This window comes from Lolium rigidum, chromosome 7 (assembly GCF_022539505.1).
Source record: "Lolium rigidum isolate FL_2022 chromosome 7, APGP_CSIRO_Lrig_0.1, whole genome shotgun sequence".
Classification (NCBI taxonomy): domain Eukaryota; kingdom Viridiplantae; phylum Streptophyta; class Magnoliopsida; order Poales; family Poaceae; genus Lolium; species Lolium rigidum.
The window spans coordinates 253,694,484-253,838,662 of record NC_061514.1 but is presented as its reverse complement, the minus strand read 5'-3'; the positions used below and the strand labels follow the sequence as shown (position 1 = coordinate 253,838,662).

General features: G+C 45.0%; 2 protein-coding genes, 1 long non-coding RNA gene and 2 pseudogenes across 7 annotated transcripts; 3 read left to right on the top strand and 2 right to left on the bottom strand.

The window, feature by feature from the left end:
* Positions 1 to 28,265: 28,265 nt before the first annotated feature.
* Positions 28,266 to 135,171, bottom strand: LOC124672653 (annotated as a pseudogene).
* On the top strand, positions 88,273 to 90,923 carry LOC124669581. 2 transcript variants are annotated; one of them, XR_006992248.1, is made up of 3 exons: positions 88,273 to 88,870; positions 89,015 to 89,366; positions 89,447 to 90,923. It is a non-coding gene; the product is annotated as an uncharacterized LOC124669581 (long non-coding RNA). The 2 variants fall into 2 exon arrangements; XR_006992247.1 differs by having other exon boundaries at positions 88,273 to 89,192; positions 89,275 to 89,366.
* Positions 106,598 to 108,549, top strand: LOC124669570 (cysteine-rich receptor-like protein kinase 10). Its single transcript, XM_047206165.1, has 3 exons — positions 106,598 to 107,026; positions 107,636 to 107,753; positions 108,129 to 108,549. The coding sequence occupies exons 1-3, from the start codon at positions 106,630 to 106,632 to the stop codon at positions 108,160 to 108,162; spliced, it is 549 nt and encodes a 182-aa protein (XP_047062121.1). The 5' UTR covers positions 106,598 to 106,629; the 3' UTR covers positions 108,163 to 108,549.
* LOC124669564 lies at positions 119,941 to 123,694 on the bottom strand (annotated as a pseudogene).
* On the top strand, positions 135,106 to 137,868 carry LOC124669568. Of its 4 annotated transcripts, XM_047206163.1 has the most exons (4): positions 135,106 to 135,330; positions 135,422 to 135,712; positions 136,617 to 136,786; positions 136,969 to 137,868. In XM_047206163.1, the coding sequence occupies exons 2-4, from the start codon at positions 135,632 to 135,634 to the stop codon at positions 136,970 to 136,972; spliced, it is 255 nt and encodes an 84-aa protein (XP_047062119.1). In that variant the 5' UTR covers positions 135,106 to 135,330; positions 135,422 to 135,631; the 3' UTR covers positions 136,973 to 137,868. The 4 variants fall into 4 exon arrangements, with proteins under 4 accessions (XP_047062119.1, XP_047062118.1, XP_047062117.1 ...); XM_047206162.1 differs by lacking the exon at positions 136,617 to 136,786 and having other exon boundaries at positions 135,430 to 135,712; XM_047206161.1 differs by lacking the exon at positions 136,617 to 136,786.
* Positions 137,869 to 144,179: the final 6,311 nt, after the last annotated feature.

Genomic DNA, 144,179 nt, shown 5'->3' with positions numbered 1-144,179 from the left:
GAAGACGGGAGCAACGAGGAGATGATCGAGACTCACCCTTGAAGATTTCCAAAGCCTACAAGATGAGGCTCTTGTTGCTGCGGTAGACGATCACTTGCCGCTTGCAAAAGCGCGTAGAAGATCTTGATCATGGTGCCACGATCGGGCAGCACCTCCGTACTCGGTCACACGTTTGGTGTTGATGAAGAAGACGTCCTTCTCCCCGTTCCAGCGGGCAGCGGAAGTAGTAGCTCCTCCTTGACTCCGGAAGCACGACGGCGTGGTGGCGGTGGCGATGGAGAACTCCGTGGAGCTTCGCTAAGCGTGCGGGAGAGGTGGAGGAGAGAGGGGGCGGCTAGGGTTTGGGAGAGGGGGTGGCCGGCCTCAAGGGGTGCGGCCAGCTTGGTGGCTTGTGGTGGCCGGCCCCCTCCCCTATGCCCCTCATTATATAGGTGGAACCCCAAGTGTTGGACTACAAGTCTTCGAATAAGACCCCAACCCAAAACCTTCCATGTAGTAGGGAAACCTACCCAAGGTGGGACTCCCACCCAAGTGGGATTCCCACCCTTCCATGAAGGGGGGTGGCCGGCCCCCTTGGTGGAGTCCACCTTGGACTCCCCCTCTAGGGTTGGCCGGCCATGGGGAGGTGGAGTCCCTCCGGGACTCTTCCTTCCTTAGTGATTTCTTCCGGACTTTTCTAGAACCTTCTAGAACCTTCCATAAATGCACCGGATCATTTCCAAACTTGGAATATGACTTCCTATATATGAATCTTATTCTCCGGACCATTCCGGAACTCCTCGTGATGTCCGGGATCTCATCCGAGACTTCGAACAATACTTCGAACTCCATTCCATATTCAAGTTCTACTATTACAACATCAAACCTTAAGTGTGTTACCCTACGGTTCGCGAACTATGTAGACATGGTTGAGAACTCTCTCCGACCAATAACCAATAGCGGGATCTGGAGATCCATAATGGCTCCCACATATTCAACGATGACTTAGTGTCGTGGTACTGTCACAGCATTTTACATAGGGTGGCTAATCGAAGTGGTTCCCGAGGGATCTCACGGCGGTATCCGGATGCGGGTATGGGCACGAGCGACACGGCGACGTACCCAGGTTCGAGTCCCTCCGATGGAGGTAAAACCTCTACTCCTGCTATGAGTGTATATGATGATCACACAATACAATGGTGCTCCTAGAGCTGTGTCCGGCTGCTCTCGAGAGGCTAAGGGAGACGATGGTCTCTCTCACAAGGCAGCTCTATGGGTGGAATGGAGTAAGAATGATCGATCCCCTGCACGAGAGGGGGTAGTGCGGCTTATATAGGCGCCGGCACTTTACATATAAGACCCTATAGTTTACTGGCCGGCTTGGCCGGCTCCGGCTTCCGCTCCTTCCCGAGGCGGTGACGTCGGGAGCCGTTGAGGCATCGTGGCTCTGTCCCATCCGGCTGCCACGGTCAGCGGTATGGAGAGGAGGTGTCCCCGTCGCCGTCAGCCCACCGTAGCCGTACGGATCGTCGTAAGCCCCGACGGCCTGTCCGGCGCGTGGCACTATTGCTCCACGGTGCCCCGCGCTTACGGAAGATGGAGTCGGCGTGGACTTTAGGAACCCGGATCACCAACCCGGTTCCTTCCGGTGCAAGACTCGCCAGCCTCGAGTCGGTCCGAGGTACAAACCCCGGCCGGATATGGCTTGTAGAAGCCGGCCCAGCCTACAGCATTGGTGGCCGTAGCCAGGCCGACTAGGACCTAGAGCCAGCCGGCTTCCGGACCAGCCGGCCACGGCGCCAGCCGGCTGCTCCTCAGCCGGCCTTTGCCGCGATCCGGCCAGTGGCCAGCCGGCTGCTCCGCATCCATTGCCCTACCCGGGGTCTTCCCCCCGACATTAGCCCCCGAAGCTGGCAAGGTCCTGCGTTTAGAAGGACCTAGGCAGGTTTTCCTGGCTTCTCGAATATATTTGACGGCACTTGGAGGGGCCGACTGAGAATTTCCATTCAGCCGGCTGCGCCCTCATCCGGCTCGTTCCTGCCGGCTGCTTCTAGCCGGCCGCTTTTTATACTTGTACAGTTTTTGCTTTCTCGCAAGATCTGATGGCGTCTCCGCCTTGCTGATGAATTTTGGTTCGAATGGAACTTATTGTCCGGCTCCGGCTTGCGGCGCGCCGGAGTCTCCGCCGCCTCGGGCCCTGCGCCCGACTTGAGTGGTCTGACGCCTGGCCCTGCGGCCGGTTCGTCTGGTCACATCAATGTTCCTCCGGATCCGGTGCGGTAGTGGGCGACGTGGTGTGGCCGTTTTCGGTAACCGTCGTGGTCGTGGGAGGAGTTACGGCGCAGTAAATCCCGATCGTGGCCCACGATCGCCACGTGGCCGCGCAACTGGCGCGCCAGGCGGCTATAAATGCCCCCGGTAGCGGTACCGAGGTGCCCTTCTTCTTCCTCGCATTCTTCGCTCTCTCGCTCAAGCTTTCTCCGTCGCACACCCATGCTTTTCCTCCGGCAACCTCCTGGCGAACTCCGGCGAGCAGCTGCCCCGACGATCTTCCGCCGGGCCGCCGCCGCCACTCCATCAATCCGGCGCCACGGGGCCGCGCGTTTCGACGGAGCGTCCTCAGCCGCCGCCGTCGCCGTCGCAAGGCTCTTCGTCGCCGTTTCGCCTCTCCTGGTCGTCTTCTTCTTCTTCTGCTTCAACAATGGCGTCTCCCAGCGGATCGTGGAGGGGCTCATACATGCGGGAGGACGACATCGAACGACTGGTGCGCCTCCGGCGGATCCCGCGGTCGGTGGTCACGCGGGTGCCCGGCGAGGAGACGGAGCCCGCGCCGGAGCCCGGCGAGCGCGTTGTCTTCGGCGCGCACCTCGATCGCGGGCTGGGCCTGCCGGCTTCGACATTCTTCCGGCAGTTCCTCGACAACTTCGGCCTGCAGCCGCACCACCTGCCGGCCAACGCGTGCGTCCTCCTCAGCTGCTTCGTAGCGTTCATGGAGGCCTACGCCGGCTTGTGGCCCGACATCGACTTTTGGAGCCGGCTGTTCTACTTGAAGGCGCAAACCACCGACGGCCACCTGCGAGCCTGCGGCGCCGCCTCGATCTACACCCGGCCCGGTACGCCTTTCCCCAAAATCCCCACCGTTGACTCGGTGAAGAACTGGCAAATGTCGTTCTTCTATGTGCGCAACGAGGGGCAGCTCGTCGACCGGATCAACTTGCCGGAGTTCAACCCGGCCCCTCCGGCCGGCCGGATCAACCGGAGCTACAACGCCCGCTCGACGGATCCGGACGCCGAGGTGAACCTGCTCGGGACTTCCCGGCGGCAGCCGTTGATAATGGGCTGACCGCCGAAGATCTCCTCTCGCACCATCGCCGAGCGCCGGTGCTGCCGCTCCGGATGCGCACCCACAAAATCGGGCACATGTCCGGCCGGTTCGATCCGAACCGGACGTCCAAGGCACCGCTCACCAAGGCCCGGTGGCCAGCCGGGTGAATAACATCACCAAGGCAAACCCTGCCGGACGACCGGAACTACGGGCTGGCGCCCCGCGACGGGGACCATCCACCGGAGCGGGTAAGCCCTCGTGTCTTTGCCAATTTCCGGCTTGCGGCTGCGAGGCCGACTTCCTTTTTCTTCTGCCGACTTCCGGCTTGTTATTTGCTCATGCTTTTTCCGTCTTTCTAGCTCTTTGAGCGCCAGAACGTCGAGGACGGCGACTTGGCGACGAGGAGGTGGACGCCGGATCACGTCGATCCGGCTGACCAAGCCGGCGACCAGGCCGGCGACGATGACCTGCTGCAGGCGCCTGATCTAGGCGGCCAGGGGGAGCACAATCCGCCCCCTTCACCAGAGCAGCAGGAGGACGAGGAGCCGGCGACGTCCGCCACGGGGCCAATCCCCGCCGTGCCCCTTCGCACGAGGCCGCCCAGCACCACGGCGACTTTGGCGCCCAAGGGCACAAAGCGAGTCGGCTCCACCGCCGCCTGGGAGGCGAAGGCGAAGAAGCAGCGCCGGCAGCAGCCGAAGAAGGTTCCGGAGCAGGCCGGGTGAGTTCTCTTTCTCTTTCTTGTTTGATTCCTTTTCTTTCCTTACTTTTATGCTTATCTTCTCTCTGTTTATCTGGCTAGGGCCCCTATCAAGTTTGCCCAGGGCGGCGGCTCCCGGCAAGCTCCACGCGTTGTGTCGCCGCTTCCACGCCAGAGGAGGGAGCAGACGCCGCAGCCTTCCTCGTGCGCACCTACGCCGCAGCCGCCTGCGGGTACTCCGCCTCCCGCAGGGGCACCTTCCTTTGCCGTGCCGCTGGCTTCAGCGCCTGATCGCGGCACGCGGGCCGAGCCGCCGCGGCAGCCGACGCTGGACGATATGTTCCCGCGCCGGACACGTCTTCTGGACCCAGCCGCTGGGGCCGGGCGGGGCATGCCGCCTTCAACCGGAGCCGGAGCCGGCAGGACTGCTCCTGGAACCGGAGCTGGCAGCGCTGCGCCGCCTGCGGCCGGAACCGGCACCAGGCCCAGCGTGGTGGAGCTGGATGAGAGCCCGGAGGGGGCACCCCAGGCGCCGGAGACGACTGCGCCGGCTGGGCCATCCGCTGCGCCCGGAGCGACGCCACCGCCGCAGCCGACGACAGAGGAGCCGGCCAGGCAGGAGCCGGCGAGGGACGAGCCGGTGCGCATGGAGGGCGCCGACTCGCGCGCGCTGGTGAGGACGGAGACCCCGGCAGCGTCGCAGCAGGGCCTGCATGTGGCCAAGGGCGCACTTCTTCTTCAGGTGCCGTCTGCCTCCGACTCCAGCCTCGGCTCAGCTGCCACCGTGGAGCAGGCGTGGCTCCGCGCCGACTCCTACGAGGTGACCAGCCGGGAGGGGAACCCCGGCCAAGCATCGGTGGAGATGTTCTTCTCCAGCCTGCAGGCCAACCTTAAGGCCAGGGCTGCCGAGGCCGCGGCTAACGTTGCCAAGGTGGAGGAAGCCGGCAAGGTAAGCTTCGTCCGTTTTTGATCCGATTATTATCCCGGTAGCCCTCCGAGGCATGGGCCGGCTGCTTGGAGCCGGCACGGGTTTCGCCTGTTCGACCGACTTTCTCTTTTCCTTAGGCTGTGATGGATCGGCGCACCACTCGTATAATCGCGCCGTCACTCATTACCACAAGGCCAAGCCGGACCGGGCCGACTTGGCCCGCGAGCCGGAAACCGCCAAGGGTAAGCTCTTGCTTCTTTCGACTCGATGTCTTATTTTCTTTTTAGTCTTGGTTGGCTGACGTTTCTTTCCGGCCGCCTCGCAGTTGAAGCCGCCAAGGTCCCGCAGCTGGAGTCGGATCTCCGAGCTGCTCGCGCCCAGTGCGCCGAGAGCGAGGAGGCGGGCCGATCCGCCGCCGGCAAGCTCAAGCTGGCTGAGCAGGAGTTGACGCGGCTGCGCCTGCTGGAGCAGAACCACCTCACTGAGCTCAACTCCCTCAGGACGGCGGAGAAGGAGAAGGTGGAGGATCTGAGCCGGCGGCTGACGGAGGTGGAGAAGCAGCGGCTTGCGCTGCAGGAGGAGGTCACCGCCAAGTCCACGGAGCTGACGGCTACCACCAAGAGCTGGACCGACGAGTTTAGCGCGCTTGACCGCGGCTTGGCGGGTGAGTGCATCTCTATGTTCCTTTCCCTTTGCCGGCTTTCGGCTGTCGGCTGCCGGCTTTCGTTGGCAGTCGGCAGCAGAAACTTCTTTCTTCGCTATCCTCATCTTCGGGCTGGTGGCAGTCGGTTCTTGCCGGCTGCCGCTAGGCTTTTCCCTTTGGCTTAGGACTTCGAAAACTTGCATTTTTCAGCTTATTTCGGCTTCGATGGTTTCTGACTTGCTTCTTCTTGCAGCGGCCTTCCCGGAGACGCAGGACGCGGCTTTAGCAGCCGTTGGCGTCGCGCGCGACTCCAGGAGGCGGGAGACCGGCGAGGGCAGCTCAGAGTACTTCTCCATGGAGGACCACATGGCGTCCATGGCTGCCCGCATCGAGCCCATCACCAAACTTGGCTGGGAGCTTCGGAAGGCGGCTGAAGAGCTGGTGCCAATGCTGTGGCCTGAAGAGGCGGTGCCGCAAGATATCTCCGGCCTCATCTCCTCGATGGAGCGGGCGCCGGACCGCTTCCTCGACTGGAAGGAGTCGGCCACGCGCGCTGGTGCCGACATGGCGCTGTCCTTCGTCCTCTCTTGGTACAACGAGGTGGACCTGGGGCAGCTCCAGTTCCGGCGAGCCGGCGTGGAGGACAAGCTCCCAGCCGATCTCAAGGCCGCCCGTCTTGCCCGAGCCAGCACCATCGCCGACTTCGTCGACAAGGGCGCCTTCGTCGCGGACCCGAACCCTCCTCCATCCGATGAAGATTACATGGAAGATGAGGAGGCGGAAGACGCGCCCGAGGACGACCCGGCAGCCGGCTCCGCTGATGCCCCTCCGGCTTAGTTTACCTGCTTTTCAGTTGTTCTTTTGCCAAGACAATTTATTAAATCCCCGGGATGCCGGGTGCACATGTATGAATATTATCGCCCTTTAATTATGTCACACTTTAATGTGTTGGTTAGTCATTTGTGTGCCGAGTTGCTTTCTTTCGACTCGTTCGCTTTTTCCCATCTGCCCCACTCTTTGGCTGTGCTCTTGCCGGTCGTACGTCCGACTTGCGATCCGTCGCCGGATCAAGAGCGGGCCGCTGGGTGAGGCCGACAGTATTTCGGTCGAACGAGCTGAATTCGGCAATCCGGCACTTATATGAAAAGTTGCAAGTCAACTCGCTTTTACTCTTTCCCTTAGTCGTTTTTCGCGTGCCGGCTCCCTAGCCTTGCTCCCGCCAGCCGGACAGCCGGGTTGCGGTCTGTAGCTGGATCGGAAGCCGGCTGTCGGAAACCGGATCACGTTACTGAGCCGACTGCGTGAGAGGGTTCAAGCCAATTGGCGAAACAAGGTAAAGTGCGCGAAAAACTTGTCGGAAACGGCGCTCTCGGCGCATGCTTTTTCATAACTCACAAAAGGGATACAAGGGATACATACATTCCTGCTCTCATGTGTAAAATGGGCGGAGTAACCTGACATTCCAGGGACGTTTAGTCTCCTCGTCGGCCTTGTCCGGCTTGTTTTTCTTAGCCTCTTGGGCATCTATGAGATAGTAGGAATCATTGCCTACTGCCTTGCTCACGATGAAGGGACCCTCCCATAGGGATGACGAGTTTATGCTGTCCGGTTGTCCGCCGGATCAGCCGGAGCACTAGGTCTCCTTCTCGGAATGCTAAGGGCTGGACCTTCCGGCTGTGATAGCGTCGGAGGCTTTGCTGGTAGATAGTAGATCTAGATGCAGCCAGCAGTCGGGCCTCTTCGACCAGGTCAACTCCATCTTCGCGAGCTTCTTTGGCTTCGGCTTCTGTGTAGAGCTTGATCCTTGGCGCGTCATGCTCGATATCAGTCGGCAAGACGGCTTCGGCCCCGTATACAAGGAAAAATGGTGTGAAGCCGACTGAGCGGTTTGTCGTCGTGCGCAGGCTCCACAGCACATTGGGCAGTTCTTCAATCCAGCAGCCGGCTGCTCGCTCGAGCGGCTCCACCAGCCGGGGCCGGATGCCGGCTAGGACTAAGCCGTTAGCCTTTTCCACTTGTCCGTTGGACTCCGGGTGTGCCACGTAAGATAGGGCCATCCGGATCCCCATTTCCCCGCAATAGCGAGAGAAGATGCCTTGGGAGAAATTGCTGCCGTTGTCGGTGATAATGCTGTGGGGGTAGCCGAATCTCACAATGATTTCCTTGAGGAATGTGACGGCTGTGGACCCGTCCAGTTTCTTGATTGGCTTGGCTTCGATCCACTTGGTGAATTTGTCAATCATCACCAAGAGATGTGTCATGCCGTGTAACACCCCAACTTTTGCAACCTTGTTTAAGTGTCCACGTTGCAAAAATCAGGGGGAAGAAAAACTTTTTAAGTTTTGCTTGTGTTGGCATGATTTTGATTGAACTGCTTATCTGACTCTGTTTGATGAGTGATGGTTGTTGAATAGTGCTAAGTGAAGTATCTCAACCCACATCTTCAAGTCTCAAGAAAAACCGTTAAGCTATGGCCGCCCTTGTATTACCTTAATCTCCTCTCTTCAAAAGTATTTGATCCTCTTTGACAAAACACAAAACTTCTTTGCTTTGTCTTATGACTCAAAATTATATTTCTTAGGATCTTTCTAAAACTCTTTCCTTTTAAGTGGCTATGATCACCTCCGATCATAGTATCACAAAACAGATTTCTAAAATTGTTGTTGACACAAAGTATTTGCCAAATGGCATACCCCTACTTTGTGTGACTTTAAAATATTATAAATGCTTTTATACGCAGTTTTGATTTACAAAAGTAAAATGGCGTGATCCATATTTTATTATAATTCGACTATAGATCCTCCTACTCTTCTAAACTCTCTCTCCCATCTCATAGGTTTAAATTAAACTTTTTATATATTTTAAATCAAATAAGGGCCATAGACACCAAAAATAATTAGAGGACTATTTGATCTGTGATCAAATACCCTTGCCACTAATATTGTCTCATTGATATATCATTTAAAATCCCCACTTCATCTAGTCATGATCTTGTTATATGATCATTTAGCCAACAAATGATTAATCTCCAATTGTATCTCAACCTCCCCAAGATCATCCAACTCTATGTTTGAAAACATTCTTGACCTAACCATCTTATGTCTTGCACACCTTCTTTTTATCATCTTATCTAGATCCCATTCTTTGTGACTTATCCTTAAGAAACTAAAACAAAATATCATCTATAAAAATCACTACTCTGTCCTATGGTAATGCTCCAAATTTTCAAATTTGGGTTTTCCTCCAAATGACCCAAACTCTATTTTCTTTCTTCTCTATTGTTACAAAACGATTTCTAGTTTTATTTAAATCATTTCAAGATTTTTTCCTAAAATAATAACATAGGAAATATGACTGGTATTTTATATCATCTCTCTTCTCAACCCAAAAAAATAAATATTTCCTATAAAGTATTTACTTTATTCTGTTTCTTTTTACAAAAAATGCATATTTATGGTACTTATGCCAACTCTGGCATGTCTTTGCTTCTTTAAAATGGTGGGAAAATATTCTTTGCTTAGTTAAAGAAATATCCAATCTTGAACTCGAAGTACCCTCTTGATATCTCAAGTTCTTCAACACCCATTCCAAATAAATTTCGTTCAAATTTGGCCTTGTGCTTGGTAAGTAATCTAAACAAACATAATTTATTTCCAAATTCGATTAAGAACTTTTGAACCAAAATATACCTCTTTATTCCATCCAACATCATCACAATGTCTAACGAACCTTGATCTGACTAGGTGATCATTTGATGGACCAAATGACTAATCTACACGTCCTTCGTTGCATCCTAGAATTGCCAAAATGAATTCTCAAACCATGCTCTGGCTGGACCATCATTAGCTTTACCTTGTCATCATTTTCTCCATCTCCTTGCTAATCTACATTTTCCCTTTGGACAACGTGCTTCCCATGGTAGCTTGCTCAAGAAAATGGACCGGCCATGCCTTGCAATTCATCCTTACACCATTCCTTTCCGTCCCTCTCTCTCATTCTGTTATTTTTGAAGACTTGAACCAACACCATCAGCAGTTTAGCACCATGTCTTTGTCGATCTGCATGATCACTTTGGTACATTCTTATTTGGCTTGGAGGAGGATCCGGGCATGCCATGCAAATGCACTTGTGTGACATATCCCTCCCAATATTTCTCCTATTTCTCTCAGCCTGAGAGCATGCACGAACCAGGAGCTCTCATGCTCTCTCCGTTCTTGGACAAAACTTGCCGTGCTACAGTGCAGCCTTTGGCTCTATCCGTTTGGAGACATTGGTTTGGCCTATGCAAGGATTCTGGAAAGGATCCGGTGCAAACCTCCCTTCCTCTCTCCCTTCCTTGCTCGACCAGCCAGTGGTCTTCCACGAGACCTTGCAGCACCACAAGTCTCCCTGACATCCTGCAGCTCTTGGCCACGCTTTGCAGCACGCTGCGCGCACGCCCGTCCGTGGTGACCAGGTCACCACAGCTGCACACACCGACCGAAATACCAAACCCTCTCGCAGTCGATTTCGACCATGCACCGCAGCAGGACTACACCCTAGTCCTTCCCCAGTACCATCCTAGCCTCCCTACGCCAACTCATGCGCCGTCCCGGTCGACGCACTTGTCGTGTCTTTTCCTCGAGCATCCTGCGTGCACGTTGGGAGACGTCAGTGTCCGCTGCAACCCTCGACGCCAGGACAAGCACAACCCTCCAAAATCCTCTCTCGCACGATCAGACGCTCCTGCACCGCCTCCATGGTCCAATGACGGGGCTGTGAGCCCGTGCACTGCCCGCCAAACTCTCAGCTCACGGTGCACCGGCATGGTTCTTTATAAACCAGAGCCGGAGCTCTCTCTCTCGTTTTGTCACACCAATTCCTCTCCTCAGTCCACCCAGCTCCCTTGGCCACCAGACAGACTCCGCCTTGCCCTCTCCTCCCCTCGTCCACAATGGAGATGACCTTGTCTTCCCGGGCGCGCGTCAAACGCAACGAACCCGAGCTGGAGCTCGTCCTCCTCCGTCTCTTCCCCTACTCCCTATCTGTTAACATCTATCTTTCTCTCCCTGTAACGCCGCCATCTTCTTTCCAGGAGCTCGCGGGAGAACGCCGCCGTCGTATTCGTCCGCAGCATCGCGAACCACGTCGACGTCCGTATCGTCATCTGCGCCCTCGTCTGAACGTCCGCGTCAAGCCCCTGACCCGCGGCTGCCGCCCTCAACCTCTCCTTGTTCAGCTTCCGGCATCGGAGTTCCATCCGCCGGTCCGCGCCGACGACACGTTCGCCTCGTCCGCTTCGACGCCAGGAGTCCGTCCCTGTACGCGCGCGCCGCGGACTGAGCCGCCCAGCTTCTGCCGTCCGCGACCGCCCACTCGGTGAGCTACGCCTCCCTTCGCGTCCTGCACCGCGGCTGCGCCGCCAGCCTCGCGTCGCCGGCTCACGTCCGATCGGCGCGTCGGGCGCCGTCGCTGCATGCATGCGTCGCGCGCGTGTCGAACCGCCTGGGTAATGGACGAGTCGTGTACTCGTGTGGCCACCGAACCGGGCCGGCCCAGCACTGCGCTGGCCGGATTCCTTATTCGGCCCGTTCTCTCTTCTCTCTCTTTTCCTGAAAAAAAAAATAAACGCCTGTTAGTTCTGCACCAGTTTTAATTCACCAAATATTATGTATTTCTCTAAAATTGATGATTCAAATTTCTACATACTTGAAAACAAATTCTTAGTCACCTCCAATTGCATGCATGTTGTTTTATGCTATAGTTATGTACTGGCAATTGTTTTGGTGAAATGTTGCTTCTGGAGGGATTATTAATTTGTGAGAGTTTTGTTTATTGTTTTTGCAGTAGGGTTAATTGTTTTCGAAAGTATATGTAAGTAGCTTCATTTTGGTATATCATAACCCAGCATAAGTTTCCTGGAATTTGTGTAGATTAAAAGTTTAGATCTAGCCAGTAGGGACTTGTGTGATTTTTATTTTGAAAACTAAAAGAGATTTTGCAACAAGATCAACTCCCAGTGATTGATATCACATGGGACTACTTCTTTACCAGAGGGAATATTTTTGGGAACTTTAGGTTATTTCTGGGGATTTTATAACCAAAACGGGAACCTTTTTAGTATAAAAATTGTAGTAATTAGTTTATAGCTCAGAAAAATGCCAAACCAGTTTTGGTAGTTCACATTTATTGTTACCTAACCAGTGGCATGGTTGTTTCTGGTTGGATGTACTCTGATGTTGGTGTGCTTGGATATTGGTTTGATCTAGTTTCTGCCTTGTCAAAATATTTAAAAATAATTAAAAGCATATTTTTGAAAAATTCCAGTGCATGTGAGTTCCACATGTTAATAGCTTCCAGTAGATATGTTGCATGTATTTTTGTGAGCACCAGAAAGATTTATGTTATTTATTTAGTTCCTAAGCCATTTCTGGTTTTATAAAAATCATATCTATGTTTAAAAACCCAAATTTAGTGAATCCAATTTCTGTAGCCTTATAAAGTCAAGCTCTACTCTCTGTGATTTTACCAAATTTTTGTGTGCATTTTTATAGAGTGGTTTGTTAATGTGGTGTTGTTGCTTATTTTACCCATAGGGAAATTGTGTTGTTTATGTTTAAAATGCTTTTCAATGAACCTTGGCACCAGACCCCTACTGGTGGTTTCCAAAGATCATTAGCCACCTTTGATTGTGTAGATTATGATTTGTTATGAGGCAGAGCCTTTTTAGCAAAATAATTATTTTTCCCTAGGTGTTATTATTTGATGTGTTTAGTGTCTCTGATTTAGTGGTTTGCTGTTGTGTGTTGTTGTGTGGTTTGATGATATGCCTAGGGATTGATTGCCTTCTCTTTTATTTTGCGACGATAGAATGCGAGTACTATCAGAGAAAAAGGAGAGGATCATGGTGTGGACTTCGAAGAGGAAGGAAGAGCAGATGGTTCGTGAAGATGAAGTCCAGGGACAAATAGCCGACCAAGGCAAGCCACCTCTTGATGCATATCTTGACCTAATTATCTCACTCTTGCATTATTACCAGTTTTATAAATTGCATGGTTTATTATTTATGTGAGTGGTCCTGCTCGGAGTTTTATTATTCCACCCTTGCGGGTGCAGCCCTTGTTGATACCTACTAAACAAATACCTGTTAGTGATATGGTGCTTAACACCTTATCATCCTTGTCGCCGCTTTTCAAAGAAGAATTGGACTATAGGTGGGAGCCCTGGAAAAATGGTTATGAAAATGTTTTCCCGGAAAGAAGTTTCCCGAAAACCTTGGAATGGGGTAGCCCTGCCCAAGTGTGGTTTTGATAAATTGTTTTTGAGCAGAAGGGACTTGCTGGGAGCAAGAGAAGTGAAGAAAATTGTTTTCAAAAAAAAAACCTTTTGTTGACTGAGTACATCACCGGACCTAGCCAGTACAACCACATTACCCTTTAGTGGGACGGGGCGTAGCGTAGTAGTTTGTCTCGCCTTAGTTTGGGTCCTGCAAGTGTAAGGGGTAGTCCGATCATGGACACCTATCGACCGGGCCTTCCCGACGTACTGGGCACGCCTTTCCTTCTTTTTAGATGGCAGGGGTACAACCTATGAGCTCCCATTGAATAATGCCCCGCAGTTGGTCGCGGCATTCCGGAGGGTCGAGCTGGTCGGGGAATTTGCTACTCCTGGGTAAACGACCCCTCGGACTCTGGTGTTGGGAGGTACAACTCTAGGCGGCATGTCTTAGGCTAAGGCGAGCAGGCGAAAAACTACGATCGGGTACTTGTCGTGGCATATGTTGTTATGCAGGGATGATGCCCACACGATAAGTACTCGGATCTTGTGGGGAAAGTGTACAACCTCTGCAGAGTATAAATCTATTCGAATAGCCGTGTCCGCGGCAATGGACGTGGGAAAGGAAGTGCTGAGTATCAAAGGGAGTTTTGGTTTATAAAAATGACTTTCTCAAAAATGTTTCGGGAAAATGATACCAGTGGGACTGGTGGAAATGTACCTGGGAGGTACGGTGGAAAGTTGGAAAAGTTGTTTTGGCCATATGAGATGGCCGGAAAGGAAAATGGGTCACCCTTACCTATTAGTCTTCAAAAGAAAACTTGTTTTCGAAAAGGTTTTCAACAAAGATATAGAGATGTCATACTCTCGAGAGGAACCACCTCTCGCTCCTTGTCGCCCTAGTTTAGTGCCTGTTCCTTGCTACTGCCAAATTGCATATCCTTTACTTCTCTCTAAGGTGGTTTGCGAGTACAATTCATAATGTACTCATGGCTTTGTCCCTGGCTATTTACTTGGCCAGACTTGGTGGAAATCCGACAGATGAAGAAGGAGTCGACGACGTCTATGCGAACTAGGAACGTCTTCCCAGTCAGTTGCATGTAGGGTTATGGCATGACTTGGGCCATGCGAACACTTTCATCCGAAGTATTTCCGTCTTGTGGTTGTTGATCTCCTGCCATTGAGGCTCTTATGTAAGTATTGGTCATGTGACCTGTTGTAATCTTTTTATTCGGTACTTTAATGGATGATGTATTTCATACCAGTTCGGTTATGCTTTCACGACACACTGATCATGGGATCGTGAATGTGTATGCATAACGGGTGTTTCGGACAGCTAGTCCGGGGCCCCACATGCCGCCTCGCGCCGTTCTGAATGGGCCTACCATATCCAAGCCCCATACGGCAAATGGCCATGTGATGGGGATGGTTTTCAAGGCGGAAGCCGGCTGGTGTCTCTTCTTTGCGAAGCGGCGACGAGTTTGTTGCACTTCTTCACCAACTCTTCTGCGTCTTTGAGCGCGGTCGGCCGATAAAAACCGTGCCGGAAGGCTTTGGCCACTATGGCTGCTGGATGAGGCGTGATGTCCGCACTCTCCTTGATGGATTTCCCGTAGGAGTTCAATCCCTTCAGCCGGCTCGACGCACCGCTCGGAACACCCCACTTACGCTGCGTTTGTACGGTCGGTGGTTGATGATGGTATAGGCCTTGGCCCTTCTCTCAATCTGCTCGGCCTGGACTCTATCATCGGGCAGCACACCGTCGGTGAGGTAGGAGAGGAATTCTTGTGCCCATGAAGGTACGCATCTTATCTCGAATACGCCGACCAACGGGGCCTCCTGTGTGGGAGCTTCCGGATTCGACCGCATGGTCGCCGGGTTCAGCTTGCTAGGCTGGCGGGTTCGGCTTGCTAGCCCCCGAGTTTGGCGATGAGCCCCCGGGTTGGACTGAGAAGTCCCCGGGTTCGGCATGGTAGCCGGCGGGTTCGGCTTGTTAGCCCCCGACTTGGGCGATGAAGCCCCCGGGTTCGGCTGAGCAGCCCCCGGGTCAGCCGGCACGAATATTGAATCCGAATCCGGTGACGGTATGATGGACGGCTTCTTGAGAACCGCCAAGGCGATGCCCGGCGGAATGGCTTGCCGGGTTGAGCCAATCTTGGACAAGGTGTCAGCCGCCTCGTTGTTTGCCCGTAGCACATGGTGGAATTCACAGCCATCGAAGAAGCCGGATAGCTGCTGGACATGGAAGCGGTATGAGGCCATGTTGGCGTCCTTCGCGTCCCAGTCGCCAGATGCTTGCTGTATGACCAAGTCGGAGTCGCCGAAGCAGAGTATGCGACGCACGCCAATCTCCTTGGCCGGCTTCAGCCCATGAATGAGCGCTTCATACTCCGCCACATTGTTGGATGCGGCGAAGTGGATCTGCGGGACGTAGTCCAGCCGGTCTCCCGTGGGAGAGGTGATGGCGATGCCGGCTACCAAGCCGTTGCGCATCTTCGAGCCGTCGAAGTGCATCTTCCGGTGTGTGGAATCCGGCACGGGCGGCAGGTGCGCATCTCAGCCCGGTCGACGAAGAAGTCCGCGAGGATGCGCGACTTGATGGCTGTGCGTGGCTCGTAGAGGATGGTGTGGGCGGCTAGCTCCAGGGCCCACTTGGCAACCCGGCCGTTGGCGTCCTTGCTGCCTATGATTTCCGCCAAGGGCGCTGTGGCAACCACCTTGATGGGGTGCTCTTGGAAGTAGTGCTTCAGCTTCTTGGCCGCCATGTAGACGCCGTAGGTGACCTTTTGGTAGTGGGGGTAGTTTTGCTTCGACTGGGAGAGCACTTCGCTAAGGTAGTAGACTGGGCGCTGAACCAGCTGCTCTCTGTCGGCTTCTTTGCGCTCCACCACCAGGACAACGCTAACCACTCAGTTGGTGGCTACGATGTACAACAGCATCGGCTCCAATGAAGTCGGCGTTGCAAGGATTGGCGCGGTTGAGAGCACGCGCTTCAAGTCACGGAAGGCCTCATCCGCCTGCGGTGACCAGACGAATTTGTCCGCCTTCTTCATTAACTGATAAGGGGCAGTGCCTTCTCCACCAGCCGGCTGACGAAGCGGCTCAAGGAAGTCAGGCAGCCAGCAAACTTCTGGACGTCTTGAGGCACTGCGGCAGTTCCATCTTCTCCAGGGCACTGATCTTGTCCGGGTTGGCTTCGATCCCTCGCTGAGAGACGAGGTAGCCAAGGAGCTGGCCAGACGGCACGCCGAATGTGCACTTGGCCGGGTTGAGCTTCATCCGGAATCTTCTCGGATTGGTGAAGGTTTCTCTCGGGTCATCAAGGAGGGTAGTCGTCTCCTTGGTCTTTACAACGACATCATCCACATATGCGTGAACGTTTACGCCGATTTGATCCTGCAAGCATTTTTGCATGCACCTTTGGTAGGTGGCGCCTGCATTTTTCAAGCCGAACGGCATAGTCGTGTAGCGATAAGCCCCATACGGGGTAATGAACGAAGTCTTTATTTGATCAGCCGGATTCAAAGGAATGCGGTGGTAGCCCGAGTAGGCATCTAGGAAAGACAACGAGTTCACGGCTGGCGATCGAGTCTATAACTTGATCTATGCGCGGCGAGGGGAAGGGGTCCTTCGGGCACACCTTGTTTAGGCTGGTGTAGTCGATACACATGCGCCGGGAGCCGTTCTTCTTCAAAACCGGGACCGGGTTCGCCAACCAGTCCGGGTGCAGCACTTCCATGATGAAGCCGGCAGCTAGGAGCCGGGCGATTTCTTCACCGATGGCCTTCCTTCGTTCTTCGGCGAAGCGCCTAAGAGGCTGCTTCACCGGCTTGGCTTCGGGCCGGACGTGGAGGTGGTGCTCAGCCAACTCCCTCGGCACACCCGGCATGTCTCTTGGAGTCCATGCGAAGATGTCCCGATTCTCACGGAGGAAGCCGGTGAGCTCGCTTTCCTATTTCTTGCTCAAGCCGGCACCGATGGTGACGAACTTGTCCGGCTGCGCCGGGTCCAGCGAGGATCTTCTTGGTGTTGTCGGCCGGGCCGGAAGTGAGTCATCCCAGCCGGGTTGCCCGCAGCCGGCATGTCTTTCGCGCGGCCTTGGCGAGGGCGACGGCGTCGTGGATGAGCTGCTTCTCGGTGGCGATGACCAGCGTACGGGCCATCTTGGAGCTCGCGTGGCGCAGTCCATGGAGCGGCGATAGTCGCCGGCTACGGTGATGACCCCCTTGGGGCCAGGCAGCTTCATCTTCAGGTACCCATAGTGGGGCACCGCCATGAACTTGGTCAGGGCCGGCCTGCCTAGGAGCGCGTGGTAAGGACTCACGAGGTCCACCACCTCGAACTCGATTCTCTCGGTGCGGAAGTGGTCCGGCTTCCCGAACATCACCTCCGGCGTGATCCGGCCGATCGGTCGGCAGCAATGGCACGGCACGATGCCATGGAAGACGGTGGGGGTGGGGCGCAACTCGGCCTCCCGGATGCCCAGCTTGCGGGCGGTGTCGCGGTAGAGGATGTTGATGCTGCTGCCGCCGTCGATGAGGACGCGCGAAAACGCACGGCTGCGCCGGGTTGTGCCGATGGTGGGGTCGAGGACCATGGCGTAGCTGCCCGGCTTCGGCGAGGACAGCCGGTGTGTCGCGGCGATCAAAAGTGATGGCCTGCTCCGACCGGTTTAGGTGCTGGGGGACCGGCGGTATGACCGCGTTGACCTCGAGGAACGGCTCTGGCTGGCTCGTCCTGTCCTCGGGCTCGGAGGTGAAGATGATGTAGGTGGCGTCTTCGGCCAGATATCGGCCGCCATGGTGCACTTGGTTAGCCTCGTGGTGCTCGAGGTTGGTGTTCTCTGCGCCGGCTTGGCCACCCGGCCCGCCAGCTGGTGGGGGCGGGGGTGGAGGCGGTAGAGGTTCACCGCTGGTCAGCCGCTTCATGAAGTGGCAGTCGCGGGTGGTGTGGTTGGAGGGGTTCTTGCCGGCTGTGGTACTTGCACGGCGAGTCGAGCATCTGCTCAAAGGTGTACTTCGGCTTCCACTGCCGGTCTTGCTTACGGCGGCGGCCGCCGCCTGCCGCGTTGTCCGCCACGGCGGCTACGTGGGCGGAGCCGTACCGGCGGTCCGGCTGGTCGGCTGTGACGCTTGCCGCGGTAGTTATCCCGCCGGCTGCCATGAGAGGCGCCGTCGCCGGCTTGTGCTCAGCCGACTTGTGATGGTCCCGCTTGGAGGGAGCCGGTCTTCGGGTCAGCCGGCGCCTTGCCGGCTTCTTCAGCCAGCGCGTATTTGTCCGCGATGGCCATCAAGGCGGCCATCGACTTGGGGTCACTGCGGCGCAGCTTGTGCCACAACATGGTGTTTGGCCGGCAGCCTCCCATGAAGAAGCTGATGGCACTGGATCTCGTGCACGCCCTCGCGGGAGTTGCGCATCTCGCACCGGCGCGTCGAGTACGCGCGATCCGTCTCGTCCGGGCCCCGCTTGCACATCTCAAGCTGCCGAGGGCGACCCGGCCGGCGGTAGGTGCCGGTGAAGTTGCTGACGAAGGCCTCTTCGAAATCCAGCCAGCCGTTAATGCGCCGGCTGGCAGGTTGTTGAGCCGGTGCGGGCGGAGCCGACCGAGCATCGGGGGAGTAGCGTACCGCCCACCGCTTGTTGCCCCGCGAGATGCCGACTACGGTGGAGTAGTCCGGCAGCCGAGTCCTCCGGCTTGGCGGTGCCGTCGTACTTGGGCGTGTCGCGGGGGAGGCTGGAAGCCGTCGAGCACGGGCTCGTTGGCGATGCGGGGCCCGAAGCACTTGGGGCAAGCCAGCGCCTCCTCTTCCGCGATGCGGGATTCGACCAGCCGGTCGAGGCGGTCTCTGGCGTCGGTGGGCTCGATGCGGGGGCCCAGCCGGGAACGTGCCGGGCTGGCGTGTGCCGGCTGCTTCTGGAGCCGGCCGGTGCTGACGGCGGGGCTCGGAGTCTTGCTCCTGGTTTCGGCTTGGGGGAGGCCGGCTGCGGCTGCTGCCGCTCGGCTGGTGGCTCGGCCGGCCCGAACTTGCGTGCGTGGCCCGGGAATCATGGCGCCGGCTTGGTGCTGGGGAGGCGGACTCGGCCGTGTCCCTGGCGCCTTCCCTGTCGTTGCCTGCAGCGCCACAAGCGTGAGAAGCTCTGGGGGCATTGACATACCTGGGGTCGGCGATCTGCCTGTTGGCTGCGTTGAGCAGCTCAGTCACCCGCTTGGTCTGGCGGCGTAACTCTTCGCCTTCAAGGCGGTTCAGCTCTTCTGCGGCGGCTTCTGCCGCGCGCATGTTCTTGTCGGGGGTGTTGTAGACGGGCAGCTCTACGGACGGAGCCGGCGAAGGAGCGCCGTCGCGGGCGATCTCGGCGCCAAGGTCGCGGCCCCTGCGGCGGACGTGACCGGCTCGGCTTGGCTCGTCGCCGCCCGGGTGAGGCCGTGGGCGCGGTTGTACTCGCGCTGGGTGATCTCCATCTGGCGCTTAGCAGCAGCCAGTTCTTCGGTTTGCTTAAGGAGGAGCTGGCGATGCGCCTCCAGGTCCGCCTCGATGGCGGTGGGGTCTCCGCCAGGCGTGAGCGGCGTGCTCAGTTTCGCCCGGACTTCGTCCAGCCGGGACGGTGGCGGTGGCGGCCTGGCGCCTGAGCCGGAGGTGTTGGGGTCGATGTTGCGCTCCAGGCCGGGGCCACGGGTGCGCGGGTTCTTGACGGGGGGCTCCTCGCCAGCCATCATGACTTGCACGACGGCGGGGCTGGCGGGAGCGCTGCTGCCGGCTCGCGGAGGAGGGCTAGCGCAGCGCAGCACCTGCCGCGGGTAGCGCGGCGGTGCGACGGTGGCGACGTAGACGTCGTGGCCGCCGAAGGAGATGACGCTGCCGCCGGCTGGGAAGGGCCGGTCGGCGAAGCAGCCAGTGTTGTCGGCCGACGCGAGTCGAGGGAGCCGAATCTCCAGATCAAGCCTGAAGCGACTCGCTCGCCGGTGGTGATGGTGAGGCCCGTCCGGATGAAGACACCGGCCGAGGACGCTGAAGGCCCCACGGTGGGCGCCAAATGTCGTGGTACTGTCACGGCATTTGCCATAGGGTGGCTAATCGAAGTGGTTCCTGAGGGATCTCACGGCGGTATCCGGATGCGGGTATGGGCACGAGCGACACGGCGACGTACCCAGGTTCGAGGCCCTCCGATGGAGGTAAAACCTCTACTCCTGCTATGAGTGTATATGATGATCACACAATACAATGGTGCTCCTAGAGCTGTGTCCGGCTGCTCCTGGGAGGCTAAGGGAGACGATGGTCTCTCTCACAGGGCAGCTCTATGGGTGGAATGAAGTAAGAATGATCGATCCCCTGCACGAGAGGGGGTAGTGCGGCTTATATAGGCGCCGGCACTTTACATATAAGACCCTATAGTTTACTGGCCGGCTTGGCCGGCTCCGGCTTCCGCTCCTTCCCGAGGCGGTGACGTCAGGAGCCGTTGAGGCATCGTGGCCCTGTCCCATCCGGCTGCCACGGTCAGCGGTATGGAGAGGAGGTGTCCCTGTCGCCGTCAGCCACGCGTAGCCGGTACGGATCGTCGTAAGCCCTGACGGCCTGTCCGGCGCGTGGCACTATTGCTCCACAGTGCCCCGCGCTTTACGGAAGATGGAGTCAGCGTGGACTTTAGGAACCCGGATCACCAACCCGGTTCCTTCCGGTGCAAGACTCGCCAGCCTCGAGTCGGTCTGAGGTACAAACACCGGTCGGATATGGCTTGTAGAAGCCGGCCCGGCCTACGGCATTGGTGGCCGTAGCCAGGGCCGACTAGGACCTAGAGCCAGCCGGTTCCGGACCAGCCGGCCACGGCGCCAGCCGGCTGCTCCTCAGCCGGCCTTTGCCGCGAGCCGGCCAGTGGCCAGCCGGCTGCTCCGCGTCCATTGCCCTACCCGGGGTCTTCCCCCCGACACTTAGTGATCGAATGAACCATTCACATACGATACTAATTCCCTTTGTCACGCGATATTTTACTTGTCCGAGGTTTGATCATCGGTATCACTCTATACCTTGTTCAACCTCGTCTCCTGACAAGTACTCTTTACTCGTACCGTGGTATGTGGTCTCTTATGAACTTATTCATATGCTTGCAAGACATTAGACGACATTCCACCGAGAGGGCCCGGAGTATATCTATCCGTCATCGGGATGGACAAATCCCATTGTTGATCCATATGCCTCAACTCATACTTTCCGGATACTTAATCCCACCTTTATAACCACCCATTTACGCAGTGGCGTTTGATGTAATCAAAGTACCTTTCCAGTATAAGTGATTTACATGATCTCATGGTGATGGCGTGTATTTCACACGTTCGTTGGGCAACCCCAAGAGGAAGGTATGATGCGCACAGCAGCAAGTTTTCCCTCAGAAAGAAACCAAGGTTTATCGAACCAGGAGGAGCCAAGAAGCACGTTGAAGGTTGATGGCGGCGGGACGTAGTGCGGCGCAACACCGGAGATTCCGGCGCCAACGTGGAACCTGCACAACACAACCAAAGTACTTTGCCCCAACGAAACGGTGAGGTTGTCAATCTCACCGGCTTGCTTGTAACAAAGGATTAACCGTATTGTGTGGAAGATGATTGTTTGCGAGAGAAAATAGTAAAACAAGTATTGCGGCAGATTTGTATTTCAGTATTAAAGAATGGACCGGGGTCCACAGTTCACTAGAGGTGTCTCTCCCATAAGATAAAAGTATGTTGGGTGAACAAATTACAGTCGGGCAATTGACAAATAGAGAGGGCATAACAATGCACATACATGACATGATAAGTATAGGGAGATTTAATTGGGCATTACGACAAAGTACATAGACCGCCATCCAACTGCATCTATGCCTAAAAAGTCCACCTTCAGGTTATCGTCCGAACCCCTCCAGAGTATTAAGTTGCTAAACAACGGACAATTGCATTAAGTATGGTGCGTAATGTAATCAACAACTACATCCTCGGACATAGCGCCAATGTTTTATCCCTAGTGGCAACAGACACAACACAACCTTAGAACTTTTCGTCACTGTCCCAGGTGTCAATGCAGGCATGAACCCACTATCGAGCATAAGTACTCCCTCTTGGAGTTAAAAGTAAAAACTTGGCCGAGCCTCTACTAGAAACGGAGAGCATGCAAGATCATAAACAACACATGTATAATAACTTGATAATTAACATGACATGGTATTCTCTATCCATCGGATCCCGACAAACACAACATATAGAATTACGGATAGATGATCTTGATCATGTTAGGTAGCTCACAAGATCCAACAATGAAGCACAATGAGGAGAAGACAACCATCTAGCTACTGCTATGGACCCATAGTCCAGGGGTGAACTACTCACTCATCACTCCGGAGGCGACCATGGCGGTGTAGAGTCCTCCGGGAGATGAATCCCCTCTCCGGCGGGGTGCCGGAGGAGATCTCCAGAATCCCCCGAGATGGGATCGGCGGCGACGGCGTCTCAGTAAGGTTTTCCGTATCGTGGTTTTTCGCATCAAGGGTTTCGCGATGGAGGCTTTAAGTAGGCGGAAGGGCAGAGTCGGAGGGCTGACGAGGGGCCCACACCATAGGTCGGCGCGGCCAGGGCTTGGGCCGCGCCGCCCTATAGTCTGGCCACCTCGTGGCCCCACTTCGTGTGTTCTTCGGTCTTCGGAAGCTCCGTGGAAAAATAGGGCCACGGGTCTTCGTTTCGTCCAATTCCGAGAATATTTCGTTACTAGGATTTCGAAACCAAAAACAGCGAGAAAACGGGCAACTGGCACTTCGGCATCTTGTTAATAGGTTAGTTCCAGAAAATGCACGAATATGACATAAAGTGTGCATAAAACATGTAGGTATCATCAATAATATGGCATAGAACATAAGAAATGATCGATACGTCGGAGACGTATCAAGCATCCCCAAGCTTAGTTCTGCTCGTCCCGAGCAGGTAAAACGATAACAAAGATAATTTCTGAAGTGATATGCCATCATAACCTTGATCATACTATTTGTAAACATATGTAGTGGATGCGGCGATCATAACAATGGTGATGACATGAGTAAACAGGTGAATCATATAGCAAAGACTTTTCATGAATAGTACTTCAAGACAAGTATTAATAAGTCTTGCATAAGAGTTAACTCATAAAGCAATAAATCAAAGTAAAGGCATTGAAGCAACACAAAGGAAGATTAAGTTTCAGCGGTTGCTTTCAACTTGTAACATGTATATCTCATGGATAATTGTCAACATAGAGTAATATAACAAGTACAATATGCAAGTATGTAGGAATCAATGCACAGTTCACACAAGTGTTTGCTTCTTGAGGTGGAGAGAAATAGGTGAACTGACTCAACATAAAAGTAAAGAGAATGGTCCTTCAAAGAGGAAAGCATCGATTGCTATATTTGTGCTAGAGCTTTTATTTTGAAAACATGAAACAATTTTGTCAACGGTAGTAATAAAGCATATGAGTTATGTACATTATATCTTACAAGTTGCAAGTCTCATGCATAGTATACTAATAGTGCCCGCACCTTGTCCTAATTAGCTTGGACTACCGGATCTTTGCAATGCACATGTTTTAACCAAGTGTCACAATGGGGTACCTCCATGCCGCTCTGTACAAAGGTCTAAGGAGAAAGCTCGCATTTTGGATTTCTCGCTTTTGATTATTCTCAACTTAGACATCCATACCGGGACAACATGGACAACAGATAATGGACTCCTCTTTAATGCATAAGCATGTGGCAACAATTATTATTCTCATATGAGATTGATATATGTCCAAACTGAAACTTCCACCATGAATCATGGCTTTAGTTAGCGGCCCAAAGTTCTTCTCTAACAATATGCATGCTCCAACCATGAAGGTGGTAGATCTCTCTTACTTCAGACAAGACGGACATGCATAGCAACTCACATGATATCCAACAAAGAATAGTTGATGGCGTCCCCGAAACATGGTTATCGCTCAACAAGCAACTTAATAAGAGATAAAGTGCATAAGTACATATTCAATACCACAATAGTTTTTAAGCTATTTGTCCCATGAGCTATATATTGCAAAGGTGAATGATGGAATTTTAAAGGTAGCACTCAAGCAATTTACTTTGGAATGGCGGATAAATACCATGTAGTAGGTAGGTATGGTGGACACAAATGGCATAGTGGTTGGCTCAAGTATTTTGGATGCATGAGAAGTATTCCCTCTCGATACAAGGTTTAGGCTAGCAAGGTTATTTGAAACAAACACAAGGATGAACGGTACAGCAAAACTCACATAAAAGACATATGGTAAACATTATAAGACTCCATACCGTCTTCCTTGTTGTTCAAAACTCAATACTAGATGTTATCTAGACTCTAGAGAAACCAAATATGCAAACCAAATTAACAAGCTCTAAGTATTTCTTCATTAATGGGTGCAAAGTATATGATGCAAGAGCTTAAACATGAGCACAACAATTGCCAAGTATCAAATTATCCAAGACATTTTAGAGTTACTACATGTATCATTTTCCAATTCCAACCATATAACAATTTAACGAAGATGAAACTTCGCCATGAATACTATGAGTAGAGCCTAAGGACATATTTGTCCATATGCTACAGCGGAGCGTGTCTCTCTCCCACAAAGTGAATGCTAGGATCCATTTTATTCAAACAAAACAAAAAACAAAAACAAACCGACGCTCCAAGCAAAGTGCATAAGATGTGGCCGAATAAAAATATAGTTTCGGGGGAGGAACTCGATAATGTTGTCGATGAAGAAGGGGATGCCTTGGGCATCCCCAAGCTTAGACGCTTGAGTCTTCTTAATATATGCAGGGGTGAACCACCGGGGCATCCCCAAGCTTAGAGCTTTCACTCTCCTTGATCATATTGCATCATACTCCTCTCTTGATCCTTGAAAACTTCCTCCACACCAAACTCGAAACAACTCATTAGAGGGTTAGTGCATAATAAAAATTCACATGTTCAGAGGTGACACAATCATTCTTAACACTTCTGGACATTGCATAAAGCTACTGGACATTAATGGATCAAAGAAATTCATCCAACATAGCAAAAGAGGCAATGCGAAATAAAAGGCAGAATCTGTCAAAAACAGAACAGTCCGTAAAGATGGATTTTATTAGGCCACCATACTTGCTCAAACGAAAATGCTCAAATTGAATGAAAGTTGCGTACATATCTGAGGATCATGCTCGTAAATTGGCGTAATTTTCTGAGCTACCTACAGGGAGATAGACCCAGATTCGTGACGAGAAAAGAAATGCGGAACTGCGCAGTAATCCAAATCTAGTACTTACTTTTCTATCAAAGACTTTACTTGGCACAACAAAACATAAAACTAAGATAAGGAGAGGTTGCTACAGTAGTAAACAACTTCCAAGACACAAATATAAAACAAAGTACTGTAGCAAAATAACACATGGGTTATCTCCCAAGAAGTTCTTTCTTTATAGCCATTAAGATGGGCTCAGTGAGTTTTAATGATGCTCACATGAAAAATAGAGTATGAGGAAAAAGAGAGTATCAAGAAGCAAATTCAAAACAAATTTAAGCCTAACATGCTTCCTATGCATAGCAATCTTGTAAATAAACAAGTTCATGAAGAGCAAAGTAACAAGCATAGGAAGATAAAACAAGTGTAGCTTCAAAAATTTCAGCACATAGAGAGGTGTTTTAGTAACATGAAAATTTCTACAACCATATTTTCCTCTCTCATAATAATTTTCAGTAGCATCATGAGCAAACTCAACAATGTAACTATCACATAAAGCATTCTTATCATGAGTCTCATGCATAAAATTATTACTCTCCACGTAAGCATAATCAATTTTATTAGTTGTAGTGGGAGCAAATTCAACAAAGTGGCTATCATCATATATAGGAGGCATATTGTAATCATAAAATAAAATTTTCTCCTCAATGCTTGGGGGACTAAAAAGATCATGCTCATCAGAGCCAGCTTCCCCAAGCTTAGAATTTTCCATAGCATTAGCAACAATGGTGTTCAAAGCATCCATAGTAATAACATTCCCATTAGCATGCATATAAAGTTCCATGGGTTTTTTAATTCTCTCTTCAAACACATCATGTCCTAATTCAAGATAAAGTTCATAAAGATCTCTCATATTTTTGTTGTTTTCCATTATGCTTAACTAGTGAAATAAAAACATGCATGATATTAAGTAAAGTAAAACAAGTAACTAATTTTTTTTGTGTTTTTGATATAGAGTGCAAGACAAGTAAATAAAGTAAAGCTAGCAACTAATTTTTTTGTGTTTTGATATAATGCAGCAAACAAAGTAGTAAATAAAATAAAGCAAGACAAAAACAAAGTAAAGAGATTGAGAAGTGGAGACTCCCCTTGCAGCGTGTCTTGATCTCCCCGGCAACGGCGCCGGAAAAAGAGCTTGATGGCGTGTATTTCACACGTTCGTTGGGCAACCCCAAGAGGAAGGTATGATGCGCACAGCGAGCAAGTTTTCCCTCGAGAAAGAAACCAAGGTTTATCGAACCAGGAGGAGCCAAGAAGCACGTTGAAGGTTGATGGCGGCGGGACGTAGTGCGGCGCAACACCGGAGATTCCGGCGCCAACGTGGAACCTGCACAACACAACCAAAGTACTTTGCCCCAACGAAACGAGTGAGGTTGTCAATCTCACCGGCTTGCTTGTAACAAAGGATTAACCGTATTGTGTGGAAGATGATTGTTTGCAGAGAAAATAGTAAAACAAGTATTGCGAGCAGATTTGTATTTCGAGTATTAAAGAATGGACCGGGGTCCACAGTTCACTAGAGGTGTCTCTCCCATAAGATAAAAGCATGTTGGGTGAACAAATTACGGTCGGGCAATTGACAAATAGAGAGGGCATAACAATGCACATACATGACATGATAAGTATAGTGAGATTTAATTGGGCATTACGACAAAGTACATAGACCGCCATCCAACTGCATCTATGCCTAAAAAGTCCACCTTCGGGTTATCGTCCGAACCCCCTCCGGTATTAAGTTGCTAAACAACGGACAATTGCATTAAGTATGGTGCGTAATGTAATCAACAACTACATCCTCGGACATAGCGCCAATGTTTTATCCCTAGTGGCAACAGCACAACACAACCTTAGAACTTTCTCGTCATCTGTCCCAGTGTCAATGCGGGCATGAACCCACTATCGAGCATAAGTACTCCCTCTTGGAGTTAAAAGTAAAAACTTGGCCAGAGCCTCTACTAGAAACGGAGAGCATGCAAGATCATAAACAAAACATGTATAATAACTTCATAATTAACATGACATGGTATTCTCTATCCATCGGATCCCGACAAACACAACATATAGAATTACAGATAGATGATCTTGATCATGTTAGGCAGCTCACAAGATCCAACAATGAAGCACAATGAGGAGAAGACAACCATCTAGCTATTGCTATGGACCCATAGTCCAGGGGTGAACTACTCACTCATCACTCCGGGAGGCGACCATGGCGGTGTAGAGTCCTCCGGGAGATGAATCCCCTCTCCGGCGAGGGTGCCGGAGGAGATCTCCAGAATCCCCCGAGATGGGATCGGCGGCGACGGCGTCTCGGTAAGGTTTTCCGTATCGTGGTTTTTCGCATCGGGGGTTTCGCGACGGAGGCTTTAAGTAGGCGGAAGGGCGAGTCGGGGGCTAACGAGGGGCCCACACTATAGGTTGGCGCGGCCAGGGCTTGGGCCGCGCCGCCCTATAGTCTGGCCACCTCGTGGCCCCACTTCGTGTGTTCTTCGGTCTTCTGGAAGCTCCGTGGAAAAATAGGGCCCTGGGTCTTCGTTTCGTCCAATTCCGAGAATATTTCGTTACTAGGATTTCTGAAACCAAAAACAGCGAGAAAACGGAACTGGCACTTCGGCATCTTGTTAATAGGTTAGTTCCAGAAAATGCACGAATATGACATAAAGTGTGCATAAAACATGTAGGTATCATCAATAATATGGCATAGAACATAAGAAATTATCGATACGTCGGAGACGTATCACATGGTCATAAGGACTAGGTAACTTTGTATCGAAAGCTTATAGCAAATAACTTAATGACGTGATCTTATGCTACGCTTAATTGGGTGTGTCCATTACATCATTCATATAATGATATAACCTTGTTATTAATAACATCCAATGTTCATGATTATGAAACTAATCATCTATTAATCAACAAGCTAGTTAAGAGGCTTACTAGAGACTCATTGTTGTTTACATAACACACATGTATCAATGTTTCGGTTAATACAATTATAGCATGGTATATAAACATTTATCATAAACATAAAGATATATAATAACCACTTTTATTATTGCCTCTTGGGCATATCTCCAACAGTCTCCCACTTGCACTAGAGTCAATAATCTAGATTACATTGTAAGGTACCTAACACCCATGGCATTCTGGTGTTGGTCATGCTTTGCCCTAGGGAGAGCTTTAGTCAACGGATCTGCTACATTCGGATCGGTGTGTACTTTGCAAATCTTTACTTCTCCATCTTCGATGTACTCGCGAATCGAATGATAACGCAGCTTGATATGCTTCAGCCTCTTGTGTGACCTTGGTTCTTGTGCATTGGCGATGGCACCCATGTTGTCACAGTAGATGACTAGTGGGTCCAATGCACTAGGAACCACACGAGCTCTACAATGAACCTCTTCATCCAAACCGCTTCTGATGAAGCCTCTGAAGCCGCTATGTACTCCGATTCTGTTGAAGACTTCACCACCGTGCACTGCTTCGAGCTTGCCCGACTTACTCGCAGCACCATTCAATATAAACACGTACCCAGACTGTGACTTAGAGTCATCAGGATCAGTGTTCCAACTTGCATCGATGTAACTTGTTACAACGAGCTCTTGGTCACCTCCATAACAAAGAAACATATCCTTAGTTCTTTTCAAGTACTTCAGGATATTCTTGACCGCTGTCCCGTGTTCCATTCCTGGATCACTTTGATATCTGCTAGTCAAACTAACAGCATGTGCTATATCCGGTCTTGTACATAGCATGGCATACATGATAGAGCCTACTGCCGAGGCATAGGGATCCGACTCATCCTTTCTCTTTCTTCTGCCGTAGCCGGACCTTGAGTCTTACTCAAGACCTTGCACGGTAACATAGGTAAGAATCCTTTCTTACTTTCGTCCATTCTAAACTTCTTTAGAATCTTGTCCAGGTATGTACTTTGTGATAGCCCTATTAGACGTCTTGATCTATCTCTATAAATCTTGATGCCTAATATATACGATGCTTCACCAAGGCCTTTCATTGAAAAACTATTATTCAAATAACCTTTTACACTCGCTTAATAGTTCTATATCATTCCCAATCAATAATATGTCATCTACATATAATATCGGGAATGCTACTGAGCTCCCACTCACTTTCTTGTAAATACGAGGCCTCTCCATGACACTCGTATAAACCCAAAGTCTTTGATCACCTTATCAAAATGTCGGTTCCAACTTCTCGATGCTTGCTTCAGTCCATACATTGAACGCTGAAGTTTGCATACTTTGTCGACATTTTTAGGATCGACAAAACCTTTGGGTTGTACCATATACAACTCTTCCTCAATGTCTCCATTAAGGAACGCCGTTTTGACATCCATCCGCCAAATCTCATAATCGAAAAATGCAGCTATTGCTAACAAAATCCTCACAGATTTTAGCTTCGCTACAGGTGAGAAAGTCTCATCGTAGTCAACACCTTGAATTTGTCGGAAACCCTTTGCGACAAGTCGAGCTTTATAGACAGTAATATTACCATCGAGCATCTGTTTTTCTCTTGAAGATCCATTTATTCTCGACAGCCTTGCGGCTATCGGGTAAGTCTACCAAAGTCCACACTTTGTTATCATACATGGATCCCATTTTGGATTTCATGGCTTCTTGCCATTTGTTGGAATCCGGGCTCATCATCGCTTCTTCATACGTCGCGGGGTCTTCATCATTGTTGTCCACAATCATGACATTTAGACAAGGATCATACCAATCAGGAGTGGCACGTTCCCTTGTCGATCCGCGAGGTTCGATAGCTATCTCGTTTGAAGTTTCATGATCATCATCATTAGCTTCCTCTCGTTGACGGTGTAGGCGGCACGGGAACATCTTCCGGTACTGCGCTACTCTGATCAATGAGGGAAGATTCATCAATCTCATCGAGTTCTACTTTTCTTTCAGTCACTTCTTTAGTGAGAAATTCTTTCTCAAGAAAGGTTCCGTTCTTAGCAACAAAGATCTTGCCTTCGGATCTGTGATAGAAAGTGTACCCTATAGTTTCCTTAGGGTATCCTATGAAGACGCATTTCTCCACTTTGGGTTCTAGCTTGTCCGGTTGTAACTTTTTTACATAGGCTTCGCAACCCCAAACTTTAAGAAACGACAGCTTAGGTTTCTTTTTAAACCATAATTCATACGGCGTCCTTTCAACGGATTTTGATGGTGCTCTATTTAAAGTGAATGCGGCTGTCTCTAATGCATAACTCCAAAATGATAATGGAAAATCAGTAAGAGACATCATAGAACGAACCATATCTAAGAGAGTTTGATTACGACGTTCGGACACACCGTTTCGTTGAGGTGTTCCCGGCGGTGTTAATTGTGAAAGTATTCCGCATTTCTTTAAATGCATGCCAAACTCATAACTCAGATATTCACCTCCGCGATCAGATCGTAGAAATTTAATCTTCTTGTTACGTTGATTTTCTACTTCACTTTGGAATTCCTTAAACTTCTCGAAAGTTTCGGATTTATGTTTCATTAAATAGATATACCCATATCTACTTAAATCATCTGTGAAGGTTAGAACATAACGATAACCACCGCGCGAGGCTACACTCATTGGCCCGCACACATCGGTATGTATGATTTCCAATAAGTCAGTAGCTCGCTCCATAATACCAGAGAATGGAGTCTTAGTCATTTTTCCCACTAGACATGCTTCGCATCTATCAAGTGACTCAAAGTCAAGTGATTCAAGTAATCCATCGGTATGGAGTTTCTTCATGCGTTTCACTCCAATATGACCAAGACGACAGTGCCACATATAAGTAGAATTATCATTTAATTTAATTCGCTTAGCATCAATGTTATGAATATGTGTATCACTACTATCGAGATCTAACAGAAATAAACTATTCTTTTCAGGTGCTCGACCATAAAAGATATTATTCATAAAAATAGAACAACTATTATTCTCAGACTTGAATGAATAACCGTCTTGCATTAAACAAGATCCAGATATAATGTTCATGCTCAACGCGGGTACAAAATAACAATTATTGAGGTTTAAAACTAATCCCGAAGGTAGATGTAGAGGAAGTGTGCCGACAGCGATCACATCGACTTTGGATCCATTTCCAACGTGCATCGTCACTTCATCCTTCAATAGTCTTTGTTTATTTTTTAGTTCCTGTTTCGAGTTACAAATATGAGCAACCGAACCAGTATCAAATACCCAGGTACTAGTAAGAGAACCAGTGAGATAAATATCTATAACATGTATATCAGATATACCTTCTTTCTTTTTCTTGACAAGGCTGCTCTTCAGATCCGCCAAATACTTGGAGCAATTATGCTTCCAGTGTCCCTTCTCCTTGCAGTAATAGCACTCAGCATCAGGCTTAGGGCCAGTCTTAGGTTTCACAGGAGGCGTGGCAGCTTTCTTGCCACCCTTCTTGTTCTTGCCTTTAGACTTGCCCTGTTTCTTGAAACTGGTGGTCTTGTTGACCATCAACACTTGGTGCTCTTTCTTGATCTCAATCTCAGTAGATTTCAGCATGGCGAAGAGTTCAGGTAACTCTTTGTTCATGTTCTGCATATTGTAGTTCATCACAAAGTTCTTGTAACTAGGTGGCAGTGATTGAAGGACACGATTAATCCCCAGTCGGTAAGGAATCACTATTCCCAAATCACTGAGTTTCTTCGCATGCCCGGTCATGGCGAGCATGTGCTCACTAACGGAGCTGCCTTCTTCCATCATGCAAGCTGAAGAAGTGTTTCGATGCTTCATAGCATTCCACGGCCGCATGAGTTTCAAAGATAGTTTTCAACTCATTGACCAACTCATGTGGATCGTGGTGCTCAAAACGTTTTTGAAGATCGGCTTCCGGACTGCATAGGATGGCACACTGAACTTGAGAGTACCGAGTTTTCCGAGTCGCGTAAACATTCTTTACTTCATCGGTTTCAGTTTCGCGGGAGGGTCACCTAGCGGTGCATCAAGCACATATTGCAGGTTTCCGCCATTGAGGAAGATCCTCACATGACGGAACCGATCGGTGAAGTTGCTACCGTTGCTCTTAAGCTTTTCTTTCTCTAGGAACTGGTTAAAATTGATTGGGGACGCCATATCTACAACATATATTTGCAATAGTTTAGACTAATGTTTATGACAAATTGAATTCAAATTTTAATTCAACAAAATTAAAAACTAGGTGAACTCCCACTCAAAACAATATCCCTCGCATTGTCTTAGTGATCACACGAACCAAATCCACAACACCAAGTCCGATCATCACGAGACAAGATGTAACTTCAATGGCGAACACTCAAAGTGTTCATCATATCAATCATATGATTCATGCTCTACCTTTCGGTATCATGTGTTCCGAGACCATGTCTGTACATGCTAGGCTCGTCAAGGCCACCTTAGTATCCGCATGTGCAAAACTGGCTTGCACCCGTTGTATGCACTTGTTGAGTCTATCACACCCGATCATCACGAGATGCTTCGAAACGACAAGTCTTGGCAACGGTGCTACTAAGGATGAGCACTTTATTATCTTGATATTCTAGTGAGAGGGATCATCTTATAATGCTACCGTCGCGATCTAAGCAAAATAAGATGCATAAAAGGATTAACATCACATGCAGTTCATATGTGATATGATATGGCCCTTTTGTCTTTGCGCCTTTGATCTTCATCTCCAAAGCACGGACATGATCTCCATCATCAACGGGCATGATCTCCATCATCGTTGGCGTAGCGTCAAGGTCAATGGCGCCGTCTTCATGATTGTTCTCCCATGTAGCAACTATTACAACTTCTTTGAAATACTACTCAACTATTAGACGTCTCTAATTTGGTTTGCATATTTTACGTGGTTTAGGGTTTTCGAGTAAGATCTAACCTACCTACGAACATGAACCACAACGGTGATACTAGTGTTGTCAATAGAAGAGTAAATTGAATCTTCACTATAGTAGGAGAGATAGACACCCGCAAAGCCACTTATGCAATACAAGTTGCATGTCGAGCGTGGAGCAAATCTCATGAACGCGGTCATGTAAAGTTAGCCCGAGCCGCTTCATCCCACTATGCCACAAAGATGCAAAGTACTCAAACTAAAGACAACATAAGCATCAACACCCACAAAACCATTGTGTTCTACTCGTGCAACCATCTATGCATAGACACGGCTCTAATACCACTGTAGGGATTCGTTGCATAGAAAACAAAAAATTTCCTACCGCGAGAACGCAATCCAAGCCAAGATGCAATCTAGAAGACGGGAGCAACGAGGAGATGATCGAGACTCACCCTTGAAGATTTCCAAAGCCTACAAGATGAGGCTCTTGTTGCTGCGGTAGACGATCACTTGCCGCTTGCAAAAGCGCGTAGAAGATCTTGATCACGGTGCCACGATAGGGCAGCACCTCCGTACTCGGTCACACGTTCGGTGTTGATGAAGACGACGTCCTTCTCCCCGTTCCAGCGGGCAGCGGAAGTAGTAGCTCCTCCTTGACTCGGGCAGCACGACGGCGTGGTGGCGGTGGCGATGGAGAACTCCGGCGGAGCTTCGCTAAGCGTGCGGGAGAGGTGGAGGAGAGAGGGGGCGGCTAGGGTTTGGGAGAGGGGGTGGCCGGCCTCAAGGGGTGCGGCCAACTTGGTGGCTTGTGGTGGCCGGCCCCCTCCCCTATGGCCCTCATTATATAGGTGGAACCCCAAGTGTTGGACTACAAGTCTTCGAATAAGACCCCAACCCAAAACCTTCCATGTAGTAGGGAAACCTACCCAAGGTGGGACTCCCACCCAACTGGGATTCCCACCCTTCAATGAAGGGGGGTGGCCGGCCCCCTTGGTGGAGTCCACCTTGGACTCCCCCCTCTAGGGTTGGCCGGCCATGGGGAGGTGGAGTCCCTCCGGGACTCTTCCTTCCTTAGTGATTTCTTCCGGACTTTTCTAGAACCTTCTAGAACCTTCCATAAATGCACCGGATCATTTCCAAACTTGGAATATGACTTCCTATATATGAATCTTATTCTCCGGACCATTCCGGAACTCCTCGTGATGTCCGGGATCTCATCCGAGACTTCGAACAATACTTCGAACTCCATTCCATATTCAAGTTCTACTATTACCACATCAAACCTTAAGTCTATCACCCTACGGTTCGCGAACTATGTAGACATGGTTGAGAACTCTCTCCGACCAATAACCAATAGCGTGATCTGGAGATCCATAATGGCTCCCACATATTCAACGATGACTTAGTGATCGAATGAACCATTCACATACGATACCAATTCCCTTTGTCACGCGATATTTTACTTGTCCGAGGTTTGATCATCGGTATCACTCTATACCTTGTTCAACCTCGTCTCCTGACAAGTACTCTTTACTCGTACCGTGGTATGTGGTCTCTTATGAACTTATTCATATGCTTGCAAGACATTAGACGACATTCCACCGAGAGGGCCCAGAGTATATCTATCCGTCATCGGGATGGACAAATCCCACTGTTGATCCATATGCCTCAACTCATACTTTCCGGATACTTAATCCACCTTTATAACCACCCATTTACGCAGTGGCGTTTGATGTAATTAAAGTACCTTTCCAGTATAAGTGATTTACATGATCTCATGGTCATAAGGACTAGGTAACTATGTATCGAAAGCTTATAGCAAATAACTTAATGACGTGATCTTATGCTACGCTTAATTGGGTGTGTCCATTACATCATTCATATAATGATATAACCTTGTTATTAATAACATCCAATGTTCATGATTATGAAACTAATCATCTATTAATCAACAAGCTAGTTAAGAGGCTTACTAGGGACTCATTGTTGTTTACATAACACACATGTATCAATGTTTCGGTTAATACAATTATAGCATGGTATATAAAAATTTATCATAAACATAAAGATATATAATAACCACTTTTATTATTGCCTCTTGGGCATATCTTCAACACCGAGTTTATTCAAACAAAAACAAAAAGACGCTCCAAGTAAAGCACATAAGATGTGACTGAATAAAAATATAGTTTCACTAGAGGTGACCTGATAAGTTGTCGATGAAGAAGGGGATGCCTTGGGCATCCCCAAGCTTAGATGCTTGAGTCTTCTTGAAATATGCAGGGATGAACCACGGGGGCATCCCCAAGCTTAGACTTTTCACTCTTCTTGATCATATTGTATCATCCTCCTCTCTTGACCCTTGAAAACTTCCTCAACACCAAACTCGAAACAAACTCATTAGAGGGTTAGTGCATAATTGAAAATTCATATATTCAGAGGTGACATAATCATTCTTAACACTTCTGGACATTGCACAAAGCTACTGCAAGTTAATGGAACAAAGAAATCCATCAAACATAGCAAAACAGGCAATGCGAAATAAAAGGCAGAATCTGTCAAAACAGAACAGTCCGTAAAGACGATTTTTTCTGGGGCACTTAACTTGCTCAGATGAAAAATCTCAAATTTAATGAAAGTTGCGTACATATCTGAGGATCACGCACGTAAATTGGCAGAATTTTCCGAGTTACCTACAGACGGGGCTGCAAAATTTCGTGACAGTAAGAAATCTGTTTCTGCGCAGTAATCCAAATCTAGTATCAACATTACTATCAAAGACTTTACTTGGCACAACAATGCAATAAAATAAAGATAAGGAGAGGTTGCTACAGTAGTAACAACTTCCAAGACTCAAATGAAAACAAAAATGTTGTAGTAAAATAATGGGTTGTCTCCCATAAGCGCTTTTCTTTAACGCCTTTCAGCTAGGCGCAGAAAGTGTGAATCAAGTATTATCAAGAGATGAAGCATTAGCATTCTTACCAGGGGGGTTGGGAGTTTTCTCAACAATACATTGTATCTTGTATATATAAGTAGCTCCTCTTTCGTTGCTCCTAGGCTTACTATCCTCATCAAACAAATTTTCAGGAACAAGCCAAGCATAGTTATTTTCTAGAGCTTCATGCATTCCTAGGAGCTTACTAGGTATCGGTACCTTAATCTCCCCACCATCATTAACATTATTAGTGTACTTTATTCTATCCATGTCCATCTTTTCAAGTGTTTTTGCAAAATCGGTATAAAAGCCAAGCCTCTTATGCTTAGTAAAAACTTTTCTAGCTTCTTTAGCTATATCATCAAATTCTCTAAGAAGGACCTCTAAAACAAAATCTCTCTTTTCTCCGCTTTCCATATCAGAGAGTGTAAGAAACATGTGTTGAATTATAGGATTAAGATTAACGAATCTAGTTTCCAACATGCGTACTAAAGAGGCAGTAGCCCTTTCATAAGTAGGAACAGCTTTTACCAAGGATCTATCTTAAAAATCTTCAACCATACTAACATGAGTGAAAAATGCTTCTATATTATCTCTTCGAATGATAGACCCTCGTCCTAACGGCATATCTTTTAGAGTGAACTTAGGAGGAAACATGATGAAATAAACAAAAGGTAAATAAAGTAAATGCAAGTAACTAATTTTTTGTGTTTTTAATATAGGGAACGCAAACAAAGCAGTAAATAAAAGAAAGCAAGACAAAAACAAAGTAAAGAGATTGGATGTGGGAGACTCCCCTTGCAGCGTGTCTTGATCTCCCCGGCAACGGCGCCAGAAAAATCCTTGATGCGTGCAGTTCACACACGTCCGTTGGGAACCCCAAGAGGAAGGTGTGATGCGTACAGCAGTGAGTTTTCCCTCAGTGTGAAACCAAGGTTATCGAACCAGTAGGAGTCAAGGAACACGTGAAGGTTGTTGGTGACGGAGTGTAGTGCGGCGCAACACCAGGGATTCCGGCGCCAACGTGGAACCGGCACAACACAATCAAAGTACTTTGCCCCAACATAACAGTGAGGTTGTCAATCTCACGGGCTTGCTGTAAACAAAGGATTAAACGTATGGTGCGGAAAATGATGTTTGTTTGCGAAGAACGAGTAAGAAACGAGTTTGCGATAGATTGTATTTCAGATGTAAAAGAATGGACCAGGGTCCACAGTTCACTACTGGTGTCTCTCCCATAAGATAAATAGCATGTTGGGTGAACAAATTACAGTTGGGCAATTGACAAATAGAGAGGGCATAACAATGCACATACATATCACGATGACTACTATGAGATTTAATCGGGGCATTACGACAAAGTACATAGACCGCTATCCGAGCATGCATCTATGCCTAAAAAGTCCACCTTTGGGTTAGCATCCGCACCCCTTCTAGTATTAAGTTGCAAACAACAGACAATTGCATTAAGTATGGTGCGTAATGTAATCAACACAAATATCCTTAGACAAAGCATTGATGTTTTATCCCTAGTGGCAACAGACACATCCACAACCTTAGAACTTTACGTCACTCGTCCCGGATTCAATGGAGGCATGAACCCACTATCGAGCATAAATACTCCCTCTTGGAGTTACAAGTATCAACTTGGCCGGAGCCTCTACTAGCAACGGAGAGCATGCAAGAACATAAACAACATATATGATAGATTGATAATCAACTTGACATAGTATTCCATATTCATCGGATCCCAATAAACACAACATGTAGCATTACAAATAGATGATCTTGATCATGATAGGCAGGTCACAAGATCTAACATGATAGCACAATGAGGAGAAGACAACCATCTAGCTACTGCTATGGATCCATAGTCCAGGGGTGAACTACTCACACATCAATTCGGAGGCAATCATGGTGATGAAGAGTCCTCCGGGAGATGATTCCACTCTCCGGCAGGGTGCCGGAGGCGATCTCCTGAATCCAGCGAGATGGGATTGGCGGCGGCGGCGTCTCTGGAAGGTTTTCCGTATCGTGGCTCTCGGTACAGGGGCTTTCGTGACGAAGGCTATAAGTAGGCGGAAGGGTAGGGTTGGAGGCGGCGCGGGGGCCCCACACCATAGGCCGGCGCGGGCCCCTCCCAGGCCGCGCCGCCCTACGGTTACGGGCCCTCGTGGCCCCACTTCGTATTCCCTCCGGTCTTCTGCAAGCTTCGTGGAAAAATAAGACCCTGGGCGTTGATTTCGTCCAATTCCGAGAATATTTCCTTTGTAGGATTTCTGAAACCAAAAACAGCAGAAAACAACAACTGGCTCTTCGGCATCTCGTCAATAGGTTAGTGCCGGAAAATGCATAATAATGACATAAAGTGTGTATAAAACATGTGAGTATCATCATAAAAGTAGCATGGAACATAAGAAATTATAGATACGTTTGAGACGTTTGAGACGTATCACTCACCCTCCCGCCCGTTTGAATGCATATGCCTGTCTGGAAGAGCCAATGGAGATGAACTTCGGGAGCTTCTACTTTTGTGTCGGGAAAAAGGGATCACATCGTCTAGCGGCACCGATTTGTTCGGGACCGTTAGCGGTTAATGATCATTTCTCGGGATCACCGTCGTCAACCAAGTCAAGCGATGAAGGAACCTCGTCGACAAGCTGCGCCAAGACCGCCGCCGGAGGAGATCTCGCCAATCTGATCGGCGGGATATCTTTCGGCTCGTTCACGGATTCCGATCTGGACAGCGACTCGGAGAGCATCGACAACTTTAACCTCATCGACAGGTCCACTTATATTCGGGAGGTCTTCGTCGATCATTACGACGGTGTCACCGAACCCGAAGAGAAACATACAATGCCAACATATCATCAAGTTTGTGTGATTGGTGAGGCAAGCCATCAAGAAGATGAAACATCAGAGGCTTTCGATGATTTGGGAAATCCATACATCGATCCCGCTGATCTCACGCGAGGTTTGGCACCAAATATGTCGGGCTTACAGCTCGACAGAGGCTACTTCTTCCGCAAGCAGCCTGGGACAGAGCAACAAGAGCCATAAACGGCATGAATCTGATGACTACCGCAGCCACGGTGGAAGAGTTGCAAGCATACCAATATAGACTCGCGCGTGCTATCCGAGAGTTGGAAAAACAAAGGCTGATACTTGAGCAAAGGAAAGTTGCAGCTTCCGCATCGAGCAGGCGAAGAGCTGATTTAAGTCGACAATCAAGGACTTCGGATGACAACCACAGAGCAGCGCGCGATAGAGGAAGATCTCGCCTGCAGCATATACCCGAGCTTGAGAGGTAATACCTGATCCAGAATATCGACATGTCCTTTATGTCGATCGACACAAGAGGGAACATCATCCCTAAAACACCGGAAGCTGGATATATGGCGCCTCAAGCCTTTATACTAGCGTCAAAGCCACCGGCTGGAGACCCGAGAGAAGCACTGTATCAGATGGCCATGACAGGAGTTGGAGTCATGGGAACAACGTTCGCAGGACCTAGCACACCACAACCTGAAAGTTCTCCAAGGTGAAATAGTCCTCAACCCACCACGATAGTGCGAGACCCCCCACAAGCAGACGTGGCGAGGAATACAGAAGCTCAAGATAGAGTAGACAGAGCACGAGAAAACAGATCCATGCGACATTCGCCAGAAGTCGATGAAGAGGATATGTGTGGACTCCCCTGTTTTACTCGACGAGTTCGCAGAACACGGGTCCCTTCTGGCTTTAAGCTATCAGATGGTTATAAAGAGTTCGACGGCCTGCAAGATCCCGGAGACTGGATAATTGATTTCCTTGAGACAGTAAAACTGCTGGGCGGATCAAGAGCAACAGCTATGCAAAGCGTTCAAGTACATCTCAGTGGAGCCGCAAGATCATGGATAAAAAAGCTACAAGCAGGATCCATCGACAACTGAGAAACTTTTGAGGAGATGTTCATAAAGAATTTCCGTTCCACATGTAAAAAGCCCGCATCCATAGAGCAGCTAAGGGCCTGCAAGCAAAAATATGGTGAATCGATGAGGACATACATCCAGCGCTGGAATATCATAAAAAAATCTGCTGAAAATGTATCCGATGAAAGAGCGATAGATGCGTTTGTCGCAGGAATTCAGCGAAAAGACTTCATCAAGGACTTGGGCAGATCTAATCCGAAAACAATTGCGGAACTCATGGACATAGCGAATCGCTGGCCAGATGGAGAAGACGCTGTGCATAATAAACGGCATAGGTCACCTGAAGAGGACCGCAACAGAAATCAAAATAGGCGACGATATTCTCGCCCGTACGCGGACTACGACAACCCTAGCCAAGTGGCGGCCGGTTTCCGAGGAAACAATGGTGGAAATAATCGGGAGGATTATCAAAGGAGCAACGAACAGCGCGACATGCCAGGTTCTAGCAGACAAAATAATCGACCAAGGTTCCAGAAGCCGTACAATATATCACCCGACGATCTCTTCAATGGACCATGTCAGATGCACTTTTATCTCGACAATGAAGGAAAGCGACAGTGAGGACATCTTCAGAAGGACTGTCGAACTTTTCAAGCATTGCACCGATATGCAGGACATGCCAACGCACATGCAGCCAATAGAAGGAACCCGCAGGGGCCAAGAAGTGAGATTCACTTACCACCTCCACCCGCAATTACCGATGAAAATCGACACCAGTTGCAACTGGCGGCAAACCCTATCAACGGCCCGTGCATCAACACAAACGGAGCGGTGGCGATGATTCAGAAGGGAAGACCCTCGAATAGGGCCCAGAAGGTGATTTCGCGGCAGGTGTTCATGGCGGAAAAGATGCCTCCACCAACAATCGAGTATCTGAATTGGTCAGGACAGGACATTGGGTTCACTCAAGCAGACCATCCACCTCAAGTTCCACGACCAGGGCAATCAGCGCTGATCCTTCCAGCAGTAATCGCAGGATTTGACGTCTCACGGGTGTTCATAGATGGAGGGAGTAGCATCAACCTCATGTACGCAGATACATTGAGGAAAATGAACATATCTCTAGCAAACTTGACACCAACCGACACGCGTTTTCACGGCATCACACCCGATAAACCCAGTTACCCACTGGGAAAGATCAATCTCGACGTCCAGTTTGGAACCCGGAAAATTATAGAAGAGAGAAGCTAGAATTTGAAGTCGTGGATTTCCCATCGCAATATCATGCCTTACTGGGACGACCAGCTTACGCTAGATTCATGGCAGTACCGCATTATACATACTTGTTATGGAGGCTCCCCGGACCAAAGGGCCCAATCACGGTGAAGGGAAGTTTTGCTCTGGCAGATAAGTGCGACAAGGAGTTTCATAGGATGTCAGAAACCTTCGGGATGCAGGCAGAGTACATGGCGTCGAAGCTAACAACTGATTATGATGTGTTACCCGACGGAGGAAGGCCACTTAGGGAGCAAACTTTCGACACCTCAAAAAACTCAAAAGAAGTGCAGATTCACCCGACGGATCCTAAGAAGACAACGCCTATCGCAACAAACATGGACAGTGCATAGGAAAGCGCGCTCGTCGAGTTCCTCCGTGAGCGCTGGGAAATCTTCGCATGGTGTCCAGCTGACATGCCAGGAGTACCTAGGGAACTTGCCGAGCACCCTCTTAATTTGGATCCACGAGCTAGGCCGATTCAACAAACTTTGCGGCGTTTCTCGGAGCCAAACCGCAAAGCTATGCTATCTGAGATTAATCGACTCAGAGAAGCAGGATTTATCAAGGAACTACACACTGAAGCCACATGGGTAGCTAACTCAGTGTTGGTTGATACGTCTCCAACGTATCTATAATTTCTTATGTTCCATGCTAGTTTTACGACAATACCTACAAGTTCTACTCACACTTTATAATGTTTTTATGCATTTTCCGGGACTAACCTATTAACAAGATGCCGCAGTGCCAGTTCATGTTTTCTGCTGTTTTTGATTTCAGAAAAGTTAGTTTACGGATATTCTCGGAATTGGACGAAACAAAAGCCCATGGCCTTATTTTCCACGGAAGGTTCCAGAAGTCCGAAGGAGAGACGAAGAGGAGCCACGAGGCGGCCACACCATAAAGGGGCGTCCCCACCCCTCGTCGCGCCGCCATATGGGGTGGGCCCCTCGGGCATCCCCCGACTCTGCCCCTTCGCCTATATATTCCTTCCGTCGCGAAAACCCTAGCACCGAGAGCCACGATACGAGAGTAGTTCCAGAGACGCCGCCGCCGTCAACCCTACCTCGGGGGGTTCAGAAGATTGCCTCCGGCACCCTGCCGGAGAGGGGAATCATCACCGGAGGGCTCTACATCACCATGCCCGCCACCGGACTGATGCGTGAGTAGTTCATCCTTGGACTATGGGTCCATAGCAGTAGCTAGATGGTTGTCTTCTCCTATTGTGCCGTCATGTTTAGATCTTGTGAGCTGCCTATCATGATCAAGATCATCTATTTGTAATGCTACATGTTGTGTTTGTTGGGATCCGATGAATATGGAATACTATGTCAAGTTGATTATTGATCTATCATATATGTGTTGTTTATGATCTTGCATGCTCTCCGTTGCTAGTAGAGGCTTTGGCCAAGTTGATACTTGTAACTCCAAGAGGGAGTATTTATGCTCGATAGTGGGTTCATGTCTCCATTGAATCTGGGGGAGTGACATCAACCCCTAAGGTTGTGGATGTGTTGTTGCCACTAGGGATAAAACATCAATGCTTTGTCTAAGGATATTTGTATTGTTTACATTACGCATAATACTTAATGCAATTGTCTGTTGTTTGCAACTTAATACTGGAGGGGGTGCGGATGCTAACCCGAAGGTGGACTTTTTAGGCATAGATGCATGCTGGATGGCGGTCTATGTTCTTTGTCGTAATGCCCTAAGTAAATCTCATAGTAGTCATCATGATATGTATGTGCATTGTTATGCCCTCTCTATTTGTCAATTGCCCAACTGTAATTTGTTCACCCAACATGCTATTTATCTTATTGGAGATACACCACTAGTGAACTGTGGACTCCGGTCCATTCTTTTACATCTGAAATACAATCTACTGCAATCATTGTTCTCTTTTGTTTTCTGCAAGCAAACATCATTCTCCACACCATATGTTCAATCCTTTGTTTTCAGCAAGCCAGTGAGATTGACAACCTCACTGTTAAGTTGGGGCAAAGTACTTTGATTGTGTTGTGCAGGTTCCACGTTGGCGCCGGAATCCCTGGTGTTGCGCCGCACTACACTCCTTCACCAACAACCTTCACGTGGCCTTCATCTCCTACTGGTTCGATAACCTTGGTTTCTTTCTGAGGGAAGTACGCTGTTGTACGCATCATACCTTCCTCTTGGGGTTCCCAACGGACGTGTGCTTTACCGTCACAAGCAGCTACTTTTCTGGCGCCGTTGCCGGGGAGATCAAGACACGCTGCAAGGAGAGTCTCTCACACCCAATCTCTTTACTTTGTTTATTGTCTTGCTTTATTTTATTTTCTGTCTTGTTTGCTTTCTTTATATGAAAAACACAAAAAAAATTAGTTACTTGCATTTAATTTATTTTGTTATCATGTCTAGTCATGTACTTGTTACTCTATCACCTGAGGAATTGATCTTTACTTTTAAACAAGGGGATGAGGAGAGTTTTAAAGAAGCTTGGTCTAGAATTTTTGATTCTTATGGAAAAACTGAACCTAAAATGACTCTAAGTTTGCTTCTTAGTAACTTTTATTTTGAGCTTATTGTTCGCTATAGATATTCTTTGGATGCTGTAGTGGGAGGAGATTTCCTTCACTGCGATGGGGATCAAGCTTTTAATGCCATAAAAAAATTGGTTGCATCATCTTGCTTAGCCAATAATTTTGATTCATCTCTTGCTAGCATTCATAATAGATTAAACACTCTCGAGACAAATATATCTTGTTTAAAAGAAGGGTATAACCAGATTCGTGAATATTATGATTATGTTCCAGTAAGCTTTGAACCTTCAATGTGGGTCCCTACTATTAAGGTTGTTATTTGTGGTGAAACTTTTTATGCCCGTTGTGATATTATGTCTGAGTTTTGCCTTATGCCTAAAAGTATCTATGAATCTTTGACACTTTGGGGACTTGCGAAGGTGGAGAAGGAATAACTCTTGCGATAATTCTGTTATAATTCCTAAGGGGATAGCTGAAGGTGTGTTCACAACCTTTCTTCGAAGAACGGTATCCACTGATTATCTCGTTATTGATTGTGTAGGGACAGGACAAATCACACTTGGAAGATCCCTGCTGAAACTCTTTCGAGCAACCGTAGATGTGGGAAAAGGCACTCTAAATTTTACCTCTACACCCGGATGCGGTCATGTACTCCCTAGACCAAAGAGTAAGAACAAGAGTAAGAAGGGTACGCGTAACGACCCTGGTAAAAATGTTAGTGCTTCTTCTCTTGATAATACTTGATTTACACTTTCTGCGCCTAGCTGAAAGGCGTTAAAGAAAAGCGCTTATGGGAGACAACCCATTATTTTATTCCTGCAATTTTTGTTTTATATTTGAGTCAAGGTGCTTGTTAATACTGTATCAATACCTTTGTATCTTTATTTTATTGCATTGTTGTGCCAAGTAAAGTCTTTGATAGTAAAGTTGATACTGGATTTGGATTCTACGTGAGACATGATTTTTAGGCTGTCACGAATTTGAGTTGATCTCTCTGTAGCAAACTCGTAAAATGCTGAAAAACATCATGCGTGATCCTCAGATATGTACGCAACTTTCATTCAACTGGAGCTTTTATATCTGAGCTTGTTAAGTGCCTCAAAAAAATTCGTCTTTACGGACTATTCTGTTTTGATAGATTCTGCCTTTTATTTCGCATTACCTCTTTTACTGTGTTGAGTGGATTTCTTTGCTCCATTAAATTTCAGTAGCCTTGGTTAATGTCCAGAAGTGTTGGGAATGATTGTGTCCTTGCTGAACATGTGAATTTTTGATTATGCACTAACCCTCTAATGAGAATGCTTTGAGTTTGGTGTGAAGGAAGTTTTTGTAGGGATTCGTTGCATAGAAAACAAAAAATTTCCTACCGCGAGAACGCAATCCAAGCCAAGATGCAATCTAGAATACGGGAGCAACGAGGGGATGATCAAGACTCACCCTTGAAGATTTCCAAAGCCTACAAGAGTAGGCTCTTGTTGCTTGCGGTAGACGATCACTTGCCGCTTGCAAAAGCGCGTAGAAGATCTTGATCACGGTGCCACAATTGGGCAGCACCTCCGTACTCGGTCACACGTTCGGTGTTGATGAAGACGACGTCCTTCTCCCCGTTCCAGCGGGCAGCGGAAGTAGTAGATCCTCCTCGGAATCCCGGCAGCACGACGGCGTGGTGGCGGTGGTGGTGGAGATCTCCGACAGAGCTTCGCCTAAGCTATGTGGGAGAGAGAGCTAGGAGGGAACCGCTAGGGTTTGGGAGAGGGGGCGCCAGCTAGGGCAGCCTTGAGGGGTTGTGGCCATGGTGGTCTTGGTGTGGCCGGCCAGCCCCTCCCCTCCCCTCTTTATATAGGTGGAAGCCCCAAGGATTAGGTCAAAAGTGTCCGAATAAGACCCCAACATAAAGCCTTCCATATGACCAAACCTAGGGGGAGTGGGACTCCCCTTTCCTTTGGTGGGGTGGCCGGCCACCATGGGGAGGAGTCCACTTGGGACTCCTCCTCCCTTAGGCTGGCCGGCCAAGGTGGGTGGAGTCCCTGCGGGACTCCACCTTCCATGCTTATTTCTTCCGGACTCTTCCAGAACCTTCTAGAACCTTCCAGGAGAAAATACCGGATCATTTTCAAACCTAGAAAATGACTTCCTATATATGAATCTTATTCTCCGGACCATTCGGACCTCCTCGTGATGTCCTGGATCCCATCCGAGACTCCGAACAAAACTTCGAACTCCATTCCATATTTCCATATCTACTTAAACGACATCAAACCTTAAGTGTGTCACCCTACGGTTCGCGAACTATGTAGACATGGTTGAGACTTCTCTCCGACCAATAACCAATAGCGGGATCTGGAGATCCATAATGGTCCCACATATTCAACGATGACTTAGTGATCGAATGAACCATTCACATACGATACCAATTCCCTTTGTCACGCGATATTTTACTTGTCCGAGGTTTGATCATCGGTATCTCTCTATACCTTGTTCAACCTCGTCTCCTGACAAGTACTCTTTACTCGTACTGTGGTATGTGGTCTCTTATGAACCATTCATATTCTTGCAAGCTATTTAGACGACATTCCACCGAGAGGGCCCAGAGTATATCTATCCGTCATCGGGATGGACAAATCCCACTGTTGATCCATATGCCTCAACTCATACTTTCCGGATACTTAATCCCACCTTTATAACCACCCATTTACGTAGTGGCGTTTGATGTAATCAAAGTACATTTCCAGTATAAGTGATTTACATGATCTCATGGTCTAAAGGATTAGGTAACTATGTATCGAAAGCTTATAGCAAATAACTTAATGACGTGATCATATGCTACGCTTAAATGGGTGTGTCCATTACATCATTCATATAATGATATAACCTTGTTATTAATAACATCCAATGTTCATAATCACGAAACCATGATCATCTATTAATCAACAAGCTAGTTATAAAGAGGCTTACTAGGGACTCTTTGTTGTTCACATAACACACATGTATTAATATTTCGGTTAATACAATTATAGCATGGTATGTAAACATTATCATAAACACAAAGATATATTATAATAACCATTTTATTATTGCCTCTTGGGCATATCTCGAACAGTCTCCCACTTGCACTAGAGTCAATAATCTAGTTTACATTTGTAAAGATATAACACCTTGGCCTTCCGGTGCTTTATCATGTTTTGCTCACGGGAGAAGTTTTAGTCAACGGATCTGACATGCTCAGAAACGTATGTATTTTGCAATTCATTTGCGTCTCAACGCATCACTCATTTTCGAAATGAGTCGGCATCAAATATGTTTGGTCTTCTGGTGGAACCTTAATTCCGCGGTCTGAAATATGTCACTAATATTGTCATACACAATATAGCTTCAAAGTTCTGACACTATCGGAACTACACCAAGTTTACAAAGAACTTCTTGACTTAACATCCTCAATCATTGTCAAAACAATGACATACTCTGCCTACTTTTGTAGAATCCGTCACGATATTTTAGAACTCTTCTAAATCTAGCATTGTGCTACCTTTTAAATAACACTTAGCCTAATTGAGATTGAAATTTATTTATATATGTGACCAAACCAATATCGGTGCAACACCTTACAGCGATTTGTTTGTCATTGCCTTATATAAAACTATATATGTATCCCTGGTTCTTCTAAAGCACACAGGGATTTTCTTACTGTTTGTCCAATGATCATCACATGAATCATTCTGGTATATGCTCCTAACATTTTAGAGCACATGACATCTGATTGTATACATATTAATTGTGATCTAAAATCACTCATGTGTTTTTACTCATTGAGTGTCAGATACACTTAAGTCTTGTTAAAACTTCATATGACAAGAACATTTTCTTAATATTTCTATATTGAACTACTTCAATATCCTTTCTATGTACTTTGACTTAAACTTATTATGTGTTTCAATCTATCTTCATAGATCTTGACACTAAATATGTTTCGGTCCATATTCTTTCATTGAAGTTAATTCTCAATGAAACCTTTTAATCAAGTATATAATTACATTATTTATAACCAACTATATGTAATCAACATAAAGTGTTATAAATATGTCTCAGCGCTCCCACTTAATTTATTGCAAATGCAAGCATCTTTATCGTTTCTGATGAAATCAAAAACTCTTTGACTATTTCATCCGGTGAAGATTCCAACTCCGTGATACTCACTTTATCTAATTGAAGTTTGTATACCTATTTAGAATTCCACGGATTAGCAAAACTTTTGGTTGTATCTTGTATACACCTTTAATACACACTTCAGTTAAGTAATGTATTTTGCCATCCTACTATCATATCTCATGAAAGAAATATGTAGCGATTACTAGAATAATCCACATAGACTATAAGCATTGTTACGGAAGATCTAATCTTATCGTAGTCAACTCTTTGAACTTTGTCGTAAACAACTTTTCAACAAGTCGAGCTTATTCAAGGATATTTCATCCAAGTCCATCAATTTTATAGATCCATTTACTTTCAAAAAATATTCATCTATCTTGGATTTCATGGCGTATAGCCATTTTAACGGAGTCAGTGCCCATCATTACTTCTTTGTATGTGGTTGGTTTATCATTTGTTCAAAAACAATCCTTTGTTCACAAATCATTTATTTGATCATAAAGTAAACCATACCTATAAGGTTCAATAAGTACTTCGATCTCCATGACTATAACATTTTGTAGACATGGGAGCCATGATCGTCGTGGCCGCTTCCAGAATCAATTTCCAATGCTGCGCTACTCTGATCATTATGCTCAGGTTCATAAACCTTATCAAGTTCTATTGTCCTCCCACTCAAATACTTCGCTAGAAAACAATTTCTTGGAAATACGCAAGTAACATTAACAAAAACTTTTGTCTTTTACTTCATAGTGAAAAGAATTCCCAATCAATTCTTTGGGATAACCAACAAAGACATTCATCCGATTTTGGTTGTAAACTTATTTACTTTATGCTATGCATACCAAAATTTAAGAAAGGACTATTAGGGTTCATACCCATGCCATAACTCGTATGGTGTCATTTCAACTGATCATGATGATGCTCTATTCAGTGTAAAAGCGGTAGTATCTAAAGCATAATTCACAAAAATATAATGGCATCAATATTTTATCTCATCATTGATCCAACAAGGTTTGGATACATCTCTCGGATACTCCATCATCATTATGATACTCCAAGAAACGTGAGTTGTAGAACAATTTCATAACTCTCTTAGATGTTCACTAAAACTCGTAATTCAAATATTTCCACTATGATCCAATCATAGATATTTAACTTTTTCTATTACGATGATTTCCACCTCATGCTGAAATTTATTTGAATCCATTCAAATGTTTCAAACTTCTTCCTTATCGAATATATACATATATACTCAATTCATTGTTGGAAGTTTTCATGAAGTACAAGAATCTCCCGCATACAACTATGCCCAGTGAACCACATACATCATCATGTATTTTTCCACTAAGTTAGTTGCCCGTTCAACTCTTGCCCTATGAACGGTATTTTAGTCATTCTCTTTAGAAAATATTTGCAAGCGCCAAACGATTCAAAAATCAAATGACTCCAAAAATCCATTTGCATGGAGTTCCTTCATGCGTTCCTCTCTAACATGACCTAAATGGCGGTTCCACAAATAAGTGGAATTCAAATCATTTGCCTTATGGCATTTTAGCGTCAGTGTTTATGTATGTGTGTTTTCACCATTAAGATTTATAATAACTTATCCATCGTACATGGAGTAATGTCATAATTTGAACAACTCATTGTTTTCATTTGACCAGAGAAAAATAACAATTATTAAGTTCTTTATTATAAATTCTAAGGGCTAGATAGAATGCCAACGACGAACATAATAACACTTTATTTTTGTTCTAGACGTGCATTTCTATCATATTCCTTGTCAGTCACTTAGGCCATTGTATTCTTGTATTGCGTTGTTTTGTATGACACTTCATACCAACCAATATGGTACTAATACCCAAGAATTTCATTGTGTGACCAAACTAGGAATACAACCATAACATGTATATCATTTATATACCCCTGAGCTAGACTTTCTAGTCTTTTCTTTTCTTTACGCCAAAATATCTTTTGTAGTTTCTCTTTTAGCTTTCCAAATTATTCAGAAAACACTTCACCTTCAATAACTTCTAGGTTTGTTGGTCAAATACCAATAACCTTGAGGTTCTTACTTTGAAGTTGATCATCATATGACAAGTGTTCCAGATTTCATTATTAGTAACTTTGTAATATGATGAACGATTTCACTCAATATTTTATCCATCAATTCATGACGACTTTCCGAGACCATGTCTGTATATGCTAGGCTCGTAAAGTTTAACCTCAGTATTCGCATGTGCAAATCTGGCTTGCATCCGTTGTATGCACACGTAGAATCTATCATACCCGATCATCACGAGATGCTTTGAAACGACGAGTCTTAGAAACGGTGCAAACTAAGGACGATCACTTCATGGATATGCGAATATCGTTAGTGCCCCAATAGTTGGAGGATTGGCACGCCTTGCGTCTTCAACCTTCCTACATTCCCATAAAACTTATGAGTTTATGTAGTCTCACCAAATTATATTCTATCATCTTGCAATAAGGTCTTAGATATCACATATATCTCATACCTTGATTATTTACGAAAACTAAATTTTCAGCTCCTTACTTTTCAAACAGATTTGAACTTCAAGTTTCACGGAGACAAGATAACTTTAGGTACTAATTGAAACCATAGCTCTTTGAATCAACAATGCGAGGTTTACTAAAAGTTTGCAATAGGACTTAATCATTTCTTGATTCTTTAACAATACGGTACCAGTCCGTAAAGTTTCTTGTCAGATTTTAACGATATTTCTATCTCAATTACAAGACTAGCGCATGGTAGAATACGGATGCCAATACTACAAAATTAATTCAAAATACTACTCGAGACTATGTTTATGATAATTAGTTCATGTTTTAATCTAATTACTAATGAACTCCCACTTAATACAACATCCCTCATAGTTGTTAAGTGGTACACGATCCAAATCCACTACACCAAAACCGATCATCACGTGAGATGATGTAGCTTCAATGGTGAACATCAACATGTTGATCATATCATCCATATGACTCGTGTTCAACCTTTCGGTTTCCGTTGTCCCGAGGCCATGTCTGTACATGCTAGGCTCGTCAAGCAAACCCAAGTATTCCGCGTGTGCAACATGACTTACACCCGTTGTATGTGAACGTTGAGTCTATCACATCCGATCATCACGAGATGCTTCGAAACGACGAACGTGCAACGGTGCATACGAGGGGAGAACACTTTATTATCTTGATATTAATGTGAGGGATCATCTTATAATGCTACCGTCACGATCTAAGCAAAATAAGATGCATAAAGGATTAACATCACATGCAATTCATATGTGATATGATATGGCCCTTTAGTCTTTGCGCCTTCGATCTTTATCTCCAAAGCATGGACATGATCTCCATCATCAACGGGCATGATCTCCATCATCGTCGGCGTAGCGTCAAGGTCCATGGCGCCGTCTTCATGGTTGTTCACCTCATGTAGCAACTATTACAACTACTTTGAAATACTACTCAACATGAAATTTAAAGACAACCATAAGGCTCCTGCCGGTTGCCACAATACAATAATGATCATCTCATACATAGTCATCATCACATTATGGCCATATCACATCACCAAACCCTGCAAAAACAAGTTAGACGTTCTCTAATTTGGTTTGCATATTTTACGTGGTTTAGGGTTTTCGAGTGAGATCCAATGTACCTACGAACATGAACCACAACGGTGATACTAGTGTTGTCAATAGAAGAGTAAATTGAATCTTCACTATAGTAGGAGAGACAGACACCCGCAAAGCCACTTATGCAATACAAGTTGCATGTCGAGGGTGGAGCAAATCTCATGAACGCGGTCATGTAAAGTTAGCCCGAGCCGCTTCATCCCACTATGCCACAAAGATGAAAAGTACTCAAACTAAAGACAACAAAAGCATCAACGCCCACAAAACCATTGTGTTCTACTCATGCAACCATCTATGCATAGACACGGCTCTGATACCACTGTAGGGATTCGTTGCATAGAAAACAAAAAATTTCCTACCGCGAGAACGCAATCCAAGCCAAGATGCAATCTAGAAGACGGGAGCAACGAGGGGATGATCAAGACTCGCCCTTGAAGATTTCCAAAGCCTACAAGAGTAGGCTCTTGTTGCTGCGGTAGACGATCACTTTCCGCTTGCAAAAGCGCGTAGAAGATCTTGATCACGGTGCCACAATCGGGCAGCACCTCCGTACTCGGTCACATGTTCGGTGTTGATGAAGACGACGTCCTTCTCCCCGTTCCAGCGGGCAGCAGAAGTAGTAGATCCTCCTCGGAATCCCGGCAGCACGACGGCGTGGTGGCGGTGGTGGTGGAGATCTCCGACAGAGCTTCGCCTAAGCTATGTGGGAGAGAGAGCTAGGAGGGAACCGCTAGGGTTTGGGAGAGGGGGCGCCGGCTAGGGCAGCCTTGAGGGGTTGCATCCATGGTGGTCTTGGTGTGGCCGGCCAACCCCTCCCCTCCCCTCTTTATATAGGTGGAAGCCCCAAGGATTAGGTCAAAAGTCTACGAATAAGACCCCAATGTAAAGCCTTCCATATGACCAAACCTAGGGGCAGTGGGACTCCCCCCTTTCCTTTGGTGGGGTGGCCGGCCACCATGGGGAGGAGTCCACTTGGGACTCCTCCTCCCTTAGGCTGGCCGGCCAAGGTGGGTGGAGTCCCTATGGGACTCCACCTTCCATGCTTATTTCTTCCGGACTCTTCTAGAACCTTCTAGAACCTTCCAGAGAAAATACCGGATCATTTTCAAACCTAGAAAATGACTTCCTATATATGAATCTTATTCTCCGGACCATTCCGGACCTCCTCATGATGTCCTGGATCCCATCCGAGACTCCGAACAAAACTTCGAACTCCATTCCATATTTCCATATCTACTTAAACGACATCAATCCTTAAGTGTGTCACCCTACGGTTCGCGAACTATGTAGACATGGTTGAGACTTCTCTCCGACCAATAACCAATAGCGGGATCTGGAGATCCATAATGGCTCCCACATATTGAACGATGACTTAGTGATCGAATGAACCATTCACATACGATACCAATTCCCTTTGTCACGCGATATTTTACTTGTCCGAGGTTTGATCATCGGTATCTCTCTATACCTTGTTCAACCTCGTCTCCGACAAGTACTCTTTACTCGTACCGTGGTATGTGGTCTCTTATGAACCATTCATATGCTTGCAAGCTATTTAGACGACATTCCACCGAGAGGGCCCAGAGTATATCTATCCGTCATCGGGATGGACAAATCCCACTGTTGATCCATATGCCTCAACTCATACTTTCCGGATACTTAATCCCACCTTTATAACCACCCATTTACGTAGTGGCGTTTGATGTAATCAAAGTACCTTTCCAGTATAAGTGATTTACATGATCTCATGGTCTAAAGGATTAGGTAATAATGTATCGAAAGCTTATAGCAAATAACTTAATGACGTGATCATATGCTACGCTTAAATGGGTGTGTCCATTACATCATTCATATAATGATATAACCTTGTTATTAATAACATCCAATGTTCATGATCACGAAACCATGATCATCTATTAATCAACAAGCTAGTTATAAAGAGGCTTACTAGGGACTCTTTGTTGTTCACATAACACACATGTATTAATGTTTCGGTTAATACAATTATAGCATGGTATGTAAACATTATCATAAACACAAAGATATATTATAATAACCATTTTATTATTGCCTCTTGGGCATATCTCCAACAGTTTTCAAGGATCAAGAGAGGAGGATGATATGATATGATCAAGAAGAGTGAAAAATCTAAGCTTGGGGATGCCCCGTGGTTAATCCCTGCATATTTCAAGAAGACTCAAGCGTCTAAGCTTGGGGATGCCCAAGGCATCCCCTTCTTCATCAACAACTTATCAGGTCACCTCTAGTGAGACTATATTTTAATTTCGTCACATCTTATGTACTTTACTTGGAGCGTCTGTGTGCTTTTATTTTTGTTTTGTTATTTTCATTCTCTGAATAAAATCGGATCCTAAACATCCTTGTGTGGGAGAGAGACACGCTCCGCTTTTTCATATGAACACTCGTGTTCTTTATTTTTCATGTTCATGGCGAAAGCTGAAAGCCGCAGCACTTATACTTATTGTTATTTGGTTGGAAACAGAAAATGCTTCATGTGGTAATAATTTGATACTTGGCAATTGTTTTGAGCTCTCAAGTAGATCATGTTTAAGCTCTTGCATCATGTCGTTTAAATCTATTAATTGAGAACTACTATAGAGCTTGTTGAAATTTGGTTTGCATGATTGGTCTCTCTAAGGTCTAGATATTTTCTGGTAAAAGTGTTTGAACAACAAGGAAGACGGTGTAGAGTTTTATAATGCTTGCAATATGTTCTTATGTAAGTTTTGCTGTACCGGTTTGTACTTGTGTTTGCTTCAAACAACCTTGCTAGCCAAAGCCTTGTACTGAGAGGGAATGCTTCTCGTGCATCCAAAACCTTGAGCCAAAACCTATGCCATTTGTGTCCACCATAACTACCTACTATGTGGTATTTTTCTGCCATTCCAAAGTAAATTGCTTGCGTGCTACCTTTAAAAAAATTCATTCCTTGTCTTTGCAATACATAGCTCATGGGAAAGTAGCCTAAAAAACTATTGTGGTAAATAATATGTCGCTTATGTATCTTAGTTCTTATAAGTTGCTTGTTGAGCGGTAACCATGTTTCTGGGGACGCCATCAAACTGTCACACCTTTGTTGAATATCATGTGAGTTGCTATGCATGTTCGTCTTTTCTGAAGTAAGGGAGATTTGCCATGAGTTGAAATGGTTTGAGTATGCATATTGTTAGAGAAGAACATTGGGCCGCTAACCAAAGCCATGTATCATGGTGGAAGTTTCAGCTTGGACATTAATCCTCAGAATCTCTTATGAGAATATTATTGTTGTTGAATGCTTAAAGCATAAAAGAGGAGTCCATTATCTGTTTTCTATGTTGTCCCGGTATGGATGTCCTTAAGTTGAGATCTATCAAAATCGAGAAATCAAATGCGATTTATCTCCTTGGACCTTTGTACAGGTGGCATAGAGGTACCCCTTTGTGACACTTGGTTGAAACATATGTAATGCGATGATAATCCATGGAAGTCCGAGCTAATTAGGACAAGGTACGGGCACTATTAGTATTCGATGCATGAGGCTTGTAACTTATAGGAAGTTTTATGCATAACACATATGAATTATTACTACCGTTGACACAATTGTTTCCATGTTTTCAAAATAAAAAGCTCTAGCACATGAGTAATCCCTGCTTCCCTCTGCGAAGGGCCTTTCTTCTACTTTATGTTGAGTCAGTTTACCTACTTCTTTCTATCTTAGAAGCAAACACTTGTGTCAACTGTGTGCATTGATTCTTACATGCTTACTTATTGCACTTATTATATTACTTTGTGTTGACAATTATCCATGAGATATACATGTTGAAAGTTGAAAGCAATTGCTGAAACTTAAATCTTCCTTTGTGTTGCTTCAAGACCTCTTATTAAGAATCTATTGCTTTATGAGTTAACTCTTATGCAAGACTTTTTGATGCTTGTCTTGAAAGTACTATTCATGAAAAGTTTTTGCTATATGATTCAGTTGTTTAGTCATTATCTTTTTGTTAGCAAACTATAGACCATTGCTTTGGGTCACTTCATTCATCTCATACGCTTTACAAATAGTGTTGATCAAGATTATGTTGGTAGCATGTCACTTCAGAAATTATTCTTTTTATCGTTTACCTACTCGAGGGCGAGTAGGAACTAAGCTTGGGGATGCTTGATACGTCTCCAACGTATCTATAATTTCTTATGTTCCATGCTAGTTTTATGACAATACCTACATGTTTTACTCACACTTTATAATGTTTTTATGCATTTTCCGGGACTAACCTATTAACAAGATGTCGCAGTGCCAGTTCCTGTTTTCTGCTGTTTTTTATTTCAGAAAAGTTAGTTTACGGATATTCTCGGAATTGGACGAAACAAAAGCCCACGGATTTATTTTCCACGGAAGGTTCCAGAAGTCCGAAGGAGAGACGAAGAGGAGCCACGAGGCGGCCACACCATAAGGGGGCGCGGCCCCACCCCTGGCCGCGCCGCCATATGGGGTGGGCCCCTTGGGCGTCCCCCGACTCTGCCCCTTCGCCTATATATTCCTTCCGTCGCGAAAACCCTATCACCGAGAGCCACGATACGAGAATAGTTCCAGAGACGACGCCGCCGTCAACCCTACCTCGGGGGGTTCAGAAGATCGCCTCCGGCACCCTGCCGGAGAGGGGAATCATCACCGGAGGGCTCTACATCACCATGCCCGCCTCCGGACTGATGCGTGAGTAGTTCATCCTTGGACTATGGGTCCATAGCAGTAGCTAGATGGTTGTCTTCTCCTATTGTGCCGTCATGTTTAGATCTTGTGAGCTGCCTATCATGATCAAGATCATCTATTTGTAATGCCCTAAGTAAATCTCATAGTAGTCATCATAATATGTATGTGCATTGTTATGCCCTCTCTATTTGTCAATTTCCCAACTGTAATTTGTTCACCCAACATGTTATTTATCTTATTGGAGAGACACCACTAGTGAACTGTGGACCCCGGTCCATTCTTTTACATCTGAAATACAATCTACTGCAATCATTGTTCTCTTTTGTTTTCTGGCAAGCAAACATCATTCTCCACACCATACGTTTAATCCTTTGTTTTCAGCAAGCCGGTGAGATTGACAACCTCACTGTTAAGTTGGGGCAAAGTACTTTAATTGTGTTGTGCAGGTTCCACGTTGGCGCCGGAATCCCTGGTGTTGCGCCGCACTACACTCCTTCACCAACAACCTTCATGTGGCCTTCATCTCCTACTGGTTCGATAACCTTGGTTTCTTTCTGAGGGAAAACTCGCTGTTGTACGCATCATACCTTCCTCTTGGGGTTCCCAACGGACGGATGATGCAGAAATGTCTTGCCACGCAAATTGGCAAAAACATTCAAATATACATCGACGATGTCGTCATAACAACAAAGCAAGGATCATCCTTGATCGATGATCTCAAGAAACTTTCGACAACCTCGACAAGTTCTGCCTCAAGCTGAACCCGACAAAATGCTCTTTCGGCATCCCTGTAGGAGAGCTTCTCGGGTTTGTGGTGTCAGCAAGAGGAATTGAGGCTAACCCGGAGAAAATTCAAGCCATCATAACGATGAGGAAGCCAACCAAGCTCAAGGAAATACAACAGCTAACTAGGCGAGTCGCGGCGTTAAGCAGATTCATCGCCAGGTTGGGAGAAAAAACGTTGCCGTTTTACGCGTTGATCAAGCAAGGGGAAAAGTTCGAGTGGAACGAAGAAGCGGACAGAGCTTTTGAGGACCTCAAGCGGACAATCTCGACACCCCCAATACTGGTGCCTCCAAAAGACAAAGAACCTCTCTTATTATATATTGTGGCCACACCTCAGGTGGTCAGCACGGTCCTTGTGGTAGAAAGAGAAGAAGAAGGAAAAATCCACGGAGTTAGCGCCCGGTATACTTCATCAGTGAAGTTTTGTCGCCATCAAAGCAATGTTACCCGCAGTATCAGAAGTTGGCATATGGCGTGTTTACAATGGCACACCCGATAGTAGTTGTCAATGAGGCACCTCTCTCCAACATCTTGAACAATCTAGAAGCCACGGGGCGTGTCTCCCTTTGGGGCATAGAACTCTCCCCTCGAGACATCACATATGAGAAAATAAAAGCAATAAAGTCACAGATTTTGCCGGACTTTGTCGCAGAGTGGATGGAGCTACAAAACACGGGACCTCCGGACTTATCAAGCACTTGGACCATGAACTTCGACGGGTCCAAAAGATTAGAAGGAGCTGGAGCATGCGTAATACTTGTATCACCCCAAGGCTACAAAATGAAGTACATATTGCGGATGACGTTCCTCAACGCGTCCAACAATGAGGCAGAATATGAAGCACTCATACACGGGATGAAGATGACAAAGGCGTGTGGTGCTACTCGCCTTAAAATCTTTGGCGACTCCCAGCTAGTAGCACAACAGGTGATGAACAGTTGCGACGCAGTCAATGATAGCATGATTGCATACAAAGAAGTCTACGACGAACTCGAGAAACTCTTTGACGGGTGCAAAGTTAACCATCTCAGCAGACTCAACAACGATGAAGCCAACGTTTTGGCAAATATCGGGTCGCAGTGCTTGCCGATACCACCTGGCGTGTTTTGGGAGGAAATAAGTGAAAGATCCACCAAGCCGAAGAAAACGCCAAAGCAGCCGAAAAAATAGGAGAAGTCTAAGAAAGGCTCGGGGGCTCCAGAAAACACCGAGGCCAATATGTCGGAAGATGAGGAGGAATCACACGAAGTCATGATGATAGAAGTTCCTTGGATGCAGGTATACGTGGCATATATTTTGAGGAAAGAAATACCCCAAGATCCAGTTGAGGCAAGATGGGTCATCCGACGATCCAAAGCTTTTACTGTGGTCAAGGGAGAGTTGTACAAACGAAGTATAGCAAAGATGCGTCACACCCGAAGAAGGAAGAATCATACTCAAGGATGTACATGAAAGAATATGCGGCCACCATGTGAGCAGCCGAGCAATAGCGGCGAAAGTCTTCAGGGCAGTATTTTATTGGTTAACATCAATAGAAGACGCGAAAAACATAGTACGCACGTGCGATGCGTGTCAAAGGTTTGCGGCAAAGCCTCATTATCCGGCAGCTGAACTAATGCCAATACCATTGGCTTGGCCCTTCGCTCAATGGGGTCTCGACATGGTGGGGAAATTACACAAAGCTTGGTCAGGAGGTTACGTGTATTTGTTGGTAGCTGTCGACAAATTCACCAAATGGATTGAAGCGGTACTAGTAACTTCGGCAGATGCAGCAACGGTGGTGAGCTTCATCAAGGGCATAGTTTTTCGGTTCGGTGTCCCCAACAACATAGTTACAGACAACGGTAGCAATTTCACATCAAAAGAGTTCAAGGCATACTGTGCAGAAGTGGGCATCAAATTGCACATTGCATCGGTGGCACACCCACAAACCAATAGCCAAGTCGAAAAAGCAAACGGCGTAATCTGCAATGGAATCAAGAAACGGCTGTTGACACGATTGGAAAAAGCTCGACATACATGGCCAGAGGAGTTACCTATCGTATTATGGAGCATACGAACTACACCGAACACAGCGACACGAGAAACCCCATTCTTCTTAGTTCATGGAGCTGAAGCAGTGCTCCCAATAGAAATAGGAACATGATTCTCCGAGAGTAGCGGAATATGATGAGGAAACTTCGAGAAAAGCGCTAGAAGATGATGTCGATGCACTCGACGAAGCTTAGAGACGAGGTGTTATCAAGAGTCACCACGTACCAATAGAACTTGAAGAATTACCACAGTCGATGTTTGCGACCAAGATCCTTTCAAGTTGGCGACTTGGTTCTTCGACTCACTCAGGACAGTCCCGAGAAATTTGAGTCTCCGTGGATAGGACCATATATCGTCACCAAAGTAATTCCAGGAGGCGCATACAGATTGAAGGATAAGAAGACGGGAAAGGAGGAATCAAACCCCTGGAACGTGGCGCAGCTCAGGCGTTTTTACGCATAGAAGCTGAAATATAGTTACATATGTAAAACATACAATGTACTGAAAAGCTCGCGAGTTTTCAGACGCACTCTTTTCCTTTCAGGGCACCGAGTGTGGTTGAAAGGTTTTTAATGAGGCGGGCTCGCGATGCTGCAATATAGTAAAAATATTGGTGATATACATCTTTTTTCGTCAGGCTCGGGGGCTTGCAACCCGCAGATTCAGCAATATAGACTCGACCTTTACAATATATAACTCACAAATCATTCGCCTTGGTCCAAACACCTTGCAAGCAATAAAAATACATACACCTACGGAAACACTCAGGGGCTAGAGAAAGAGGGAAAATTAGGAAAAAAAATATCTGACTATATATGGTTCTCGCAACTATACAAGATATCTCTTTTATTTCAGAAAAAACTCGACAGAAGAAAAATACCATCAGTCATCTTTGATCAGGTCATGTATGTCCACCCTGTCACCTTCCGCAGATGCACCCATGGAATCGGCATAATGGTTTTCAGTAAAGAAAGCAGCATCCATCCGAAGAAGATCTTCAATCATTTGCTCAGCTACGGGTGTTACCGCGTCATTGATCCTGTCGACGTTCCTCCTTCTTTTCCTCAATATGGCATGGCAGAGATCAACGATGTTGGACATATTCAACTTTGGGTAGCAGATCTGCAGCATAATCAAAGAAAATCTAGCACCAGCCATCAATTGAGCCTTCACAAATCCGTGTATACGATGAACGCTCTTGAATTTGTCCATTAACTCAGGAAGAGTTTTGGGTTGAAGATTCCGAGGAAACATGGCGTTGTAAACCATGGCCAGCGTCTTCGTGTAGAATTCAAGATATTCCCGCACCTGAGCAGCACGGTCCTGGAATCGTATAATTTGTCAGGCCCGGTCTGGAGAGGACCAAAAGTTGGAGTTGGTTTGCAGAGCAAGTCGAATGAGAACCTCAGACCTTGCATCAACACGCTGATCCTTGGAAGACGCATCCAAGAAGGAGCCTAACCATATCAAAAGATACAATGATGTTTGCAAAAGTATACACGGATAAGTAAAAGAAGAACACAAAGGGCGAAACTTACCTACCATATCCAGACTTGCGTCAGTCAGTAGTTCAAGCATATAATTTTCTCGAGAGGTAGCCTGTAAGGCCTCGGCAACCGCAGTTTCTTTCAATTCTAAGGCTTCTTGAGCCTGCTGAAGAGCGATCTTTTCCCGCTCGGAAGATTTGCGGGATTGATCCATGAAAATAATGGATTGTTTCTTCATGGCTTGGAGTTGCTGTCGAAGCTCAGCTAATTCTAGTTGATCTGAGTTAACACATGAAGAATTGTCCAAGAAAATGTCGTCAGCTATCCGTTTAGAGCGAGATGTAGCAGGGGAAGCAGATGATGGTATAGCAGTCTTAGAGTAATTATCAAACACCAACTGGAAGAAAGAAAAGGTCGACATCAATTACCAAACAAGGATTCCTTCTTTTTCATTCATAAGTCGAGATATTTACATAAGTGAGGATCCATTACAAAAGGTCGACTCCTAGTGAGTCGACAAAGGTAGTCGCACATCATAAAGATATCGACAACTACCAAAAGAGAAAAAGAAAAAAACAGAGAGATAAGTTGGTCTACTTGACCTCCGGCTTGGCGGTACTGGAGGAAGCAGCTGGTTTGTATCCCAGGAAGGAGAAAATCTTCTTAGAGTGCGGCTTGGCAGCCTTCACCAAGGACTTCCACTTCTCCTTGTTTATTCCCTTCCTATCACCAGCTTTCGCCCACTCGACATTTTTGTGACTTTCGGCAACTAGGGCTATGGTTCCTTCGACTCCAACCTTCAGATTTTCCTGCCGAAAAGCCAATCCAAGATCCTCCTGGGGAAGGAAGCACCTAGCAAGCTCAGAGAAAGTATTTGGTTGTGTTTGCTTGGGGAATAAGTAGGGGAAGAGGCGTGTGAACGCGGCCCGCACATCGGCAATACTTCTGCGCGCCAGATCCCCATGAAGCTCGAGGATTGAGAGGGTGTCGAGAAGACGATCCTCCTCAACTTCGTGAAGGGTAAAATCTTCACCCATTTTTCCTGCTGAAACAAAATTTGGGTTCATCAACATATGCAGAGAGCCAATCTTAGAAGAACCTTAGAAAAAAAGATCAAGGAAAGCGCCGGTTCTGAGATTTTAAGCGACCTATGATGGCCTCTTCACGCGCAATCTGTTGAGTCATCTTCTCGCTTATAGCATTCTCAGCATGATGGAGCCTCTTACAGAGATCTCCAACAGAAGCAGCGTCTTGCTCAGCTTTCTTGCGAGCCTTTTCGCTTTGCTCAAGCTTAATAGCAAGATCATCAACGTGTTTGTAGGCTTTGGCGAGAGCCTCTGGCAGAAGGAGACGATGCACGAATTTGAAGTCAAAATACAACACAGTCTAGCCGAGGAAAAATAAAAATATCTGATCTGCAGAAAGCAAGGTTTACCTTTGAAATCTTCGACAGTATCACGATACCCAATAAATTGGGTACCAAGATTGATGAAATGCTTCATCAGAGGCTACAAGAAGAAAGCCGAGAGACAGGTTTAGAAGGGAAAAACTCGACAAATGGTAAAAAATGAGACTGACATCCTTAAAAATAGCCGCACGAATACTTACATCATCCAAGGGAGGAGTCGTTGAACTTCCGGCCAAAAAGTCATAGTTCTCGCCAAGTCCAATCCTTGGTGTTTTCGGCGAAGGAGCTCGGGGGATGTCGATAGGAGTCGACGTTTCCACATGTTGATGGCGAGGAGGCGAAGGTTCTTCAGCAGCACGGTGTGCTTCAGAAAGAACCAAGGTATTTGATGTGCTCGTTGGAGCCGTCACATTAGCCGCAGGCTCTTCTTCCTCTTCGCCACTGTCAACAAAGAAACGTGAGAATATTCACAAGAAACGTGCAAGAGTAAGAGACAGCGTAACTTACGAGCTAATAATGGCGTCGGCATAAGGACAGAAGCCACCCTCTTCCTCAGGAGAAGTTTCCTCGGCAGGTATAACCATCTCCGGCGCCATCCTTCAATGGAGTCAGGGAATTTGACGTCGAAATAGTCAACATCGGGACGGATGCGGATGACAATGCCGCCCACATTGTGAGAGATGTTGCGCCAGAGATAAAAGATGTGTTTCCACATGCCCCAATGAGGATGGGTCCCGAGAAAGCATTCGCATAGTGTGATGAAAATCAAGATATGAAGGATGGAGTTGGGGGTCAGCTGATGTAGCTGAATCCCGTAGACAAATAGAAGTCCACGAAGAAACTCGTGGATGGGGGTGGAAAGGCCGCGAATGAGGTGGTCGACGAAGGTTACCCGATATCCAATGCGCGGTGTAGGGAAACTTTCATCGCCAGGGAAGACTAGTGCTTCCTCCTTCTTCAGCAGCCCCAATATCTTGAGGGTCTTCAGATCTTGGTTGGAGATCTTAGATCTCTCCCACCCGGAAATCTCTGTAGGCTCCATCGACGGATTGGTTCCTGGAGCGGTGTTCCTAGTGAGCTTCGTGCGCGGTAGCATCAAAGCAAGCTTGGGAGGAGAGCAAGAGCGCACGAGCTTGGAGCAGCAATGGTGATTTTGGAAAGAGAAAGGAAAGATGAGTGGCGCAGCGAAGGGGATGAATGAGGATGAAGGGAGATATTTATAGCAAGCCACCGAACCGTCGTGCCGTTGGATGAAAAGAAAAATGGATCCTATGCCCTACATGTGTCTACAGGGGTAAAAATGTATATTCATTGTGAAGTTACTGAGCAGGCGTTACAGTGCGCGTGCCGGGAAAAGCGGAGGACGTGTGTCCCCCACTCCCAAGAATCAAGTCCCCGGGCATGATCCTGGAGTGCAAAAACGTTTATCGGGTGTGCGTCCAGCGCTCCCGATGGGAGTAGCCCCCGAGTCTGGGCACGGGCGCTTGTGACTGGGTGCAGACTCGAGCTGAGCATTCCGTCCTTTTCTTCAAATATTTCTTCACGCCCTTCTTTGCAGGAGAATCTTCGAGCTCACGTTTATCGGGTGCGCGTTCAGCGCTCCCGATGGGAGTGTAGCCCCCAAGTCTAGGTATGGATGCTTGCAATCCGTGCGTAGACTCAAGTTGACCACCCGGCGGTTTTGGTTTCTCCTCGGATGCTTCCGACGAGCTTCACGACGTCACTGATGACGTTATTACTGTTGCAATTCTGACTGATAGGACACGACCTGTTGGGCCCATCCTACTTCTGCATGGTTCTGTTTTAAGAAGTGACCGCTACTTGCGTGCAGTTACCAAGGTGTCTCCTCGTTTTCCGCGATCAATGATGAAAAGAGGTCCTCTTAATAAATTGGACACAAAGACACGTGCCCGCTCAATCCTCAAATTTCCTTGTACTTTATTATCTTTCGGGGCAAACTCCTCCCTTTCCACAATCCATCCTTGCGTCCTCTTTCTTCTTCATTCATCTTCTTCACCCATAACCACTACGCCACCGCCGCTGTTTCTAGATCCTCCTCAGATCTCAAAATGGTGAAGAAGAAGAACTCCACTCTCGCCACCAGTGCTGCGAGCAGCAGCGCCGCCGCCAAGGCTTCTCCAAATCCGTCGAAGAAAGGCGCTCCAGATGCTCCTCCTCCAGCTCCGGCGCTGCCAGCGCCGTCGAGCTGCACGGCTGGGCCCAACCCCGGCGACTGGCCGGCGTCTACCACCACAAAGCGTGATGAGAAGAAGGCTCGGAGCCTTGGATTAATTTCTTTTGACGAGGGAAATGTCATTCTCCTAGGTGCGATTTCACGGCCCAATCCCCCCGATGGTTTTACCATGATGTTCTTATCTTTCTTGTACCGAGGTCTTTCACTCCCTGCTCACAAATTCCTTCATCACCTCCTTCGAGTATACGAGATCCAACTGTGGCAGTTGACTCCCAATTCAATCCTTCACCTTGCTTTTTTTTATCACCCTCTGCGAAGCGTTTTGGGCATTGAGCCCCACTTTGGTTTGTGGAAGAAAATTTTCTTCGTGAAAAGGTACAACAGTAGTGGCGGATCCTTTGTCATTGGCGGAGTCGGATTTGTCGCTCGCAAAGAAGTTAACTACTTCAACTTTCCGATGAGAGAGTCTGTGGAAGGATGGAGGCTGAAGTGGTTCTATATTAAGGACTCTTCAACAATTGAATCCCAGCTCCCTCGCTTCTCCGATGTTCTCGAAGCCAAGCCTAAGAAGTCTTGGAAAAATATCCTTTCTCCTGACGAAAAACCAGCAGTCGACAAGTTGTTTGACAGATTTCTTCGGATCGAAGAAGCCAATGGTCAGACCATGATAGGCACGGAGGTAGCCGCTGTGTTCTTGAAGCGTCGAGTCCAGCCGATCATGGTTAGGGCTCATCCGATGTGGTTGTATTCGGGTCCCAAGGACGAGACTAGGATAAATATCACTGAATTATCCGAAAAGGAACTTCTTGATGAAGTTCGGCGCCTCACTCTCTTTAGCCAGGAAGATTCAATCCCACTGATATCTTCCCATCCGCCATTTGATGCTGATCATCAGCCAGCCGAGGTAAATTTTTCCCTCTATACTCTCATTGTGCTATTTCTCTTGATTAATGTGACTGCCATTGTCCTTACTTGTTTACTTCAACAGATCCCCATAGCTCCCAAACATTTGCAAGACTTGTCGAACGATACCTCCGAGAGAAGAGATTCCCCAGCCCCCGTAGGATCTCATACGGAAGAAAACGCAAGCCCAAAAGATGAACGTGATGACCCAATGAATCCTGAAGCTGTTTTTATCAATCCACAATCTTCAGCCGATGACATTAGCGACACAGCGGGATCAATGCATGATGATGACGCTGATCGTGATGCCTTTGTTGATGCAGCTGCGGAGGAGGCCGAAGCACTTCCTTTGAAGAGACCATCCGGCGGCTTCGCCGACGAAGATGATCTTTTCGATCTGTAAGTCCTTGCTTCTTTTCTCAGAATTGTGTTATGGCTTTCTCATCCGCATCTTATTTTGACTTTGCCAATTTTTTACTTCCGTAGTGACGAGGGTTTCTTTGAGCCTCCGTCCAAGAAGGCCAAATCTTGTGCCATTCTGCCGAACCCCGCAGCTTCCGAGGCTTCGGCCCCTGCTGTGGCCCCAACAGCCCAGATGTCGACTTCTTCTTCCCTTTCCAAGGGGAAGGATATTCCTTCGGCAGCCGCAGCTCCTTCTTCAGGGAAACCTGTAAGTCTTTTCCTGTTTCAACGCAAGATCTCCTGAATGGACCTTGATTAAATTAATAGTTCTTCATCTGATAACTGTTTTCCTTATTTCTTAAGGATTTGCGAGCTGTCATATCTTCTCTAGAAACTTTCGCCTCCCAATACACTTCTCTGGAAGTTTACAAGGCCCAACTGCAAAAGGAGGCCAAGTCTTCTTCCTCGAAGTTGGAGGGCGCAATAAAAATGGCTGCCGAGGCTCGCCAGGAAGTTGACTCCTTGAAGGAGGAGCTCGAGGGGCTGAAGAAGAGGCTGAAGGATGAAGAGGCATCCAGGCTAGCCGCTGAAGCTCGGGTGATTGAGAAGGATGATCTTCTTCGCCAATCTTCCTTAGCCTTGCTCAGTAATTCCCTTTTTGCTCTCTTATTGATTATTGCTTTGCGAATTCAATCCCTTCGTTAACGAGCTCCTCTTATTTCGTTCTTCACAGAGGCTGCTGATATCCCTGTCGAGGCTCTGGACAAGCTCCCGAGCAATTCTCCGGCAAATGCTCTGTCGATGACCCTTGCTTCTCACCAGCTCGTTCAGGACCTCCTCCAGAAGGGCAAGGGAGCCATGGCACGGATGCACTCGATGATTTTCCCCAAGATCAATCAAGACAAGACTTTGGGGCAACTAATCGATGCCTTTGCCGTCAACACAAAGGAGGTTATCGAGGTATTCAAACGTACTTCGCGTACCTATGGTGCCCTCCTAGCCTTCCAGCTTATGATGGGTCATGGCTTCAAAGCCGATATTGAAGAGATGTACAAAGAGCTACCGAAAGACCAAGATGGGAAATTTGTCGACCTGGGTGTCTTTAAAACCTCGGCTCTTAAGTGTGCTCGCCATCTCCTTGAGCTGGTCTTGGCAAAGAAATCGTCAGTTGGTCCAAGCTTGTCAAACCAGACCCAGGCCCCCTGATTCTTGTAATTCTGCTTGGTTAAGACAATGTCCTGTCATAAGACTTGTGTGGTTGTAATGAATTCCATGCTGGCAATGTTGCCAGTGTACTCTTGCTATAACATTTTTATTTGCATGCTCCCGATGGGAGTAATTTCCAGTGTTGAATCCATATAATCCATCATGCCCTTTAACAATGTTTTGCAGGTTTTTCCTGTGCCTGCATTTGTCGATGATTCTTCGGGTGCTTGCTCCGAGAATGATCGACTCCAGCGTATGAAGGATCGGATCGCGCAGATGGAAAAGGATATGTGCAGTACTTATGCCTTCGCTGCTATTATCAGAAAGAAGAACGAGCTTGCGGCTGACGCAGAGCGCTATGCTCTTACTGAATTGCATAGAGCCACAGAAAGTTTGAACTGTAAGCGCCCTTGTCCTCTTGCTCCTTGTTTTTCCACGAACTGCATCTTCTTATCTTTCCTTGTTTCTTCTTCTAGTCATAGCTCTGAATCCCGCTGAGGAGAATAAGAGGATTCACGAGCGTGTAAATGCATTGACTCAGCTGTCATCATCAGATGAAGTTTTCTGGAAAGAACATTCGAAGGCTTCTACTGTCGCGAAGTTCCAAGATCGGGTCCAGCAAGTCCATCGTTTCTTCGACAAGTGCTATAAACGGCTGAGAGTAATATGGAAGACGATGTTCCCTTTGAACGCGGTCCCTCCCACGCTGTTGACTTTAATATCAGAATTTAGTAACGCCAAGAAAATCCGAAGCTGGGTTCGAGCACAACTTCTTGCAGGAGCCAGAGTTACACTTGCCCTCATCCTTGTACGTTATCCTTCGGCAAACCTGCTGGCAATTGCCAATGCGGTAGGCGATTTGGAGCCGCTTTACCCGAAGGTGGGCCTACCTACCGCCATTATTGTCGAAAGGCTTGAAGGAACCTCGATGGCATCTGAAGAAAAGAAAACTCCACAGGAGTAATTCAGAGTCACGTCCCTATTGTAAATAGAAGACTTGGTTACTTCTTACATCCGAGTGTTTGGATGATTATGGTTAAACTATTTCTATCGGTAGGTGTATATATGCACCTTTACCATGTTAATGCCGTTGACAAATTTTGAAGGAGAAAATCTTAATTACTCGTTTTAGCGTATGTGTGTTTGTTGGTCAGCAAATTGTTTGAGTGATCATCTCATGTTGCGGGTCTTGCTAAACCCGTTGTATGTGCAACTTTGCTTTCAACCGATGCATGTCTTGACAGCAGCTCCCGAACATATCGGTAGCACTAGTTCTGCTGATGACTCCGTCGCTCTTTGATACTTCTATAATTGAAGTACCGGATGTGGGTCGTTAGTATACGTGTCTCATGATCCTTGCTATTTGCGGCCCTCTTTGAGGCATCTATAGCAAAGGAAAAGAGCAGGGTCCCCGTTGATTTTGCAACATAGCACTCGTAATTTCAGAGGCTTTTTTAGAGTGCAATCTCTGGGCGTGTTCTTCATCGCACCAATGTTCGCCGAAATATGCAAACAAGGCTCATGATGGTGTGGTTCGGGTGTCCCGAATTACTGCAATGCTTCATAGAAACAAAACTTAAGTTTTCATTAATAAAGTAAGCAAAAAACTAGGGGGCAAAAAGGAGCCCTGCCGAAAAGAGAAAAAACTAAATGCTATCCGTCCTTTTAAGAAAGAGGAGGGTTCTTCTTATCTTCGAGCTTGTACCTCGCGTCGGCGGTTTTGGAAGCGTCACTGGTTTCACCAGGAGTCCTGGCGGTGATTGCCAGGGTTTTGTTTTCTTCTATGACTGTCGTGCCGTCAGCTGCCGAAGTTTTCACTATTGGAGCTTCTAAAGCAAGATTGGCTGACTTCTTCTTCATCTTCCTGACGCGTTCATCTTCCTTATTATCGTGTGCCGACGATTTTGAGGGGAGATCGACATCTTCCTGCCTTAGCCCAAACTTTGCAGCGATCCTCTGAAACTCGCGATCACAGTTATCCGAGCGTGAGAAACTTCCATAGACTGTGATGTTTGTCCCATTGTTCCCAGGCATTTTCAGCTTGAGGTATGCGTAATGTGGCACAGCCATGAACTTGGCATAAGCTGATCTTCCGAGTATAGCGTGGTACTGCGATTCCCAGTTTACGACTTCAAACTCGATCTTTTCCTTCCTGAAGTTGTCGGGTTTGCCAAAGACAACGTTCAAGTAAACTTTGCCAAGAGAGTACGCCGGTAAGGTGGGGACAATCCCATGGAAACAGGTGTCTGTTTCTTCTAGCATCCTCATTGTGATCCCCATACTTTTGATCGTGTCGAGGAATATCAAGTTTAATCCGCTTCCACCGTCCATGAAGACTTTGCTCATTTTGAACCCTCCGATTTGTGCCTCAACTACTAAGGCAGCGTGCCCTGGTTTTGGGATTGTCATCGGATGATCCGCTCTGCTGAACATAATGCTCTGAGATGACTGATAACGCGTGAAGCACACGTCCGTTGGGAACCCCAAGAGGAAGGTGTGATGCGTACAGCAGCAAGTTTTCCCTCAGTAAGAAACCAAGGTTATCGAACCAGTAGGAGATGAAGGCCACGTGAAGGTTGTTGGCGGAGGAGTGTAGTGCGGCGCAACACCAGGGATTTCGGCGCTAACGTGGAACCTGCACAACACAATCAAAATACTTTGCCCCAACTTAACAGTGAGGTTGTCAATCTCACCGGCTTGCTGAAAACAAAGGATTAAACGTATGGTGTGGAGAATGATGTTTGCTTGTATAAAACAACAAAGAACAGAGATTGCAGTAGATTGTATTTCAGATGTAAAAGAATGGACCGGGGTCCACAGTTCACTAGTGGTGTCTCTCCAATAAGATAAATAGCATGTTGGGTGAACAAATTACAGTTGGACAATTGACAAATAGAGATGCATATACATATCATGATGACTACTATATATGAGATTTAATCAGGGCATTACGACAAAGTACATAGACCGCTATCCAGCATGCATCTATGCCTAAAAAGTCCACCTTCGGGTTAGCATCCGCACCCCTTCCAGTATTAAGTTGCAAACAACAGATAATTGCATTAAGTATGGTGCGTAATGTAATCAACACAAATATCCTTAGACAAAGCATTGATGTTTTATCCCTAGTGGCAACAGCACATCCACAACCTTAGAACTTTCATCGTCCCCTGTCCCAGATTCAATGGAGGCATGAACCCACTATCGAGCATAAATACTCCCTCTTGGAGTCACAAGTATCAACTTGGCCAGAGCCTCTACTAGCAACGGAGAGCATGCAAGAACATAAACAACACATATATGATAGATTGATAATCAACTTGACATAGTATTCAATATTCATCGGATCCCAACAAACACAACATGTAGCATTACAAATAGATGATCTTGATCATGATAGGCAGCTCACAAGATCTAAACATGATAGCACAAGAGGAGAAGACAACCATCTAGCTACTGCTATGGACCCATAGTCCAAGGATGAACTACTCACGCATCAGTCCGGAGGCGGGCATGGTGATGTAGAGCCCTTCGGTGATGATTCCCCTCTCCGGCGAGGGTGCCGGAGGCGATCTCCTGAATCCCCCGAGATGGGATTGGCGGCGGCGGCGTCTGTGGAACTTTTTCCGTATCGTGGCTCTCGGTAATAGGTTTTTCGCGACGGAGAGTTTAAGTAGGCGGAAGGGCAGAGTCGGGGGCGCTCGAGGGCCCACACCATAGGCCGGCGCGGGCCCTCCTTGGCCGCGCCGCCCTATGGTGTGGCCACCTCGTGGCCCCACTCCGTATCTCCTTCGATCTTCTAGAAACTCCGTGGAAAAATAAGACCACGGGCGTTAATTTCGTCCAATTCGAGAATATTTCTGTGTAGTATTTCCGAAACCAAAAACCAGCACAAAATAGGAACTGGCGCTTCGGCATCTCGTTAATAGGTTAGTGCCGGAAAATGCATATAAATGATGTAAAGTGTATATAAAACATGTGAGTATTGTCATAAAACTAGCATGGAACATAAGAAATTATGGATACGTTTGAGACGTATCAATGACCATTCGATATATTCAGGAATGTTGGCCATAATGCTTTCCGCCAGATTGATCTCTTGGGTGAGCTTCTTTATCTCCCTTCTCGAAACACCGGTCCTGTGGATCATGCTCATCTGCCCACGTGGTGGCGGGAAGGACTCGTTGGGGTTGTGAGGCTAAACTTGCTGGACCTGGTGCTGAGGTGGAGGCGGCGGTGGTGTCAGCTGCTGCTGCTGCTGAATAAGCTTCTGCATCTCGATGAACTGTCGACAATCTCTGAGCAGGTGACTTGACTTCTTCTTATTGTCTTTAGAATCGATGTACACATGCAGGTAGCAAGGAGTGTTTATCTGCTCAGCTAAGGGTAACTCGGGGGTCCTCTGCGACCGTGGTTTGTAGTTGCCACGGTTTCCAGAGTTGCTCCGGTTGCCGTCCTGTCGATCGTCTCGCCTGTCATCGTACCGATCGTCCTGCCGATCGGAATATCCCGCGGCTACCAGGTTGCTGTCGTCGTAACTGCGGTCTTTTCTTTTCTTGCGGCGATCCCTTCGTCCACCCGAATCGTGCTTCGGCTGATCGTCGTCTTCGTCGTCACTGCGTTGTCGTGGTCTTCGTACGTTTTCTTCACCATCAGCCCAGCTGTTGGTGATTTCCATTAACTTGGTTATGGTCTTCGGCTTCTTGCGCCCAAGTTCCTCTATGTAGGTTTCACATCGGATGCCGTCGCTGAAGGCATCAATTTCTCTGTCGACGGAAACATCTTTGGCAGCGTTCAGGAGTTTGGTGAACCTTCCGATGTATGCGTGCATCGACTCTTTCTGCTTCTGCTGGCAATGCCATAATTCTTCGATCCCAACAGGCCTCTTGTATGTTGCTTGGAAATTCGCGACGAAAGCATCCAACAGGTCATCCCACGACTTGACGGAACCCTTCGGCAGGCCTCTCAACCAAGCTCGTGCCGAATCTTTTAGGTAAAGCTGCAAGCACTGCATTGCTGCTATCTGATTTCCTTTGTGCAGGATCACAGTCTGCAGGTAATCGTCTATCCATGACCTCGGCTCCTGCTGTCCATCGTACTTAGCAGCGTCAGTGGGGGTAGGTTTGAATTTTTTGGGTGGCATCGTCTCACGGATCTTGTAGTTCAAGTAGTCAGCTCCCCTCAATTCGCCGTCGTACTCCCGGCTTTCATCTGAGGCATCGCTGTCGTACTCTTCCCTAGCGGCGCGTCGCCGCCTGGCTTTGTCGATTCTACTCTGGGTGATTTCGTCTCGAGCATCCCTTGAGCGATGCTTTGAACCGCTGGCTTCGAGCGCGGTCTTTTCCTTCCGTGGGACCAAGTTGTCTCCCAAGATTGCGAGGCTTTCTAAGGCGCCCCGGTGAGCTTGAGCCATAGAATCTTCGGGTCGTTGGTTGATGAGTGATACGTCTCCAACGTATCTATAATTTCTTATGTTCCATGCTAGTTTTATGACAATACCTACATGTTTTATTCATACTTTATATCGTTTTGATGCATTTTCCGGAACTAACCTATTAACGAGATGCCGAAGTGCCAGTTCCTGTTTTCTGCTGTTTTTGGTTTCAGAAATCTGATGTCTACGGGTGCTTCTATTCTTGTAGACAGTGTTGGGCCTCCAAGAGCAGAGGTTTGTAGAACAGCAGCAAGTTTCCCTTAAGTGGATCACCCAAGGTTTATCGAACTCAGGGAGGAAGAGGTCAAAGATATCCCTCTCATGCAACCCCGCAACCACAAAGCAAGAAGTCTCTTGTGTCCCCAACACACCTAATAGGTGCACTAGTTCGGCGAAGAGATAGTGAAATACAGGTGGTATGAATAAGTATGAGCAGTAGTAACGGCACCAGAAAAGTGCTTGGTGGCGTGTAGTTGATGGTGGTAATATAGCAGACAGTACAGATGCAGTAGAACAGTAAACAAGCAGCGATAGCAGTATTTAGGAACAAGGCCTAGGGATTATACTTTCACTAGTGGACACTCTCAACATTGATCACATAACAGAATAAATAAATAGATGCTAGACTCTACACCCTCTTGTTGGATGATGAACACCACTAACTGTGTAGGATTACACGAACCCTCAATGCCGGAGTTAACAAGCTCCACAATATTCGATGTTCATATTTAAATAACCTTAGAGTGCACGAAAGATCAACATAACCAAACCAAGTACTAACATAGCATGCACACTGTCACCTTCACGCTACGAAAGGAGGCATAGATCACATCAATACTATCATAGCAATAGTTAACTTCATAATCTACAAGAGATCACAATCATAACCTACGCCAAGTACTACACGATGCACACACTTGTCACCATTACACCGTACGGGAGGAATAGAGTACTTTAATAACATCACTAGAGTAGCACATAGATGAATAGTGATACAAAACTCATATGAATCTCAATCATGTAAGGCAGCTCATGAGATCATTGTATTGAAGTACATAGGAGAGAGATTAACCACATAGCTACCGGTACAGCCCTTAGCCTCGATGGAGAACTACTCCCTCCTCATGGGAGACAACGGCGTTGATGAAGATGGCGGTGGAGATGGCAGCGGTGTCGATGGAGAAGCCTTCCGGGGGCACTTCCCCGTCCCGGCAGCGTGCCGGAACAGAGACTCCTGTCCCCCAGATCTTGGCTTCGCGATGGCGGCGACTCTGGATGGTTTCTCGTACCGTGGCTTTTTCGTATCGAAGTTTTAGGTCGAGGACCCTTAAGTAGGCGAAGAGGCGGCGTCAGAAGGTCAACGAGGCGACAACACCACAGGGGGGCGCGGGCCACCCCTGGGCCGCGTCGGCCTATCATCGCAGGGGGCCTGTGTCCCCTCTCTGGCGGCTCTCGGGTGTTCTGGATGCTTCCGGGGATTCTAAGATGATGGGCGTTGATTTCGTCCAATTCGAGAATATTTCCTTACTAGGATTTCCGAAACCAAAAACAACGAGAAAACAGACAACGGCCCTTCGGCATCTCGTCAATAGGTTAGTTCCGGAAAACGCATAAATATGACATAAAGTATGCATAAAACATGTAGATATCATCAATAATGTGGCATGGAACATAAGAAATTATCGATACGTCGGAGACGTATCGGCATCCCCAAGCTTAGTTTTGCTCGTCCCGAGCGGGTAAACGATAACAAAGATAATTTCTGGAGTGACATGCCATCATAACCTTGATCATACTATTGTAAGCACATGTAATGAATGCAGCGATCAAAGCAATGGTAAATGACATGAGTAAACAAATGAATCATATAGCAAAGACTTTTCATGAATAGTACTTTCAAGACAAGCATCAATAAGTCTTGCATAAGAGTTAACTCATAAAGCAATAAATTCAAAGTAAAGGCATTGAAGCAACACAACGGAAGATTAAGTTTCAGCGGTTGCTTTCAACTTGTAACATGTATATCTCATGGATAGTTGTCAATGCAAAGTAATATAATAAGTGCAATATGCAAGTATGTAGGAATCAATGCACAGTTCACACAAGTGTTTGCTTCTTGAGATGGAGAGAAATAGGTGAACTGACTCAACAATAAAAGTAAAAGAATGGCCCTTCGCGAGAGGAAGCATTGATTGCTATATTTGTGCTAGAGCTTTGATTTTGAAAACAAGAAACAATTTTGTCAACGGTAGTAATAAAGCATATGTGTTATGTAAATTATATCCTACAAGTTGCAAGCCTCATGCATAGTATACTAATAGTGCCCACACCTTGTCCTAATTAGCTCGGATTACCTGGATTATCATCGCTATGCATATGTTTTAACCAAGTGTCACAAAGGGGTACCTCTATGCCGCCTGTACAAAGGTCTAAGGAGAAAGCTCGCATCGGATTTCTCGCTATTGATTATTCTCAACTTAGACATCCATACCGGGACAACATAGACAACAGATAATGGACTCCTCTTTAATGCTTAAGCATTCAACAATTATTAATTTTCTCATATGAGATTGAGGATATTTGTCCAAAACTGAAACTTCCACCATGGATCATGGCTTTAGTTAGCGGCCCAATGTTCTTCTCTAACATTATGCATGCTCTAACCATTCTAGCGGTAAATCTCCCTTACTCCAGACAAGATGGACATGCATAGCAACTCACATGATATTCAACAAAGAGTAGTTGATGGCGTCCCCAGGAACATGGTTATCGCACAACAAGCAACTTAATAAGAGATAAAGTGCATAAGTACATATTCAATACCACAATAGTTTTTAGGCTATTTGTCCCATGAGCTATATATTGCAAAGGTAAAGGATAGAAATTTAAAGGTAGCACTCAAGTAATTTACTTTGGAATGGCGGAGAAATACCATGTAGTAGGTAGGTATGGTGGACACAAATGGCATAGTTATTGGCTCAAGGATTTGGATGCATGAGAAGTATTCCCTCTCGATACAAGGCTTAGGCTAGCAAGGCTATTTGAAACGAACACAAGTATGAAGCGGTGCAGCAAAACTCACATAAAAGACATATTGTAAACATTATAAGACTCTACACCGTCTTCCTTGTTGTTCAAACACTTTACTAGAAATTATCTAGACCTTAGAGAGACCAATTATGCAAACCAAATTTAGCAAGCTCTATATATTTCTTCATTAATAGGTGCAAAGTATATGATGCAAGAGCTTAAACATGAGCACAAAAATTGCCAAGTATCAAATTATCCAAGACATTTACCAATTACTAAATGTAGCATTTTCTGTTTTCAACCATGTAACAATTTAACGAAGCAGTTTCAACCTTCGCCATGAAAATTAAAGGCTATGAACACATGTATTCCTACGAACCAGCGGAGCGTGTCTCTCTCCCACACAAGCATTTATTCAAACAAAAACAAAAACAAAAACACACAGACGCTCCAAGTAAAGTGCATATGATGTGACCGAATAAAAATATAGTTTCAAGAGAAGGAACCTGATAATTTGTCGATGAAGAAGGGGATGTCTTGGGCATCCCCAAGCTTAGATGATTGAGTCTTCTTGAAATATGCAGGGATGAACCACCGGGGCATCCCCAAGCTTAGAGCTTTCACTCTTCTTGATCATATTGTATCATTCTCCTCTCTTGACCCTTGAAAACTTCCTCCACACCAAACTCGAAAGAAACTCATTAGAGGGTTAGTGCATAATTAAAAATTCACATGTTCAGAGGTGACACAATCATTCTTAACACTTCTGGACATTTCTCAAAGATACTGGAAGTCAATGGAACAAAGAAATCCATCCCACATAGCAAAAGAAGCAATGCGAAATAAAAGGCAGAATCTGTCAAAACAGAACAGTCTGTAAAGACGAATTTTATTGAGGCACCATACTTGCTCAAATGAAAATGCTCAAATTGGATGAAAGTTGCGTACATATCTGGGGATCACTCACGTAAATTGGCATAATTTTCTGAGTTACCTACAGAGAATTTTTCCCAGATTCGTGACAGCAAAAAAATCTGTTTCTGCGCAGTAATCCAAATCTAGTATGAACCTTACTATCAACGACTTTACTTGGCACAACAATGCACAAAACTAAGATAAGGAGAGGTTGCTACAGTAGTAAACAACTTCCAAGACACAAGTATAAAACAAAATTACTGTAGCAAAATAACACATGGGTTATCTCCCAAGAAGTTCTTTCTTTATAGCCATTAAGATGGGCTCAGCAGTTTTAATGATGCACTCGCAAGAAATAGTATTTGAAGCAAAAGAGAGCATCAAGAGGCAAATTCAAAACACATTTAAGCCTAACATGCTTCCTATGAAAAGGAATCTTGTAAATAAACAAGTTCATGAAGAGCAAAGTAACAAGCATAGGAAGATAGAACAAGTGTAGCTTCAAAAATTTCAGCACATAGAGAGGTGTTTTAGTAACATGAAAATTTCTACAACCATATTTTCCTCTCTCATAATAACTTTCAGTAGCAACATGAGCAAACTCAACAATATAACTATCACATAAAGCATTCTTATCATGAGTCTCATGCATAAAATTATTACTCTCCACATTAGCATAATCAATTTTATTAGTTGTAGTGGGAGCAAATTCAACAAAGTAGCTATCATTATTATTCTCATCATCAAATATAGGAGGCATATTGTAATCATAATCAAATTTATCCTCCATAACAGGTGGTACCAAAAGACTACTATCATTATAATCATCATAAATAGGAGGCAAAGTATCATCAAAGTAAATTTTCTCCTCAATGCTTGGGGGACTAAAAATATCATGCTCATCAAAGTCAGCTTCCCCAAGCTTAGAATTTTCCATATCATTAGCAATAATGGTGTTCAAAGTGTTCATACTAATATGTTCCATGGTTTTTTTAATTTTTGGATCAAACCATCCATGTCTTAAATCAGGAAATAGAATAAGAAGCTCATTGTTGTCCATTATGCCTTACTAGTATAAACAAGAAACAAAAAGATGCAATTGCAGGATCTAAAGGAAATAGCTTCGAGCACAAACACAATGGCGCCAGAAAAGTACTGTTACCTGGAACCGGAGTTTGAGTGCCTTTTACCTTTCCTCCCCGGCAACGGCGCCAGAAAAGTGCTTGATGTCTACGGGTGCTTCTATTCTTGTAGACAGTGTTGGGCCTCCAAGAGCAGAGGTTTGTAGAACAGCAGCAAGTTTCCCTTAAGTGGATCACCCAAGGTTTATGGAACTCAGGGAGGAAGAGGTCAAAGATATCCCTCTCATGCAACCCTGCAACCACAAAGCAAGAAGTCTCTTGTGTCCCCAACACACCTTGTAGCCCTACACAATGCCTGCACAATGAATGGTGTTCATTATCAAACAAGAGTATATGTAGCACAAAGGAAGAGAACTTATTTATTATGTGATCAATGTTGAGAGAGTCCACTAGTGAAAGTATGATCCCTAGGCCTTGTTTCCAAGCACTGAAACTCCGTTTACTTACTGTTCTGTTGCATGTTTACTCGCTGCCATATTTTATTCAGATTACTATTGCTACTCATATACATCCATACAACTTGTATCTCACTATCTCTTCGCCGAACTAGTGCACCTATACATCTGACAAGTGTATTAGGTGTGTTGGGGACACAAGAGACTTCTTGTATCGTGATTGCAGGGTTGCTTGAGAGGGATATCTTTGACCTCTTCCTCCCTGAGTTCGATAAACCTTGGGTGATCCACTTAAGGGAAACATGCTGCTGTTCTACAAACCTCTGCTCTTGGAGGCCCAACACTGTCTACAAGAATAGAAGCACCCGTAGACATCATTGGGACACAAGAGACTTCTTGTATCTTAATTGCAGGGTTTCTTGAGAGGGATATCTCTGACCTCTACCTCCCTGAGTTCGATAAACCTTGGGTGATTCACTTAAGGGAAACTTGCTGTTGTTCTACAAACCTCTGCTTTTTGAGGCCCAACACTGTCTACAGGAATAGAAGTGTGCGTAGACATCAAGCTATTTTCTGGCGCCGTTGCCGGGGAGGTAAGGTAAAAGGTCAAAGACATCCTCCGACTACTAAGCTGTTTCCTAGCACTGTTGCCGGTGTGTGAGTGCTCGAAGATATTTCCTTTAGATCCTGCAATTATATCTTTTGTTTCTTGTTTTCACTAGTTAGGCTTAATGGAAAACAACAACAAAATGAGAGTTCTTTATGAACTTTATCTTGAATTAGGACATGATGTGTTTGAAGAGAGAATTAAAAAACCCATGGAACTTTATATGCATGCTAATGGGAATGTTATTAGTATGAATGCTTTGAACACCATTGTTGCTAATGCCATGGAAAATTCTAAGCTTGGGGAAGCTGGTTTTGATGAGCATGATATTTTTAGTCCCCCAAGTTTTGAGGAGAAAATTTTCTTTGATGATACTTTACCTCCTATTTATGATAATTATAATGATAGTGGCATTTTGGTGCCACCTACTATGGAGGATAAAGGTTATTATGATTATACCATGCCTGCAATTTATGATGATTATAATGATGGTTATGGTAGTTTTACTCCCACTATTACTAATAAAATTGATTATGCTTATGTGGAGAGTAATGATACTTTTATGCATGTGAATAAGAATGCTTTATGTGATACTTATATTGTTGAGTTTGTTCATGATGCCACTGAAAGTTATTATGAGAGAGGGAAACATGGTTATATGCATCTTAATAATATTAAGTTTCTCCTCTTTATGTTGAGAATCTTGAAGTTGCGCTTGTGTTGCCTTTCTATGCTTGTTGCATTATGCTTCAATAACTTGTTTATTTACAAGATTCCTATGCATAGGAAGTGGGTTAGGCTTAAATGTGTTTTGAATTTGCTTCTTGATGCTCTCTTTTTCTTCAAGTCTTATTTCTTGCACAAGCATCATTAAAATTACTGAGCCCATCTTAATGGCTATAAAGAAAGCACTTCTTGGGAGATAACAGATGTTTTATTTTGCTACTGTTTTGTTGCGTCTTGGAAGTTGTTACTACTGTAGCAACCGCTCTTTATCTTTATTTTATTGCATTGTTGTGCCAAGTAAAGTCTTTGATAGTAAGGTTGATACTAGATTTGGATTACTGCGCAGAAACAGATTTCTTACTGTCACGAAATTGAGCAGCCCCGTCTGTAGGTAACTCAGAAAAATCTGCCAATTTACATGCGTGATCCACAAATATGTACGCAACTTTCATTCAATTTGAGCTTTTTCATCTGAGCAAGTTAAGTGCCCCAAAAAGATTCATCTTTACGGACTGTTCTATTTTGACAGATTCTGCCTTTTTATTTTACATTGCCTCTTTTACTGTGTTGAAAGGATTTCTTTGTTCCATTAACTTTCAGTAGCTTTGGGCAATGTCCAGAAGTGTTAAGAATGATTATGTCACCTCTGAATATGTGAATTTTTGATTATGCACTAACCCTCTAATGAGTTTGTTTCGAGTTTGGTGTGGAGGAAGTTTTCAAGGGTCAACAGAGGAGGATGATATACTATGATCAAAAAGAGTGAAAAGTCTAAGCTTGGGGATGCCCCCGTGGTTCATCCCTGCATATTTCAAGAAGACTCAATCATCTAAGCTTGGGGATGCCCAAGGCATCCCCTTCTTCATCGACAACTTATCAGGTCACCTCTAGTGAAACTATATTTTTATTCCGTCACATCTTATGTACTTTACTTGGAGCGTCTGTGTGCTTTTATTTTTCGTTTTGTTATTTTCATTCTCTGAATAAATTCATGCTTGTGTGGGAGAGAGACATGCTCCGCTTTTTCATATGAACACTGGTGTTCTTAGTTCTATCTTTAATGTTCATGGCGGAGTTGAAAACCGCTTCGTTAATTGCTATATGGTTGGAAACAGAAAATGCTTCATGTGGTAATTGGTATATTGTCTTGAATAATTTGATACTTGGCAATTGTTGTGCTCATATAGATCATGTTTAAGCTCTTGCATCATGTACTTTGCACCTACTAATGAAGAACTACCATAGAGCTTGTTAAAGTTTGGTTTGCAAGATTGGTCTCTCTAGAGTCTAGATATTTTCTGGTGAAGTGTTTGAACAACAAGGAAGACAGTGTAGAGTCCTATAATGCTTGCAATATGTTCTTATGTAAGTTTTGCTGTACCAGTTCATACTTGTGTTTGCTTCAAACAACCTTGCTAGCCAAAGTCTTGTACTGAGAGGAAATGCTTCTCGTGCACCCAAATCCTTGAGCTAAAAACTATGCCATTTGTGTCCACCATACCTACCTACTACATGGTATTTCTCTGCCATTCCAAAGTAAATTACTTGAGTGCTACCTTTAAAATTTCATTCCTTGTCTTTGCAATACATAGCTCATGGGAAAATAGCCTTAAAAACTATTGTGGTATTGAATATGTTGCTATGTATCTTATTTCTTATAAGTTGCTTGTTGAGCGGTAACCATGTTTCTGGGGACGCCATCAACTTTTACACCTTTTTTGAATATCATGTGAGTTGCTATGCATGTTTGTCTTGTCTGAAGTAAGGGCGATTTTCATGATCAAATGGTTTGAGTATGCATATTGTTAGAGAAGAACATTGGGCCGCTAACTAAGGCCATGAATCATGGTGGAAGTTTCAGTCTGGACACTAATCCTCAATCTCTTATGAGAATATTATCTGTTTTTGAATGCTTAAGCATTAAAATTAGAGGAGTCCATTATCTGTTTTCTATGTTGTCCCGGTATGGATGTCTAAGTTGAGAATAATCAAAAGCGAGAAATCCAATGCGAACTTTCTCCTTAGACCTCTGTATAGGCGGCATAGAGGTACCCCTTTGTGACACTTGGTTGAAACATATGTTATGCAATGATAATCCGTGTTAATCCAAGCTAATTAGGACAAGGTGCGAGCACTATTGGTATTCTATGCATGAGGCTTGCCACTTATAGGATGTCTTATACATAACACATATGATTTATTACTACCGTTGACAAAATTGTTTCTATGTTTTCAAAATGAAAAGCTCTAGCACAAAAATAGTAATCCATGCTTCCCTCTGCGAAGGGCCTTTCTTTTACTTTATGTTGAGTCGGTTTACCTACTTCTTTCTATCTTAGAAGCAAACACTTGTGTCAACTGTGTGCATTGATTCCTACATACTTGCTTATTTGCATTCATCATATTACTTTGTGTTGACAATTATCCATGAGATATACATGTTGAAGTTGAAAGCAACTGCTGAAACTTATATCTTCCTTTGTGTTGCTTCAAAACTTTCTACTAAGAATTTATTGCTTTATGAGTTAACTCCTATGCAAGTCTTATTGATGCTTGTCTTGAAAGTACTATTCATGAAAAGTCTTTGCTATATGATTTAGTCATTGTCTTTACCATTGCTTTGAATCACTTCATTCATATCATATGCTTTACAATAGTATTGATCAAGATTATGTTGGTAGCATGTCACTTCAGAAATTATCCTTGTTATCGTTTACCTACTCGAGGGCGAGTAGGAACTAAGCTTGGGGATGCTTGATACGTCTCCAACGTATCTATAATTTCTTATGTTCCATGCTAGTTTTATGACAATACCTACATGTTTTATTCATACTTTATATCGTTTTGATGCATTTTCCGCAACTAACCTATTAACGAGATGCCGAAGTGCCAGTTCCTGTTTTCTGCTGTTTTTGGTTTCAGAAATCCTAGAATGGAAATATTCTTGGAATTGGACGAAATCAACGCCCAGTATCTTATTTTTCCCGGAAGCTTCCAGAGCACCAAAGAGGGGCCAGAGGGGAGCCAGGGGGGCCCCACCCCACAAGGCGGCGCGGCCAAGGGGGGGCGCCCCCCTATGGTGTGGCCCCACCAGGACTCCTCCGAGGCTGCCCTTCCGCCTACTTAAAGCTTCCGTCGCGAAAACCCTAAGAGAATAAGCCACGGGACGAGAAAAGTTACGCAGCCGCCGCCATCGCGAAGCCAAGTTCTTTGGACTGACATCTCCCTGGATTTCTTTGAGGGTCTTCCCAGGGACGGGGAAGTGCCCCCGGAAGGCATCTCCATCGACATCACCGCCATCTTCATCGCCGCTGCTGTCTCCCATGATGAGGAGGGAGTAGTTCTCCCTCGAGGCTGAGGGCTCTACCGGTAGCTATGTGGTTAATCTCTCTCTCATGTACCTCAATACAATGATCTCATGAACTGCCTTGCACGATTGAGATCCATATGATGAGCTTTGTATCACTATTAATCTATGTGCTACTCTAGTGATGTTATTAAAGTAGTCTATTCCTCCTTCATGATGTAAAGGTCACGGTGTGTGCATCATGTAGTACTTGGCATAGGTTATGATTGTGATCTCTTGTAGATTATGGAGTTAACTATTACTATGATAGTATTGATGTGATCTATCCCCCTTTCATAGCTTAAAGGTGACAGTGTGTATGCTATGTTAGTACTCGGTCTAAATTGCAACAGTCTATTATGCTCTAGAGGTTACTTAAATATGAACACCGAATGTTGTGGCGCTTGTTAACTCCGGCTTGAGGGAGCTCTTGTAGCCCTACACAATGAATGTTGTTTGTTATCAAACAAGAGAGTGTATGTAGCACAAAGGAAGAGAAGTTATTTATTTATGTGATCATTGTTGAGAGTGTCCACTAGTGAAAGTAGGATCCCTAGGCCTTGTTTCCGAATAGAAAAGTTACACCACAGAGAATTGCCTCCCACGCCAGCAAGCTATTTTCTGGCACCGTTTCCAACAAGTTCTGTTACATGTTTGCTTGCTGCCATCTTTATTTCAGATTGCTATTACCACTCATATTCATCCATATCACTTGCATTTCACTACCTCTTCGCCGAACTAGTGCACCTATACATCTGACAAGTGTATTGGGTGTGTTGGGGACACAAGAGACTTCTTGTATCTTAATTGCAGGGTTTGTTGAGAGGGATATCTCTGACCTCTACCTCCCTGAGTTCGATAAACCTTGGGTGATTCACTTAAGGGAAACTTGCTGCTGGTCTACAAACCTCTGCTCTTGGAGGCCCAACACTGTCTACAGGAATAGAAGTGTGCGTAGACATCAATGAGGTATGCCGGGAGGTTAGCAGTTGCTCCCTCGACGGTTTTCAGTCTTAGCATACCCGTAGTGTCCATGGTCATGAAGGACTTGGACAGGTTTGAAGTTATTTCCCTAGCATCGTCTTCTGATAGCCTGGATAGCCTCGATCGGTGCTTCCCCACACCTTGACTACTTCGGGAAGCACTTCCTCGTGGGCCCCTTCGTCGTTCACTAGATTGTTGTGCAGCGAATAGACGTTTCTCGAGGGTGGCTTGCTCTTTTGATAGACGCTCCCGATTTTTCTCCAATGTAGAGCGATAGGCATTGAGGGTTCCAACCGAAGTTCCGGCGGGGATCGACGTGTTATTAAGCACGGCTGCCCTAGCCGCTGCCCACTCTTCTTCCGCGATGGTGTAATCACTATTGTTGTTACTGGCACTATTTTCAAAACTTAGTCGCCTGCTAGAGCGAGGGGTGTGATCTCCATCTCCCCTATTCCTTGTGTTTCCTGTGTTATTGGCGGCATAGACTTGGTGGTGCGCCGCTTTCCAGGTGACCCCCTTGACAATGATGTCGACACTGTCCTCTCCCGATGAATACTGGGCACTGCAGATGAACGGTGTGTCACTCGATCCCAACCCGTGCCTGGTGTCGCAATTTAGGCAGTAGTACGAGGTCATCTCTGATGGCACGGGGTTATCGGATCCAACCGACATCGAAGACGTCGACCGAGGGGTCGACGACGGGGTAGAATTCGTCAAGTCTGTCAAACCTGCCGAAAGGTCGACTGATGATGACATGATCGACCCTGCGGCCGATGGAGGCGATTTCCTTGCTGATCTGGGGATGAGCGGTTCCAGCAGACGTAAGACTCCTTCCGCGTTGACGTTGTAGTGGACACTCCCGAACGTCATCTCCATGTTTCCTTGTAGATCCGAGAAAGTCGAGCGAGAAGAGCTGCTGTGCGGGGTGAACTCATAGGAGCCGAATCGGATCGGACTTCCTAAGATTGGCGATGATGATGGCGTCGACGAAGCTGCCGACGACATGGCTGGATCTGCCGATGACGGATCTTGTGCCAACAGGGTTCCCACAGACGGTGCCAATTGTCGAGGGTACTCCTCGGCAATGCCCTCCGATTGGGGCTTAGGGTTGATGGAATCCTGTCGGCTGACACGAGACATCGGTTAATAGACAAGCGGGGAGAGCGATTTACCCAGGTTCGGGGCCCTCGATGAGGTAAAACCCTTACGTCCTGCCTGTCTCATCTTGATTATGAAAATATCGGGTTACAATGGGGTGCCGAAGGTTTCGGCTGTGGTTTCGTCGAGAGGCTAAGCACTACGTGGACCTAGCTCTAGACTTGCGGTGGCTAAAGTTGCTAAGATTGATTGTGTCCCTCGACAGCCCCTCTCCTGGCCCTTATATAGGGGCCAGGTCTCAAGAGATCTATCCGGGTACGACTAGGTTACAAAAGACCTAGATCTAAATTTCCTTGTTCGGTTCCTCTTCGTCTTGTTCTTCAAGGAATCTTCTTCGGCACCGCCGTAGTGGCCCACCTTGCTATCGGGTGTCTTCATGGGCCTCCAGTTGGGCCGTACAGGATAGGGCAATACCAGTTACCCGAAGGGTAATGCCCACGTCAACAAAGAAACGTGAGAATATTCACAAGAAACGTGCAAGAGTAAGAGACATCGTAACTTACGAGCTAATAATGGCGTCGACATAAGGATAGAAGCCACCCTCTTCCTCAGGAGAAGTTTCCTCGGCAGGTATAACCATCTCCGGCGCCATTCTTGAATGGAGTCAGGGAATTTGACGTCGAAATAGTCAACGTCGGGACAGATGCAGATGACAACGCCGCCCACATTGTGAGAGTTGTTGCGCCAGAGATAAAAGATGCGTTTTCACAGGCCCCAATGAGGATGGGTCCCGAGAAAGCATTCGCATAGTGTGATGAAAATCGAGATATGAAGGATGGAGTTGGGGGTCAGCTGATGTAGCTGAATCCCGTAGACAAAGAGAAGTCCACGAAGAAACTCGTGGATGTGGGTGGAAAGGCCGCCAAGGAGGTGGTCGACGAAGGTTACCCGATATCCAATGTGCGGTGTAGGGAAACTTTCATCGCCAGGGAAGACTAGTGCTTCCTCCTTCTTCAGCAGCCCCAATGTCTTGAGGGTCTTCAGATCTTGGTTGGAGATCTTAGATCTCTCCCACCCGGAAATCTCTGTAGGATCCATCGACGGATTGGTTCCTGGAGCGGTGTTCCTGGTGAGCTTCGTGCGCGGTGGCATCAAAGCAAGCTTGGGAGGAGAGCAAGAGCGCACGAGCTTGGAGCAGCAATGGTGATTTTGGAGAGAGAAAGGAAAGATGAGCGGCGCGGTGAAGGGAATGAATGAGGATGAAGGGAGATATTTATAGCAAGCCACCGAACCGTCGTGTCGTTGGATGAAAAGAAAAATGGATCCTATGCCCTACACGTGTCTACAGGGGTAAAAATGTATATTCATTGTGAAGTTACTGAGGAGGCGTTACAGTGCGCGTGCCGGGAAAAGCGGAGGACGTGTGTCCCCCACTCCCAAGACGTGTCAAAGGCGCAGAGGCTTGGACCCACATATCAGAGACATGACAGGACTCGCACCTTCCCAATACAAAGTTCGTGGCTATCGTCAGCATCGACGTCGTCATTGGAAATTCTCGAATAGGTATTTCAAAATAACGGTAGAAGAACTGCCGAGGATTCCAATAAGATAACTTCGAGAGCCTTTGATCAAATATAATTATTTATTCAAATGCTCGGGGGCTACTCTTATCCGAAGTTGAGTGACTACTTCTGATAAGAGGATGGCATAAAGAACATAAAAATATGGTGGTTCAAAGAAGATAAAAAAGTTGAGCCTACAACCAGGTATAAATACTTGATTGTACCTCGGGGGCTACTCCAATCGGGAGCGTTGGTCGCGCAACCGATAAATATAAAAGGAGGAGCAGAAAGGAGTTATTTCTTAATAGAGCCTACAACCAAGTATAAATACGTGATTGTAGCCTGGGGGCTACTCCCATCAGGAGCGCTGGTCGCGCACCCGATAATTCGTGATGGGAAGAATAGTCGATAAAATTCAAGGAGTATGGTTGTCGCCATACATTTTCGAGTTACACATAACTCTGCATGTACTCCCATCGGGAGCGCCAAGATATTATCGTTGATTGACTCGACGAAATTAGCTATTCCAACAGTCGATAAAGGTACTCGACAATATATTCCTGGAGTGCGTCCGCCGCAATAAAATCTCTAGATGCCGTAAAACTTTACGAAGGTAAGACCCCAGGTTCTATCCTGAGTGGCGTGGTATCGCACCTGAATGCGCTCTGCTACTTTTTTCGTATCAACAAATGCGAAGAAACATTCCTAGTGGACGCGCTACGGATTTTATAAACATGACTGGAATTCGATTCATGAGTAAGTCCTAAAGCGGCACATGTCGAATTACGCCAGTATCCCGGGGTCATGTCCAGGGACTTGATCTTGAAGTAGGTTTTTACGGGTTTGCCACGAGAGCAGTTAACTGGTACCTGATCCGTCAGATGAACCAGCCCCATCTACCATTATCCTTGTGCAAGATATATATGTCTCGAATAAATTATTTGTAAACAATTCGAAGAGTTCACGAATAAATTGTATGATGGAGATTTACTCGACTCTGCGATTCAAGTAAAATCTCGGGGGCTACTGACATAGGCATCCCAGACGGGTCTGCTGAAGATAGTACCCGGTGGTTAAATGAAAGCCCATTATCCGAAGTTTATGAAACCCAGAAGCCTATAAAGACGTCGACTATGGGAAGAAGAGATAGATTAGGGATAGAGATTTGTAACTTTATGGGACGGATTGAAAGAGTCTCCCGTCAATTGTAACTTGTGTAATACGAAACTCTCGGCTCCGCCTTCTATATAAGGGGGAGTCGAGGGACAAAGAAAGCACCGATATTATTGTCAACTCAACCCTTGTTTTTAGCAGTCGAGCACCTATTCGGCTTAAACCTTTGAGATCTACTTGCCCTCTACTTCCACGAAACCCAAGTCTACAACTTGTAGGCATTAACAAGTTAATACCTTGTCAATAGGTTCGAAGTTGGATTAGCGTAGTGTTCACTAAAAAAAGCATATTATTTTCATATGACGTCCGTTTCCAACCTATGATCACACCAATTGTTCAAAAAAAATTACATACATCTAAATATATTCACCAAAATCAAGATAGGGCGGCTGTCCTAGCTTACTCTACTGTGAGCTTCGCCCTGTTAACCTCTCTGGCAATTTCCATCATGTCACGCCAACTCTAAAAAAGAGTTAATTAGCCATTTTCGACACTGGCCAACTAAGTTGATGTCACACATGTCTTTCATGTTGTTTTATTGGTATATTTCATGGAGCCTTTCATACACGCTCCAGAATTTTGCAAAATTGGCTCTGACAATTTCAGTCGGCATTGTCGTGCAGCCTGACAATATTGTTAGAGGGTCTAACGATCTGATACGTAAACACACTCACTGGGATAAGAGGTCATTATTATTTGAGATTTGCTAGTTCTCAGCTAGCTGAGAATTAAGTTTGTGCTCAGTCAAGTCCTACATCATTTGATTTGCTCCGTGATTCGTGTTAGTCATCAGTTGCAAAATAAATTGCAACTGAGATTTGATGAGATCATCTGAGAACGAAGTTAGTTTTTAGTCGATTGGGAAAGAGTCACACGTTTATAATTTCAACATGATTCGCCTATCGACACGGCGTGCGTGATTTGAATTCGTTGTCCAACATGTCGATCGTTTGGTTGAAGAGCTTCATGTGAGTTAGGCGAATCATGACTCAGCCGTTTTCAGACGACAACACCAGTGGAGTTAGGTTACTGTCGAACCTGATAAGGGATTTTCCCTTGCCGTGCTGGTAGATGCTGCACGAGCTAGACCCGAGTGGACAACGGGAAATGGCTATATATGAGAGAATCTTGGGAATTGATATTGTTTGTTTCTTCTGCCGAAATTATTACATATATTAAAGCTGACCCCCTTTGCTCAAATCTTAGCGTTTTGGGTAAAGTACTGTTCACAGTTGCATTTTATCCAATTAAATGTGAACGACTGGAGTGTCGAGCAACCGTTTTGCCCCAATCTCTCTCATTTGTTCTTTTCCTCTCCAATTCCGCCGCCCACATCTCCTCCTATGGCCTGCGCCCTCCTTCCCTCTCTGGCCACCGCACGACAAGGCGGACGAACTCGGGGCTCTCCTCCCCATCTGAGGCGGCTAGCGACGCAGCCGCTTGAACGACGTCCTGGGCGTCCCGAAGAACCAGGATTTTTTTTTAGCGCAATCGATTCTGTTTCCATAGTTTCATTGGTTTTTTAAGTTCATTCCGATTACTTTTTTTCAGATCTTCCTATGTGAGTGTGGTGTTACCGACCTCCGGACATCTTCTGCGTCGCTCCCCAGATCTTTCCATCGATGATTTCGCGGAGCTGCCAGAGGCCATTAGGACAGCCATCGTCGCCGGCGCTATCTTCAGAGCGGATGAACTCTCTCTAGAGCCGAGGGGTGGCAGTTGAGAGAAGATGGAGCCGTGGGGGCTAGGAAGGTGGAAGTCTGGGAGAAGATTGCGTCGAATCCGCTGGGCCGCCGGAGGAGTTGAGGAGGGAGGACGGGAGGTGGAAGTGCGGATAGGGAATTTGGGGAGAAGAAGCCACGGAGGCGGACTGCATCGAGGCGGGCTGTGTGCCGCTGCTCGATGCCTAGAAATCAATTCGGCTGCGTTCAGGTATTCCTCTAGCTACCTTTCCTTTCCTATAACCACAAATCATGCAATCGCTGCCTACCATTGCTCCAATACTTGATGAATTGGCTCGGCGGGTGGCCCTCCAGCCTTCCTCCTCAAGCTCATGTCCCTCTCTGGTGGAATCAGGGTCTCGGGGACGGCACAACTTGCATACAGATACAGTCCAACACAGTCGTCCACCCCTTAGGGATCTACTCCACTGAAATAACTTTAGTAAATGAAGTGCTTCTACTGGCTGAGAACTTCTCTATGTTTGTAACTACAGAGTGAGCGAATCAAATGGATCAAAATATTATGTTTCCAGGTCTGGAAGTAAATCATTGGTTTAGGTATGATAACCTCACGTGCATACAATGGTTTTTGTACTAACATTATGTAAACTGCAGATCTCCGGTTTGGTTCATGTAGTCATTGATGCTAGGCCTCCTCCCAGGGCAGCTAAATAGGAAAAACGACTCATTTACATGACTTACGTGAGGTACATATATCTGGCAATTCCGAACATTAATTGTTTCTAAAACATGCCATGGTAAGATATTAATCAAGTGTTTTATGCAGAAAAACAACCATCGTTACTCCTCATGGTGTGTGCGCCAGTGTGCTTGATGTTGTTGGCCTACAGTCGATCTATTGAATTACTTCAAAATAACCTTAGTATTCATTTGACAATCTTAAAATTGCATTGCCGTTGTTAATTAGCTTTCAACAGAAAGATCATCGACCTATAACTTAGACTCACTCTCTCATCTATGCATGTAAATTGTGTGTTCTTTTTTTTTTAATCTGCCTACAACTGCACTCGCCATGTGATGTCAGGTCCTTTTCCCTGTCTGATGCAATTGAATTGTGCATCTTCTGAGTAGTCTTACTAGACTGCTTGCCACGCATGATAGATGACGAGTAGGAGATATGTTTGATATGTCCATTGATTCCTGCAATCAGGATCAAATCAAATCTTCATAGCATGCAGGCGAATAAATATCTTGAATGCATGGCCCTCTGTTTTGTTTTCGCATATATGTATCAGCGTGTATTTGAGTGCCCAATTGTATGCATCAGGGAACATCAAGGAAAGTTGTTCCTTGCTTACCGAACTGCCATGTTTTCCCTTTGAGGTAGCCATATTTTCAGGAAATAAATTAGCAATCTGTAAGGATAAATCTTAAAATCATGTGAAAACATAAGCCATCTATATGGTTAGTTCATAATGTTATCTCGGTTTATGGTGAATAAATATTAAGTATGTATTTCAGTATTTGATGTCGCGGCTTTAAGCAATTTAATTTGGGTCAGGGAAAGGCTATCTGCTAGCAGCAATATTCCAGGCTTCTATGTCATAGTTGCAGTAGCTTAGTTGATGTACATTTTCGAATGTAATAGACTAATGCTGAGTCAATACATCTGTAAGAATAAAATACATATGAAAAACAGGCGATGGTTGACCATTGTACATGTTTGTCATATATAGTCATACCTTCTCTTGAATTACTGGCATTTTCTTTTTGTTAGTCAAATGATGAGATTTTTTTTTTGCCTTGCTCCATTAATTCTTTGAATGAGAACCCTTGCATGGTGAAAACGTCTGTCGGCTGTGGGAACGAATCTTAGTCTTTTGTGCCCATACTGCAAAGGTGTAGTCTACTACTCATATCTTGATGATTTTGCTCACTTCTTGGAAAATCTTCTGTGCTACGCTTTTTAATTAGTGTCATTTCGGCTTCAGATGCTATGTTGATACTTCTGAATTCTGCAGGCAAAATGGCTTCCATTCAAGCTAGCTTTTCGAAGAAGCTTCTCAGAAGGTCTTTGGATGGGGGAGGTTAACTTCATCATTCTTTCCCTTCAGTAGTTTTCACAAGCAGGACAATTTTCGATAAAAGTGAACAGGCTGATTTCTTGACAAACAGATGAAGCCCAGGCTACTAACGACGTGTTGTAATACTAGATACCTCTTAAGCAGCTATGTGTAATTATCTCAGTTGTACTGTCCTACTACTGTAGTGCCCCGGCTGGTGAAATGAACCACCAAATTGAATATTATTAATAATATGGACCTACCCACTGTTCTAGCCAGCAAGAACCTTCCGCATTTCCCAGAACTAAACACCTGCCAGGCAACTACATATAATCATCTTGCCTATGCTCTCTGCATCTATGCAGTTTTGCCTGCTAAATTAACCAGCATTTCGCTTCTCAGCTACTCCTTTTATCAAAAACGCAAGCTGCAATGGTACCCATGCATTTGTTGAGCAAACTTACACAAATATGAAAAAGGCAATCGTTAGTTTTAGACAACATGCTAGCTGTAGGACTGTTGTACAAACAGTCTGATCGATCGTTGTCTGAACATGATAAATAATCTGCCCTACCACAGGTCTCAAGCACCATTTTCAATACACCAGTAGTATCAAAAGGCACATTTCAAAAGTAGTTAACACAGATTATTCATACCACAAGATTAGCACTACGGGCGCGGCGTGACGCCGCGCCTATGCTTCCTAGTCTTTCCTTAAACCGGCATCAAAAGATATTATCTCGGTAGGCGGTAGGAACCTGTCTAAGCTAAACGGGACTTGCTGCGTGTACTGTCTTACGGTCATGGTAGACCGATCCTCCACGTACGGACTTCCCACGTACAATCCTGCTCATCTAGTCGCACAAATGTTAGGTGGAGACTTCTAAAACTATTTTCAAGGTTTCACACTTTAGTGTTTTATGAAGATGGAATATTTTTTTAGTGGAAAGCGATTTTTTCTTCGATAGTAAGTCTATAGTGATTTTGCCAATCTTAAGATCCATCAGATCGGTTCTTTGAACTTATCTCTTGGAGATACTCACAAGGATAGGGTATACGTACGTGCGTTTATAGAGGTGAATGTATATTTGTAAGCGTCTACGTGTTTTGCGAAAAAAAAAACATTATACAAAACAAATAATGATTTTATTCCTATTTTTAGTGCCGTCACAAAGAGTCTAGACCTAAGAATAATCTTTCTCTCAAACCATCCCATCAATTTACTTAGACTAATAACTTGTGTTTTCACTATTTTGACAGTCACATCTTCTCATTTGACTCAGATTATGCGGCACTTTTAGGTAATAGGGTAGGTTCTCCTGTGAATTTGCTTCCTCTATGTATCGCTTTTTTTTTTGTTGAGGGAACTGTATGTATCGCTTGAAGCGAGCTGTTGTACGACTCGCTCACGTGAAGTTCCTTCCTATTTCTAGGCCCATTGAAACAGCGGCCCAGAATTTTAGCACGGCATGCATGGAATGGGGTACATGCAAACCAGGTCTTTTTTCTTTTCCTGCCCCACTACCATTCACCTTTCTTTTGTACAACGCCACATTTTTGTGTTAGTTTTCTCTTTTGTTCTATGATTTTCATAAAAATGGCAAAACTTTCAAGTTGTAATTTTTATTATTTTAATTTTTTAAATTATTCATGATTTTGAAATGTTATTTCTGAAAATTATTCAGTTTAAAAATCTTCAGTTTTCAAAACTGTTCAACTTCAAAATATGGTTCACCGAGTAAAATAGTTCTAAAAAATGTCCATGATTTAAAAATGGTTCACCGGTAAATGGCTCCAAAATAAAAATTTCCATGATTTAAAAATGGTTCACCCGACAAAATGGTTCCAAATTAAAAATGTTCATGACTTCAAAATTTTAAAATGTTTCTTTAAAATAGGGGAACTAAATAAGTTTGGTTTTAAAAAATGTTATTGATTTCAAAAAAAATCGAATTTAAAAAAATGATTCATCGGTTAAAAAGGTTCCGATCTATAAAATTTATATAGTTTTAAAAAATGTTCAGTTTTATCAAGTAGAACGTAAAAGGGTGAAAACAGGGGAAGAAATAGGGGGAAAACGAAAAATGAAGATAGAAAATTAGTGAAGAGCAAAAAATGTAACAACCAAAACAAAAAAAACAAAAATGCTTACCTCAGACGTGGCTCGTCGTTGGGCGAACGCAGGGGAGTGCCATTCCCCCTCGCTATAAGCGAGAAATAATACCTGCTGTTAAAGTCACCGGTAGCCAGTATCATTTTCGTGTTTCATCGGGCCGGTGCCAAAAAAACAAGTCCAAGATCCAACCTTCGGATTGCCCTAGAGTGGATTTTTTGTCATAGTGGTTGAGCTTTACCAGGTTTCAATTATGAGTAAATTTCATATAAGAAAATCCAAATTATCACATAGTAATATTTTTGCAGCATGTAACATTTCACAAACTTGTAAGCGACAATACCCAAACCTGTTTTGAAGTGAAGTTTTGAGAAAGCTTATGATACGGGGTGGCTTTTGGACACCTCCTCCTCAAGACCGACAAGCCCTCCTCGTGGCCTAATGACACGAGCTCGAGCCAAAGCTATACATCAAGAGATGAATTCGCTCATTTTCACGTATACATTTGATACCTTATTGGATGGCATGCTACTTCATGCAAATACCTTGTGTTTAATCAGGTACATCGATCAAGACGCAAGCCATGGAGACCAAGTCAATGGAGAGGGAGCTGAAAATGAAGAAGATGGAGAACCAGCGCTCCAGCCGAAACTTCCACCCCCAGGACCGGAACTTCCGCCCCCAGGACCGGAATTTCCGGCCAGATGCCTCCCAGATGCCATCCAGAGCCCAGGAAAGAGAATCCAGCTGGAACTTCCGCCCCGAGCGACTGGAACTTCCGCCCAAGTTCCGTCCCAGTTCCGAAAATGCGCCAAAACGCCCTGGGATGTTACTACAAGGAAATCGGTCGTTTTCGGAACTAGGCCAGAAGTTGGCTGGAAGTTTTACCCCGACCGGAACTTCCGACCCCCAGGACCGGAACTTCCGCCCAGATGCCTCCCAGATGCTGTCCAGCCCCCTGTGAAGAGAATCCAGCCGGAACTTCCTCCCCGAGCGACCGGAACTTCCTCCTGCGCGACTTTCAACACAAACAACACTTTTCAGCATGTAACTTATCTCTTCGCCCCCACCAACTATAAATAGCCTTGTTGGCTCGGATCTGAGATTCAGACTTGTTGCGAGATTAAACATGAGCTTTGCTCCTCCCTATGGGAAACCCTTCTAGATCCAAATCTATGAAGTTATCAAGACTCTTCTAAGGAATTGGTCTCTTCCATTCTAGGGATTCTAGTGTTTGTGGATCTTTTGCTTTTGCAATTCTATCTATTTGCACTCTTTGCCTCTTTGGAACTCTACCAATTGCTTATCAATCTTTTGTGAGGGATTCTACTCCTCGTGGGCCTTTGCCTTGCAATTCCATTGGGTTGGTGTATCGGGCCAACGAAGAACAACCGGTTGTGTGTGCGTGTGTTGCGTTTGTATCTTCGATCCACCCCGCTTTCTACCGTGTTCTTCGTGTTCCTCCACCTCCCCCACGAATCCCATCCAAATCCGTGAAGATCGGGCCTCACCTAGGGCTTAGCCCTTATCATATGGTATAAAGAGATCCTTGGTTGCCACGGATTTGACCCCCACACCCCCAAAAAATTTCTTGAGAAAATTTTCGAAAATACCAAAAAATAGCCCCAAATTGGTCTTGGTTGGATCTCGCGATTTGTTGAGTTTTTGGTGATTTTGGTCCAATAGAAACTTGTCTTTGGTGTTGATCTACAACTCCCCCACCTTTCCACAGCTTCTAGTGCCAAATTTTCCACGAATTCGAAGATTTTCGGCCCGGATTTCCGCCCAAATCGACGAACAACCCGCAGATCTGTTGCGACCGGAAGTTCCGCCCGGCCGAACCGGAAGTTCCGCCCAGGACCGAAAGTTCCGCCCCCAGACACCGGAAGTTCCGCCTGGCTGAAATTTTCACAGCTAACTTCGTTTTTCGTTTTGGCACTACCCCTTTTGTGTTTGGACTTCGGTTTGAGTGCCATTTCAGCTACCACAAAGCTTCCACAACATTGACAACGACGACAACATGACACCTTTCACCACCATAGCAAGTTCAAGATCGTCGGCCACCATCATCAAGTGGTATAACTTGCCCTTTCCTTGTAGCCCTAGCCTCCTTTGCGTACCTTTCCCATCAAGAGTGGCTTTCTAGTGTTGCGAAGCATTGCGCAAGCGTCCCGACCGTGAGAGTGTGCGTGTGTTTAGCAAAGCTACGAAGCACGCTCGTTGTGAAAATATATGCAAAAGAAGTGTGACATACTTACATAGATAGTAGTATCCTTACATAGAAAAAAAAAAGACAAAAGGAAAAATAAAAAAGAGTGTGAGTGACACCTATACACAAAAGAGTCCAAAGCTTATAAGCAAAAGAGAGAAAAGAGAAGAGAGGCGTCTTGCGCAAATCTTGTTGCTTCTCAATTTTGCAACCAAGCCACGGTCTCTCTTGCGTTAGCGTGACACCGAGCAAGTAGTCTTTGTTAGGACCAATTTTGTCCGTGCTCATTTTCCTTGGTCGCGCTAACCCCATTTTGTCTCGTGCGTGTGTTCCACATTGTGTATGCCTTTTGTGATCACCGCCTTTGACTTGTGACTTTTGGACCTTACCCACTTTTGACAATAGACTCTTCGTTTGGTTCTTCCATTTGGATTTCCACATCCATACCTAACACCATATAGAGTTTTTGTTTTGTGTGTGTAACCGGTTGTTCCTCACCTTGACACACCTTTCCAATTTTGTTGTGAGTCTTTGACTTACTTGTGAGTTTTCCTCTAACCCCCACAACATAGTTCTTGTTTTAGTTGTAACCATGTCTAGTGGAGAGGGGAACCAACTACCGATTACACGGCACCAACATTGGATAGCTATTCAAGCCGTCAACAAGAGTATCCATGACCTCACGGCAAGGATCGATGAGACCGTCATACGCTATGAAGAACGAGCTCAAGTGCAAAGAAGGGACCTCAATGTCCAAGTGCAAGACCTCCATGACAAGCTTGACGCTCAAGGCCATGATATGAGGGCTACACTTGCTACACAAGGTCAACAAAACATGGCGAGCATGAGAAGACAAGAAGAAAGGTTGGCACGCCTTGAACAAGCTATTGCCAACATTGCCAACAATCGAAGCCAACACTCAAGATCTTCGCGCTCTCATAGTTCAAGGCATCGAGTACTGTCTCCGTCTTACCATGCTTCTAATGAAGACCCACACCACCATAATGTGGATGCTCAAGTACTTCAACAACAAGCTCAAGATGCGGAGCAAGCACGTGCTCAACTTGAACAAGAGATACTACAACAAGCAAATCGTCAAGCTCAATTCCAAGAGGAACAACAACGTCTTCGTCATGATCAAGACCTCCTTCATGCACGTGAGCAAGAACGTCTTCGCCATGAGCAAGCGGCACGTCATCAACAAGGACAACCTCGTCCATCTCTAGTGGCCAATGCTCCAAGGCAACCACATCATGACGCCGACCAAGAAGTGAACCAAGAACGCCAAATCATCAATATTGATGCTCCTCAAGATGATGGCGCAAGAAGGAACAACATGGACAATAGGAGACACAATCCTTTTAATCATCGAGCTCGTCAAGTACCTCATGCACATCAAGATGAAGCAAGGAACCACAATGAAGAAGACGCACCAAGTGAAGCTAGTGTCATGCCACGCCCTCGGCAACCACATGGAAGGCATCCTCCTCCTCCAAACCGCCACAATGAAAATGAGGATCATCCTCAACAACCTCGCAACCATAATGAGGATGAAGATGATACAAGACCAATACCTCGACGCAATGACCGTAATGAGGAAGAAATATTTGGGAAGCTAAAGTTCACCATGCCCAAGTTCTAAGGAGAAGAAGACCCCGATGCATACTTGTCTTGGGTACTCAAGGTTGACAAGATCTTCCGCATACACAACTTCTCCGAAGCAAAGAAGGTGGCCATGGCATCACTTGAGTTTGAGGGATATGCAAATGTTTGGTGGGAAGAAGTAAACAAGAAGCGTGAAAAAGAAGCGTGAAAAAGAAGACTTAGAGCCCATTGACACATGGGAAGAGATGCAAGAAGTCATGCACAAATGCTTTGTGTCCACCCACCACAAACGTGACCTCTTCAACAAGCTTACTCAACTCAAGCAAAGCTTCAAGTCCGTTGAGGAGTATTACAAGGAGATGCACATGACCATGATGAGTGCGAATGTGGATGAGCGAGAAGAGCAAAATATGGCAAGATTCTTGAATGGATTGAACATTCCCGTCAAGAGGATAGTGGAATTCTTGCCTTACACACCAACATGGTTGAGTTACTTCATCAAGCTACAAGGGCCGAGCGCCAAGTACGAGAAGACTTAGCAAGTGCAAAGTCCAAAACCTTCTTCGCCGCAAGAAATGCAACCAATACTTCCTCAAGCACAAAGAATACAAGCGCTAGTGCCTCCAAGGATCCTCCCAAGCAAACAAGAAGCGCCATCAAGACAACAAGCTTCAAGCCGGAACAATCAACTATGTCCTCCAAAGCTTCCACCGGATCTAGTAACATCACTTGCTTCAAGTGTGGCGCCCAAGGACATAAATCCTTTGAATGCAAGAACACAAGAGTTATGATAACTCGAGATGATGGAGATGTGGAGTACTTAAGTGAAGGTGAATATGAAGCCTTAGTGCAAGCCGCAACCAATCTTGAAGATGATGAATTGGAAGACCAAGAACAAATCCTATGTGTGCATGATGCAAGCCCATCACTTGTGGTGACCAAAGTATTGACAACCCATGCAATCCCCAATGAAGACCAAAGATGCAATATCTTCCAAACAAGAGCCGGAATAAATGGCAAGTCCATCAAGGTCATCATCGATGGTGGTAGTTGCCACAACCTTGCAAGCACCGAACTATGCTCCAAGCTCAGCCTCCCGCTCCGGAAACACCCCCATCCTTACCATGTGCAATGGCTAAGTGACAACGGAAATGTGAAGATACAACACACCATCACAATATCCTTCAAGATCGGCGCCTATGAAGACACCGTTGAGTGTGATGTAGTTCCTATGACGGTGTGCCACATGCTACTTGGTCGCCCTTGGCAATATGACAAGAAAGCAAACCATGATGGTTACACAAATGCTTATAGCTTCAAGGCCAACGACAAGTCCTTCATCCTACGCCCAATGACTCCTAGCCAAGTTATTGCGGGCAATGCAAAGGCTTTAGCGAGGGCTAAGGAAGCTACTATCCATAGTGAGATGAGAGGTGAGAGAGTGATCCACCAAAAAGAGAGTGAGCGCCACAAGCCATATGTGAGTGAGATGAAGAGTGTCCTCATAGCTACCAAGAGTGATATGAGAGACGTGCACCACAACCCATCCACCAAATTGCACTATGTGCTCATTTTCAAGGGGCCACCCTCGGAGACTAACAACTTAACAACACTTCCTTCTTCTTTGTTGTCTCTTTTGAAGGACATTCAAGATGTCTTCCCCGACGAGCTCCCTCATGGGCTACCACCGCTTAGAGGAATTGAGCACCACATCGACCTCATACCCGGAGCCCCTCTACCAAACCGCACCGCCTACCGCACCAACCCGAAGAAACAAAGAAAATTCAACGCCAAATACAAGATCTCCTCGAAAAAGGGTATGTACTCGAAAGCTTAAGCCCTTGTGTCGTACCGGTTATTCTCGTTCCTAAACCGGATGAGTCGCAAAGAATGTGTATGGATTGTCGCCCCATCAATGCCATTACCGTTCGATACCGCCATCCCATTCCGCGTTTAGATGACATGCTTGATGAGTTGAGTGGTGTCACGATTTTCTCGAAAATAGATTTGCATAGTGGCTACCACCAAATCCGTATGGCAATTGGTGATGAATGGAAGACGACATTCAAGACCAAACTTGGTCTCTATGAATGGCTTGTCATGCCATTTGGTCTTTCAAATTCTCCATGAACTTTCATGCGCCTTATGAACCATATCTTGAGACCTCTCATTGGCAAGAGTGTGGTTGTCTACTTTGATGATATTCTCATTTATAGAAAAAATCTCGAGGACCATGTGCAACATGTGAGAGAAGTCTGATGCATCTTACGGCGTGAAAAGCTCTTTAAAATCTTCCAAAGTGCACCTTTGCACAAAACAAGTTGGTTTTTATTGGGTTTGTTGTTTCCGCTAATGGCATCGAAGTGGACTCTTCGAAGGTTGAGGCCATCCACAATTGGCCCACTCCTACCAACGTTGGTCAAGTTCGAAGTTTCCATGGACTTGCCGGCTTCTATAGACGTTTCGTGAAAGATTTTAGCACCATTGATTGCCCTTTGAACGAGCTTACAAAAAAGAATGTTCCGTTCGTTTGGGGCAAAGCACAACAAAACGCTTTTGATGAATTGAAAAAGAAACTCACCGAGGCACCACTTCTCGTTCTCCCCGATTTTGCTAAAACTTTTGAGATAGAATGTGATGCGAGTGGACTTGGAATTGGTGGTATCCTTATGCAAGATGGTAAACCCGTCGCATATCATAGAGAGAAGGTTGGATGGCGCATGCCTCAACTATCCCATTTATGACAAGGAACTTTATGCTTTAATTCAGTTCTTGAAGTTTGGCAACATTATCTTTGGCCAAAGGAGTTTGTTATTCATTCCGACCATGAGTCTTTGAAGTATTTGAAAATTCAACACAATTTGAACAAAAGACATGCAAAATGGGTTGAGTTCATTGAGTCCTTTCCATATGTAATCAAATACAAGAAGGGCAAGGACAATGTCATTGCGGACGCTCTTTCCCGCAAGCTCACCCTTTTACTCACTCGTTTGGATTTCCATGTTTTGGGTCTTGATGAAATCAAAGACCTATATGCCTCCGATACCTTCTTTGGCCCAATTTTTGCAAAGTGTTCTAGTGAAAAGGGCATCGATGATTTCTATTTGCACCAAGGATTCTTGTTCAAGGGCAACAAACTTGTATTCCCATGTCTTCGCTTCGCCTTTTGCTCTTACAAGAATCGCATGGTGGTAGTCTTATGGGACATTTTGGACGAGAGAAGACATATGCAATGCTATCAACTCACTACTATTGGCCAAGAATGTACCGCGATGTGGAACGCCTTTGCCGCCGGTGCACAACATGTTTACAAGCTAAGTCCACTTCCAACCCCTATGGCTTTTATACACCGTTTCCTATTCCTTATGCTCCTTGGTCCGACATAAGCATGGACTTTGTACTAGGATTGCCTAGAACTAAGTATGGTCATGATTCCATTTTTGTGGTGGTTGATAGATTCTCTAAAATGGCTCATTTTATACCATGCTCCCGAACGGATGATGCTTCACATATTGCCTCCTTGTTTTTTAGGGAAATTGTGAGACTCCACGGTGTACCAAGAAGCATTGTCTCGGACCGAGATGTCAAATTCATGAGTTATCTTTGGAAGACACTAATGGCCAAGTTCAACGTCAAGCTTTTGTTCTCATCATCATCGCACCCCCAAACCGATGGGCAAACCGAAGTGGTGAACCGAAGCCTCTCCACACTACTACGAGTCCTTGTCAAGAAGAATTTGAAAGCATGGGAAGATTGCATCCCGCATGCGGAGTTCGCCTACAACCGCGCCAAGCACTCTACAACAATGAGAAGTCCCTTCATGGTCGTATATGGGTTTGAACCACCTACGGTGATCGACCTACTTCCTATTCCGCTACATGAGCAAGTAAACATGAACATCGATAAGCGAGCCCAATACATGAAAAAGCTACATGAAGATACAAGGGCAACAATCGAGCAACAAGTCCTTCATCAAGCCACTAGACTCAACATGAAGAAGAAGGAAAGGATCTTCAATGAAGGAGACCTAGTGTGGATACACCTTCGCAAAGACCGCTTTCCTCAAGAACGCAACTCCAAGCTAAAGCCCCGAGGGGATGGTCCCTTCAAGGTCCTCAAGCGCATCAACAACAACGCCTACGTCATCGACATACCAACGTCCAAATACCTTGTGTTTAATTAGGTACATCGACCAAGACGCAAGCCATGGAGACCAAGCCAATGGGGAGGGAGCTGAAAATGAAGAAGATGGAGAACCAGCGCTCCAGCCGGAACTTCCGCCCCCTAGGACCGGAACTTCCGGCCAGATGCCTCCCAGATGCCATCCAGCGCCCAGGAAAGAGAATCCAGCCGGAACTTCCGCCCCGAGCGACCGGAACTTCCGCCCACCGGAACTTCCGCCCAAGTTCCGCCCCAGTTCCGAAAATGCACCAAAATGCCCCGGGATGTTACTGCAAGGAAATCGGTCGTTTTCGGAACTAGGCTGGAAGTTGCCGGAAGTTTCGCCCCGACCGGAACTTCCGGCCCCCAGGACCGGAACTTCCGCCCACATGCCTCCCAGGATGCTGTCCAGCCCCCTGTGAAGGGAATCCAGCCGGAACATCCACCCCGAGCGACCGGAACTTCCACCTGCGCGACTGTCAGCACAAACAACACTTTTCAGCATGTAACTTACCCCTTCGCCCCACCAACTATAAATAGCCTTGTTGGCTCAGATCTGAGATTCAGACTTGTTGTGAGATCAAACATGAGCTTTGCTCCTCCCTATGGGAAACCCTTCTAGATCCAAATCTATGAAGTTATCAAGACTCTTCTAAGGAATTGGTCTCTTCCATTCTAGGGATTCTAGTGTTTGTGGATCTTTTGCTTTTGCAATTCTATCTATTTGCACTCTTTGCCTCTTTGGAACTCTACCAATTGCTTATCAATCTTTTGTGAGGGATTCTATTCCTCGTGGGTCTTTTCCTTGCAATTCCATTGGGTTGGTGTATCGGGCCAACGAAGAACAACCGGTTGTGTGTGTGTTGCGTTTGTATCTTCGATCAACCCCACTTTCCACTGTGTTCTTCGCGTTCCTCCACCCCCCACGAATCCCATCCAAATCCGTGAAGATCGGACCTCACCTAGGGCTTAGCCCTTATTAGCTTACCTGCAGAAAAGTGAGTTTACTTAAATTAGTTTAAGAAAGCTCCCCTCCCCCGCCTCTACCAGAGGTGACAACGGGAAAATGTGGTGGACTCCGGACACCGAGGCGGTGGCCTCGGATGGTGAGGCAACACTGGCTTTGCGGCAAGCACCACACGCAGGTGTTGGCCTTCTTCTTGGCCGTGTGGACTGCCAGAAGATGACGGGTGTCAGCCGTGGAAGTCGGGCTGCTCGCCGGGTCCTCCTCTAGATCTGAAGATGACTCTTTCTCCAGGCTGCTTGCCAGGTCCCGCTCTCAATCTCGGCGTCCATTGCCGCCTGCCACACGACCAATGTGTCCTCTTGGAGCCGCTTTAATGATACATGCACGATCACGAAGGTTGCCTGCCTGGGGGCTGCCTCTTCCACCTATAACACAATGTGTAGGGCAGCCTGCTGGCGGGCAGCCTCTTCGGCCGCCCGCTCATTGATATCTTCGGCCGCCCGGTGGGAGTCTAGTTTTTCCTAGGAGCGGCGGTCTGCCGCCATGAACTAGCGGCCATGCTCCTCCAAGGCCACAGTCTGGTGGGACAGCTCGACAATGTTGGAATCGATGGAGTCGTCGGAGGATTCCAGGGCTCGCTGGCGCGCGCTCTGAAAGTACTTGAGGAGGACTCGATGGTCTATGGTGGTCGGCGCGCGCATGTCGTCCTCGTGGCCGACATCCTCGCCGCTCGCTATGGGGCTGAGAGGGTACCTCTCCATTGTGGCCCCGCTAATCTGAGCCCATGTAGTGGGTGGGGTGCGGTCAGACATGGCTACTATTGTATGGTCTAGCCGAGGTCCTCGCGGGCCCGATTTTGTAGGCACGGTGGCCTGCATGAAAAATGTGCGCCCAGGCGGGAGAAAGCGGCGGCGAAATGGGGCGCGTGGTGTGAAATAATGCGCGGGAGTGGGAGCGCTCGGTGGGAAACGGCGGCTGCTGGCACAAAACGGTGGCGCTGTCATTAGCCTCCGGTTAGCAGGAGCGACCGCCATTAGAGCATCTCCAGCCGCGTCCCCCAAAGCGTCCCCCAAACCGCGCCGGATTGAGCGTTTGGGGGACGTGTTTTGTTCGTGCCGCCTTTGGGGGATGTCGCTCCCCAGCCGCGCCCCCCAAACGCCTCCCCCAAACATTTAAAATACTTTTTTTTGGCATTTTTATTTCAATTTCCACAAACTAATACATAATTGGGAACGTGGTTTCCACAAACTAATACATAGTTGGAACCGTGGTGGACACAAATATAAAATATTGCAAATAAACTAAACCTAACTAGGCCGTGCATCGGAGGTTTCCTGTGTTCGCTGCTAAGAAAGAACACTCGAGGGCACACCCAGTCACCTAAACTGGAAAATCCAGCGGGAGGATGGTGCCCTTATTGGTTCTAGCGATGAGGCGAACAAACCTCCGTGCACGTATTCGCTGCGAAGAAACAACACTCAGTCGTCCTCCTCGTCGGTGTTGTCGCCGTGGGAGTCCCTGTCGCCGTGGTAGTCCCGGCGGCAGCGCCTCTCGTCGAAGACCTTGACGCTCATGTCCCTGTTGCCGAAGTAGGAGAACAGGAGGATGAAGCCGGCTTCGAGGCTGTGGTGGCGCGCGAACTTCTCCCAGCCGATGTTGAGGTACATCTTGCCGCGCGCGTCGTAGATCGCGTCGACGATCCACCGGTAGTAGCCGCATGAAGCCTCCCGCAGATGCATCTTGCGCGGGCGTACACCGCCGCCATACTCGGCGAAGGAGTCCGGCAGCCTCTGGATGCCGCGCGGGTCGCCCTTGAGGACGAGGACGAACTCGAACAGCACGTCCGGCTCCACGTCCATCTCCGACGATGAAGACGCCGGCGTGGGAGGCGACGGCGAGCGTTCAGCTATGCCGAGGCCACGACCACGGCCGCGGCCGCGAGGTCGGCCTCCGCCTCTACCAGACATAGCGTCGAGTCTTGTTGAGAGATGGTGACAGCTAGTGTTTGGGAGAGAGGCGCTAGGGTTTGTGTGTGAGAGGGACGATGAGAGGCGCCCCTTTTTATAGGCCGGAGGGAGGCGGATGAGCGGTGGCGCTCATTAACGCCGGCACGCAGAGCTAGGCGCGACGGGACGCGTCGCTGCGCTCTCTGCGAGAACTGCACCGTCGCTGCGCGCCAATAACTTCTGTCGCGAGATAGGCGACGGTTAGGTTAAAATTAATTGTGCCGCTGACGGGTCGGCCCCGCCACTTCCCGCCTCACTTTTCGGTGTGTCCGGCGTCCCCGGTGCGTCCCCTGTGGGACGGGGACGGGCTCGGGACACCGGACACCGTATCGGGGCGCGCCGGACAAAAATGGGCTGTGGGACGGGGACGGGCTCGGGGCGCCGGACACCGTATCGGAGCGCGCCGGACAAAAATGGGCTTTGAGGGACGTGGCTGGAACGCATTTTTTGTCCGGCGCGCCCCAAATCCCTTTCGGGGACGCGGCTGGAGATGCTCTTAGCCTTGGCTTCGCCTGCGACGCGGACAACTGGACCCATAAAATGTGGTCCGCCGTTGGGGCCAGTGGCAAGCACAAACGACATGGAGCTCTGCAAGCCACCGCAAACGGGCTCAAATAGATAGTTTGGTGGTTTGAAATGCGGTCTAACATTGGAAGTGACCTTACTAAAAGGGTGGATTCATCAATTAATAGTACCCAACTCGATCTAAATCTACATGAAAGAAATAATCTGGGTCTATAGCCAACCCGACTTTCACACCCAGCCGGCGGCGATCGAAATAGAAAGCTTCCATCTGCTATTTCGTTTTGGGGGAATTTAGGCTTCTATGCCAACTGTTCGACTAGGGTTGAAACTTTGAAATATGCTATATATACTGTAGATTACTAGCAAAATACCCGTGCGTTGCTACGTGCAACAACATATGAAATTTGTCAACAGTTTATGCTCTATTGAAAAGCAGAACTTACATCTAGTCGAACATATATCAGCATAACGGGATGATAAATTTGAAATACGCCATCCGTAGAAAGTAGTCCATAATTTTTTTAAGCTAACACTAAATAATAAGTAGTACTCCCTCCGTTCTCTTTTAATTGACTCGGATTTAGTACAATTTTGTACTAAATTTGAGTTAATTAAAAAGGACCGGAGGGAGTACTAATTTGAAGTACTTTCAGATTACATGAGTTGGAGTGAAATACTTATGAGAAATAGAACAAGACACTTACCAAGTGTTAGATTTCAGTACAGTTCGTAATAGTTATTGATCAAAAATATAGTACATGGTAAACACTTTCTGGAAATTTACAATGTAAATAATTGTTTATGTGAAGCTCAACTGACACTTAGTTGGGCTAGTTTTGTAAGAAAAATAAGACTTCGATGATCAACACTATTCAAAGGGATATATGAAACAATAATTAGAGCAGAAACTCAATTCGGCACATGGAAGCATATACTCCAGCTATCGAAAACATATTTTGAACTGTTAAAAAAATTTGAAGAAAACATTTGCGCTTATGTATCGACATTTTGCGTGCGCACATCAATTTTTGCGAAAACCGATATTTCTGTAACTTATGTGAAAAAGACAAAAAAAAAGTGTCACATACATAACCTTTTTTTACACCAAAATTTGTCTGTTTTACACATAACACTAAAATGTCGGTTTTCCGTGGAACCATTTTAAAAGTGTATATGCTCCGGGTGCCAAAACAGCACTCCCCAATTAGAGACCTATTTCGAGATCATAGATACAGTCAGTCTCCTACTAAAAACTGCAGGTGTTAGTCTAACTGGAGGAGGTTGTTTTCGTAGACCTAGTTGCATGCAGAACCTGAACAATATAGGCAGCACTTCCTCGGTTCCTCCTGCTTGCTTCAGAACAGAGCAAACTAAATTAGGAGCGCAAGCAAAACTGCACAACAGATTGGTCGCTTGCGCAGCTTTTGGCGTAGAGCCCTGCACGATGCGGCGCGCTCGAACAGTACGGCTGTCGGGCCAACATCCTTGTTGCGCTGCCGCGGCCTTTGGCCAAGCTGCTCTCAGTCGCAGCACTCACAGGCCGTGCTAAGGCCTAACGTGGGTGCGGTGACCAGGAGCACCCTTCGGCTCACGGCGCACCAGCACGGTCGCCCTCGGACCTTGGCGCCCGCTATGGTGTTTCGAATTGCGGGGGATGGGTGAGCTCAAGGGCTCCATGGGGCTTCGAATTGCAGGGCACTGGGTGAGCTCGAGGGCATGGCGTTGTTCCTGTCTCAAGTGAAGTAGGAGGATTTTGAGGCGACGGCTGGGCCGATTCCTCGCAGAGAGGCCTTCCCCAGCGCTGCACCTATCAATTCTTGACCAAGACTGGCCGAATGCGGCGTGAGCCTTTGGGATTGTGCATAGCTTGAGCCTCGGGGTGCAGCCATGGAGCGGTAGAATCAGCCTCAGGTGGTGTGCGGCAAGAAAAACAAACAAACCGGTACCGGCAGGGATGGTGTGGGCCGTTGCTTTGGGCTCGGCCCACTTGTCCCGTTCGGTCGATAGTGTGCAAGATCGATCAACCCTGACGTACGCGTACGAACAACCAATGCAAATTTAATAGTAAAGATTATATCATGGTGGCATCTCATTCTAGAGATTGCATCTCTTTTCTTGCCATCCACCCCGACCTTGCAGTAGGTTGCCGCACCTTCTCTGTTCCTTCCCCTGTCCTATCCGTCACTCTATCATGATTTCCCAATCTTGAAATAAGCCAATTCTTTCTCCCATGCCGCCAATAGCGACGGGCTGTGGAGTCAAAGTCGTCGTCAACGCCGGCGTCCTGTCCATACGCTTGGCATATTTTACGAGTTCCCCTCCCCACTCCCTCACCGCCGGTCACCATTCACAAAACAACTATGCAGCATTCCACGATCCTCCTCCTCGTCGTCCTCGCCACCTCGCCGCTGGGCACCACCGCAGCAATATCCGACTGCTTCGGCGGCGTATACGCGCCCAACAGCACCTACGAAGCCAACCTCCGCCGCCTGGCCGCGATTCTCTCTGCCCAGACCGCCTCCTCCCAGCGCCTCGAGGCGTCCCGTGACCTGGGATACTGGCCCAACCGGGTGCGAGCCTTCTCGCGCTGCTACCCTGACCGTCATCAGGGCTTCACCTCCTCCTCCTGCGCCGCCTGCGTCGCCGCTGCCTTCCGGGAGGCGGAGACTGCGTGCCCTCACATCACCAGGGTCATCGTCTTCCTTGGCAACTGCACTCTCGCTCTCGCCGATTACCCTAGATCTATCCCCTTCTTCGGTCAGTCTCTTTTTCCATCTTTCCTCCACCACAAGATAAGTTTCAGATTACAGCATCTACGCAATTTATTATGGCATTATTAAAATCTCTAAGTACTAGAATTGGGCTGTTGTATTTACATGATTCTGTGAATTAGTGGCATGTGTATTGTGCATTTCGACCTGCATTTGACAGCTTGCCATAGATAATACACATATATGACATGGCACCTTTTTTTTTTATTAGACTTTTGGGAGGTTTTTTCTTATAATATAGCCGTCTGTACAAAAATGAATGGCTAGAAATAAAGGAACAATTTAGCAAACAAACCAATTCTTCAATCGTTTGTGAGTTATAAGGAAACAAGAGAGGATGTTACTCCAACGCAGAAAAACTAAACCAAGAAACACGATGTGCAATCTTCAGGCACCACATCGCGGAATGTCCAGCATTTAGTCAAGCTATGATTTACAAAATTTACCCCCCATGTCATTTATATTGATCATTTCAGATTGTCTCCTTATGCTCTACGTTACTGGTGCCTATATTCTAATGTTTTGCCTCTACAGAGGGAAGCTAAATAATGTAGGACTATGCTGATCCAACTTTCACATGTTGCGAGTTTCACAGGACCTAGCAGTTGGTTTGAATTCTTGGGTGCAGGACTGCTATTTCAAGCAATCGGTTTTGCGTGGCTCTTCTTCCTGCTTCTGCAAGAATGGCGTGACAAAAGAAGAGCCTCTATGATGTAAGTTTCTAACTAGAAGCATCAAATTTAAAGTTGTCTTGGGAGTTGGGATGAATATATGAAACAATCTAGCTTCTCTGAAACTAAAAACTGAACTAGCTCCTTTCAAACTAGCTGTCTAACTATTTTATATTTCCATTTTCTCACTAAAAACATATAAATTTACAAAAAAAGGTGTAGATTTACGACTTCTCTAATGTAAGGAACAGATTTAAAAAGAATAGAAACATCTTAAAATAAATGAGCTTAGACTTACAGTGTTTCACCTGCACTTTTTTTTAATGTAATGTGATATCCCGTAAGTTTGTTCTCCTTTCTGACCTGAAAAAGCATAGGAGAACATAAATTTATTTACTTACATGTTACATGATGCAGGCGTTCTAGCTCTATTCCTTCTGGAGATCAATAGTTCATCAAACTTGGTCACACACTTCTGGGCATCAGCCTATACTCCATGAAGAAGAAAACACAAGTCACGCACTACAGTCAATACATACATGTTTATGTCAAGAATGAGTTGGTGTTTTATGGGCAACCCATGGTTTGATATTGTCCTCCAGTTTGAAGGTTTCAGCTTCGATCTTTACGAATAAGTTCAAAACATCCACTTGACTCACTCTGTTGTTTTCACCCAATTCTTCGATCTGCATCTCTGGATATGTATGTAATCCCAACTACCTAGAAATAGAGATCCAACTGGGCACAATTTCTGATTACGCAACCCTAACTGATTAAGTAAACTCTTAATGCCTTGGTTAGGTTCACTGGTTTCGACATTACATGGGCTTATTTCTCACATAGTGACTTGTTTGGATTATTATGCAAAGACAATTGGTGCGAGCATGTGTCAAATTGGCAGAATAGGAAAATGGCAGCGGATATCAACAACAGAGCATAGTTCTCCCCCTAAGAAATGCAGAGCATAGCTCACCTCTACGCTCATAGAATCAGTGCATGGTTCCACTAAAGTAAATCTTCACTTAAAGGCTTGGTTGTGTTATGCCATTATCTGGAATTACGCATTAGATTAACATATGCAAAGCAGAGTATTCACTAGCAGGTCATGTGCTCTCCGTACCTGCTATCACTGGCTAGAATAAAATGAGTAAGAGAAGAATTTGAATGAAATTTCAGTCAGTAGGGTATTTTGAAAAAACCACAATTCACGATAGCATGGGACAAATGATACTTGTATAAACTAACTCCTTGCAGTTAACGATCTCTTGTGCCCTTTGTAAATTAATCCCCTCGGAATCAGCGTTTCATAGCAACTTTCCTTGTAACTAACAAAGACTGAAGTTCTTTGACTATGCTTTTTTTGGGCTCTTTCACACACCTGGTGCTTCTTCCTCCATGTTATCCCTCCAAACCAACTATTATATATCCCTACCACTCGAGCAATTTCGTGGCCCTCTCATCTTCATTGCTAGACTGGTGAATCAATTCCGATATAATAGACTGTACCATCATCGTGTACTAGTAATAGTTGCTAAACTTCATATCGCTCTACACATCACACCATGTCCATGTGGATTTGGTACCGTTTCTACCTCATTTCCTTTGCCATCCTAGTCTTGCCGCTTGCTGCCAACTGTAACGCCATCTGCACTGGCCATGGCAATCGCACAGCCAGCAGCAACTATGAAGCAAACATGCGCGTCTTCATGGCCATTCTCCCGAACAAGACCTCCTCCATGCTCAGCCGCTACGCTAACCATGACACTGGGGACGGCATGTACGCTGTATCACACTGCCACAACGGCACAAACTTCTCATCCTGCTGGGCCTGCATCACCTTTGCCCTCCAAGAAGCACAGACAGTGTGTCCTTACCAGAAGAGTGTTGAGTTCTCCAACAGCAATTGCTCTCTCAAACTCTCTGCAATCATTTACCTAGAAACTGTGGATTTTCTTGTCCTCAAACACGATGGAGACAAAGGTGAGTCTATTTCTTTTTTAGGGCACCGTATGCTTCTTAAGTTATTCTCAATCTCAAGTTTTTGTTGGACAAGAAACCACGACGTAGATTGGATATGTAAAGCTATAATGTGACCCGATCTTATGCAACAGTAACCAGATAGCATGTTTAAGAAATTATGTGCAACTTTACGTTTGGAGTTGCACATTTCGATGTACAAAATGGCATACGATATTTTTCAACATACAAACTTCATATGTGCAACTCAGTGAACAAAGAGTAGATTTTTCACATGACAAATAGAAAATCTACTGCTACAGGTATAATGATTTGCAATTCTGTCAGTTGATTATATTTATAACCGCAGACCGTAATACAAAGGAATCATGTTGGAATTTCCAAATAAACATTGTAGTGTGGTTAGCCATGTGCTTACTAGTCAGAAAAGCCGGTATAAAAATAATAATATCTAGGTGCTCTTTTAGCACCGAGAAAGCTTCATGATGCCTAGCAGTGAAGACGTAGTCACTGAAGCAGTAAAAATATACTCGAGGACAAGAAAGCTCCTGCTGAGCAGTTTACTTCAGAATTAGTTATAAGGAATTCCATGTAACCAAATGAAAACAATCGAGACCAATATGCTCAATATGCGGGTATATATGTTGGCCAACTACAAATCACCATAGCATGCAGCCGATCCTCATTAGGAACCAACTCCCGATTAGGTAATGATAAATTGTGACCTTGTAATTAGCTTGTATGTGAGGTGTGAACTTCCAAGATAATGCCTTATAAAAATAAATTTTGAACTTATCTACCTTTTTTATTTAAATCAGTAAATCAGTGTGGAGTTAACCTCCCTATACACACGCCTGGTAATTTCTTAGGTACCATCAAACAAGCACACAAATCAGAGTAATTCCCCTTGACCAGCCCCAGCTCAACCAATTGCATGGACTGATTGATTTCTACATGAACAAAGGCTAAAAGATGTAGGTTGTCAATTTGTTTTCTTTAGATGGATTTTCTTATCGCATTTTAATTAGATGGATTCGATTTCACTCTTTACAAATGATTAATGTGGTAATAGAAATGCTACATATCAACGTGAAACCATTGAATACAGCTGAAAAGAAAAGATCAAATTAAACAATTACGTGTTCGGCATTTGTGAAGCATTGATTTTCTTCCATGTTACTCTCTTTCTTACAAGATTAGTACTGCATCATGACTTGATTATAAAGAACGATATTGTAGCCTTTTAATATGCAGTGAGCTATTTAATACAACTTACTGTGGAACCTTGTAAATTTAGTAACGCAAATATATCACTGGTATATTCATGCTTGCTTTGTGCAATATGTGATTTCTTTGACAGCACATTCAAATAATTTTCCTCAAAAATCGGAAAGAAAGACAATGTTCATCTGCACTGAACTGAAACTTTGTGTATTGCACTCCAGAAGGATTCTCTGCGATGAGAAATGTGCCCATGGCTATAGAGAACATCATGGCGTTGGTATTTCAAGCAGTTGGATTCGCATGTCTTTTCTTCCTACTTCGACAGGACTGGCATGACAGAAAAAAACGATCTATGATGTAAGTTTCACACAAAAATGAAACTGTTGTTAAATAATCCGAACTGCTATATGACAACTGAGTCTACAGGAAATTCAGATAACTTTACTAGTTGAGAATGTATTGTATCATGAAAGCATATTCTCTAGTTAACTTTAGTCGCATATAATGCAGGCATCCTAGTGATCCTCCATCTGAAGACAAATGACTCATCCGTCTGGGCCAAAAATTTCAGCAGCTGCGCCTTCTCTCATGCAAAAAAATAATACTGGTATATCTACATATATCAAGAATGGATGTTTTCGTCAAGCTAATGATTGCTTTTAGATCGTCTTCAAAAGCAACATCAACCATTTGCATTTATCCACTCCACTTATTATGTTACTGATAGTGATTAGTAGCCTGTAAAACCGGATATCCATCACTACGGGAGAATTTCCGTACGACGGCCAGGCGATGTGCCGACGGCCAAATGTCGGGGCCGTCGGCACAGTAGCCTCCGGAGCGCGGCGACGAGGATGACCGTCGGCGTTAAATTGGCCGTCGGTACAGGCTGGAGGTGCCGACGGCACCGTCGGCACAGCTCTGGCCGTCGGCACATGACCAGTCTGGCCGTCGGCACAACTTTTTTTTCTTTTTTTTTTCACTACAGAACTGTGCCGACGGTTAAACCGTCGGCATAGCTTTTTCCTATTTCTCAACGGCAGTCTTCAAAAAAGCATAACTAAATCATTCTAACTGAGAAAAATAAGTTATAATATATCAAATTTTGCAGAAAAACAAGATCTATCATAGAAAAATATCAAAAATGGAATATTTCAAATACCTAAATAAATTATCTTATAAATGAGCTATAATGTTCGAGGTTTCATGGCTTTCATACACGCCAAAAATGAAAAAATGGTCGCTCGTGGGTCGGATTAGAAATCCGCGTCCAGGGTATTGCTTACCATCCTAGGGCCCACACATGTGCTAAATATGACCTCGTTAGGGAAAATTATGCCATGTCGAGGCCGTTTCCCACCTCATTTCCCCTGAAATCCATAGAACTCCGGACGTGATAGCTCTTTTCGTGAAGGGTTTTCCAAAATAATTGCCACATCCCAGTTTTGACAAACGGAATAGTTACTATGACATATAAAATGATGCCACGCGGCTCCGTGAGATTTTTTGACTTCGTTAAAATTGCCATCTGGCCAAAACAGCCCCCGGGACATGCGGTATCGCCGTACGGGCGTGCGGGTGCACCCATTCGCGAAAAAACTAAACAGACAAAAATTAGCACATATAATGATGCGTCGTAGAACTAAAAATATTTTTTCCGGAATTTCTGGAGCGACGGATAGTTGAGCCCTAGTTCAAATCCGGTCAGTTTCCAGCGGATTGGGCGGGACACCGCCGAAAGCCGCATGAGTTCCCAAAAAGCTAATGCGTGCACATGTCATGTGATAGGTGGTGCGTAGGTGGTCTACTATCATCGCACGGAGGTTTCACGTCATACTAAAATGCGCCCCATGTAGGTGCTTCACAAATAAAAACCGCTAGGGCACGCTAAAAATGAAAATATGGTCGCCCGTGGGTCGGATTAGAAATCCGCGTCCGGGGTCTTGCTTCTCATCCTAGGACCGACACACGTGCCAAATATGACCTCATTTCGGCAAACTATGCCATGCCGAGGCCGTGTCCCACCTTATTTTCGATAAAGTCAACCAGATTTAAACTAGAGGTACTTGATCCATTGCTCATGATTTTTGGGTAAATTAAATTGTAGGTTCAAAATATGATATGGATGTCATATTTGTATTCCTCTTATTTTTCTGATCAATTTAGACATATTATTTGCCAAATTCGTATTTCATCGATATTACTTATTCCATATTAAATAAAAAGACAAAAATTAAATCATTTAATTGTTTTTCAAATTCTATATTATTATTATTTATATATATTCATTGTTGTTTACTTAAGTAATTGTTTAGAATTCAAAAATATAGAGATGTGGCAGCACGGTCAAAGGGTTAATATGATTGATATGGTAGTATTAACAACAAGAGCGTCATTTCTTTCATGGAAGCTCATCCAAAGAGAACCAAGAAGTTAAGCGTGCTGGAGCTGGAGTAGTGTGAGGATGGGTGACCAACTGGGAAGTTTGAATACAAGTACAATTTGACCTAAGATTAGATGTACTAAGTGTAAGTGTGATTGTGAAAGATTAACAAGTAAAAAATAATAAGAAGAAAATTGAAAAAAAAATAAAAAATATATTTTTCAAAAAAATATTTTTAATCTTTTTTCAAAAAAAAAATTGAAAATTTTGAAATACTATGCCGACGGTTATACCGTCGGCACAACAATCTGTGCCGACGGTGATCGGGCAGTCCCGACCGGAACTATGCCGACGAAGCTACGCCGACGGTCACCGTCGGCACAGCCTGTGTCGATGGCCTTCCTTGCTGTGCGGCCGTCGGCACACTGGAGCTCTCCCGTAGTGCATGTAACGTCTGTAACTCCAACTTCTCCTAATTGTGCATTCAGCTCGTGTATAGCGCATTATGTTTCTATGCAAGGGTTTATCTCCAAATTACATTCAGTAGTTATTGTATATTTTTAAACACGGTTATTTAACTCGTGGTAGTATCTAAGTTTTATGTGTGTAGGTGCCACTGGTACTTACCCTCGCCGTTCTTTCTCTTTTGTCTATTCTCCCCCTTTTGTTGGCAACTGATGGACTGACTTCGATAGGTACGAGATGACGACGTTAGCAAGGTTACCCTTCCGGCTTGGTCTGGACAGGGTTTGGACGCCACTGGTTATCTTCAGAACTCTTAGCCCCATTTGTATCTTGTCCGTATTCGGACGTATTTGATCTTCTGTATAATTCGAATCTTTGTATTGTATATTTGTATTCTTAACTCGTTGGAGTCGTTGTTGTAATATAAGTTTTCTTGTGGGCTCTATTGCAAACCTGTTGTAATGTTACTGCTCGTGGTAATTCATCTGGCATCACATGTGTGATTCATCGCACACGTCGTGTCGGAGGGCGTCTCAGAATCAATATCGTGCGGATTTCGGCGAGATCACTGGAATCCTCATGGTACCGGTTCCGGGGCGTCACACCTCCCTTCCTAAAAGTATAGTATAGTATGTATTTTGTTTTCATGACAAGATTTTGACCAGCGATTTCTCGATGAACACGAGGTTATATGGCGTGAGATTTGTGTCACCAGATTCAATTAAAAAAATATTTTGTTATTATAGAGATTTTGTATCACATAAATCGCATATTTAAAAAGTAATTGTTGGCCAAAGGTTTATCCAAAAAAACTTGTAGAGAACCTAAAGAAAATATGGAAAAGATAAGATTAAGAATTACCCATTTCCTTAGAAATTTTACTATCATAATAGTTTCAGATAACTCTAGTAAATGGAGATATGGTTAGGACCTAGGAGCCTAGTAGATATTAATCAGATAGTAATTCTGATTAGAACAATCCATGTAATCATAGCAGGTTGTAACAAATATAAAGCTGTAATCTATATTATATATTATATAAAAAGTGAACATCTTTGCTTGCACCATAGCAGTGCGGGTACTCTTCACGCGCGACGCATGAATATCCGGCAGAAATTCATCGTCGGCAGAAATATTCAGCTTCTCCAAAAAAAAAATCATGTGCCGATATTAACTACGAAATAGATATTTAGCTATTTAGTAGTAAGCCTTTCATGGTACAAATTTCTGCAGACATAGGAAGAAACTTATTCATTCTCTTTTACAGGATGATGGAACAATTGAAAGACACGAGCAACTTAAAGTTTATATTACTAATTATTATCAAGGCTTGTTTGGCGATCCAGTGGATAGTAATCTTTAAGATTGATGACATTCCTCAAGTTTCCGTCGAGGAAAATGCCTTTGTAACAGAAGAGGAAATTAAGAAAGCGTTTTTTCAGATGGAACACAATAAGGCTCCAGGTGTGGGTGGTTGCCGCGCTGTGTTCTTCTAGAACTTTTGAGAGATAGTTAAAACAGACTTGTTGGAAATTTTCACTGTGCTACATGATGGAAAACTTGAGCTTTTTCATATTAACTTTGGTGAAATTATTCTATTACTAAAGATTAATGAAGTAGAAAGGATTCAAAAATACATGCCCATTTGTCTCCTTAATGTTTGTCATTAAAGTCAAATGGTCTTTCCTGCATCAGACACTCGGGGTGAAAGGTTTTTCATCTGAGTGACACGCTCTTATCCATAACTTTATTTTCGGTGGAAGTGTTTTCATTAAAGTCAAAGATGACGTTGGTAGATACTTCTAGGTGAAAAATGGTTTTTGGGAAGGTGATATATTATCACCAAAGTTATTTAACATTGTAGTTGATATGCTAGCTGTCCTTATTGAGCGTGCTAAGGCTGATGGCCAAATTGAAGGGGCCGTTCCTCATCTTATGGATGGTGGATTATCTATTCTTCAATAGGCCGACGATATGATTATATTTATGGAGCATGATCTAGAAAAAGGCGAGAATCTGAAATTAATTTTATCAGGTTTCGAGCAATTATCTAGGTTGAAAATCAATTTCCATAAGAGTGAATTGTTCTGTTTTGGTGATGCCCAAGATGATATCGGTCAGTATGCGCAACTTTTGGCTGTCGGATTGGCCAGTTTCAAATTAGTTATTTAGGCATTCTGATTCATTTTCGGAGACTTACAATTGCTGAATGGACTGTAGAAGCGTCTTAGTAGTTGGAAAGAAAAATTACTATCTCCTGATGTAAGATTGGTACTCATTACTCAAGTTCTAACAAATATGGTGTTTTATATGATATCCTTCTTCCAGTTACCCAACGGAGTCTTGCATCAACTTGATTACTACCGATCAAGGTTTTTTTGGTAAGGAGATAATGCAAAGAAGAAATATTGACTCACTAAATGGAGTGTAACCTGCCGCCCAAAAGACCAATGAGGGCTTGGTGTTCATGATCTTGAGATTAAGAACATAGATCTTTTGGGTAAATGGTTGGCCAAGTTGCTGACCGAAGATGGGGTTTCGCAGACAATACTTAGGAGAAAGTATGTTGGCTCACGTGCAATTTCACAAGTTTATTGAAAACCTGGAGATTCACACTTCTGGGCTAGCCTTATGGCGATGAAGAGACACTTCTTCCCATTTGGATCTTTCTCTATTAAGGATGGATCTGAAATTAGGTTTTGGGAGGATAAATGGCTATGAAACACCTCTCTCTCCGGGAACAATATCCATCTCTGTATAATATTGTGTGTTATAGAGGTGAAACCTTCCCGAAGGTTATGGAATCTTTCCCACCGAGTGTGACGTTCAGAAGAGACATTGTTGGGCCCTGTCTGCCAACTTGGAATGCATAGCTACAATAGTTAGCATTCGTTCAATTGTCGCAAGGATCAGAGGAGTTCCGATGAAACCTGAATGAGAATGGTGAATTCTTCGTGGATTCTATCTATAGATCATTGGTTCATTAATAATAAGAAAATTTGGAAGATTAAAATACCTTTGAAAAAGAAGGTTTTCGCTTGGTATCTTCGTCGTGGGGTTATCCTTACTAAAGAAAACCTTGCTAAGCGCAATTGGCAACGAAGTAAGAAATATATATTTTGTCATCACGATAAGACTATAAAACACTTATTCTTTCAGTGTATGTGATGCATGTAAAATGCATAAATGAACTTTGTACTTTATTAACAAATATTGCCACATATTTGCAACATATATGATGTTATTTTCATGTTTTATATTGATTTATGGGGATTTACCAATGATACCCTCTATTTGGGTTATAACTCTGCAGAACAGGAAAATCTTGTTTTGTGTATTTTTCACTTTCAGAGACCTATACTTAGTCAAATTGAGCTAGGATTTTGGGTACGTCATTTTTTTTATCAAGAAAAGCACGTGGATCTCATGACAGGGGCCTAGAGGCCCAAAAGAGACCAGGTGGCGTGCCCAGTAGGGGCGCACCACCCATGCTCTTTTCGTCGTCGATCGCTTGATTCTTTCGCGAACCGACTTCTTTTGCCCTAAAAACCCTATATATATGAGCCCCGAAGGATTTCGTCGGAGAGCACCGTAGAAATGCAGAAACACAAAAAAATAGGCTGCAACAACGAATATTGGAGGGGGAAACTCCACCGGAGCCGCCGCCGGAGGGATCTCCACCTTCTCCAACGTCTTCCTCATCAACACCATGATCAAGTGGGAGTAGTCCACCTCTAGACTATGGATTTGTGGCAGTAGCTTGAGCTATTTCTCTTTTTTTTTCATAGATCTTAGTACCATATGAGTCACCCAACATGATTATGGAAATATATGTAATTCCTATGTGGTGCATCTTTATTCTTTGATATTGTGATATGAGATTGGAATGTATTATGTGTAAGATAGTAAATTGTATTGATAGGATGCATATTATGTACCCCGTTCTTAAGCATTGGTTCTGATCCAACTTGTATGCAAGAACACGTGTGGGGAGATGTGTATGTTAGATGAAATAACATGGTTTTAGTGATTGGATAGTGACAACATATTCATGATCTATTATGGCTTTGCCTCTTCTTTTGCCACCTCAGTATACATAAAGTGAATGCATGTGCTATGTTCGTCACGTGAAAAAAGTGATGATCTTGTTTCTTCAAGGTAGCATATTTGATATTCAAATAACATCATGTCAAAATACTTACGGACAAGTTGCTAGGACGTGATTCTCATATAAATGCTTATCAAGCACATATTGAAGTTCCACCAATATTATCTCATTGATGAATTGCTATTATCCACTACAACTTTAAAGAGAGAGTAGACAAGTGAACCCATGAACTCCGGTCTAATTTTAATCATAGGAAACACATTCCGATTACATTTAACTTACTTTCTATTTGCAACAATATTTTAATCCGAAAATACAAAAATATTTAGTTCACTTAAACACACACACACACAAAACCCAAAAACAATCATCCTGAGGGGGTCCTCAAGGATAGGGCTACTAGTGGAACTAGACGACGGGATGCTCGGGTTAGTGTGAGTCAGCGATTTACACAGGTCAAGTCCTCTCGATGTAGGATCGCTATGTCCTGGTAGAAATCCAGTATAATGCACATTGTATAGATTACAATGATGTGTTCTGCCTTGCTCTAAAGGTTGTTCCCTAGCCGGCTTATGAAGACCCTAGGACCTAGGGTTCAAATGGAGGTAAAGACCTGACCGACTACTAAGTCCTAGTCTGTATCGGTAAGTATACCATGACTTATACTGCAAGTTTCCTTTTCCTGAACCATCTTGAATCCGGCTTGGACCGTCATCAGCCAGTTTGGGCCTCCAACTTCTAGCAACTTGGCCGCCCGGCTATGTAGATATCTTTGCCACCCAAATGGGCAATCCAGGCTTGCTAGGTTGAACCCCTGACGTGATATATCCTATTTGGTATAACCATGACACTCACACTACCAAGATTTTCCTGATATCTCCATATGCGTCCATTCATAATCATCCTCTGCTATTTTGTTACATTACCATGAGGTTATCCTACATGATTTTTTTTGCCATGCCTTCTACAGTTCCCTCCAGCGTTGATTTTCATTTCATGTTGGTCCTTTTGGCCTTTGGATTGTGCTATGTATGAGAACAATGAAGCATACATGGTTATGATATGTGGAGGATTGGAGTTCCATAACCTATTCGATTGGAAACAACAACTTGGAGTTCAATATAATAAGATCATCAAAAGGTGTGACAACATCAAGGTAATAGAAAGGATTACATTGTTTATCTCATCGGAACAAAAAAAAACACAGAAGCATCTGAGTCAAAATTTGTAGCCAAGAAACAACTTACAATACAAGTGTATGAATTATAGAAATATTTTGCGTGCCATAAGAATATATAAGCTATTTGTTTCTCTTTTAGATATATTTTTTTTCTCCACATTACTGTTACCTACACAGTTCTAAAAGTTAAATAGTTATATGTTCTTCTTGATTCCTTTGGATGTTTAGAACTTGTACATCAGGTGGCTAATGATATCAACCTTGGTGACTCTGTGACTAGCTTGGTTTCATGTGAGATTTACCTCTCCTCTGGTTGCACCTCATATGGCTATATTTATTTTGCTTTTCCGGTGGTTAGGACTGGCTACACGACGAGTGGAGAAATGCCACCTTTTTGAAGCTACTATAGGCCAGCACAAAGTAGTAAAAATGTAGAATTATTTCAATGATCTTACAAGTCTACCTGAGTACCAAGGACAAGATGCCACCTTAATGCTAATATAAATCTTTAGAAGCTTGTACAAATATGTATTTGTTCAACATTTTGAAGGATTTGTAAAACGTGAATTCGAAGGAACCAATTTTCAACTGTCTACAACTAAATACCCCCTCTGTACACATGAAAAAGACACATCGTTAGTCAGAGCATGGAGGCAGCTTCGTCCTTGATGATTGCAAGCACTCAACCGTCTTCTTCACCTGCGTGCTTATTTATTTCCTTCCGTGTACCTCCACAAAAGCTTCAACAATCATCAATGACGCAGTCACTCCGGCTCATCGCCGCAGGATGCTCCAACCCCCATTTTGAGAAGCGATCAACCAATTTGTGACCAACCAAAGACCTCTATACAATGTCACAGTTCGTTCGACAAGATTTCAGAAAAAAACAACTTTATCTTGGAACAAGCTCTGTGAGCGACACTTCGTTTGGTGAAACCACAGCCAAGCTGCCACCGCCATGTGAGGCTCCTCGACGTTGTTCCGGGTCGGCGCTACTTGCTCGGAGACAGAAAGCCGGCTTGGACGGAGCTTGAAGTGCGGCGCCGTCACTGTTAAGGATCACATTCACGACTGACATCGTAGGCCTGTCTGCAGGGCTCTCCTGAACACACAATAAGCCTATATGAACATACGTCCCTATTTTATCTTCGGCACTACTACTGGTAAGTAACGGGTCAGCGATATCGAGGATCGTTCCCTTGGTCCAGTGCTCCCATACCTGCACAGGATGGATTATATTGTTAGTGTTATTGTTGCAAGGGGTTTGAATTAGTATTTAGGTAGGGTTTACTGCTTACAAGATCAGTTAGCAGGTCAACACTCTGCTCGGAGTTGTAGGAGGTGCAGTTTCTTCTTCCTGTTATGATCTCTAAGACCAGAATGCCGAAGCTAAACACATCGGACTTGGTTGAATAATGCCCGCGAACAACATATTCTGGTGGCATGTATCCGCTGAAACCACAAGATATGATTACTTAGTGATCTGAAAAATAGGACTGTGCAACTTATTTCTGCAATCCCGCAGTCCACGGAATTATATCACGGCATGATTGACTTCACTTACAATGTCCCGACAACTCTGTTTGTGACATCCTTTGATTGATCCCCTTGAAACAACCTTGCCAAGCCAAAGTCTGAAATCTTTGCATTCAAATCCGAGTCTAACAGAACATTGCTTGCTTTAAGGTCTCTGTGGATTATTTTCAGCTGAGAATCTTCATGCACATATTGCAAACCTCGGGCGATTCCATTTATTATCTTGAACCTCTTCTTCCAATCAAGATCCTTTCTCTTCTCTGGATCTATAAAGAAGCAAGAAACATCAGTGAGGTTAATTTTGCGCCATTATTATAGCTCAGATTTAAATATATTTTTGGTGCAATGTTTTTAGTTTTTACCAAAGAGAATCGTGTCAAGGCTTCTGTTAGGCATGTATTCGTAGATAATGAGTTTCTCTTGTTCTTCCAAGCAAACTCCAATTAGCCTAACAAGATTTTTGTGCTGAAGCTTCGCAACAAAAACCAGCTCTGCCTTCAACTCTCCTATTCCTTGTGTTGAACCAGGGGATAGTCTCTTCACTGCTATCTCTTGGCCATCAGGAAGAGTTCCCTGTAGGATGCAGTGATGATGCACAAATAGCAAACATATAAATTCACCAGAAGTCACAAGCAGTCCAAAACAACACAGAACAAGCAACACAATGACACGATTGGCACCTTATAAACAGCACCAAACCCTCCTTCCCCAAGCTTATTTTCGTCTCTAAAGTTCTCTCGTTGCAGCTTCCGGTGTTTGCAGATCAAGAATGGATAAATTGATGTTGGGAACGCTCTCCCGGTTCCCAGAATCTGTCCAATGTGCCAATTATTATCTATACAAACGAACCCCATTTCGAAAGATGATGAAGTTTGATCATTAGAATGAACTGCAAAATCCATTGTCTGGAATGCATAATTATTTTATCCTATATATTTCGATAATTGATATAGTTGAAACTTGAATTGGCTTACAACTATTTTTATCTTTTTTATTAAAGAGTTGGACCTACCTATTCTCCTTCGTTTAATGATCTGCAATCTTGATAACTTACATGGTAGTATCGGCAATATTTGTTTTCTTCTCCAGCTCCATAGACAAAAGCAGACAAAAGTGGAAGCCAATGCTGCACAAACAACAGCCAATGCAACGGCTAGGATATGTGCGATTGTATTTGGTTTATTTTTTCTTCCTCCTGTAAAATGACACTAGAGTTAAATCACTTGACTACATGGAATAGGTCTATTAGTGTTTAATATAAATGTAAATTTGCAACGTGTACTATATTTAGTATCCACACAGTAAACTTAAAATTTGGCACCTTTCGACAAAGAAGCTCTACGAAAACTTGGTCTGATGTTCAGAACATCCCTTTGTTTACTCCATCTCGTGTGTCTTACCTCTCGAATCTTTCACTTCTTGATGCTCTCAAAAGTATTTACCTGGCCAGATATGCCTGTCCATTGAGCCATTTTTGAATTTGTTGAAATATATCGCACACCCTTCTCCATTATGGAACTTTGGGTGAATTGGTCAGGGCATCAATTCAATATGTAATCAGAGCTAAGTTGTCTCAACTTGAAGACCTGACCAACGCAGTAGTCGAATAAAAATTTCTGCGGACTTTCATCCATCTCACCACAATGGTAAGCTGAAGCCTAGGAGTGGCAGGGAGTGTTGAAATATAATGTCCAACTTTCTTCACGAGTTCAGACTTATGGGTGAATTCATCAATTCAATAGAATTTTGATTTTTTTTTTTGAGAATTCTAAAATCCTTTGGATGCTTCTTGTACATAGGCTGTTTGATTCGAAAGAAAATAAACATAATTTTTTTTCTTCGAATTCAATTTGTACGAATTTTTTCATACACTCCAACCTGTTGGTAGGTATCCTATGCCCCCCCCCCCCCCCTCACAATCAGACATCATTGGATTGTTGTAGTATTCAAGATGGTATAGGCCCTAAACTTGTAAGGTATTTCAACCAATGTGCAGGTCTCCATCACCTGAGCTTCACTTTACTAGTAGTAGCTGTTGACATGTATAAGTAGATTGCATACCCTTTTCCATCAGTTCGGACTTTTGGTTCAAGTGGCTAGTGCATGAAGCTTAACAGTAGCAGCTAGGAAAATGTACTTCAATATAGTTTTATTTCCTCCGATCCATATTATTACTTGATGGTAAAATAGATGTATCTACAACTAAGATGTGTCTAGATACATCTATATTAGCATTAGCGATAAGTAATATAAATTGGAGGAAATATTGAAATCTGCAACTCACCTCCATCTGGGACTATGGGTCCGTCACCATCCGGCGAAGGCGCAACGGCCCACGCCGGCGCTTTGAGCTGCAAAACGGGATTGCCGAGGAAGGGAGGATACAACTCAAACCGGTAGTTGCACCGTAACCCCAGGATCTGCCCTCCGCGCCGCCTGCTGAAATGCTTTGGCATGACCCTCGTTATTTTCTCGAGGCAGTCCCTGCACTCGGCCGGTCCAATGTCCGGCCGGCACTGCGCCATGGCGTAGATTTTCGGGGCGCTCACGTCGAAGTCCTCTAGTACTCCTGTGCCAAACCGCATGGACGAATTCAGCGCGGCGTAGTCCGAGACCGCAGCAAGGAGAACACCCACGGCGGCGTTGAAGGTCGCCGCCGGCGAGGCGACGCTCGCCCCGTTGGGTACGATCTTCCGTTTGGTGTTGTCGGCGGAAGCAAGGAAGTTCTGGTATGAGAAGCGGAGGTAGCAGTGCTCGTAGTAGACGGTGGCGTCCATGTTGTAGGGACACGCCTGCTGCGCGTCCCGGAAGGCGTTGCCGATGCAGTCGGCGCACGCGGATGCGTTGGCGGTGTCGCCGCGGCAGAGCGTGAGCGCGTACACCGTGTTCGGGATGGCCCCGGCGGCGCCGGTGGAGAAGAGGGTGGGAGAGGAGGAGGCGTTAATGGGGAGGCTGGAGGAGAGCTGCTCTAGGTTTGATTGGAATTCGCTGTTCGCGGTGTAGTTCCGGCTCCTGTCGCATTCTTGCCGCAGCACGTCGCTGGAGACGAGCTGCGCGAGAAAGGGGACGACGAGGATGCAGAGGTAGTACCAGAGTTTGTGCGAGATCATGGTGATAGCCAGGTGGTGGTGAGGGTCTGAGACAACAAGATACAGCGGGTGCAGAAGAGACAAGGAATGTGACTTTATAGGCTGGCTTGGGAGTTGGGAATTCTAGTGACATGACACTACGACAGTTTGATTTGCACAGAGGAGATCTAGTTTAGTGCACTGCTTGTTTACTTCGGGTCAGAAGCATGAAAATATTAATATCAAGAGATAGCCGGCGGCTTATAATCATAGAGGAATAAAGAAATTCAGTACTGTAGATGAATTGTTGACGTCGATGACCAATGGTAGTTCAGGGGGGAGTTGGATTCTCTGATCTTTCTGCTGCGAGCATGTCATGCCTGATTGATCGGTGTTAACTTTCGTAGGGGCCGTGTTGAACGCCGATAAAGGAACAATATTCCCACAAATGGAATTTTATGTAGGAGTAGTGTTGACTATTGATGAATCAAGCTGAACAAGTCATCGTTCTTCAGAACAGCGTTCTTTCAGTTATTTGGGCCATCCCTTTCAGAAATTAGAAGAAACGACTTCTTGAAAAGATATGATGCAGGCACTGGGCGAGAATTTGTTCGAGCAACCAGACTCTCTCTACCTAGTCCTGAAAGCAGCTGGCCGTCTGATGCCGAACCCGTCACGACACGCGTCCACAAATGAAATTTTATATAGGAATAGTGTTGACTATTGATGAATCAAACTGAATGAGTCATGGTGCCACGACCATTTCTCAGAACTTGCTTCTTCCAGTTACTGTTTCAAACGGGGGCGACCTCTTTTAGAAATTAGAAAGGGTTTCTTTGAAGAAAAAAAGGGACAATATGTCATTTTTACGTTGTCATACTGGCAAGTGGCTCCTACCGAGGGTAAGAACATAGGAGGATTGACTAAGTTACGCGAATCTTCGGGGTAGCGTCATCCCGTAGATCTTCGGTGTGCTCACGTCGAAGTCCTCTACTCCTGTGTTGAACAACATGGACGAGTTCAGCACGGTGTAGTCTATGACAACGGTGAGGAGGAGACCCACGGTGGCGTCGAAGGTTGCCACCAGAGAGTTACTCGATGTAGGGCATGATGTGCCATTTAGGGTTGTCAGTGGAAGCCAAAAGCAGAGGTAGCAGGACTCGTACTAGATGGTTGCGTCCATGTAGTACGGCCACGCCTGCTGCGCGTCCCGAAAGGCGTCACCGATGCAGTCCGTGCACGCGGATGCATTGATGGTATTGCCACAGCAGAGTGTGAAGGCCTACACTGTGTCCGGGATGTCCCCGAGGACGCCCGTGGAGAAGAGGGCGGTAGAAGAGGAGGCGTTAATGGGAAGGGTGGAGGATAACTGCCTTAGTTTGATAGGAAGGTGTTGTTCGCGGTGTAGTTCCCATTGTTGTTACATCTTGCAACAGCATATCGCAGGAGAAGAGCTGCGCGAGGAGGGTGGAGATGTATCACGGGATTTTGTGCAAGACCAAACTAAATAAGTCATCGTTGCCACGACCATTTCGTTAGAACTGCCTTCTTTCAGTTATTTCAATCTGGAGCAATCCCTTTCAGAAATTAGAAAGGGCTATTCGCAAAAAAATATTAGAAAGGCATTCTTACAAAAAAAAAGCATTTTCCAGCAACATTACAAGAAAATGCAATACTGGCAACATTTTCTAGCAACATTACAAGAAAATGCCATAGAAATTACAAGAAAAATCCAGCCCAACATGACTAAAATGATCGAGTATATATCTTCAGGATCTTCTGCAAACTGTGTTAAGTTTCAAAATGACATACATTCCGCTATTTTTTTTTTGCAATCACGTAGAATAAAAGCAATGCAAGCAAGAAGCTCAATTATCTACCATCCGGTGGTGATCCAGTCAAAATGTTTACGCTGTGCGGTTCCTCTAACTCTCGATCTTCTCCTTTGTTCCTAAAATAAGCAGGCTTCTTTGGGTCAGGCAAGCTTGTGCTCTCATTCATAAGCAGTGAGATAGCATCCGAGATTGTAGGGCGATCTTTAGCGTTGTCTTGCACGCACATCAACCCGACATTAATGAATCTCATAATCTCTATGCTTGGATTCTTAATGTCTAAGCATGGGTCAATGAGCTCAACCCATTTTTCCCTTTTCCATAATAGCCAAGCCTGAAAATGGGTGATGATGATGAAATTAACTAGCAGTGGTAGCCCAGTGTAATAAGAGTGGAAACAATGTTTCCAACCATGTGAACTATAGAATTCTTCTATTCATTTTCTTGATTATTTGGAAAATATAGAAAACTGAATTATAATACATTGGCGAACAAGAGGATCATCTACTTACATGCCCAAGAAGATTGCCAAAATTCCCGGTCTGGTGGAACCCGTTGTTTCTTTTTCCGCTGATGATCTCGAGGAGCAACACACCAAAGCTGAAGACATCTGACTTGATTGAGAACTGGCCCTCGGAGGCATATTCTGGAGCCATATAACCACTGATTGGAAAAAAAGGCTTCCAATTAGCGAAGTTTGTGCTTATGAAAGATAATCAGTCATGTTCAATGTTACGACTCGGTATGGTTATCGACATATATATACTCTTACTGTGTTCCCACAACTCTGCTTGTATTGGCATGGGTTTCATTCGACCCAAATATTCGAGCAAGCCCAAAATCTGATATCTTCGGGTTCATATTTTCATCCAATAGAATGTTGCTTGCTTTTAAATCCCTATGTATAACCCGCAAACGTGAGTGTTTGTGGAGGTACAGTAGTCCTTGAGCTACTCCTTCAATTATATGACGCCTCCTGTTCCAGTTTAGTAATGCTCCTCTTGTCGTATCTACACATATAAACACAAACATCTTCAGAAGTAGTAAACTAAATTATTGTGACATGCATTTTCAAGTTATATGGATATTAAGATTAACGACTTGCCAAATATGAAGAAGTCCAAGCTTTTGTTGGACATAAATTCATATATCAGAATCTTCTCTTCTCCTTGAATGCAGCATCCCAAGAGTCTCACCAAATTGGTGTGCTGAAGCTTGGCAATTAGATGAATCTCCGTTTTAAACTCATTTAGACCTTGCCCTGAATGTTCGGCTAACCTTTTCACAGCTATCTCAAGTCCATTTGGTAGTTTTCCCTGCAGCCGTTCCAGCAGCTTAAGAATAAACGAATAGGAGACTTCCTAATATATTTATAATGGTTTATGCCCAACTAGTTCTTCGACCACTATCCTAAATTTATATAAAAAGGTTGGACGATAATATCATTGGATAGGTCTTTGCATGTTCATATCCTATTATTATTTTATATTCTAGTGCCCGCTCGATCGATGAACATGATTGGTTAATGTCAACTATACTGCAACAAAGGAAGTTGTGCATTTATTCTGACAAATGTTATTAGACACATATGAAAAAAAATGAACACAAAATAGCTAGGCCCTCTTTGGAATATAGGTCTTTCACAAGATTTGAGGATTATAATTGTTACAACTTTTTCCTACAAGGAACATTTGTATACTATGTTAGACGTTGTCGAATTCCTATGGTATAGACTCACAATGCCTCCAATTTAATGAGTCTAAACTATGTTTAATATTGAAAGGTTTAAATCGCATACTCTTTCTTCTTCTTGCAAAACTCTTATGTGTTATTTCAAATGCACTAGCCAAAGCTGTCACATCTAAAGTCCATGTGTTTGTTACCTCAGTGATATGAGTTTCCCTTGTTATTATATTTTTCATGCAATAAAAAACCATTAAAACACAATTTTTTACTATATGATGTAGCTCAGTTCGTTGGTGCACTTGCATACCTGCATAATATTCTTGTTCAAGAGTTCTTTCAATTATAAGGCTCCGATTATGGTACATCTAGAGAACCCAATTTGTAGCATATTATGCTATTTTAAGGAAGTTATTTCATCTTAATCATTCATTAATAGAGGTGCCTATGAGGACTCTATTTACAGGTAATAATTAATAATCGGCTTAAATACATCCATTTCTATTATTGATAAAGTAAACCATGTGACAACTCAACTTATAGCAAGTTATGCTTTTTAATAGGAAGTATTCAAATGGATTGAATTATATATGTTACAGAAATAAGATCCAGTAATTACTCTGATATATACTTGTGCAAAGTCAAAACAAATTTTATTCAACCATAATTTTGTTTGTTTAGTTTTCTATCTTTTCTCTTCTTTTATAATTAGTTAAGTTGAATAAAAATATTGCTTGATTCTTTATTTTGGCTCACTTTGTATATACTTATTATATTTTATTTCTATCTAATATGGACAATTTACCGAATGGCATATTGTATCATTCAAAAACCAGTATGTGGTCCAAGAAACAGTTATGTTCTCCTCGTTAGGCCACATGTCTGACATAATTTGCTTACCTTATGTCAAACTTTATAAGTTCCACAAGTTTTAATTTTGAAATCTTACCTATTACCTGGAACTAGAAATAACTACCATTGAATCTTTGTAAATAGGCCTTTGAATATCAATCATAAGTCTATTAAAACTATCAAATGAAATTTTAAAAAATCGGAGTTCCATGGGATACTTGAGTATAACGAGTCAAGATGACGAACTAGTCCACAAGGTTACAAATTAAGTATGTTGGTTATGTTTTAAACAAGATACAAGCTTTGACGAATGATTGTGACTGGTTTCATTGCCCTTGCCACTTCCTACGATAACTGTGATCAATAAAATATTGAAATTCTACCTTGGTTGTCATACATAGTTGGTCCTCTTAGTTTAACACTTAAATTATTGTAGGCGATATAGATATGTTAAATAGTTCACCTTGTAGACACGACCAAATCCACCCTCGCCAAGTTTATTTCCTTCTGAGAAGTTATTTGTGGCATCTGCAATTTGAGAGAACTCAAACATCGAAAACTCAGAGTGGCCCTCTTCCATCCTCCAGAGCATGATAGCTTCCTCTGTGCCCGATGGTGCTACTTCGTGAAATTGTGAGTTCATGTTACCTATTCATTCATAAGTAATGACGATGCTTAATTCAATAAAGAAGAGACCATGGGAGAGATTTTTATCATTGTTAATTTACTACAACAATAGGTTCTTCAATTATCATCAGGTTTCTCTTCTATTGGGTAGATACAAAGTGTATCATCCACGTAACATTTATTCCTTCCAAATATTACAATCAATGTTTCTTAGCCATAAAAATTAGCTAAAAGGAGATGTAAATATGATTAACTAACGATAAAACTAGATTGAATGAAGTAATTGGAAGTCCAGGAAAAATAATATATTTTCAAAATGAAGGATAAGCGTACCGAGTTTTAAAATGGAGCAGCCTATTTCTTAGTTTCCGGTGATTTGCTAAAATCAAATTCATACTTAGCTCAAATATCAACATCTAAGCATCCATATTCCCAACAAAACAATGACAGAGTTAATCTAAAATGTATACCCTATAAATATTTTGGAACTAACCTTGGTCACTTTCATCAAACTCTTTATATTTAATTAGTCTAATCAAAAGTAAAAGATAGAGTCATGGAAAAAATAGATAGATTAACATTATAGAAAAGTTAAAATGTTAGAAAGAATTACCAGGGAGGAGCATTTATTTAAAAGACCAGTACACTCAAAATTATGGCATCTCTTTGCAAAATTTTGCAAAAGCTTTTTTACTATGCCTTCAAGACTAATTCCCAAACAAGCGAGAATCCCCAACAATGTTTTAAAACCTATTACTAAGGATTAATAAGACCATACAACAATTCATATATGTGCATGATACATTTTTTCTACTAAATAAGTATTCATAGCTACTATAGAACAACAAATTCCTTACTCTTGTATATGCATGTTGATCGAGTCCAGATAATGGCAAGAAGGATGCATAATAACGAAGATACGACAGCCACAATCACTACAATTATCCAGATTTTATTCTTGATTCCTGCATAAGGAAGAATATATATCAATGGATATTAGCGCATAATTTAAGGTAATTTTCCAAATTTTGAACATCCTGAAACAAGTTTAAGCCAGAGGTTTTATTCGAGTTTTAACTATTTTGGTTCGAAGGTTGCCATCTTCTTCAGCAATCTGATTATGAAAGGGCGACATATAATAAAAGACAAGTACATATTTTACGTGAATATGTAACACTCCATTTCATACTTTTCTAAACAAAATTCATTCTCAATACGCATCAAAGTCATTTTAGAGAGAGTTTCACGCTGCCACATATTGCATCATTTTCTAGATAGTTGCATAACAAGGGCCCTATTACAAATATATTTATCGCAGAAGGGCACTACTTTGATGCACTGCGTGACCTTACGCCAGAATGTTTGAGGATAAAAAAGTCTGCCCACCCACACAAAGAGATACTACAAAGAGGGGGCAGAGGGAGGGGAGATGGTGAGAGGACGAAGAAAGCTAGTAAAAATGACATGTGATCTTAGGTCAAATGGCACTCTGCGATGACAAAAAAATCAATGTAAGTGCCATATGCGCAATACCACTCTCAAAAAAAAAGCAATTGATAGGGTTTTACCTATTATTTCGTTATGCATAATTACTATGTAATTACAATCCGGAGCACATGGCACATGTTCTTGTAGTTCTTACATGCCGCGTTTCAATAGATTGCGGAAAATGTACGGCTTATCCAGCCAAGTAATCCAACGATTATTATGGTGTTTTACCATTTCTGGCAAACTTTAAATCCTGATGTTGAAATATCAAGAATTTTTTTTGTGTCAAATTTAAATTTAGGAATGCATGCGCGCCTTCTTTTGACAATGTGGGAATTAGTTCCCATGCAAGGAAACTTGTTTCACAGGGATAGACAGGAAAAAATCATTTGATTATGGAAATTACTGTTGCCTGCTATGGAAAGCATAAATTGTAATTTTTAAAAAAATTGAAAAATAATATCATTTCAATATAACAAAAATATACGTGTGGAAGTTTTGGTAAGAAAAGAAAAATATTAGGTGCCCATGTAGGCGCAGTGCTATGATGTTTGAGTTGTCCACGATACTTTATGATTGCTACAAAGTAATATATAAAGCAACAATGCCGTGAGAATACACAAGTGAATAGAGGCAAAGTCCATGTCTAGCCGACATCACGTTTGAAATAATTCGATGTGGCATTCATTGCCCAGTTGATTAATTATTGTATTGATCAATTATATTCGAGTGCCATTCACTGAACAAATTCATACTAGCTAATATAATATTTTTTGTAAGCTTAAAAGATTGTACTACATGTTGAATAACAAATTACAAAAACTTTATCTCAAATTCTAGAGATCTACTAATGTTTGAAATATTAACTTTGGATCTGATTCTTTCAAGGAAAGGGACCGATCCAATTGGCCAACCACATTTTCCTGGAGATTTCAATATTAGGATTTGATTAATGAATTCTCCTAAATACTAGTTACATAAAAAGGGCATAGGTGAACTATTTATAGCAATAATAATTCTCTTAAAATTAACATGGAAAGTAAGCATAAAACCTGAAGTATATTAAATAAATGAAATTTTAAATTATCTGAGAACTGAAGGTCTTTCGCAATGGGAGTTTCTTACTGTCGTGTCCTAAGTTATTTGCTGATGTGGCATTATATTAAATAAGAAAAGATATGTTTATTGTATCTTAGCTAAGACTACCCATAATGAGAATATTATAGGTAGTATCATGTATTTCGTGCAAAAAGCTGATGTGTCACTATAATTAAGGATGAGAGAGATATAGTGATATCATAGATAGATACCATATCATAGAACATGAAACTAGAAAAATAAATGTCAATTAGATCTTGTACACAATTTGATTGACATTCTACAAATCAATAAATACAAGAAACTACTATACTACTACATGATACCATGCATTGTATTGTAGAGATAGTATCACATGCATGATACTTTTATATGATACTATCCATTGTGACTATTTTAAGATACAACTCTTGCATGGAATCATACACAAAACATATTGCTAGTCCAATCACATGCATCATTAGCATAAATAATTAAATTTAGATACAACCCTAAGAAACAATTCATTGTAAAGTTTCTTACAATACATCACTAGCTAGAATAATGCATTAAGAGACAATGCATCGTAAAAGGCCTAACAAATATATTATTAAAGGTGACAAGGAGTTCAAGCATACATTCAATGATATGACACCTTCATAGAAGACTTTAAGTCTTTAGCCAACACTAAAACCCATGTCTGGCCATGTGTCAGCCTCTACAATCGTTTCCCGCCTACCGTGGGCTCCATGGTGTTCTTCTCTTTGATCCTATTTTGTTAGTTTTGGCTGTAAGAAGCAATTTTGTTGGCTCCATGGTCCTCTTATGCTTGTTATTTGTGCACATAACACAAGCTGGTGTACTTTTAATCTAAGAATAAAAGTACCACATAATACATATGTATACCATACTACATACTCCCTTTGTTCTTGAATACAAAGGCCACAACCAAAAATACAATTTTCATCTATCTAAGGCTATTGTCTTTTTCAAGAACAATTTATTAGATTTCTCTCTCCTACAATGGTTCTCATTAACGTGAATGTTACATGCAGCCGTAGAGATAAACGTACCACATGCAACATATTTACTTAGCCCACTACACGAGAAGTTTCCTATGTACATAATTAATCATGCTATTTATTAGTTGATTTTATTTTTTTGGTAGATAAAAAATGATATAATGGCCTTTTATACAAGAACGGAGGAAGAATTATGGTTTTTATTCCGCGCCATCTTGTGTTGGATGCTTCTAATTAATTTGGCTTGGCGAGTGAATTTTATGTGATAGTATTGACATAAAAAATTCTCATTAAACCCGATGTTTTAGTAGTGCATATTCAGTGAACAAGTAATTAGAGGCTAATATTTCGGCCCTTGAGGTGTGGACTCACACTTTCAACCTCTAGAGCAGACCGGGTTGGTTGGTAGGAACTGACACTCCGCTAATGGCCTGTGCATGCGCACACCTATGTGTGTGCGCGTGCGTTTGTGTGTGTGTGGGCGCGCGTGTGTGTGTATAAGAGAGCACGACCAACGCTATGGTCTTCTGGTGTATTTGTAGGCATGGAGAGCAAGGCCGGCAGCTTTAGATGATCATATAATGATTAGGAAGTAGTACGAGGCGTAGAATACAGCAGGGCTCTTCCGACGTTAGGTGTACGGCTTTCTAGCCACCAACACCAACATGGTCACTTGAGGTAGAATAACCGTTAGAGCAGGGAGCTTACCTCCTCCCTTTCCGGCTGGCAGCAATCCTAGCTGCTAGAAGGCGTTGTAACTTTGTCTCTAGCAATTCTTCTACTCTCTTTGTCCATATGTGCGGTTCGGTTGGATCCTTTGATGATCCTCCCCTATTCTTCCTTCTTCTTCTCTGATGCTAGCCTTCCGGCGGTGGGAATTGGAGCAACATATCCAACAGGGTGCCGGCGAGTGGCTTGGGGGCTACTGACGCATATTTGAATAAAGGTGGTTGTCCTAGGGTTCCAACTCACCCAAGATGATGATCCGCCGGATGCGAGTCCACATTGATCTGGCTGGATTGGCGTGTTTCGGAAGGCTCTGTTGGCAAGTCCATTGGGTAATTTATGCCCGGAGATTGCTGGATCGGGTGAGATTCGATCATGCGCACTCGTGTTTTTCTCTGGATGTTTGGTTTCAGAGGGAGTGATGCGAAGCTCTGCTGGGTGTTACCACCATGGAGCACCCTTTCTCGTTCCACGGTGAAGACTAGCTATGGTGGTTCTAGTCTTTGTGGTGACGAGGAATTGGCTTGGTGATTTGTGACTTGGAGCAGCGAAATTATAAGTGGGGGCGTCAACACGGGAGAAGTTCAAAGTCTTACATCTCATGGTGAAAATCCAAGGTCTCACCTTAACTGGTTGTAGGTGGAAATAACCTTGTTGAAGGCATTGTTTTGTGAGCGAGGATCTTCTGCAGGGTGAAAATCTAAGATTTTTGATTGGGCGACGATGACGTTTGTGCATTGTTTCCTTTTTGGAGACATCGTTTTTGGTGAAGTTGGACTTCCGGTGTTGGTGTTGTCTTGGTGGTGTTAGTGCTGCTACAAAGAAGTGATTACTGTAGCGGAACTTTCCTTTTATTGTCATTTTTTTGGTTGTGTGCACCTATATTGCTAATAGGGGAATATATTATTGCATAGGCTAGATGTAATTGGTATCTCTTTGATATTAATATACACTATTTGTTAAAAGAAAAATATAAGTGACTAATTTATCTAGATATGGTTGTCTCTAGACACGTTGTTATGTATAGATACATCCTTATATAAAAAAGTTGAGACACTTATTTTTGGACAAGGGGTATAAATGTATAATATGTGATACATCTGGTGTATTTTAGAAAAAATATTTCAGCATGGTAGAAAAACATAATTTTTTGTACAAATCAATACTTTGCAATAAAGGTGGTTGTATTGATGTCTCACCATGCAGAGAACTGGTAAAATTATATGCACTGTTCAATTTTTTTGATCATCGTGAAACCACATAGTTGAAGGTGTTTATGTGTATACCTCCTTTGCTCGGTGGACTTGCAGGGGTCAGTGGTTCAGGAGGCGGCGGCGGCGGACTCGACTTTGTCGGTGCAGGCGATGGCGCGGGCGTTCCATCAATCTGAACCATGGCCTCGCCAATATAGAACGGGTAAACCTCGAATCGTAAGTTGCACCTCACCCCGGCCACCCTCTGCCCCAATGAGCCACGCATCCTACGAGCCATCTTGTCCATCTCACCTCGGAGGCATTTTTCGCACCCCGAAGACGTCATGTCTGGTGTGCACTGCGCCAGGCCGTAAATCTTCATCTGCGAATCGTCTCCGTCCAACACGGCCTCTCCTGTGGCTACCTTCTTGTCATGGGCATCACTCGCCGCCGCATGCTCGGCTATCTTCTCCATGAGCGTGCCCACGAGCATGTCGAAGCTTTTCGCCGCCGCTGTAGGCTTCACCGTGTTGGTGTTGTTGAGGACGACCTCCGGCGTGTTACCCCAGGAGGAGAGGAAGTCCTGGTCGGAGAAGCGCACGGTGCAGCCGTCGTAGAAGAGTGTGGCGTCCTTGTCATCGGGGCATAGCGTCGGCGCCTCTAGTGAGGCCGAGGACAGGCACTCGTAGCAGGTGAGGTTGTCTGGGGTGTCCCCTCGACAGATTCCGAGGACATATACTACGTCTGGAGCCTCGCCGTAGGCGGTAAATACAACTTCAGGACCTTATGGCGCCCGCCCCTAATCCAGACCGAACGGTTTGTTGGAGATTTGCGCAACCGAGCCCACGCCGACGGGTGGTTGACCCCTACATCCGGGCGTATAAGCCTAGTCCATGTAGCAATACGCGCGGTGCCGAAGGACAGCGCGTCGGCGGATACATGGCGTCCGGAGCGTCCTCGCCGTCCTTCGTGCCTGCTCCGCCGTACGGCGACGGGATGGAGCTGCCCGGACCCCCCATCGGCTGCCACCACCATCCCAGTTCAAATTTGAATCTCCATCCGGCTGTCCATCCTCTTCCTCAATCCGGCTGACCTCGCCGTTCGCCGCCTGCGTGGAAGAGATCTGGCAAGGGACGATTTAAGCCGGACGCAGATGGATTCACCGACCTGCTCATCCGGTTAGACCTCAAATCCCGCCCCAACCCCCTCTCCCCGCTCGTCTTTTTGGCATCGATCCCTCCTGTTTGATTTTGTCCAATTTTGTACAAGATTGTCAGGGCCAGGAATCGATCTTACGCCTGATTGGTTACCGAGCTTTCCGATTCATTCTTCCGACACAAGCGCCCGCACTTCTCCGTCCATCTTGAGTTCTGACTGGCGCGAGCAAGTGTCTGTTCCATTGCACGCCGAGCTCGGGGAGGACGGAGTCTGTAGCAACGACCCAATACGCGATGCAGTCGAGTCGCCCCCTTCAGCAGAATGGTGGGGGTCATCGCCAGACTTGCCGACCTCAACCCCCTCAACCGAGTCCCCTCCATCAGAGCGCACCTGGAAGCAGAGGTCAGTCGCCTGAAAGTTTTGCATCATTATTGCCTTTCTAAACGAGCCATTTTTACTTCTTGGTATAATTTATGATGGAGTTATCTGATAGGCTTAGTTGATACGAGCATCCAAATTTTAGTTTGGTACTAAAAGGAAGTTTGCATACGCACAAATCATTATATACTTCATTGGGTTTGTTCGTTGTCAGTATTGTATTCCTGGGCAGCATAACTCTATTTGTAATCCTGGTGTAGTATTCTTGAAATTGATGTAGGACTCTGCACCAATGCGTGCAGATGATTTGCACAATGCCTGAAACTACATCAGTCTTGCAGTTTACTGAAAATCGTTGAATGGAAACAACCTGTATATTTTTTACATCTGCCTTGTGAATTATAAGTCTGTGTACAGACACTAATAGATCGTCCGAAGCTAAGTAGTTATATATAATGTACATGTTTGCAGTGAACACTGCAATGTCGGTTGCGTATTAGTGCCTTCATTGAGATAATCCAGTTCCTCCATTTGGTAGTTTTTTTGTACTAGTAAAGATTCTGAACCTCTTAGGCCTTGTTCGGTTCACTCAGAAAACACGTGGATTGGAAGGGATTGAGGGAGATTCACAAGTCAAAATACACTCCAATCCACCCCGATACACTGCAATACCCTTGAAAAGAGGGTTAACCGAACGAGCCCTTATAAATCTTGGAACTAGGAAAGCCAAACCAGTGGAGTCGATCTCTCTTTCAACCTGACAGAGAATTTGGTGATTTCTGAGTAATCGACTATTTATTACTCGCGTGAACAAATTTCTGAGTCGATCTCTCTTTCAACCTGACATAGAATGCTTTGTTTTGTACATATTTTAAGTCCGTTTAGACTGACATGCGGTGTCTTTTTGTTTCCTTACATACAAATCCAGGGAGGTTCGGTGCTCAACTCCGGAGTCCCCATTGAGGTGCATGCGAGCAAGATACACACGCCAAACATGTTTGGCTTGTTCCAGAGCCATCTATTCCAGGTGGGGTCATACATTGTGCCACAAGTTATAGATGGTCATTCATGGGAATGTTATGCGGACATGCATTACGGGTAATTAATACTCTCAACCTCGTGCCCCCCCCCCCTTTTCTGCATCATCATCTAATTAAATATGTGCCAGTTTTTTTAAAAGATGGGAACTGAAATGCATTCCATATGGAGTTTGGCTACCGATGTTGGTGTTGATAGGTGGCCTGTCTGACTAACCAGTCCATGTTGTTTTGTCATTGCAGGTAATGATAAACCTAGGGGTAGCAGAAATACCCGAATGTCACATTATGAGGAGGTGGACCAGGGATGCGTACCGTGACATGCCCGAGCACCTCATGTTGTATCAAAAGGATAGCGCTACTACGAAATCCACGAGTTTCAGGCACTCGGCTCTATACAGGACTGCAATTGAAATTGTTCAGATGGCTGACAGCAACCCGGAGTCATGCGAAGTGGCAATGTCTCACTTTCTAGATGCCATTCCCATCTTGTCAGAAACAAACAAGATAAAAGATGGCCTTGGTCTAGAAGAGAGAGTTCAAGCAGCTGGGAGAGCGAATCCTTCAGTCATATTCGAGAGTGGCAGTCTTCGACCGGACATCGTTGCTCCTTCAAAAAGTTTGGTCGACCAACTTCTGCAAGAAACAAGCCCGGCTACGAGAAGGTCAGTGTGCCAAGAACAAAATTCTGCACCATATGCCGTAGCAGGGTTCATAGGGCGAATTGCTGCCCTTCCAACAAGAACAAGAAGCCACGTAGAGAGGCCCATTGCTCGAATTGCGGTCTGGCTGGGCACAAGAAGAACAATTGCTTGACCTCCAACTACTAGCATCACCTTTTTCTTTTGGATTGGGATAGGTTTTCCAAATGTAGTCAGGGTCCACATCTCGTGGTTCATCCGTACTCGAATGTTATGTTATATTTTTTGCAAATTTGCCCCGGCGATCTTTTTGGTGCAAAACTATTCCAGATATAAGCCCCCGTGTGTATGTGGTAGAACACCATTTGTCAGGTGGTGGTTTGTTTGATCTGAGACAATTGGGTCACGTATGTCCGGGATCGGGGTTTTTAATATGTTGTCTGTGAAATGTGAACAATGCATATAAATGGTCATATATTTTCAAGCCTGGTATCTATACAAACCTCTGCATCCACCCCAAAGTTTTCTTTTGGTTATTTCCACCAGGTGAAGGGCGGGCCTGGTGCAGCGGTAGAGCCTCACTGCCTGTGACCGAGAGGTTCCAGGTTTGAGTCGCGGTCTCCTCACATTGCACTTCCTGAGGGTAAGGCTTACCATGCACTAACACCTTCCCCAGACCCCGCACAGTGCGGGAGCTCTTAGCACAGGGTACGTCTTTTTTTTTCACCAGGCAAATCAGGATACATACATTAGCTCACAGAATGTGTGTAGATGGCATATACCTCGTATATGGTTTTATGTTTTTTTAATGATCACCAGTGTTGTTTTCACTAACTTGATCTCTATCAGACATCTTTTCAAATTTCTTGTGCAACTTATCCATTCTAACTTTTGTGTCCATTTTGGGAGTTCTTTTGATGTCTCTATCGATGAACTCATCTTTTTATAGGGGCATGGTGACGATAGGTTTGAATGGTGTCAAGCGGAAGCAGGAGAGATGATCTCTGATGTATACAATATATGGCCATTGGCGCACGATACAGACAAATCATGTTGAAGCTCTACATTCAGGACAATGTATCTTTTGAAAGCTGGTTAATTTTTTTAAGGTGAGGAGTGTTCAGATTGTCCAGACCCGTGACTTTTAGATGACATGCGTACGAAACTAGCATAACATATGACCCGTTATCTATGTTACACGCAGAGATACGAATGGACACCGGGACAAGGACCGGTTACTTTTGTTACACGCATAAGATACGAATGGGAAAAAATGGTTACTTTAGATGATCCGTGATGATACCATGTGCATAATCAAATAGTACTTCGGATAGAATCGTTTTTCAGAGTGTGCGAGGATACCTTGACAAGAAGGATAGCATCTCGGGCATGCATATCGAACGGATACTTATCGCACCTTGAACGCTGGCCGAGGATACCTTTTCATACCGAATGGGCCATCGAACGTGGTCCTATGTGTCAACGACGGATCACTTTGTTATTTGCGTGGGGATGCCTTAAGTTGCTTGGAACAGATTCATAGGGTTTCGGTTACCTTTGTTACATGCAGTGATACGAATGGGATAAAAGTGGTTACCTTTAGATGATGCGTGACGATACTAGCATGACATATGACCCGTTACCAATATTGCATGCAAAGATATGGATCAACCCCCGGGACGAGGACCCGGTACTTTTGTTACACGTAAAAGATACGAATGGATAAAAAGTGGTTACTTTAGATAACCCGTTATGATGCCATGTGCAAAATCAATAGTACTTCAGATCGAATCGTTTTCAGAGTGTGCACGGATACCTTGATAGCAAGGATAGCATCAGAACTGGTACTATGTGGCAACGGTGGATCACTTTGTTATTTGCGCGGGGATACCTTAAGTTGCTTGGAAAGGTTTCATTAAGTTTCGGTTACCTTTGTTGCATGCAACGATACGATCGGGGGGAGGGGGGAGAGTGGTTACTTTTAGATGACTTGGGACTATACTAGCGGGACGTATGACCCGTTATCTATGTTACACGTAAAGATACGAATGGATCCTCGGGACGAGACCCGTTATCTATGTTACATGCAAAGATACGAATGGACCCATGGGACAAGGATCGTTTTCAGGGTGTGCGCAGATACCTTGATAGCAAGGATAGCATCGGAACTGGTACTATGTGGCAATGGCGGATCACTTTGTTATTTGCACGGGGATACCTTAAGTTGCTTGGAACGGATTCATTAGGTTTCAGTTACCTTTTTTGCATGCAACGATACGATCGGGGGGAGAGAAGTGGTTACTTTTAGATGACTTGGGACGATACTAATATGACGTATGCCCCGTTATCTATGTTACGCGCAAAGATACGAATGGACCCCCCAGGACGAGGACCCGTTACTTTTGGTACGAATGGGACAAAAGTGGTTACTTTATATGACCCGTTATGATACCATGTGCAAAATCAGTAGTACTTCGGATCAGATCGTTTTCAGAGTGTGCGCGGATACCTTGACGGCAAGGATAGCATCGGAACTGGTACTATGTGGCAACGGCGGATCACTTTGTTATTTGCGCAGGGATACCTTAAGTTGCTTGGAATGGATTCATTAAGTTTCGGTTACCTTTGTTGCATGCAACGATACGACCGAGGAGGGGGAAGAGTGGTTACTTTTAGATGACTTGGGACGATACTAGCAGACCCGTTATCTATATTACACGCAAAGATACGAATGGATCCCCGGGACGAGACCCCGTTATCTATGTTACACGCAAAGATACGAATGGACCCCCGTGACGAGGATCGTTTTTAGGGTGTGTGCGGATACCTTGACAACAAGGATAGCATCGGAACTGGTACTATGTGGCAACGGTGGATCACTTTGTTATTTGCGCGGGGATACCTTAAGTTGCTTGGAACGGATTCATTAGGTTTCGGTTACCTTTGTTGCATGCAACGATAGGATCGGGGGAGAAAAGTTGTTACTTTTAGATGACTTGGGACGATACTAGCATGACGTATGACCCATTATCTATGTTACACGCTAAGATACGAATGGACCCTCGGGACGAGGACCGAGTTACTTTTGATACGAATGTGACAAAAGTGGTTACTTTTAGATGATATGCAACAAAACTAGCATGACATATGACCCGTTACCTATGTTTACACGCAAAGATATGAATGTACCCGGGACGAGGATACCCGTTACTATCGTCAGACGCAAAAGATACGAATGGATAAGTGGTTACTTTAGATGACCCGTGACGATATCATGTGCAAAATCAAATAGTATTTTGGATAAGATTGTTTTCAGAGTGTGCGAGGATAGCTTGATCGCAATGATATCATCTGGGGCATGAGTATCAAACAGCTACTTCTCGCACCTTGAATGATGGCCAAGGATAGTTGTGCATACCGAATGGTCCATCGGAATTGGCGCTATGTGTCAACAGCGGATCACTTTGTTACTTGCGTGGGGATACCTTAAGTATCTTGGAACGGATTCATAGGGTTTCGGTTACCTTTGTTACATGCAATGATACGAAATGGACAAAAGTGGTTACTTTTAGATGGCATGCGATGATACTAGCATGACATATGACCCGTTATCTATGTTGCACGCAGATATACGAATGGACCCGGGACGAGGACCGGTTACTTTTGTTACACGCATGAGATACAAATGGATAAAAAGTGGTTACTTTAATGACCCGTGATGATACCATGTGCATAATCAAATAGTACTTTAGATAGGATCGTTTTTCAAAGTGTGCGAGGATACCTTGACAATAAGGATAGCATGCGGGGCATGCATATCGAACGGATACTTATCGCACCTTGAACGCTAGGCTGAGGATACCTTTGCATACCGAATGGGCCATCGAAAGTGGTGTTATGTGTCAACGACGGATCACTTTGTTATTTGCTTTGGGATACCTTAAGTTGCTTGGAACGGATTCATAGGGTTTCGGTTACCTTTGTTACATGCAGTGATACGAATGGGATAAAAGTGGTTACCTTTAGATGACGCGTGACGATACTAGCATGACATATGACTTGTTACCAATGTTGCACGCAAAGATACGGATCGACCCCGGGACGAGGACCCGATACTTTTGTTACACGCAAAAGATACGAATGGATTAGGGTGTGCGCAGATACCTTGACGATAAGGATAGCATCGGAGCTGGTACTATGTGGCAATGGCGGATCACTTTGTTATTTGCGCGGGGATACCTTAAGTTGCTTGGAACGGATTCATTAGGTTTCGGTTACCTTTGTTGCATGCAACGATAGGATCGGGGGGAGAAAAGTGGTTACTTTTAGATGACTTGGGACGATACTAGCATGACGTATGACCCGTTATCTATGTTACACGCAAAGATACGAATGGACCCTCGGGACAAGCACCCGTTACTTTTGATACGAATGGGACAAAAGTGGTTACTTTTAGATGATATGCGACGAAACTAGCATGACATATGACCCGTTACCTATGTTTACACGCAAAGATAAGAATGGACCCCGAGACGAGGATACCCGTTACTATCGTCAGACGCAAAAGATACGAATGGATAATAAGTGGTTACTTTAGATGACCCATGACGATATCATGTGCAAAATCAAATAGTATTTTCGGATAAGATTGTTTTCAGAGTGTGAGAGGATAGCTTGATAGCAATGATATCATCTGGGGCATGCGTATCAAAGTGCTACTTCTCGCACCTTGAATGATGGCCAAGCATACCTGTGCATACCGAATGGTCCATCGGAATTGGCGCTATGTGTCAACGGCGGATCACTTTGTTACTTGCGTGGGGATATACCTGATACGTCTCCGACGTATCGATAATTTCTTATGTTCTATGCCATATTATTGATGATACCTACATGTTTTATGCACACTTTATGTCATATTCGTGCATTTTCTGGAACTAACCTATTAACAAGATGCCGAAGTGCCCATTCTTTGTTTTCTGCTGTTTTTGGTTTCAGAAATCCTAGTAACGAAATATTCTCGGAATTGGACGAAACGAAGACCCAGGGGCCTATTGCGCCACGAACCTTTCAGAAGACCGAAGAGCATACGAAGTGGGGCCACGAGGTGGCCAAACCACAAGGCGGCGCGGCCAAGGGGGGCCCGCGCCGCCCGTGGTGTGGGCCCCTCGTCGGCCCCCAACTCTGCCCTTCCGCCTACTTAAAGCCTCCGTCGCGAACCCCCCGAGGCGAAAAACCACGATGCGGAAAACCTTGCTGAGACGCCGCCGCCGCCGATCCCATCTCGGGGGATTCTGGAGATCTCCTCCGGCACCCTGCCGGAGAGGGGATTCATCTCCCGGAGGGCTCTACACCGCCATGGTCGCCTCCGGAGTGATGAGTGAGTAGTTCACCCCTGGACTATGGGTCCATAGCAGTAGCTAGATGGTTGTCTTCTCCTCATTGTGCTTCATTGTTGGATCTTGTGAGCTGCCTAACATGATCAAGATCATCTATCTGTAATTCTATATGTTGTGTTTGTCGGGATCCGATGGATAGAGAATACCATGTTATGTTAATTATCAAGTTATTGCATATGTGTTGTTTATGATCTTGCATGCTCTCCGTTACTAGTAGAGGCTCTGGCCAAGTTTTTGCTTTTAACTCCAAGAGGGAGTATTTATGCTCGATAGTGGGTTCATGCCGCATTGACACACGGGACGAGTGACAGAAAGTTCTAAGGTTGTGCTGTGTCTTGTTGCCACTAGGGATAAAACATTGGCGCTATGTCCGAGGATGTAGTTGTTGATTACATTACGCACCATACTTAATGCAATTGTACGTTGCTTTGCAACTTAATACTTGGAAGGGGTTCGGATGATAACTCTGAAGGTGGACTTTTTAGGCATAGATGCGGTTGGATGGCGGTCTATGTACTTTGTCGTAATGCCCAATTAAATCTCACTATACTTATCATGCCATGTATGTGCATTGTTATGCCCTCTCTATTTGTCAATTGCCCGACTGTAATTTGTTCACCCAACATGCTTTTATCTTATGGGAGAGACACCTCTAGTGAACTGTGGACCCCGGTCCATTCTTTAATACTGAAATACAAATCTGCTGCAATACTTGTTTTACTTGTTTTCTCTGCAAACAATCATCTTCCACACAATACGGTTAATCCTTTGTTACGAGCAAGCCGGTGAGATTGACAACTTCACTGTTTCGTTGGGGCAAAGTACTTTGGTTGTGTTGTGCGGGTTCCACGTTGGCGCCGGAATCCCTGGTGTTGCGCCGCACTACATCCCGCCGCCATCAACCTTCAACGTGCTTCTTGGCTCCTCCTGGTTCGATAAACCTTGGTTTCTTTCTGAGGGAAAACTTGCTGCTGTGCGCATCATACCTTCCTCTTGGGGTTGCCCAACGAACGTGTGAAATACACGCCATCAATACCTTAAGTCTCTTGGAACGGATTCATAGGGTTTCAGTTACCTTTGTTACATGCAATGATACGAAATGGACAAAAGTGGTTACTTTTAGATGGCATGCGACGATACTAGCATGACATATGACCCGTTATCTATGTTACACGCAAAGATACGAATGGACCCACGGGACAAGGATCGTTTTCAGGGTGTTAGCAGATACCTTGATAGCAAGGATAGCATCGGAACTGGTACTATGCGGCAATGGTGGATCATTTTATTATTTGCGCGGGGATACCTTAAGTTGCTTGGAACAGATTCATTAGGTTTCGGTTACCTTTGTTGCATGCAACGATACGATCGGGGGGCCGAGAGAAGTGGTTACTTTTAGATGACTTGGGACGAT

Excerpts from the sequence above, each read along its gene's own strand:
- LOC124669570 (XM_047206165.1), top strand. The coding sequence starts at position 106,630 with ATGCAGCATTCCACGATCCTCCTCCTCGTCGTCCTCGCCACCTCGCCG. Across the intron at positions 107,027-107,635 it reads TAGATCTATCCCCTTCTTCG|GACCTAGCAGTTGGTTTGAA; the intron begins GTCAGTCTCTTT and ends CGAGTTTCACAG. Across the intron at positions 107,754-108,128 it reads AAAAGAAGAGCCTCTATGAT|GCGTTCTAGCTCTATTCCTT; the intron begins GTAAGTTTCTAA and ends TACATGATGCAG.
- LOC124669568 (XM_047206161.1), top strand. The coding sequence starts at position 135,632 with ATGGTGGGGGTCATCGCCAGACTTGCCGACCTCAACCCCCTCAACCGA. Across the intron at positions 135,713-136,968 it reads GAGCGCACCTGGAAGCAGAG|GTAATGATAAACCTAGGGGT; the intron begins GTCAGTCGCCTG and ends TTGTCATTGCAG.